Below are 116,390 nucleotides of genomic sequence, written 5' to 3'. Positions count from 1 at the left end.
ATAAAACCAAATAAAGTAAAATTACTATTGTAATATTTCAGTGTAAAAAAATATTAGAGTATTAAAAAAAATAACATTTTAATAATTTTATTTTACAGTACAGTTATATATATAAAAAGGTGGAATAGCCAGTACCATAAATAGCCAAGTTATTTTGGTGGAAAACTGTAGGAATTGCAGTACAAATATTGATTAAATCTGAGCCTTTAAGCTCTAAGCTATAATTTAGTTTAATCGTGCAGCTGTAGTTTTTGATTTTTATATGAAAGTAGGAAATTTTAAATAGATCTTTTTTTTCCGGCGTTGGTTGGCTTACAGTATGTTTCAGAAGGAGGATTTTTTATTTTTTTTTGTCAAAGTCAGTAGGCGAGTTTGAGTGAGTGTGTGTTTGTTTGTGTGTCTGTTTTAGCACACGCACCCTGTGGCATTGGGTCACCTTGATTCTGTCTAGTCCAATGCCAGATTCCATGATTTCCAGCAGGAAATCTCTCTCTCACGCTCTCTCTTTCCCTCTCTCTTTCATTGTCATTACTTGTACAACCAAGCAGCAGAAAAGATGCATTTCATTTTAACCTCTTGGTCCAACTAGGGTGTTCTGCTTATCTGTGTATACAAATTCACGCTTGCATGTTAACACAGGACTGTGGAATAATGCTGAGTGAGTCGCTTGACTTATTTGATTTACAAATGTGCAACAGAATGCATGTTTGTGTATAAGAAATTGAATGTGTCTTCAGCTACACAGTTTAAAATGCTTTTTTGTTGGTATTTATATGTGTGAGATTGGTGGGGGGTGGGGGTTATGTCTGTGTTTGTAAATGATAAATGAGTGTGTAGTTTTGAGGTGTGTAACCGATAGTGTGTGTGCATTTGGTCTCCTGGAGAGAGAGGCTCATTAGTTTCTGAGGCGATGAGAGAGGTCTGCTCCAAAAATAACACGCACCATTTCCTGTCCATTAAACCACAATTTCACACCAATCTGAGCTTAACGACGTACGCGCGCGCGCGCATGCACAATAAATATCTCCCCCGACATACTCTTAGCCTCTAAAATCCTCTGAGACCCAAAACATCAATCCTACACACACATACACGCACGGTCCCATTACATATCGATTTCACACCAATCTGAGCGTCTCCCCAGTCTGGACTTGTTGGAGGACAGGGATAGGGCGATGCAGGAGGATAAGGATGGAGTAATGGATAGAAGGACGATGCAAGTGGGAGACGTATGGTGTGATATGGCTCTTGTTGTTTTTCTGCATAATTTAACTTTTTCATATTTTGCCTTTTTTTATTATTAATTCCTGGATGATCTAGACAGTTCGCACATCACTTAAAACTGGAAATAACAGGAAATTTTAAAATAATTTCTAGGCCTAGAAAATCATTAAGTCATTCATATTAATAAATTCTTGGAAAGACATTTATTATTATTATCTACTCCAAAACATTTAAATAGCTAGAAATTCTGAGTGAACTAGTAGAATTGTGTGTGTGTGTGTGTGTGTGTGTGTGTGTGTGTGTGTGTGTGTGTGTCCAATCCAATCAATTACCAATAATCAATCTATGAAATCAAGTCCCACCCTACATTTCTTTTTCTTGTTTGATAATCCGTTTCACTCAGACATATGTATTGGAAGTTAAGTTGGCCGCAATTTCCATTTCATGCCAACTTTAAAAATCCCTGCCAAGTCATCATTAGAGGCTGAAAAAAATCATGGAAATTCCCTGATAAATTAGTGTGGGAACTCTGAATCTAGGTCTGAAGAGCTGTGAAGTTGAACTGAGGAAAAAAAGCAGATGCACTATCAGGCCTCAGAAAGACGTTTTCTTTCAAATAAGATAACCATAAAATATTAAAATAAAGTGTCTGTGGGTTTCAATATATGTGATTAAAAGTTGATGAGTGCAGAGAAGGGTGTAGTCCAGGTTAGGAAGAGGTCCGGCAGTCACATGTGCTCCCCTCATGGTCTGGCGACTTCTTGATCTCAACTTCCCTTTGACAGGTCCTAGAAGGGAACGTTAGGGGATTCTTACTGCACACTTTATTTTCCCCTTTTTAATGTTATGTTCCTTTTATTTAAATTAAATGGCTCTTTGAGCCACAAGGGCACCATTAAGGAAGAATGAATCAAATTGAATCTTTATTTTTTACTGAACAACAAGGAGCAGTGGGATTTATTTCCATTACTGTCACGTTCGGTGGCCATAAAACAGTGCAACTTATTACAGGGACAGTCCCCCTGGAGCAACTTGGGGTTAAGGGTCTTGTTCAAGGGTACAATTGTGAAGACTCATGGGTCTCTTCTAATAGGAATCAAACCAAAAACCTTCCAGGTTATGGCTTGAGCCTTATCCTCTACTCCAAACCCTTTGTTATCGCAATCTCACAATAACGCTTCACCAGTCTAGAGGCTTTTGGCTAATTGCAGAGATGCCTACTCAGTAGAAGCTTAGCTTTCAGGTTTAGCTAAAGGAAATAGAGACCCAAATGACCTCATGAGTATCCTTAACATCTGTCTTGGACTATTGTCCCCTCAGGCTTCAGTGCTGTCAACATCATCCCTGTGCCATTGCAGTTACCCATAACCAAGGAGGTCTAATAAACCTGAAGAGAGCGATCCATTAGTATTCATCTCAGTTTCAGAAACTATTTCTTTAGCCAATCATGTTATTAGTCACCAGGCATTTATAGATCAAGATGGGTGGTAGGTTAAAAAAAATGGTCGAACTGAGTATCTGAGCAAAGTTGGAGGTTTGCTCACAGATACACACCTTGTGTGCCGCAAATGGCAAAACCAAAGCAAACCAGCCAAATACTGACCCCTTATATTACCCCAATTTTTTTTTTTGTGGTTCCCACAAATTTAGATTGGTTGTTCTTTTAGTCGTTAGTGCCCTTGGTGTTGCCTAGGTCCGGGGTTTTCAAAGCGGGAGTTTCGGCGGCGAGTTTATTTTTGCTGCGCTGCTGCGATCACGCTCAATTAAAGTGAAAGCACACTTTTGATGGACAAAATAAATATGATTTCACACAAAAAGTGCCTAAAATGCACATAATTTGCATGTCTAGTGTGTTTTAACATGAACTGGAGTAGGAGTAGTATGTCAGAAAAGAAAATGAAGACTCAAAAATATTTTTTGAAAATTTACCCATTTAAACTTGTTTTTATTATTCAGTTTGGGTAAAAGTGTTTTATAATTTTTTATTTATTTATAGAAAATAAATATTTGTGTGTGCTGTAGTGGTTAGAAAAAATGAAATCCGAATCGGCTAAAATCTGTGTCGGCTGGTCAAACTCAATGAAAAATCGGAATCGGCCTAGAAAATTGTAATCGGTGCATCTCTATAATCTTTCTGATTGGCTGGTATCAAACACCATCACATAATCTGATGTTCACCTAGATGTTTTGTTTTATTTATTTATTTATTTATTTTCACCTTTGCCGTAGTATTGTTGATGGGTTCAATAACACATCCTGCAAAAGGGGGGCCTTGGCCAGAACCTAGTGGTATTTAGGGGGCCTTGGCATGGAAAAGTTTAGGAACCCCTGGCCTAGGTCACTGACAACCAAAAGTTGCCCTTCAAAATGTTGGCAGTGAAGTGTGTACCCTGATCTAAATGAATGTGATAGGGGTTCCTCAATGGTAAATGAGAAGAGTACAGTAAGCAAGAACATTTTCCACACATCCAGAAAACTGTGGTGTCCCCTTGGCACTAGTGAAGTCCACTTTGACACTGAAATGGATTCGCAGATATTTGGAAGCTGTGTCACAGTCTTTATCCATATTTTGCCTAACTGAGTCTGAACCCCTTTTTTTTGGGTTGTAGGTTCACTAAAAGCCCTCTATAAGATCACAAAGTTGTTTTACAATAGCATCAAAAGAGAAGTTGGTGGCCATTTCTTTTTAATACTAAGTAGGACATACAGGATCATGAGGTCCCAATTATGACTGCCAAGGCTCTGGTCCTTTACAATATTTTTAGAAGTTGCTTTGTGGGGAAGAATTAGTTCTGGATTGAGAGTGGCATAATCAAGGAGAGCTTTGGTATATTCATGACTTTGGGTATACTTTAATTGCAGACCATCTCAGTACACTGGAAGGGCACATTAATGAAGAGTAGTACAACCAATGGTCTAGAAATTGTCTAACTGAAGCTTCTAGTCCTCTCCATTGGAATCAGTCCTTGCAGTCTACAGCGTTGTAAGCATTAAGTTGTCCTGTGAGGGGGTGGGAGTGTGTCAACTTCATCAATCTTCTTGGGATGAACCACCTACTGTTCTCACCATGCCTGAACACAGCTAAATATAAAATACCATTTTTAGTTTAAAGTATAAATTCCTGCCCTCATTTCAGCTTGACAGAATGCAATGTTGTTCAAGGCAGGATACAAATTATCAATACTTTCTCAGATTTCAAAGTACGGATGTGAAGTCTTTAAATATATTAAAGGCCCACTGAAGTGCCTTAAAACACGCATCATTACTCAGTGTGTTGACATAGTTTCCACTGAAACAGGCATGGTGGGACATATCGAATGGCTCCTCCCATGTTTTAAAATAGCCAGTAGCGTTTTGTTTATATCAAAGCTCGGCCAGAGCCGTTGAGCTCGGCAAAGCCGCAGAGTTTCCTCCTAATCTTTAACCGTTTCTATTCCTAATCTCCTCCATATTGCTTTAAAATATAGAATTCTGTGCAGAATTCAAATACGTTCGATGAGTTTTCTGGTTTGCGCCAACTAGCACATATGATCCTGCTCTGTGCTATCGTGTCTCTGGACCGGAACAGACAGTTCATGTGACATTAACGTAAAACCAGACTTCATTCGCTCCAATGGAAAGCATATTTACATTGTCTGAATCATTCCCTATCCCCTATATAGTGCACTATGTGCCATTCACCGTGTAGAAAATAGTAAATGTGTGAACAAATGACAGATTTTAGCCACAGCATCAGCGTCTATTTATAATGTAGGGGGCGGGACATTTCAGATTCTAGAGAGCATTTGATTGGACAGAAAATCTGATGAGAAGCTGAAGTGCAGGATGATGTAATCAAATTCATTGGCGGAAGTGAGAGACTAAGGTTTGAATGCTTATATTTTCTAAATGTAAATTTTGGAGCACACTAGTTTATATATAACCTTAAGGCTAACACATACTAAAAGCCAAAAAACATCAACTTTGATTTCATGGTGACTTTAAATCTATAAATGTACTTTTAAGAAAGACAACCCACGCTTCAAGAAAATTCACTGTTTAGGGAGTAACAGAATGGGCATAAATGGAACTGATTTGGAATAGCTGGAATTCTAAGCACTGACTGTTGTACTGTAATGGAGAATTTCTTTTTTTGGGGTTTGGCTTTCACCAAGGGCAGGCTGGTGCATGTGGCTTCTGTGTAATAGCAGGAGGGAGTCTCAACACTTTACTGTGGCTCTCAGCTAGAGAACACATTTCTCACTTACCCTTTTAGTGATGCCATTCTGATGGATTGTAAGGTTCTTTTTTCAAACGTCAAAGATAAGAACATTGTATTTAGGAGTGGTGGGATAGTACAAATAATAATAGTTAATACAAACAACAAAATATAAATATATACTGAGAAAATATAGACACGGTAATATTTTATATTAAGGGTAGTACCAAAGAGAGTTGGAGGAAGAGACCAAACATTTAGGAATATAAATGGGAGAAATCTTAACACCATGTCCTCACCAGTCGCAACACAAGCAATTTCGAACGTGGAAATGGGGGATGACCTGACAATCAATCACAAAACACAGCCAATCAGAATATTTCTCTCTGCTTGCGCACGCTCGCTGTCACAGAAGAGTGTAAAACTACAACCCATTCTCATTACCAAGCCGTCAAAACCTGAAGCATGGGCAAGACGCTAAAGGTACCCATGAGTGACTGTATCAATGAACATGGAACTCATTTTCTTTCAATGAGAAACCTTTGGCGTTGATACACAGACACCAAGGGCATGGAATTTTATTATCATGAAATTATATATTGAGGTATCATTTTGTCATTATGACATATGTTGGGGTATAAGTTAAACAGCCATAATAATTGTATTTATATTTCACTATTTAGATGTTTTTGACCACCCGACCCCTACCCCTAAACCTAACTATTTGTCAATATAAAACAACATAAATAAAACACATTTTGGGCATAACTAAGCAGATACAACTGCGGTCACAATTTATGAAAAAATTACAAATATTCCTTGTCTTCGGACACCAAACGATTGCTTTGTGTTTGGAACAGACCCAAAAGCGATCACCGTCTCTGCCCGATTCTGCAGTAACGCTCAAATCACAAACACATTCAAAAATTGCTTTATAGTGTCACTTGTGAAATGCCATTGGCTCTCGTGTGTCTTATGACTGATTGTAATGTAATATATTATGGAAATGTAATGAGTTGTGGCTGTTGTAGTAATGACCACACAAAGATGAATAGGAATATCCACAAGAAACACGCAGGAGAATCACAAGGAGTAAAGATACACAACCACATAAACATCAACAAGACTGAACAAAGAACCTGGAACGAAGGCTATATATACACAGGGCAAACAAATCAGTAACTATAGAAACAAAGTGGCACACACCCAGGAAACTAGGTCAAATTAATGTGACAGGGAACAGAAAAGAACCAAACCAAAAGAAAACACAATGAAACTAAGGGCCGTTTACACGACAGCTTTTTATGCGTTTTTTTTTTTTTTACTTTTGAGAGCCGGATTCAAAAAAAAAAAACATACAGTTATCATCTCTGTGTAAACAACAAAGATGCGAATTGTGAAAACGGCTAAGTCATGCGCATGTGTATTACGTGTTCAGTCGCATAGTGATTCTTTACTAAGTGACATCGCCAACTACTGGCCTGGCATGAATAATACAGCGTTTTAATTGTTTCACGGATCCGTGTGAACGGATCGTTTTGACCACAATGTCGTCTGTACGCGAAAGGAAAGGAAAAACATTTTCGTTTTTAGTACATCAGTGTCATGTAAATATAGCCTAAAACAGAACTATACAGAACATAACCTTTACAGTAAATATATATTCGTCTTCAAACTAAATTATGATAGTTTTGTTGCCTGATTTTATTGCTGATTTGAAATGTATTATGGAAGCACACATAGGTTATCAGGAATCTTGAAAGAGGCACTTTATTTGTTCATTTATTTTAATACTGTGAGACTTTTTAGGGGGCTAACACATGCATTCAACAAAAGAGTCTCTCATGACCACTTTGTTCTTAACAAAGAGACAGAAAATACTTAAATGTGAAGATGGTCATTGACCATTAGCATTAAAAGAACTAAGGCAATGACAATCCATAGTCTTTTACCAGTCATAATCCAACAGTCATAAGAGAGAAGTGAGGTTATGGCTGAAGAAATGAATAGAGCATGTGAAATTTTATCACGGCTCTGGTGGGAAAGGGCAGGTGGTGAGTGGGAGAAAGTGTGGAACTGAGATACAACATTGCTGACATGAAGAAGAGTCACGGTGACTGGAGGGAGTGGGGTGAGGTCGGGGGGCGCTTCTAGTAAAAACAAGGTCAAGATGTTTGGCAGCTTAGTGTTACGTAGCAGAGAACTAATAGACAGAGAAAAGCCAGATGATGTTGGTGAAACTGGATGATTGAGCAGTTTGTTTGCACTTTAGAACTGACAAGTTGAAGGTAGGGTTGTACTGAGTATTTGACGCAACATAAGCAAGTGGGGCATGTCTATTTTTGCACCATTTTTGATCACAGCATATGTGTGAATGTGAATGAGAGCCTGCATATTATATGCCCTCTTGTTCTGCTTAGACAATTAGACTGATCTCACTACTTCTGACATGGTTATATAAAATGAGTAATCTGTTCAGTCAGACAGTCAAATCGCATATCGAGCTGATAGCATAAGCTAATATGTGCAAAGGGTTGGAATTTATTTTGGATATTTTTAGCCTAAATGATCCAAATGTGTCCTGATCTTAGACTAGGGGAGAGAAAAAAATGCAACAGCTCATTCAGGCTTAGCAAACTGACAGAGAAACCCAACCCACTGGCAACACTTCCAATGAGCCATGGACAGAGTGTCACCCTTATTTAAATTTACAGTTATGTTCTTTATAGATCTGATTTGCAAGTAAATGCATGTCTGGCAAATAGAATAAAGTAGCCAAGATTGCAATAATGACCATGCCACATAATTGCAAATTTAGATGCCTTGTAATTGCTATATCTTACAATTGCGACTTAATTTTATTGTAATTATTCATATATTTCTCAGAATTGTGCGTTTGTTTCATAATTGCACCTATGTATCTAGCAAGTACGATTTTAAATCTTAAAATGTGACTTGATATATCGCAAAATCTCGCAACTGCAACTTTATTTATTAATTATTACACAATTGAGACTAAGATTGAGAATTTCTCGCAATATGTTTTGTAATTGCAACTATTTCTCATAATTGTGAATTTGTTTATCAATTGCACTTATGTATCTTGCAATTATTTTGCAACTTTATTTTTGGTAATTGCATCTTTATTTCTTGGAATCGCTCATTTATTTCTCTTAATTGTGAATATCGCAATGATTACTTTATGTTATGTTGACTTTATGTCACACAATGTGACTTTCTTATTTTAAACCATCTCAAAATTATTATTATTATTTATTTTTAAATATTACTATTGAGGAAACTTCAGCCTACTGTAGAACGCGAACAGTAGAACATGTTTTTCAGCTGCATCTTAAAACTCCAAGCTCTGTAATTTTATAAATTATGCTTTAGATTTTCTCATCTCTTTAATGGTTTAGCAGAGGTTACATGTCAAGTGGTCAAGGCCCCTCTAAAGGGCACCCTTGATTTTGCTTTTATGTATCAGCTTCTGTCTCTGAGCATCAAGTGGAAGCACACATACAAAATTATTGATCCCACTTTTGAGCAGGACCTGTGACCCAAATGACCCTCGTTTCTTAGTGAATCCAGGTGGCGTGTACTACAAATGTCCTTTGTGTGTATGTCAGAGCTAACGCACTGCTCTATTCACAAACTTGTATAACACATACACAGAATCACACACATGTCTGCTTGGGTTTGTGTGTGTCTCACAGGGCCCTTTGTGCAGATTAAGAGATTTATAAATAGAGAAAAAAAGCTTTGCTTAGAGACTCAAATCTCGGAGCCATGCGCGGATTACTGCATCCCTATGGGATTTTGAACCAAAACCCAAGCACACACAGACACACACACACACACACACACACATTGACACGAACCCTCGAGCTCAGTACAGAGGCATTCCATATTCACACTTTATTCTGACATTCCAGACCCAAAACCAATTCCACATTTTCAGAGTACAGATGGCCTCTCCCTTGCTGACTGCCTTAATCTCTCTCTCTCTATCTCACTTTCTCTGATCGTTCTAATCACTCACTCCTTACCACTGTCCTCCTTGTTCACCCGCTTAGTTAGTATGTGTTTTTAACGTCTTTCCAGCAGTCATAGCTCTTCCGTATGCAGCCCTGCGCTCCCTTTCTTCCCCTCCCCCAATCTTTCTCCTCTAGACTGTCTCATCCTTTTTATTTGGCCTGGATGAGACTGGTTGGTTGGCCAAATCGATAGACCATCATTCCGGCTAGCAGCTAACATTTAGCTAATTATGCTAATACCCCTTCATCAGTTCGAGAGCCCTGCAGGGAGCACAACGCCGTAGGGAATGCCACAATGCCACTGTAAATACTGCTTATTAGTCTGAGGAAAATAAAATATAAGACTTATTTATTAGTGGTGCTTGCTAAGGATAAAATGTTGCCTTTTAACCAGTCTGGCATCAATTCCACTTCCATTTTAAACAGTCCTCATATATGTCTATGAATCAGAATATTATAAAGACTTAAGGCTCCGATATTCTCATGGTGAAGTTCTTTTCGTTATTCATTTAGGGGTAAAACAAAGTTTGAATATGTGAAATACTGTCGCGCTTTCCTCTCAATAACAAAATAAACACACAACAAAATTAAGAAAACAGCAAAAGCATCTGATCATCATAGCAACGTGGTTATGTTTGTTTGCACAAGCTCTGCAATTCGGCACTCCAGTAAAGTCACTACACGTTTATTTATATATCACTTTATACAATAGATTGCTTAAAATCAATCAGCTTTACCGTATTAAACATGTCAGTGTCTCGTTTCATCAGAAGTACAACTTCATTTTCTACTATAAAGAGAAATCCACGGACTGAACAGATGAAATGTACAACCAGAAAAGATTTCCATGTGAAAGAAGGCGGAGTCTCAGCGCACACCTACCTATTATGTAATCGCCATGGACCAATGGTAGTACAAAGGTGTTTACCAGCCGTAGCAAACTTTCCCGGAAAGTGAGTTTTGGCAAGCTGTTACGAACTCCAAACGAACTTCGTTTTGACCTGATTTAGTTCAAAATGACGTCACATCAGTTCATTTCTCGATTTCCCTTGAAGTATATCGGGGTCTTTAGATGTAGCCTAGAACACACTAGCAACTGTCTATCAGTGGCCTAGAAATCACACAGAACACCCTAGCCTTAGTGGTGTCCTAATATCGCCAAAACCATAGAAACGCTCTAGCAACAACCCAGAACACATGAACAAACCCAAATGCCCTAATAACCACAAAACCCTAGCAACCACCTGAACACTATCAAACATCTATGCCCTAATAACCACCAACACAATAGAAATGCCATAGAAACCACCCAAAACACACTACCAAACTCATAGTAATGCCCCCAAAAAACACCAAAATGCCATAGCAACCACCCATAAATGTTGGCAACAACCTATCAATGCCCTAACAACCACCCAGAACACACTAACAAACCACTAGCAATGCCCTAACAACAACTAACACCCCAGCAATGCACTAATAATTGCATAGAAACCCAACAGAAATTTGCGAAAATGGTGACGTCATGCGCATGCGTGTTCAGTCTATAGGCATCAGCGAGCACTTGACAACCAAAACAACAATGGCGGACTACAGGACTGTGTTTGTGCTGCTCAAGATATTGAGTTTATTAACGCTTCTCCAGCAAAGTGTAGATTTACTGCACCACTACTGTGACCAGCAGAGACGCATTATTTACATACGTCAAATTCTAACATCGCCAACTAATTTTAATCCTGACATCGCCAACTACTGGCCTGGCAGCATAATACAGCGCTTTTGGTAGTTTTCGCAGATCCGTGTGAAAGGGGATCGTTTTGACGGCGTATATTTACGCAAAACTTTTCCGTTTTTAAGTACATTGTTGTGTAAACATACCCTCAGTCGCTCTTTTTACCCTGTTTTAACAATGTGTACCTATGGAGACTGTAACAGGACAGCATCTAAACAGAAGTTAGAATCCATCATGGTGGCGCTCATCGTTTGCTCATGAAAAAAGTGGACAGTGGAAAATTCCAACACTGTGACAGTAAGTTTTGTCCCTGAAGCACCACTCACATTTTCTTCATATTTGTTTGTTCATGATTAGTCTAGTTAGTTTCACTTATCAAGCCAACACATTTGCTCACTGCAATGAATAACTCTTCAAGCATTAGCACAGTAAAGCTATTCGTAAGGTTAAATTCATGAAATAAATTGTTTAGACAAAGAGGCCTTTTCACAGATCTTCACCTCAACTGCCCCTTTCATTATCATCTCAGTGATGTGCGACTGCCCTCTCTTATCGAAGATAAACCTGGAGACAACGATTTCTTCCTGCTTGAAGCAACCACTCCATTAGTGTGTCTCTAATCCCAAATCCCACTGCAGACAGGTTTTCACTTGTCTGTGTATTGAAAACCTAAAGGATCTAAGAATCAAATTAATTTCCATTTCTTTGGGGATTACATTTTCCCTCTCCCTCTTTTTCAGTCTTTATTTTTGCCTTTGAGAAAATGCTTTACCAGCATTTGTTCTCCTGTCTGAATTAATTTACTCCCCGGCATGCAGTTGATTCTGAATATAAAAATAAATATGAATGCCATTGTATCTCCAGTCCTTTTTATATGAAGTGTTTGACTCGTAACACTATTGTAAGATTCCCCTCGAATGTTGATATGAGTACAGAAAATGCTGCCAGTAGATATTAGTAGAAGGTTTATAAATAGTTCAGTTGCAGGACTAAAAGGTACAGGCAGTTATCCTGACTATGCCTTTTTATAAATGCTGCTGGCTACCGTTGAGTGTTATGGAGAATAGGTCAGTGAAGAGCTTCAGGCCTGTTAGCATTGCATGCTAATAAATGTGTCAAAATCAACAGCACAAGCAGCTCTACTAGACACTACTGAAATTGCACAGCATGAACACTGCAGGTGATGTTTTAATTTTTTTACACTCGCAGTTAGTGCTATTTATACAGGTAGTGCACATGCTGCCTGTGTTGTTTTGGAAGAAAGAAGTTATGCAAATTGGCACAAATGTGCTCACAAAATTTGAAATGCACACTACATTTCAACATCTTGCAGAGTGTTGAGTTGTGGCGGATTAACTACGTTCATGTAAATCGGTAAGCTACATTGTTGGTGGTTTGTGAACAAAATATGTAAAAGCACACAAAAGTGAAACTCTTTAGTGAATAGTCGTGGTTTCAACTTTAAGCAAGTGTCTGCATGTGTCGATTTTTATCCAATATACACAAATAAAATAACAACGTGCTGTTTTCTCTGTGTCCAATGTTGTTATTGTTGACTAAAGTTAATTAAAAATGTTTTTTGTTTGATAAAATAAAATATAAATATTCAATGAAAATATTAAACTTAAAAAAAAACATTAAATGAAAATTAGATATTAAATAAACTGAAATAAGTTGAAGTACTAAAACTGAAATTACAAAGAAATTAAATCTAAATAACACAAATAAAAATTACAAAGGCACATAATTATTAACTTTTTAAAAAAATTAAATAACTGAAAATATAAAAATAAAAGCTTATTCAAAATGTAAATAAATACTTTTATAGTATATAAACAATAATATTATAGTATATAAATGATTTATAAAAATAATAAAATAATGTTGGATATCTCCAAATTCCTACTGAAAATTGCAGCAGAATGGCATTTGGTGTCGCACTTCCTCTTGGTGAGTTGCGCTAGTTTCTCATCTACTTTCACTGAAGATACACAAAGCACTTTACACTTTATTCACACAAAGATAGATACACCTGCTAGGAGATATACATAGTTACTGATAATCATTAACTTTTATACAAATAAAATGCATCAATGAGTCAAAGTTCCTGTATTTTATGATAATAAAAACCCTTTTAGCCAATGTTTATAGAGATGGGTGTTTAAAACACAAATATGATCCTCTACCGATAATTGTGTGCCTGCAAAACAGATGCTAGCATAGCCATTTTGTTCCTATATATACTTGTAAGTTAACTCCACAATGATAAACTTATACACAGCTTAGATTTCACATCAACACAAAATGATGAACCCAATAAAAAACTTTTAATTGGTTATGTCTGGCAATTTGTCTCAAAGTACCGTTTTGAGACTAATGTGAAGTGGAGGTGGAGTACAAGCTGGATGCTAATAAAGAAAAATCATTATAGTGAGTGTACAGTGACTCAGTGTTGAACAAGGGAATTAGCAAACAGCGAATATACAAAGATTAAATCTATTCATCGTCCCCTTGGAAAAGTTGTAGAGTGATAAATCTCCTTGTTGTGTGGGTGGAGTGTTTGCCTTGGCCGTGGCTTGTAGGTGGCTAAAGTGCAAGATTATGGGTTGTGTTTCTAATGTTCACAGCTAGGATTAGCTGGTGTCTCTTGTGGGGCTGCAAACACGTTATAACACAAATCAACACTTACAGTGAAATGTGTCCCTAGAGTACAAACCCACCAGCTCCTAAGTGCTTACACGCATCAAATAAGAGCTTAAGCTAATTCATCCATGGATTTTACTTTCTGTGGATTTCACTTTTCAGCTAGTCAGGCTGGGGGACCAGCCGCCTACCTATGTTGGGATACCCTAATAGCCACCAACACCCTAGAAATGCCCTGGTATCCATCCAAAACATACAAACAAAACCCTAGCAATGTCCTAGAAACCACCCAGAAACACTAGTAACACCATAGTAATTCATTGCAACCGACTATGGCCTAGCAACCACTTGAACATAGTAGAAAACCACTAAGAATTCCCTAATTACCATGATGAACACCCTAGAAATACCCTAGCAACAACTTCAACACACTAGCAAACCCATAGCAATACCCTTACAACCACCAACACCCTAGCAATGCCCCAGAAACCCTAGTAACACCATAGTAATTCATAGCAACTGCCTAGCAAACCACTAACAATGCCCTAATAACCCTAGACCCACAAACCACCCTAGAAATGCCCTAACAACCACTCAAAACACACTACCAAACCCCTAGCAATACCCTAACAACTATAGAAACACCATAGCAACCACTCAAAAAACATGGCCAAAGCCCTAGCAAATACCCTAACAACTACAATACATTAGAAACACCCAAGCAACCACTCAAAACACACGACCAAACCCCTAGCAACTAATACTACCTTAGAAACACTCTAGCGACCACCCAAAACGCACTAGCAATGCCCTAACAACTATCAATATCTTAGAAACACCCTGGTGACCACCCAGAACGCACTAGCAAACCCCTAGCAATGTCCTAAGAACTACCAACACCTTAGAAACACCCTAGCAAACACCCAAAACACATTAGCAATGCCCTAACTACCAATACTTTAGAAACACCCTAGCGACCACCCAAAACGCAATAGTAAACCCCTAGCAATGCCCTAACTACTACTAATACCTTAGAAACACTATAGCGACCACCCAAAACGCAATAGCAAAGCCCTAACAACTAACAATATCTTAGAAACACCCTAGCGAACACCCAAAATGCACTAGCAAACCCCTAGCAATGCCCTAACAACTTCCAATACCTTAGAAACACCCTACTACCAATACCTTAGAAACACACTAGCGACCACCCAAAACGCACTAGCAAACACCTAGCAATGCCCTAACAACTACAGTACCAATACCTTAGAAACACCCTAGTTCACCCTAACACCCTAATTCACTCGAGCACCTGTTGGCGTGCCTAGACGAAATAAAGAAGTGGATGTCTGCAAACTTCCTAAAATTAAATGAAAATAAAACGGAACTTATACTCTTTGGTCCTTCTAAAAGTAGTTTAAACCACCTCCCTGAAGCATATACACTTTCTTTGCCAGTAAATACCTGTGTGAAAAATCTTGGTGTTTCATTAGATAGTTTCTTGAAACTAGATAAGCAAGTAAATTCTGTTGTCAGATCTTGTTTTTTCCATCTACGTATGCTGACTAAAGTTAAGCCTTTTCTATGTCCCCAAGCTTTTGAATGGGTGATACATGCATTCCTGTCATCTCGACTGGACTATTGTAATTCTTTATACTATGGAATAAATTCAACTACTCTAACACGTCTTCAAATAGTCCAAAATGCAGCAGCGAGACTTTTAAAAGGCATTCGCAAACGTGAACATATTACCCCGATTTTAGCATCCCTTCACTGGTTGCCGGTTCGTTTTAGGGTTGATTTTAAAATTCTTTTATTTGTCTATAAGTGCCTAAATAACCTAGCTCCCCTCTATCTATCTGAGCTCTTAGAGCAATACAATCCTTCCAGAGATCTTAGGTCAGGTACACAGAAACTTTTATCTATACCACGGTACAGGTTAAAACACAGAGGTCATCGTGCCTTTGCCATTGCGGGCCCGACATTATGGAATAGCTTGCCTAATCATGTTTGTTCTGCATCTGACTTGTCAGTTTTCAAGTCACGCTTGAAAACACACTTTCATTCAATTGCTTTTAATAACTTGTAATTTGTATTTTAATTATTCTTGCTCTGTTGTGTGATATTATATTGCTTTGTAAAGCACATTGGTCAGCTTGTCTGTATAAATGGTGCTATATAAATACATTTTGACTTTGACTTTTGACTTTGACTAGTGACCACACAAAACGTAGTAGCAATGCCCTAACAACTACCAATACCTTAGAAACACCTTAGCGACCACCCAAAATGCATTAGCAATGCCCTAACAACTACCAATACCTTAGAAACACCCTAGTGACCACCCAAAATGCACTACCAAACCCCTAGCAAAGCCCTAACAACTACCAATACCTTAGAAACACCCTAGCGACCACCTAAAATGCACTACCAAAACCCTAGCAATGCCCTAACAACTACCAATACCTTAGAAACACCCTAGCGACCACCTAAAATGCACTAACAAACCCCTAGCAATGCCCTAACAACTGCTAATACCTTAGAAACACCCTAGCGGCCACCCAAAACGTACTAGCAATGCCCTAACAACAACCAATACCTTAGAAACACCCCTGCCATCACCCAAGACACTTTCCAACCCCTAGCAATGTCATAATAACCACCAACACCCTAGTAACACCCTACCAACCACCCAAAACACACTACCAAACCCCTAGCTAATAAAAAAATCCACAGATGAATTAGCTTCCTCAGCTCTTATTTGCAGTGTAGGATCACATCTAGACCAGCTTAATCCAGCTAAGACCAGCACATCAGCTTTTATGTGCAGGGTTATAAACACAAAACGGCACGTCTTCGCTAGGTAACTCATAAGTTGTGTGTTTATGAGCTTGTGTGCATATGTTATATAAAGGGCAAAAGCACTGTGTGACTCATGCCAGAATTAGACATTTTCACCAGAACAGGAAGTGACCCGTGTCTAGTCACAGGAAATCAGTGGGAAGTTTCTGGGTCATCTAACCCTTTTATTAAGTTCTTTTTTACATTTTGGAAAACTTGTTCGCTTTAGCGTTTGTGTATACGCAACTTCGCAATACCCACATAATTGTCATATCATAATTGCAGTTTTGGAATTTAAAGTGTATTTTTTTCTCTTTTTTTGGAGTGAGGGGGTGGGGCTTTTTAACAAAAAAGACTTGCCCACCAAATATCGCGCTCCGTAGTACGAGAAAATATTTGCACGTTTACATACATGGTGCACTTGCAGCACTTGTGCATATAGGAGGGGCCTGGGGAGCTCCCTTTTTCTGTTACTATGGTAACGCAACCCCTGCCCACCAACCAGAACGTGGAACGGAGGTTCCAAACTGCAAGCTGTCATTGTGTGTGTGTATCTGTTTTGTACGCGTGTGTATGTATGCGTATGTATGCGTGTTGTTACTCTCCAAATATAATGCAAGGAGACTGGTGCGTGTAAAGCTGTCTGTTCTCATTTCTCTTCTGTCTCTCTTACTCCAGAGACACACACGCACACAAACACGCACAGCGGAACTCCTTTGGAAGCAGACGGTTCTGAGGTGTTCATCTGACTGACTGCTATTCTTAGAGTCTCTCTACTTACAAAGGCCCTGGCAGAGAGGAATACACACAGATGAAAAGGAAAAATGTGTTTGCATATGTGTGTGTGAGTGCGTGTAGGTGTAAGAAATGCGGGGCCGCTGCCACTAGTAGGTTGCTGCACTCAAAGAGAGCGTGTCTGCGTGTACGGGAGAAATTGAGAGAGGGAGCAGGTGAGAGGTAGATCAATAAAAAGCTAATCTGTGAAAACAGGATGGTGTAGAAGCAGGGGACCTCTCTCCCTCTCTTGCTTTCTCTTTTTTTTTTTGCATCTTTTCCCACCCCCTTGCTTATCTGTCCATTTTTAGCTCCTGCTGTGTCTAAGACTGGCACGGTGATACAAGCATTAGCTGAGTCTTACTCTCTCGTAAGAGAGAGCAAAGTGTTGGAACATCTCTGACATGAACGCGCCCTGTCCTTTGTCTAGTCAGGCACAATAAAAATGACAAATGTGATGTAGAAATATTCATACGGCCATGGAAACGTTGGCCTAGAAACATCTGTTCTGCAAAACGGGTAATTGTGGCCTAATCTAAAATGTAATCTATCATATGTTCTATTTGTGGTCTTGTCTCTTGAAGGTACATCCTTAATAAAGTGCAATCTCCATTCAGTCAAACGACATTGAGATCAGTGATCACACGGTTTTTCCCTTAGATTTTTTTTTGAAAAAGTGCTAAATAAAACCGAATTTTAATTTAAACATGTATCAACAAAACCAAAATGTGAAAACTACTATTTGGAAAACTTGATCTCCTGAAATAACATTTCACTATACGGTTCAAAAGTTTGGGGTCTGTAAGATTCTCTCTTATGATATTCTTATCCTCACCAAGGCTGTTTATTGATCAAAAAAATACAGTAAAAATAGTGAAATTGTGAAATATTATTATAATTTAAAATAATTGTTTTCTATTTTAATATATTTTAAAATGCAATTTATTCCTGTGATGGTAAAGCTGAATTTTCAGCATCATTACTCCAGTCTTCAGTGTCACATGATCCTTCAGAAATCATTCTAATATGATTTGGTGCTTAAGAAACATTTCTTATTATTATAAACTTCAGAATTCTTTGATGCATAGAAGGTGTAAAAAAAAAAAAAAAACATTTTATTTGAAATTTTTTTTTTTAAATGTTGTAATTACTGTCACGTTTGATAAATTGAATGCAACCTTGATGAATAAAAATAATAATTTCTTTTAAAAAAAAATCTGTCCCCACTTTTGAACAGTAGTGTATATTAAGTGCACTATTGAAATACAACATTTTGAACCTTTTTGAAATAATATTAATAATATTATTTCTAGATTTTGTCCTGTTCAAAAACATTGCTAGTGTTTTGTGTCATGTTTTTTACAGCAATAATTTGCAATATCTCATTCAGTCACTTGAATTCGCAGGACCAAGAATAATTACAGTTATAAGCATTGACCCCTGTTTTCTAGACCCCCTCAAGACAAAGTTCCTGAATATCCCCCCATATTGACATACATGGATTGATGAGTAAATGAGGAGAACAGAAAGAGCCAAATGTGCCTGACCTGTTGCTCCCAATTAATAGCTATTTCTCAAAAGCATGTTTTTTGCTAATTTAATTGTGCAAATTAAAAACAGTTTCCCGCTGGTGGTTCACCTTAATAACACTATTCAATTCTGGTCAAAATGTTTTCCATCAGATGCATCTGTGTGAGATGTTGTCGGGGTCAATACAACTTTGAAAAATCAATCACTCAAACGCCTCTAGCAAACAGTGGGCAACATCAAATCACAATCACAGATCAATCTATAAATCTATGTTAAAATAAGTTGAAAGTCTGGTGTAAATAAAATCTGTTTCTTTAAAAAGAAAAGTAAAGCAGTCTAAAATAAATTAGATGACTAAATCCGCCATACCTGATAAGCTGAAAAGGCACAGTAGGGTTTAGATTAAATTCATAATGTTGACAGACTTTTTATGAGGATAAGTGCTGGGACGGCTCTACCAGCCAACAAGGGCATCTACTGCATGCTGTGCAATCAAAAGCAGGCCATGCGATCAAGATGCCCCAAAAATACACATGAACTGAAACTGTATTTGAGGAATGGACTAAAATAACTTCTAACTGCCCTGCAGGTTTGAGTGATTGCCACTGAAGGAAGTCTAATGTCATAAATTGTAAGAGAACATCACTTGCAAGTCTCTCCGAAGCCTGATTAGACGTCAGCCTTTAATTATCGCAATTATGAGATTCATGGTTGCTTCAGAGGTGCTAACGGTTATGTATTGTGATCATTCTGACAGTTACCGTTCTGCTGAGTGCCAGCTCTGCTTATCTGAAATGTACTTACTGAATCTAAACAGCTTCTTCACAATAAATCTGAGGAGCAGCCAGATGGATATAAAGTTACAGATCATACTCACTACAGCACAAGCCGTAGTCATGTTTAATCAAGGGCTCATAAATAATACACGCATGCTCCCTTGCCACAACCCACACACAATTCAGTATTTCAACGTGCGTCTAACCTCCTCTATCGTGTTACGGTTTGATTGAATGATGTCTTTTTGATCCCAAGCTACTAAAAAAAGATGATTCTGGGTTATTTTTATGCTTCAGGCGATTCTGAATAGACAGCAGAACTATACTGACACGATTTGGAGATTAAAGAGTCCATTTGAAAACCTGATAACACAAGGAAAACACGTTAATGTGAAATTTTGGTTTTGAAGTCATTGAATAATCTGCTTGAACATCGTTTAAAGTGTTTACATGGTCTTGCGTGTGGTTATTAGGCATAATTGGTATATTTTTTAAATAAAAGCAGAAGTACAAAGGTTTAGACAAAAATTAATGACAGAGAGGGTCATTAAAACAGTGAATGAGAAATGGAAATGCTCCGATCTGCTCTTGTTGGTTTATATTCTGCTTTATTATAAAAGGCTCATTCAAACCAAGAACAGAAACTATAACGATAACCATAATGATAACTATAGGTGTCCACAGCAGCATTAAGCCTATGTTTATTTAAAAAAAAAAACATGCAGCATATCCTGTAAACATAACTGCAGTGCACACTTTAAAGTCTGATGCATTTTCATTGGCTTTCAATGTTTTTATCATTCGTCAGTTGGAAAAAAACGCTCTGAAAGTGATTCCAACAATATAATTTCTCTTATTATTGTTGTGGTGTGCACACTTTGATTTTCTTTAAAACTTTGTCCTTACAGTTATCGTAGTGTGATCGGGAAACGGAAGTTCCATAGTTTTTTCTTCCCTATTGTGACATAGCTATAGGCTATCAGAGTGAAAAGGCTTCTTTAAAAAGAAAAAAAATGTAGGACTATGATGAGCTATTTGCGAGCGAACGCAAAGTTTTTGCGAGGGAACACAAAGTTTCTCGGCAGAATGCAAAAGTTTTTTTTTGCGAGGGAACACAAACTTTCTCGGGGGAACGCAATGCATTTGAAGTATTGACACATATTTTTTTCCTTCAACTCATATTTTTATCTTCACGGTGTCCCTTTAGGGGCTCCGTAAAAAAATAAAATAATGAAGTGCACGGTTAATTTCTCTTATAATAGCCTACATACCCAGCTGGCATTTTAACGTAGAGTCAGCATTGAATCAACGTCAGGTGTCAGTGTTGGATAACCGTTGGATTTTGTTTAGATTTTGCAAATCTAATCAACGTTGAAATAGCAACGTCATTCCAACGTCAATCTAATCAACGTTGAAATAGCAACGTCATTCCAACGTCACGTTTCTCAACATAGGTGATTTCGCCAACATTGAATCAATATTGATTTTGGTTTAGATTTTGCAAATCCAATCAACGTTGAAATAGCAACGTCATTCCAACGTCACGTTTCTCAACATAGGTGAATTCGCCAACATTGAATCAGTATTGATTTTGGTTTAGATTTTGCAAATCCAATCAACGTTGAAATAGCAACGTCATTCCAACGTCATGTTTCTCAACATAGGTGAATTCGCCAACATTGAATCAGTATTGATTTTGGTTTAGATTTTGCAAATCCAATCAACGTTGAAATTTCAACGTCACTATAAAGTCCTGCTTTTCAACAGTTTATTTTGTTACACTGTTTTCACTAAAGTATTGATCTGTTCAACAATAACACCAAACACCTTGAAATGGATACATAAACACTAAGTTTGCGGACACACAGTCAGCTAGGAAGAAGCCAATTGGTCAAAGCAAGACCAGGAAGAAGATTAATAAAGACATTTCACTGACGTAAGAAACGTGCTTTATTGCATGGCTGCAAGTGTGCCAACATTTCACACAACATCATTTTACACGTGTCGAACTTTAACCTTTAGAAAAACGGCCCAAACATTGGGCAACATTGAACACGGCTGGTTAAATCTTCCCTTCTTGTTACTTCTTTCTGCCACCGCCACCTATCCTCTCTGGTGCATATTTCAAGTATTTGGCCATGTATTCGTCTGCTTTTGTTGTAGTTGTATCAAATGAGCTCAAGACAGCGTCTGATGAGGGGGGAAAAAACAGATCATTATTAGCAAACGTTAACCTCTCAAATTAAAATATTTTGCAAATATCAACTTCTGTGGAATTGCCAATGTTTCAAGTATATAAATTAGTATTTATCAATGTGCAAGGTCATTGATAATCATGTGCTTGGGCAAGCAACAAAAGGCAGTTGGTAGGAACCAGTGCTGCTGGTAGAGAAGTTAGTCTAGAGCCCAGAATGGAGTATTATATATAATATTAGAGCATGCTCTGTAGAGTCCTCCAACTAAAATGATTTCTTCATTTCTTATTAATTATTATTCTGCTTACTATATTCAATTATTTAAAACATTGTTACAAAACTACTATGTTAAAGCAAACTCACCATAGATTATCTTGTAGAGACGGGTCTTCATGAACCCGCAACCTTCCCACTTCTTCCTCTGAGGCTCATTATGGCCATCATTTTATTTGTCATAGTTCTGCCATGGTAAAACAGATTTATATTAGAATATTATATTGCAATCAAGTTCATTATGAAAATGTAGCAGAGAGTGAGGAAAAGGAACATAAAGTTACTTGCGCAGCCATTGACTTCTTCACATGGTCTGCAGCATCAACGCCTCCCAACGTCTTCAGATGTTTACTCTGAAAAGAACAAGAAACAAGAAATTAAAAATATAACCAGAAAAAGTGGTCAGTAGAGTGCAGACCTCCACAAAGCAGGCACATGATGAGAACGAGGAGTTTGTAGTGGTCACCAAAGTGAACAAGCCAATTGTCATAATTAAACTTTGCCAGCACTTTACAAGATTAATTATTTAAAACTTACCAGTTCTGCTCCCTCATTCTTGTCCTCCAAACGATTCTCTAAAGCTTCAAGCTCTTCTTCAGTGTTTGCCGGCTTCACTTCATAACTTGTTCCAGCAGATGAGGTGGCAACGTGAATTGTATCCTTGATTTCGACAAGGAGCTGAAGAACTCTCTTCTGGAATTCTAGCCAAAAAAAGAAGCGATTGATTATTATTTTTATAATGTATTGAGTACGCTCTACACCACAAAATCCAAGTTTTTTCATTTGCCCAATAAAAATGCACTGCAAAAACTCAAAATATTAACAAGAATATTTATGATATTTCTAGTCAAATGTCTATTTTCTATTCAAAATAAATCTCATACACTTAAAATAAGACACCTAAAAAATTACTTTTTTTTTCACTTGTTTCATGCAAATTTTCACAAAATAAATAGAAAAATCTGCCAGTGGAGCAATTTTTATTTTATTTTTGCTTGTAATAATAAAAAAAAAAAAAAAAAAAAACTTACATGTGTTACATGTGCTCATGTGAAAAATCAGGTTAGTTTGAAGAATCAGCAAAGTGTCATATTGAACTGCTGAGTTCTGGATTCTCATCTGAGTCACTAGACTCCACCAATGCGTGTAATTGTGCATTTTGTCGTCTCCATTTTTTGTGATACATCTGGGAGTGTAAAATATAAAAACTAAATATTTTTAAGCCTAAATTTTTTATAAAGAAAATCATTCAATTTGAAAATCATTCATAAAAACATTCAATCAAATGAGGGCTGTGCTCATCATTTTTTAAATAATATCTTCCACATCAACTTGTATTTAATTTTTACAAAAATGTAAATGATTTTTGTTTTAAGGGTTAAATTACTTTCAGATTCAAATAGATGGTTGGGTTAGGTATGGGGACAACTCACCGTTGAAGGAGACTTTCAAGTCGTGTTCTTCCAAATCTCTGGAAAAGAGAAGGAAGAAGAATTTGAAATCTCAACCTTATTTTTAAAGTTTGTGGATGGAAAGTGTGTCAATGTGCCGCGTTCGACCAACAGAGACATCCCTAACACTAGCGCGCACACACTCCCTAGCACACAACGGCGGTTCGCGGTTAAACTAGTCTGCACGCGCGCACACACACACACACACACAGAGATAACGGCGGTTAGATAGCACACAACGGCGGTTCGCGGTTAAACTAGTCTCTGCCCATACACACAATATTAATTAACACAATACGTATTAATATATGGCCCAGAGTCAGGCACACACAAATTTATTTAGGAATTTTCTAGTTATAAAATGTGACATCAAAAACTTTGCTTACCGTTTGAGCTGTTACCCCCAAATTCACTCCGAACCGGTCCAGGTCAGAATCTGCCTGACGATGACGACACACAGACCCACTTCGCGCATGCGCAATCGGGTGTTGTCTGGAACCGTCAGAGCCAATAGAATCACATTTGTGTGATGGACAACCGCCGTCCTCCAATCAAGCTCTTGTATTGAACGATATTCCATTTCAAAATGATCAGTCAGACTGGAGTTGCTCTCAAAGTACGCCGGGAGATGTAGAAAGCGTCTATTGGCTGATGTGTATTTATTTTTATTTTATTTATTTTTTTATTCCTTATGAAAACGTGAATTGTATCTAAATTATTTTTGTATTACAAGATCAATTTCTTTTTTCGGCAAATTGTAACAAATGTGTTATGCAATAAAAAATAAAAAATAAAACGATGTAACGTTAGAAAGCGCGTTTATCATGACTCAAGAAACGTTTAATTCAGAGTTGATCTGTCAACATTGTATCATTATTCATGTATCAACACTTTTTCAACAGTTAATTGATCAGCATTGTTTGGATGTTGGAACGTTATATTTCTACTGATATATTTCAACAAAATGTTTAAAAGTCATGGTTGTAAAAAATAATGTTGATTTGATGTACAACTCAAAAAATTATTTTTATTTATATGTTGAATCCGTAGTGAGTTAACAACTCCACTTCAGCTATTTAGTGTTCAACGTTGTTTTGACGTTGAATTAATGTTACTTAACAAACGTTTAATTCAGAGTTGATCTTTCAACGTTGTATCATTATTCATGCATCAACACTTTTTCAACAGTTAATTGATCAGCATTGTTTGGATGTTGGAACAACGTTATTTTTCTACTGATATATTTCAACAAAATGTTTAAAAGTCATGGTTGTAAAAATAATGTTGATTTGACGTACAACTCAAATTTTATTTATATTTCTATGTTGAATCCATAGTGAGTTAACAACACCATTTCAACCATTTAGTGTTCAACGTTGTTTTCACGTTGAATTAATGTTACTTAACAAACGTTTAATTCAGAGTTGATCTTTCAACGTTGTATCATTATTCATGCATCAACACTTTTTCAACAGTTAATTGATCAGCATTGTTTGGATGTTGGAACAACGTTATTTTTCTACTGATATATTTCAACAAAATGTTTAAAAGTCATGGTTGTAAAAATAATGTTGATTTGACGTACAACTCAAATTTTATTTATATTTCTATGTTGAATCCATAGTGAGTTAACAACACCATTTCAACCATTTGGTGTTCAACGTTGTTTTGACGTTGAATTAATGTTTTTTCATAAACTGACATTATTTCAACCACATTTAAACGTTTAAGGTCAGTCGAATGCCAGCTGGGATATTCTATAAAAAATATAGGCCCTAATTGTCCATTTTGATTTCATGGAGACTTTAAGATCTAGCAATTAGATAATTTGAACAAACTAAAAATTATCAACGTTTATGTTGTTTTGTTAATTAATAATACAATTTTAATTTATGACCGAATTATTTGTTGGCAGAGGTCGCGTAGCGGGGGCTGTGAGTAGAAAGCAGGGTCACTAACGGCGCCGGTAGTCTGCTTCTATGGGTTTAAGGTCCAAGTGGGACTCGAGCGCTCTCTTGACAGGCCATTTAACAGCAGCCAAATGAACACAAGAAGCTCTTCATGAATGGAGGGTCAGGCACACCTCCTCAACCCCATTGTCCCAACGTAAAAATCCACTTAGGCACCCGGCGGTAATCAATTTAGACGCAGATGCGCGAGAATAAAAGATGAATGCGATCTGTAATCCGCAACACCTGCTCCGCTGCCGGATCGGTAACGGCACTCCAAACAAAGGCTCGAGCTGGAGTTAAAGTGCTTAATTAAAAGGCCACTGATCAGCGTGCTATTTATAGGCGCGCGGCGGGGAGACTCTCCTGGGTTATTTCTGTTTTGGTGAGTCGAAAGGAAAACATCATTCGTTTCATACACACGATGGAGCGTCATAGCCTACATGAAGAATGCCCTACTGCTTGCCGTTTTTCCATTTAAGACGAGCCCTGTCAGAGCTACTCTGCTGTCTTGTCTTATCTTTTTTTGAGGACTGGGAGACGTGCTTGGTTTCTCAATCGCGGGCTGATATTGCGCATGCGTGATCCGGCCGCGGCGCTGAGATGCAGCTGTGGGATGCGGAGAGGGGAGTCCCGGCTCTGCGTGGTCGATGTTAACCTCTTTCTGGGGCCGAACAAACGCTACGGGTGGTCTGTTCCCTGGAGACCGCCTTGAGGAGGGAGGAGAGAGAGCGCGAGGGAGAGAAAAGAGGAGGCGGGTGCTGTCTGCGCTCGTTACAACAGTCACCAACCTGTGGATGGTGGCGGCGCGTGCTGCGGATTAGATACAGTCTAGCGCTGGGGTCAGTGTGTGCGAGTCCGTCTCGAGGCGCGACAGTTGCCGCCAGGACCGCGACAACAAGTGCTGGACATGCGGTGCTTGTGAAGAAGAGCTCTGGCTGTATGAATGGCCCCGCTATGGAGGAAGTTACGTTTCCCAGAGTCCGCACGCGGCGGAGGAAAAGTCGCTGCCTGGCCGGTGCGTGTGAGCGCGAGTTTGACTGCAAGGAGCTCGAGACTCTCTTCCAGAAGTACAACCTGAAGCTCGAGCAGAACGCCACGCTCAAAGCGCTGGCAATCCTCATTCTCGCCGCGTCCGCGTTGGCGCTCGTGGAGCTGCTGTCCGCCGGCTCGCGCTTCACCGTGTCCAAGGGCTCGCACCCGGTCCACTGCGTCATCTTCACCTCACTCTTCATCGTCACCAACGTCAAATATCTGCAGGTCACGCAGCTGCAGCAGATCGCGCGACTCGCGCTGCTCTTCAGCTTCACGTTCGCGCTGCTCTGTTGCCCGTTTCCTCTCGCGCTGGGTCACGGGACGCAGGGCGCGCTGGCACCTGATGCACCGAGCACAACACCTGAGCAAGGTGTCTGGCAGCTGATGCTCGTTACGTTTGTTGCCTACTCTCTGCTTCCGGTCAGGACGCTCTTGGCGATTTTGTTCGGAATCCTGGTGGCTGCGTCGCATTTCATCGTGATGGTGACATCGGTTACGGCGCGTAGACCTTTCGTGTGGACACCGGTAAGTTGTGTCATTGAACATTCCATGTTAGTGTTTCTTTTATTTGGCGTGTCATAAATTGTAAAGCACTAGTGGTTAAGTGTGCTTGCTGGAGCATGAGTTGCTGTGGGCGAACATTGCCGCACGTGCACACAGGTGGAGTGAAGAGCGCGCACCCTGTTTGACTTCAGCACCAACGAGGACGGACAGCTCCTAAAGAAAGGAGTCAGTAAGAATGAACTTCTTTTGTGGAAAAATATACCAAAAAACAACAACAACAAAAAACATTCAGAAATCAGCAATCATTCAGGAATAATTTGGTAATTTTATCTAAAAAATGCAAGGTGTGTATGTTTACAACTTAATCATTTGTAGCTAAGCCAACATAAAATTAAGGAACTATCTGATTATATCACGGTGTGTATTGTAAATGCACATTTTAAATCACTTCCACCACTGATTTTATTTATTTATTTTATTAAGAATATCAGAACTAAGGATATTTGGCTATTTCCACAGCTTGTGGAGCTGTGAATCCTGTGCCAAACATAGTATAAAGATATGAAACTATAAAAAAAAGAAAAGATTTTATTGGATTTAGCAGTCAGAACTTTACTGTGAAACCACTGCAGGCTGTTGTTTTCTGTCATAGCACAACACATGACAGAACTACCCAATAGTGAAATACCCTTGAGTTTGAATAATATACTGTAATTAAACATTTAACACAATTGTCTGATATACAGTCTGATATTACAGTGTTTTAAGCAATTCACTCAAATTTATCCAGAACAGCTTTTACCATAAAAGTAAAAAAAAAAAAAAGTCCATTGTACGTTTTAAATGTTGTTTTACATTTAACACAGTAAACATAATTTGGGGTTGGAACTTTTCACACAGACATTTCATACAGACCTTTTCTTTTTAGTTTTTTCATGGCTTGAAAGATTTTTCACTTTTGAAAAATGAAAATTCTGTCATAATTTACCCTCATTCCAAAACTGTATGACTTTCTTTCTTCAGTGGAACAATATAATGAGGATATTTTGAGAAATGTGTTTTTATATCCGTATACAGTGGAAGTCAATGGTAACCAAAACTTTTAGGTTGCCGACATTCTTCAACATATCTTCTTTTGAAAGTGTGAAATAATGAAAGTGATACAGGTATGGAACAACATGAGGATGAGTAAATGATGACATAATTAGTGAGTGAACTGTGTTTTCGCTGGGGTCAGATTGATTCAAAACCCAACCTGTGAGAAGTCTCATGATATTCATTTTAATGCATTGATCTTTTATTTATTCTGGCAGACAGACACATTTCAGTTCAGCTTGTAACCTCTATGCCACTGATTTACTGAACACCGTGACAGTTTCACATGTCTCACTACAACCGCCCTGGATGCTAAGTGATGTTTGTGACAAACACTCACACAGAAATTGCAGCTTCCGTCATCAAAAACCGAACCTGTGAGAACAGGGACTGGATTTGTTGACCTATTAAGCCTTGATTTCTTTGAAAAGACAGACAGAGTGCTTAAAATCCTATCAAAACGCTCCACAGACCTTAAGCGAAGAGGATCGACATAAACTCATTAAAATCACCTGATCTAAAAATATCAGTGTGCCACTTCACATTAAAACGGCAGCATCTCACAGCATATACAGTATTTCATTATTGCACTCAACTTCAAGAACACTTCACATCTAGGCACAAGTGTCACCGCTCACATGCTGAGTTAATGAGGTTTTTTTCCATAACCTCTCACTCACTGTCACAGTGTAACCTTGGTGCACATCACGCATTAAAATACAGGACGGTCAGCCGTTTATAAGCTGATTGCAATGGCTCTGATCTTGCAAGACTTTAAAGCATTTTCAGTGATCACCGATCAATAGCCAATACCCTTTTACCAAGCTGGCCACTTTGTTTATTACCTAATTTATACGGCTTGAAACTTCGCTAAAGATTTGTAGTAATGCCACGGCTTTGTTCTATTAAGCAAATGGCCTTCACTTTCAATTACAAAGGCCTGTTAAAAGAATGCATAGACCAGTTGAGGGGATTCTGGGTAATCTAATTTTCTGTTGCTCTATCAATGAACAATACAAATCCCTTAATGGGCGCCTGTTTGATGTGTCTCAAAAGCAAGGCAATTGCTGATTCTTTCAGTCACAGTAGCATATCTGCAGAGTTTCTCTGGCTATCTACTGTAGCATGGGCGGTTTTAATCCGTCTCCGCACTCGAGTTTATCATCTCAGGATGAATTGAAAAAAATTAACTCATCTGTGTCCGTCCTTTCTTCAAGCTACCCCTTGCCCCGTTTTTCTCTCTTGCGCGCGTGAACAGTTGCCAATTGTTGCTTAACAAAACTTGTGTCCGTCTCCGCGCTCGAGTTTATCATCTCGGGACGGATTGAAAAAAATGAACTCACTGGCCCCTCTCTCGGCATATGTGTCCGTCTCGTCTTCAAGCTACTTTCTCTCCGTGCCCTGTTTTTCTGTCTTGTACACACACACACCTCCTAATCACTGAAAGTTCATATTCAGTTGCCAATTGTTGCTTAAATGTCAGAATCCTTCTCCATTGGTCCGATAAACAGAGATGGTCACACAAATCCTGTTATTTTTCTCTCTGTGTGTGTTTGTAGCTGGTAGCAAATGCAGTGTTGCTGGTCGGCGTGAATCTGTCGGGTGTGTTTGTACGAGTCCTTACTGAGCGCACCCAGAGGAAGGCTTTCCTACAGGCCAGAAACTGCATCCAGCAGCGCCTGCAACTAGAGGACGAGAACGAGAAACAGGTCAGACTCGCGCGACATGAGCGTTGGCATACACTCAAACAAGCAGTTGCATGTTTTAGATCAAATGATCAGCTGTTTCAATATCTCCCTCAAGTTAAAGTGGCAGTTTTGACAGGTAATTACCTTGCAAGATTGCTTTTATTCCCCCCCGACTAGCTTAAAGGTCAAGCTTTCTTAGCAAACACATACACACAGATGCATGTACTCGAAGACACACAAAACAGTTATGAGATGTTTTTTAAATATATTAATTATATAAAAAAGAATATTATTTACAGATGACTTTTCAGCATGGAGGAGGTGCTTGTAAACAACAGATCTGTATTCACCATCTGCCCTGCTGAGAATGACATCACCAGCCCCACTCTGGACCCAGAGCCCTTTTGCCCCTCTGCTCCTCCTCTGACACCACTCTATTGTGTGGATTTGCCTCGGGTTTTCTGGTCAAAAACAGTGTATGTTTTTGCAAAGAAAAAAAAATCTAGACAAAAAGTTAAATTGGAATTTGAACTGGAATGACGGGATGTGGAATTTACTGAATTGCAATTAAACAGGTATTTCTTTCTGTGAAATTAAATGTTCTTCTGTCTGGTTATAAATATCTCTGTCTGTAAGACAGTTCAAATGATTGGGGTCAGTAAATATTTTAAAAGAAATTAAAACTTTTGTTCAGAAAGGTTGCAGTAAATTGATCAAAAGTGATAGTAAAGGCTTTCACATTTATACAATATTATTGTATTAACAGCAGAACTGTTTTCAATATTGATAAGGAGAAATGTTTCTTGAGCAGAAAATTCACATGTTATAATGATTTCTGAAGGATCATGTGACACTGAAGATTGGAGTAATGATGCTAATTCAGCTTTGCCATCATAGGAATAATTTATATTTTACAATATTTTTGTAAAACAACACTTTTAATTTGCAATAATATTAATAACAATAGCCTAATATACAGAAATTGAATAAATAAATCAAATGGAAGAAAAGTTAAATAAATAAAACGTTGCATAGTCTTTATGGATTAAATATACATTGATTCTTATTAAAGTTATTAATATTATATAGTGAAGAGCAGTGAATGATCCTCTCGTTTTCTTTTGTTGTTTGATTAAGAATAAATGGCAGGTTTATTAGGCTGCATTCACTTTAAGACCGGATGCACTGACCTAATACACTGACAAGCATTTTATTACTTTACCAGCTATTATGTTCACTGAAGACATAACTGAATGCGTTTTAAGTTTAAAAGTCCCGAAGATGGATATTTTGTCATTTTTGCGTGTATTTAAACGTTTAAAACAATCCCGGATCACGTGGACAGAAAGCCGCCTGTTCGCGACGCTTGTGCACGTGACATTACATGATTTGACTTATATGGATGTTACGTATGGTGACAGCACTTCACTTTAAAGGAAAGAAACTAAAACACAGTCTTAAATCATAAATTCTTTAGAGCAAGGGGGCCCCTGGTGGTTTGGGGGCCCTACGCAACTTGTGTACTTTGCGTATAGGGAGGACCGGCACTGCCCACCGTGAGCTCTGTTGGGAGCACCTGCTTCGAAGTGGCTGATGTTAGCACCACGTCAATGCACTTGCCACAATGTGGACCAGGAAATTGAGCTGCCTCCCCAGATCGACTTGAAGCTCCCAGTCCGAAGCCAAGGTGAACAGCCCGGCTGGCATTCTGGAGCCAGAGCCTGTTCTCGGCCAGGTGAACTGGAGCCTGTTGCGAACCGACCGCGTGTTTCCACAGACTTGAGGAGCGAACGGTGATGTAACATTACTATGTGTGGTTTACCTGCCTATGACCAGTCTATGAGAAAAAATTGCGCATTCCGGTGTTTGTGCACTTCTGTTTTGCTGTTCACAGTACCGGGAGTGATTCGAGCAAACCGGCAGCTCGCATGAACTGCCGGTACTCTTATCTATCCTTTTTGGAGAGAAACTGAAACCATTGAGTCACTCGCTCTCTCGCACGCTGGGTCTCTCTCGTGCACATAGTTTTATAAATCTTTATGTAAAGAGCAATGTAGTGCAACATTATTACATTTCTCAACGAGACAGCAACAGTTTTTCTACGCCCGCTGCTCCCTGGCTCGGTTCGAAACCAGCAAATTTTTTTAACCGATCTTTCTGGCCCGGAACCCCCCTTTTTATGCATTGGAAATGCGCGTAATGGTTCGAGAGCAGACAAAGTCCTGGAACCCACACCGGAATCGTGTCGGTAGAAAAGGGGTTAATGTGGCTGCTCTCCGACCCTGACAAAGGTGATGTTCCTCCGGTGGCAGCCAGGCGTGTTGTTGGCCATGGACTCTGCAATGAACTTTAGAACCTGATCGTGCCGCCAGGGCTGTTGGACAGCTGCTTAAGATGTGCTCAAGGGAACCCCTCCTAGGCCACAAAGGACATGCTGGTGAGTTGTTCCTACCCCAGATGTGGAGATTTGCTGGGCTAGGAAGGACATCATAGACTGCTCGGACCAAGAACCTGATCTGCTGCCATATATAAATAATTTTCAAACAAGGCTCTCAAGCCGACATTCAGGAATAAATTGGAACACGCAGGAGATCACCAGGGTATAACTCACATCAAAACGTTTATGACATGGAATACAGAACTGAGGAAACGAAAGACTAAATACTAGAGAAATCAAGGTAAAACAGTACAGGTGTAGATCTAATTACTAACCAGACTAACTAGGAACACAGACAGACAGGCAAAGGGGGGCCATGGTGAAGACTTGGCTGTCGACTCCAGGAGGACAACTGATGGAGAAGAGGCTGATGGAAGTGGAGCACTAGGCGCAGACAAAGAGCCAGCAAGACCGGCAACACAATGTCCTTGGAGGCTGAGGCAGAGCCTTAGTGACGAGCATCCGGGGTTGTGCCAGAGGACTGAGGTGTAGCCGGCGTGACTGAGGACCAAGGCGAAGCCCGACAGAGCCAAATGGGTGGAGGGACGAAGCTTAGGTGAAGACCCATAAGTCCGTGGTGCAGGCAGAGTGACATCTGACCAAGGTGGAGACGAAGGGAAAAGGGAGCCTGGTGGAGCCGTAAGGACGATAGTCCCAGCTGGAGCCGAGGGAGGGCGTAGCCGACAGGTCGGCGGGCCGAAGTGGAGAAACGGGATCGACGGCTGGAGGCGGAGCCAGGGGATCCTTTTTGACTGGGCAGAACTGGAGACCAGAAAACCCGAGGCAAATCCACACAATAGAGTGGTGTCAGAGGAGGAGCAGAGGGGCAAAAGGGCTCTGGGTCCAGAGTGGGGCTGGTGATGTCATTCTCAGCAGGGCAGATGGTGAATACAGATCTGTTGTTTACAAGCACCTCCTCCATGCTGAAAAGTCATCTGTAAATAATATTCTTTTTTATATAATTAATATATTTTAAAATTCTTCCATGTATCTGACTACATACAGAGCACCTCTATGAGCCCAATCTTGAAAGAAACAGGACTTTTCTATACTTAGATCAAATTCCTCGTTGTATCTGTTAGCATATTTGCGGGATGGACATTTCTGGACAAAACTGCACACACAGCAGATTGTGATGTGAACATTTTCTTGCAGCAGCAACCTACCTTAACAAGCTGATCCACCATCCCACTTTATTTCTCAGTGAGACTGCTTCCTTTAGCTGTCATTGTGGATTATATCAATGATAAAGTATGTGAATCAAATAGCAACATTGGCATAACTTATCTCCCTCGCCGAGCTCAATTGCAGTAGATAATTACTGAATGATTTATAAATGAAGTGGAGAGGGACATAAAGATTGAAAGATGCAAAACACACTCATACAAACTAAAGCGGAGAGGACACTTTCCCCTTGTTCCTTAGCGACTGAAATTGGTTATAATTGTTTGCACATGACTCATCCACCTCCTACCCAACAAACTCCCTGAATAGAAGGTAACACCACCCACTCTATACATCACACCAGGCTGTACCACACAACTCTCTCTCTGACACACAAACTCTCACACTCGCTTTATAGATATGGACCAGTCTCTAATCTTTCCATTCGCACATTCAGATGATCTATCATTTATGTGCACAAAAGTGCACATTCAGCTAGAGTGGCTAATGTATTGATTTCAAAAGTTTGAGAGTTTCTGGGGCAGATGGATAAAATCACGAGGTGGAGAATATTTGATATGTATGTTTTGGATTAAATAAAAAAAACGAACCCCGGGTTTCACAGACGAGGCTTAAACCTAGTCCCAGGATAAAATGCATGCATATTATTTCTTAAAGGGGTCATCGGATGCAAAATTTACTTTTATATGGTGATTGCATATAAATGTGCCTTTGCAGTGTGTGGACACAACAACCATACAATGAAAAAAAAAAACCATTCACTCCTTTTTTTTTTAATTCTCAAAAAGCCTAAACACTCTCAATAATCAAGCCGTTTGGATTTTCTGAGTAATATGATGTCATATTGCTCAAGCTCCACCCACGACCGCTGACGGACTGTTCCGTATTAGCATATTTCCCCCATCAGCCATTTGTATACTGTCCGCCAAAGCAGCACTTTATGTGTCTTGTTTCAACATGCCCCATGGAAGAGTGGGGTGGGGTGAGCAGTTGCTCATTATCATTTAAAGAGACATGCACCGAAACGGGTCGCTGTGAACAGAACTGTTTTTGAGGAGGTAAAAAGGGTGTTGTTTTACACAACCACTGAGGAATTTTAACCAAAGTATGTTACAAACTTTACATGAAGACCCTAAAGAATCATTCCAACTTGTGGAAATGTGGAATATTTTGTGTTCAAAATTTGGGGTCAGTAAGGTAAAAAAAAAATTAATTAATACTTTTGTTCAGCAAGGAGGCATAACAATAATAATCCATGAAGATGAATTGACCATAAAGACTTTTTTATAATTTTACAAAAGATTTCTTTTTCAAATAAATGCTGTTCTTTTGAACTTTCTATTCATCAAGGAATCCTGAAAAAAATGCATTGCAGTATCCACAACAATATTGAGCAGCTCAACTGTTTTCAACATTGATGATATTAAGAAATGTGTCTTGAGCATAATGATTTCTGAAGGATCGTGTAACACTGAAGACTGGAGAAATGATACTGAAAATTCAGCTTTGCATCACAGGAACATTTATTTTAACAGTTATTTTACTGCATTTTTGGTCAAATAAGTATATACAGTAGTAAAGATATGAAGTATATATACACAGCACAACTTTATAACTTTGTCAACAAGGAATAATCTATATGTTGCAGACTATAATGTTCTCTGGTTTTAAATTTCACAGTCAACGAAAGAGGCTTAGCCAATTACAGTCATGCTGCTAATTATACAAACTCTCTGCACAACTCTCAGCTCAACTTTTGAGTTAAGGCAATTGACAAACCGACCCATTCGGCTTTTAACACCGGTGGCATGGCTCGCTGGGGTTTGCTCATCGAGAAAGCATTTATCACCTGCTTTTAGTAACGCATGGCTTGGCAATGAACTGTATGCGTTTCCACGGAAACTTACCTTTGCCATGCCAACCAACTCCAAAGCTCAAAACTGTGATCTCTTACAGAGATTGGCCACTTTATAGCTATCAGTGAGTTCATTAGACAAAACGCATACAGATAACAGAAGTGGCCAGTTTTAAACTAACAATAGCATAACGCAATGGCCAGCACAAACATTTTATGTGTTTTTTTTATAGAGATGCTCAATTATGACATCATTTTAAAGGCCAGCTGGAAGGCTGTGGCTTCCCTTGGAAATTTCCATGTCTGTGGTTAACATTACTTCATGAGGCTTTAACATGTTCTATAACAACATCTAGATAGTTCTGTCGTTACCAATACAATTCAAGGGAACTTGCGACCATAGTTGGCTAACAATGTTTTTGGGAAACTCACCCCAGAAAGTTTGAAGAAGTTTTAAAAACTTTGGTTTTCAAATGTTTTCCATTTGAAATAGTTAAAAGTAAAGCTTTAGCACATTGCTAGCATGAATTAGCATGTTGCTAACATGAATTAACATGCTTTTACACATTACTAGCATAAATTAGCACATTGCTAACATAAATTACATGTGTGTCCAATTTGTCATTTATTGAAAAAAATAAACTAAAAAATCTTATTGGCGGTATGTTGGAAACACATCCCTCATAAAGTTGGTTGAGTGAATGTCAAAAATCAATTAAAGGGCAGCGATTATGAACAATTAGAGAGTTTTGATGTGTTTGTCATATTTGGTCACTGTAAAACACCCACAATTCCATTTGTGTTATTTTATAGTTTTAAGGCTTTATATTATTTTAAAATATTGTAATCGTAGTGATAAAAATGAGTAAATGAATTCTAAAGAGTATTATAATAATTTATCCTTTAATATTAAACTTGACTGATGACACTCAAAAAACTCACTATTTATCCCAAAATGTAATGGACATATTCAACAGGAACGCCTCCTAATGAGCCTGCTGCCCAGGAATGTTGCCATGGAGATGAAGGAGGACTTCCTGAAGCCACCAGAAAGAATCTTCCACAAGATATACATCCAACGGCATGACAACGTCAGGTATAGAAGGAACGAGAGCGAGAGAGAGAGATTGTTTCAATCAAACTATTCATGTTGAAAACCCATTCCATGAATGAGAAAGGAGAGCACTACATTTATAGTTTTTTTTTTTTTTTTTTTTCAGACTAGACCGACAGTGTCAATTCAATTGTACTTAAATTGTGATTGCGAATACTGAATCAGTGAGTCAATAAGAGTCAACAACACTCCACTCACGCGCAGTCGTCTAAGTTCCTGAGTCTGGCTCCCAACCAAAGCTCGCACAGCATGTACGGCGCCTACAGCGCTAGTGCTATCAACTCAAGAGCTGCTCAATTAACCCACGCTGCCCACACACGCAGAGAGATGCAGAGTGAGAGATGGAGCAAGTGCTGGGGGGCAAATTCACACAATAGCACATACACACATATGCCATCCCTAAAGACCTGCTCCAACCAAGCGATTTGGGAGTGAAAGATGATGCATACAAGTAACTTTTCCATGACCCGCTAACTGTCTAAAAGATGAGGTTAATGCAGGCCCAGCTCCAGTTTAAGGATGAAAGGTGGGCTGTAACTACAAGCTCTGTAAAAGCTATACTCTCATTCATCTCTCACTGCCATATTTGCTTAGTTTCGAGGTTTTGAGTCTGTAACCTTAGTCAGAAATGTGATGTAACCAATGAATCTGGAGCCTTTTGTTTATTATAGTTTTGAATTTAGTTTTATTTCGAACTTGTCCTATTAATTTAGTTTTTGATTATAGTTCACTGTGAATGTTAGTTTAATTTTTTTTCAATTTTCAATGATTGACTTCTCCAATCATTTAGTCCACTTCCAGCCATTTTCTGAATTGTCCAGCCAAATTCCGAATTTCCATTTTTCTTATAATTAACATCTTTCATTTACTTTCGTTTAATTTAGATTTTATCGCAGAATTACATTTTAATGTTAATGAAGGTGTGTTATAAAGTTTCTAATAATATTTGCTATATATTCTGTAATAAGTAATCTAAAGTAAAACTAAAATGAATCTGTGGTAATTCATATTACTGTTTTATTATATTTTAGTTTAGTTGAGGTCGGCATGAAATGAAAATTAGTTTATTGCAGGGCTGCCAACTCTCACGCATTGAGCGTGAGACTCACGCAATTGACACTTTTCACACGCTCTCACGCCACACATCCATTTTCTCACGCACAGAAAAATTGCGGAGCAAAGAGTTTTACTTTTAAAATTAAACTAATTCTCAGCTCTTAGATTCCGTCAATTTTATTACGAAAATTAGACAAAAATACGTTTGGCGCTTGTAAATGTGACGTGACAGATCGCTGAGCGCCTCAGTTCAAGTGCACGTGAACCGATCATCTGTTACTTTTTTATTTAAAGATGCAGTACAACTTACCGAAAGTATACATAATATCGACCAAGTAGTGTTTTTCAACCACGGAAAGAGGTCAATATAACAGCAGGAGAACAATTATGTCACATAACGTTACATTTACCTCAGGAAAGCCATTTAATGACCATATCATGTTAACTGAATAGAAAAAATAGCTAGAGGAGATTTTGCTGAGCACTACATTACATATTTATTATATTTTTACTTATGTCATTAAATAATTGTTATTATAACAAAAACTGCATTATATTTAATTTAATTTATTTTTAACCTTTAATAATACCAGCAGATTGGGCCCTCTATGTTTACAGCATTAGGTGAGATTATTTTTTTAAATAAAATTTAAAATAAACATGTATCCAAATTAGTCAATATTGAATCAAAATCGGAATCAAATCACAAGAATGGAATTGAAATCTTGAAATTTTTGTCAAGCAATAAAAACTGTATCCTACCAGTCATTGTACAATGTAAACATTGTAACACGTTGTCACTAAACTTCATAAAATTCTATTTAACCCCCCCTCACTAAAAATCTCACTCCAAGCTAAACTCAAAAGTTGGCAGCCCTGTTATTGGACTATACTAACCAGCCAAACCTTGATACCTCAGGTTGGTTAAACTCACTCAATAAATGATTGGGTGAGCCAAGAACCCCCCGGACCCCTGGCCTGGGTTAATCTGACTACAGATTGTAATGTTTTAATGAAAAAAGGCCAACAGACTCAGTAGACGCTGGGTGATTCATATTGCTTTTAAAGTCCTGCGCATGTTTCTGATAAAACACAGTTTTCTGGCTTGTCCCTAAGCTATTACAAAGAACAGTGTAAGGTTTGTTGTGAATCACCGTAACCTGTTCCTCTCATTCTGTGCAGCATCCTGTTTGCAGACATTGTTGGATTTACCAGTCTAGCATCACAGTGCACGGCCCAAGAGCTGGTTAAACTACTGAATGAGCTCTTCGGAAAATTTGATGAGCTCGCTACAGTAAGTAATACTATTGGCATGTATGTGTTGAGAGAAAGGAAGAGATTAGCAAATCACAATAGAAAGCTTGAGTCAATGGGCGTATGCACTACCTTATATGATTGCTCACAGTCTGACGACAATATGCTAAACAGCATTATAATCATAATCCCCATTAGTGGCCACAGCTTCTCATAGAGTCCCTCTGTACAATTTTCCTCAATCCTCAGAGAGGAAGCATTTGAGTTAGAGCAAAAATAACAATGGACAAAAGACTTCTGACTGAGAAAAATCCAACCTGCATTTACATAAATTACAAGTGATTTGGTTGAAAAAACACCACTTCCTCTAAAGCAACTTGCCAGCTGTAAAATAGCATATACAAACAGGAATACTAGGGTATTGTGGGTGGTTGCTAAGGCATTGCTATATGGTTGCTAAAGTGTTCTTACGCTACATCCAAAATCGAATACTTCCCTACTATATATAGTATGTGAAAAACATTACGCCATCAGAGTAGTATGTCCAAATACATAGTATGCAAAAAACCAGTTGGTGGAAAGTACCTGGATGACCTATTTCTTTCACCGAGATTCTGAAGTGCGCATTTGATGGACACTTTACTCTGCCATGAGGCCACGCGAAGTCATACTATATAGCAGTGGCGATTGGTAACTTTTTTTTAACTGGGTATGCTGGGTGGCGCTTTGTCAAAAATGCACCTGGTGCAGAAAAGATACGTTGGATAAGTTTATAAGCGAGATGCTCGCGTTCACTCTATACAGGGTGTTAGCTGCTCAGTTGCTTACTCTCATAACACAGAGCAACACAGCTAAAGTATTCCTAATATGTTTGACCTTTTATTGAAAGTAGCCTACATTTACCTGTTGAAGCCTTCATAAGCTTTGGAAAATAAGTTAACAAACGAATAGACTATCGAGTAACAGCCTTGTATAGTTACAGTAGGTCTGATTACTGTACATTTACATTTATTCATTTAGCAGATGCTTTTATCCAAAGCGACTTACAAATGAGAACAATAAAAGCAGTTAAACTAACAGTAGGACAGCAATATGCAAGTGCTATGACCCTTCTCTGACCCTTCAGAATTTTTTTTTCCTTTTTTTTTTTTTAGAACAGAATAGACAGAGTAGTAGAGAAAGTGTTAGTATTAACAGTAGGTCTGTCTTCATTAAAAGTAAATTTCCTTATGGAGAAAATGAAATACTATGAAAATAGTTTCAGTTATGACTTTTTTTTTTTCACTTTGTATCAAATACAATGTGATTTTCGTTGATCGAGATCTGGCAGCAGCATTACATTTTTCCTCTTGGGCGAGCGATTCACGGACAGCTTTCTCTGCGTTTGAAATCCCTCATATGCCAGCAAACCAATGAGAACGTGGGACAATGATGACAATTCATAACAACAGAGTGTAGGCGCCAAAGCTGCTGTGGATCGCTTACCTGAAACCCTCTGTAACTGGTAGATTTGAAGAAAATTTCCGTTGTTTGCCAAATAAATAAATGACAGAGCCCCATATAGAACATACTTTTAAGTATGTTCAAATTAAGTAAGTTTCAGACTAAAGTAAGTTCAAATTCAAATCTAGTAACTACTCGGACCCGTGATTTCGGACACACCGTTAGTATTTTTAGCTCTTTGCTATGTTGTTGATAAACTGTTCTGGTTGTTGCTAGGTGCCTGCATGCTATACATGGTTGCTTACTTGACTATGACAACACAGCCCACTCCCAAGTATTTGGCAACACTTTAGATAATTGCAATTAACATGCAATTAAGTCTTCTCGGAAAAAAAATTTCCTCGAAAAAAATGCTGGATCGTCTCAACCCATGTTTGGGTCAAATATGGACAAACCCAACTGTTGGGTTTAAACATTTATTTAAAATTGTTTAACCAATTCTTGGGTTTGTCCATATTTGACCCAAACATGGGTTTTAAAAAAACAGCATTTTTTTAGAGTGTACATTTATTTTTCACTCAAGTATATTCTTTTAAAGTAATAAAAAAAAAGCGTTATTGTCTCTTGCCTGTTCTATCATCCACCAGATCACTTAGAAAAGTACAGGGTGTTTCAAATAGATGGACCCAATTGGGTCACCATCTTGTGAACAACTGAGGCTAGAGGCTGTTGGTGCGCTGGGAGAGGTATCTTGCGGCGGCCATTGAAACTCTATGCCCCGTTCTTTCAAGTGGTGAGAGTTTCATTCATGTGTGGTTTGTGGATGCAGAGATATAGTGATTTCAAGTCGGGTCCATCTTGTTGAAACACGCTGTATTTGCCCACCTTGTCCTGAACAAACCACATAATTTAAGATGTTATCTGGTATCATTCATGTTCAAAGAATAAACTGTGCAAGACAGGTTACTCATAGACGTTTGATAGAATGTTAGGGTTTTTTTCAGATCCCTAACAAAAGTAATCGAGATTCTTTTCCTAGCAAACACCAATAAATATTTCAGCAGCCCCTCTCAGTAAATGCTATATTACCATCCTGACAGCTGTGATTGTGTTTGCACTTTTCAAAGGTGCTGCCTGTGATCATACAGAAGTATCTTTGTTGTACTGTAAATTACAACTAAAACTTTTACTAGAGGCTTTTGCATTATTTGGATCTTCTTCGTGGATTGTAATTATTTTTCCTCCAATAAGTAAAAACTGTTTAATGTGCTGGCGTTGAAAGAGATTAGCTCCAAATTTTCATGGCTCAGTTTGATTTTCTGTATCCCCAAGTCAGCAAGTGTAAGTCTTTATTAAATACAGTCTGTTCCAGAGAAAAGTAAGACTTCTGTGACATGTAGCTCTCTGTCAAAAAAAATAAATAAAAAAAGGTAGAATCAGGTAGAATTCAGTTTGAAATTCAAGCAACAGTTGGAAATGATTGGCACAGATGGTGTTTGTGTGTGTTTGTGCTTTTGAGCCCTGTGGTGCCAGATGGTGCATCTCTCATAAAATAGAGCAATTGATCTGTAGAGAGTTCCTTTTTTTCTGTTTCTGTCTCACTCTATTTAGTCTAAAGTGTCTCATTGATTTGTTTAATTAATGTGAATGGTATAATCCTGATAATGCATTTGCAAAAGGTTAGGCCTATTTGTATCAGTATCTATAGTTTAAGAACAAATTTGGGTAACACTTTGTTTTAAGGTGACGTAGTTACACGTTACTACATGTACTTGCTATTGTAATAACAGTAAATTATGCATAATTACAAGTAACTACCACTAAACCAAATCCTAACCCTAACCGTAACTCTATAGTAATTACATGTAGTTAATTAATATGACTCATTACTTATTTGAGTTAGTACAATGTAACTACATCATGCCTAAAATAAAGTGTAACCCAACATTGTGAAGTGGAAATTCCAAATGTGATAAAGCTTCTAAATTCTCAACTCAATTGGAAAAATAAATAGAAACTACTCTACTGTTCAAAAGTCCTATGCTCACCATAAGGCTGCATTTATTTGATCAAAAATACAGTAAAACAGTAATATTGTGACATATTACAATTTAAAATACAAGCTTTTGCAATAGACTTTATCCATTTTAATACAGAAAAATATATTTGTTAAGACCCATTCATACCAAGGATGATAACTACGATAATTATAAAGTTTTAATAATCAGTCTAATACAAAAATAGGTAATTCCACATCACATCAACTATAAAGATAACACAGAGGAAATGGAATAACTTTCGAAACTATTTTTTAGGTGATGAACGATAAAAACATTGACAGCCAATCAGAAACCTGGCTACTTCAAAGAACTCAAGCATTTAAAAGCAGCGCAAAACTGCAGTACGCAATTACAATAAACAGAATGTTATCATGCATTGGTGTGGACTCTAAAATAGTTATAGTTGAAGTTAAATTTATAGTTATCAGTCTTGGTGTGAACAGGCCTTTAGACTTAACGCAAGTTCCACATAAAGTGACAAGCACACAAACAGCTTTATATAATAAAAACAAACATAGAAGTGGTATTTTAATAACCAAATAAACTCTCATCTGCTCATTTCTTAACTGACAAAGCAGGACACTTCCTAATGGTTTGTCTCAGAAGTACCATGATCATACTTTTCTTTACTCATAATACCGTATTTCAGAAACCAGATTCTGTATAACCTGGTATATATGTGATATTTATGAACCGCATCACTGACTTGGTTTCAACTGCACATCCCTTTTATTGGCTCTATGTGTCTCTGGAAAAACTCCCATCGTGCTTCCCATTGTGTGTCTGATTGGCAGGAAAACCATTGCAGGAGGATTAAGATCTTGGGAGACTGTTATTACTGTGTGTCTGGCCTGACCCAGCCCAAAACGGACCACGCTCACTGCTGTGTGGAGATGGGTCTGGACATGATCGACACCATCACGTGAGTCAGTGTTTGTGGCCAAATCTCATTTCGTTTTAACATCAGTCACTTGAGCCAACTAGCAAGAGCTACCATCATCTGACAGGCTGTATTTGAAAGCTGATTTTGTGTGGGAATGTGTGTGTGTGCGTGTGTGTGAGAGACCTGCTCCACTATATTCATTTCTCTGCTCTGAATTCTAAGGCGGCTTTCGCTGCTGCAGTCTCTTATCACCTCACACAGGTGATAGAATATGCGCGCACACACAGGCATGCACGGACAAAAACTCTCTCAGAAACACATATCTCTCGCTCTCACACACACACTTTCGATCTCACATTAGTGTAGATATCCTGCTTTGTGCTGGTAGCAAACAGAAAAGAAATTCCTCCTGCCAAAGCCCCCTCTCTCTCTTCAATCATCAGATCCGGCATTAGAGTGAGGGGTGAGGAGAGAATAAGAAGCTTTTAAAAAAGGGGGAAAAACCTGACTCTAGTTTTCTAGATGGAAATATAGCGTTCAGGGTTCCCATGCTTTTCATCAATTATTTTCTAGGATCTTTTCTAATGTTTGTAATGTTGTTTGTTATGGTGATTATTTTAGGGGTGTAACGGTAGGCTACACAGAAGTCACGGTTCAGTAGGTTTTGGGGTCAATATGATTTGGTACAACAGAAAAAAACAACATATCCACAATGCTAGGTTTCTTTTCATTTATTTTGAACAGGCAGTAGTGTAAATTACAGTTTGTTTATTACAGACTCCTTTAGTGTATAAAGCACTAAGCAGTAAACAGAATGCACTCTTGCATAGGTCATATTGTTTTGTAGGGCTGATAAAAAACAGAAGTTTAGATTAGTTAAAAGATTAGTTTTTGCACTCCTGTAGTCTTTTTTCTGCCTAGCTCCAGCGATTGGCACATCTGGATGATGTCGTCTGCCCACCACCCCCCTCATTATAACAGCGGAAACAGCTGAAAAATACTCTGTCATTTATAGTAGTGCAGCTAAGAGTACACTCAAAAAAATGAAACCTTGACTTTAATTTTTTCTTGTCAACAGGTTCCACATAATTTAATTATGAAAGTTGAAAACAAATAATTAAGTTTATCTAACTTAATGTGGTTGTTTTAGGGATAAATAATATTTTGGACTCAAGCCAACTATTATCAATCATTTTTGCTCAACAAGAGACGTTTGAGTTTAACTAACTAAAGTCAGTTAAGTTATATGTACTAACAAAATTTGTGAATCCAACTTATTTAATATTCCATTCATTTAAGTGACACATAATTAAATTGATAGACTATAGATAGCTATCAGCTAGCAGTAACACATATTAGCATCTTAAATGGTAAGATTTACATGTTCCTTTAACCAAAGCATTTGAAAGTATCTGAATCAGTCCACAGCCAAACAAAATGCTCCACTCTTCTCCACAATGGTAACCCACTGTAATTTAAATGGATCTAATAATTCCAATGTAATTGAACATTAAACACAATTACACACAATCAAGTCTTCCCCTTTTCTCATTTTCTCAAAAACACATAAAATAACACTTAATTTTAACATTTATTCTCTCTTAATTCAAACATATGCAAAGCATGCTGGGAACTAACAAGCACTGCCAAGTTTCAGTTAATGCAACACAAATCATTCAAGTAATGACAACACAAACGGATTAAGTAAACTTACATTTTTCATATATAAGCAGATTGAACACAATCAAATTAAGTTAGGGCAAAATGGCAGTTCGCGTCGCACTATACTGCCACCATCTGGATGTAAGAATTATTTACTTAACATAAATGGTTTGTGTTTAGACAACGCATTAGGATTTTGTACTGTTAAGTTGAGACATAATTACGTGGACCTTAATAGAAAAAAACATTTCAAGTCAACAAACACAATTATTATAAGTAAACTAAATATAAATATATTATGTAAAGTGCACAACCTTCCTAGTTCATTTTTTTGAGTGTTGGCTACTAGCAAGTTCTTCCATGCCATCTGAACGCTTTTGGGATGGTGCGTAGATCATCTCTTCTTCTTTTTTTTCTCTTGTGGAGGTTAGCAAACAGTGTTGCATTACTTGCACCCCCTTCTGGATTGGAGTGTGGATTGCTTTGACTGACTGTATTCGTTGTCTGACTTTAGCTGACGTCCGTACCGTGACAGTTCGGGACAAATACATGTATCGTTACACTCCTAGTGATTTCAGTACATGAGGATTTAAAATCAATTTAATGTCTATTTGATATAGGTCTTATCGTGAATGATTTATCCATGGATATGTTTTATTTTTATTATTATTATTTATTTACTATAACTGATGGATAGAACCAAGTCCCTTTTTTTGTCCTTTTGGATAATCCATTTCACTCAGATGTACAGTACGTCACTATAAGGAAGAAAAGTTATTTGGCTTCTTCTGTTTCATCTTTAAAAAAAACATTAGATTCAGGTTAATCTTTTGATTTGAGTCAAAATTCAGACATTACTATGGATTACAAGCAAGTTTTTTACTTAAGTAATATTCAGCCAATAAGATATTTTACAGCAGATTATAACTAAAAGTTTACTATTTCCATTACTTTCCTAGTTTCCAGGTCTGGTAATCCCAATTGTACAATTCCCTTATATATCTGCATTTTTGTTGTTTTATTACCCTATTAAATAACACCCACTTAATTAGTCATGGGTGTCAAATGTGCCTGCGGCCATTTCTTCAATTGCATCTGTAACCAAAAACATTTGCTCTTTTGTGATGTGTCATCCACACCAGTAAGTGTCAGTATAAAGACCACTAATGTATAAAAAATGTGAAACTTAAACAAAATGTACCTTTTTGTGAATATGTGTGTTATCAGGTCTGTTGCGGAAGCGACCGAGGTGAACCTGAACATGCGTGTGGGTTTGCACACGGGCCGCGTGCTGTGCGGGGTTCTGGGGCTCCGAAAGTGGCAGTATGACGTCTGGTCCAATGACGTCACACTGGCCAACATGATGGAGGCAGGAGGACTGCCTGGGTCAGTCACACACCACATTCACCATAATCAGATATTAAACGACCATACAACATGTAACGTGGAATATCATTCCTATATGAGTAGAAAGATAATGTGATTTATTTGCCCTTCCCTCAACAGGAAGGTTCATATCACCAAGGCAACGCTGGAATGTCTGAATGGAGATTACGAGGTGGAGCCGGGCCTCGGCCACGAGAGACACGCTTTCCTCAGCAAACACGCCATCGAGACTTTCTTCATCGTACCCTCACACAGACGCAAGGTACAAACACACAACATGAATAAACTCTTGTAAAGCATTTTACTTCTGTAAGGTGGTGTTTTTCTTGATAATACAAACTGTACTGTAAATAACGTAAGAGGGAAAGTCTTGGTTACTGATGTAAGCGTCGTTCCCTGATGGAACGGAGACCTTATGTCAAAGTCTGACAAATTGGGTCTCACTTAGGAGACCCAATCAGCTCTGAGTTATAGAAAAGCAAGGCAATGGAACCCGGAGTGCCGAATGACACGCTGAGTCCCCCGCGAGAAGGACTCGCGCCATAATCTGACAGCTCAACAGCACACGGCATGCTAGAGGAGTGGGAGGTCCGTGGGGACTGGCCCAGCGGAAGCGCTCCCACGGTAACCCTCAAGTCTCCCAAAGTGTTAACCAGATTCAATGCTCTGCCTTGAGCAGAGGCAGTGGGCTGGCTAACAGCAGATGGGACTCTGCAGAGAGTCGCGACTGCAATGCTGACATGGTCATGCTCTCGAAGTGAGAGCATGAACCATCAGCGAACGCCACAATCTCAGCATGCTCGCGGCCCAGACATGTGAGATAGCGATCGTGGCTGTCGGATGAGGACAGGAAATGAACGCATCCAGAAACACGCGGGCGGAAAGGCATCTTTCAAAAGACGTTCGCCCCCCGTGCTTGATCTTTTAAGGAAGCTTCTTTTGTGCCGAAGCACCAAGGGGGAATCGCTGCACTTATAACTGTGCACTGGCTCAAAGGCGGAACACCACTGAATGCGCTTTCTCTCCAGCAAGAGAGATCTCCTCTTGTTTTCAAGCTCTTTTAGATCAGGAAACTGTCTTTTTGAGGCAATTGGAAGAGAGTGAGCGCTGTACGCAACCACTCGGCTCCGAAGCAAAAATCTGAATCAGTGTGTATGCGTGCTGCCATCTTAAATAGGCTAGGCCTACCTTATATACAAGCCACATCTTATATATATATATATATATATATATATATATATATATATATATATTATATATATATATATATATATATAGTGGCTTGGCATATATATATATAGTGGCTTGGCATGCAAATTCCACTCGCCAGTTCCATTGGCCATTTTTTTCTACAGCTCAGAGGTGATTGGGGCTCCCAAGAGAGACCTCATTTGTCAGTCTTCAACATAATGTCAAACGTGACTGACAGATAGGGAACTTGATTTTATCCATCAGAATTTGACTTGGTTGTGAAAAGTGGATATATCTAAGGACATATCTAAGATTTTTTTTTTTGGTTACATTGACATTAAAGAATTAGGAAAAGTAATTTTAGTGGTACAGGAAATGATTGCATTTGATGAACAATTACTGAGAACAAAACTCCATTTAGCTTTTTTGATGCTGTTTTTAAAAGAGCTACGGACAATGAACAGTTTTCTTTCCTGTGTTGACTCATTTCCTATTGAAACAGGTAGCATTTAAATAGCAAATAGACAACACTCACACTCTTAAAATGAAAAGTTCCAAAAGATTTTCACACCGATGCCATTTTGGTTCACCAAAGAATCTTTTTTGCTTCTTAGTGTGAAGAACATTTTAAAAATAGAAAGATATAATTGGACAAACATTTGTTGTGAACATTGAACTTTCTATTCATTAAAGAATCCTAAAAAAATTATCATGGTTTCCACAAAAAGCAGCAACTTTTCAACATTGATAAAAATAAGAAATACCAAATCTTAAACACCAAATCAACATATTAGAATGATTTCTGAAGGATCATGTGACACTGAAGACTGGTAATGATGCTAAAAATTTTACTTTGACATCACAGCAATAAATTACACTTTAAAATAGAAAACAATTATTTTAAATTGTAATAATATTTAACAATATTACAGTTTTTACTGTATTTTTGATCAAATAAATGCAGCTGTTTAGCATTAGAGACTTTCAAAAGCATAAAAAAACCCTGACTTTATACACTAGGGGTGTAACGGTTCAAATGACTCACGGTTCGGTTTTTATTACAGTTTTAGGGTCAAGGTATCGGTGTGTGCTATGTTCATGGAAAATATACTACTGTCAAATAAAAATAAAGAAAGTAAGAACAAATAATCAAACTACAAGCAACAGCACAAATAAATTCAATAGAGCAAAAGGTTGCACTTTATTTTACTGTATGTGCACTTACGTGTACTTACAGTCTACTTACCTATAAGTACTGTTTTTACCCAGTTACCCAGAGCAGTGAGTGATTCACTTGTCTTTTGTTGTTTGATTAACAATAAAACACAGACAGCAGAAATATTAGGCTGCTGTCACTTTAAGACAATGCACAGATCCAAAATACTGACAGTGTACACATGCGTTGTCTTTCTCGACTCTTTACGTTCACTTAAGACATTACCTATATGTTTGCTAGGATACTCGACAAGGCGGGCATGTTTGTGTGAATTTGTGTGAAGAAGCCATAGGATAGGAAAATATTTGGCTGATATACAACTATTTGAAATTCTGGAATCTGAGGGTGCAAAAAAATCGAAACACTGACAAAATCGCGTTTAATGTTGTGATCTTCATGGAACATGATTTTTACTTAATATCCTAATGATTTTTGGCATAAAAGAAAAATTGATAATTTTGACCCATACAATGTATTGTTGGCTATTGCCACAAATATACCCGTGTGACTTGTGACTGGTTTTGTGGTCCAGGGTCACATATGCACAATCAAAAGCCTTACACACACATCCTAATCCATCTGGAGTTCAAAAGGATTCATATCACTTTTTTTAAGTCACTTCTTTTTTCAGACGACAGTTACTGCAGCCATTTTCACACATTCAGTTAATCTTTTCTCTTTCCTCATTCCACATTTCTTCCCACCCCCTCTCCCTCTCTCTCTCTGCAGATTTTTCCTGGGCTGATCCTATCAGACATAAAGCCAGCGAAAAGGATGAAGTTTAAGACAGTCTGTTACCTACTGGTGCAGCTCATGCACTGCAGAAAGATGTTCAAGGCTGAGATCCCTTTCTCCAACGTCATGACCTGTGAGGATGATGACAAGGTGCGTGATAACTGCATATATCCATCTTAATTTTATAAATTGTAGAACCAGGAGGGCTAGAAGCAGCTGCCCACTTTTTCTCATCAACCAAACTTAATAGACTGATATTAAACAGTTTTATAGTCATAACATCCAATAGTCTGAAGTTTTAACATCTGATATTATTTCAAAGAGTTAAAAGTAACTATTTAAAAAATATATTATAAGAGAGATGTCTGAATTGAATACCTACCCACTGATCCCTGCCCCGACACCAGCAAAATGAATGAAAATGATTCTTAGTCATACAAATGACTAGGTATGGAGATTGACTGAAGTAATATCTATTTATGCAGATATTTATGACATTGAGTGCATTTACATGTTCAACAAAATGCTGATAGCTGCAAAAGTAATCTCTATATTAAAACCAATGAAAGAAGGAATGAAAAGAAAACCTTTGAAATCAACTTTAAACGTTCTGAAATTCATTTTATTCTAGTTTTGATATCCAAACATAAACAGATTTGGGCATAAAACTTGTTCCGGTGCTGCTGATATATTGTGATTGCTTTGTGTGCAGTCCTCCAATACTTGCAAAGCCAAAATCCCCAAATAACCCTAAATCACCTTTTACACCCACACAAATCACATTCACTCTCACACTCTTTTAATCCTGTCCACTCTCTAATGCCACTCTTTCAGATGTGTGGATGATTGCACACAGATCCAATCACCACTGCAGATTTACTGTTCTTTGATTGAACAGATTGACTGTTTGTGTGTGTGTGTGTGTGTGTGTGTGTGTGTGTGTGTTTTGACTTGTATCAGTGCATAATTAAACATCTTATCACCATTGCATGTGTGAGAAAATATGCTAAGATGTGTTGAATACCCATCTGTCTCCATGTTATGTAGATTTGTGTCTAAATGAGTTTAAAAGTACATGTTGGTTTGTGGTTCTTTCTTTACCTAATAATTATAAAGTGATATTTCACCCAAGAATGAAACTTTTATCATCATTTACTCAACCTCATGTCAATCCAAACCTGTATATACACAAATAAAGACATTTGAAATATGTTTACGCTGTCAAAAAATGCACCATAAAAGTGGTCCATATATGACTCCTGCATTATATTTGAAATCTTCTGAAGTTATATGACAGCTTTGCATAGGCAACAGATCAAAAATTGTGACTATTTATTGCTGAACTGGAATCTGCTATACTGGAATTGAACTGAAATTTTCCATGGGTTTCCAGAGACGGGCGTTGCGAACAGCTTCTGAGAAGCTGCGCGATCGGACGTCATTTTCGGCGGGCCTGGTGCAAAACTCTCCCGGGACCAGAGTGAACCGTTACATTGGTCGTATGCTAGAAGCACGACAGACGGAGTCCGAGACGGCAGACCTCAACTATATAACCCTTACATACAGGAGCAGAGAGAGAGAGCAGAGAGTGAGTACACACAGCTGCATAATGGATAAACATGTAGGTGTGAGAAGTATAGCTGTTACATGGGAGGGTTTGAACCTCTTAAAATAGAATGATTTTTTAAATTATGTGTCTAAGTTAAAATAACATCATATTATATTGTAATTTTTTTGTTATAGCTGCTGGCTAAATAAGTAATCACAATACTTTTTATAATTTTATAGTTTTATAAATGTATTAATTACAACAGTTTTGCTGCAATTTTGTTTTTATTTTTTCTTTGTTTTGTATAATACTATTTAAATAGCTGAAAATAAAATTATTTAATGTAATACTAAAGGCAAGTTCTATTATGACAACTTACCTCACTATTGGTCACCATGTGTTCAAGGAAATTAATCAAAAGGATTTTTTTTTTTTTTTTTTTTTTTTTAATCCAAGACTTTAAGGAAAATTACAATACAAAAGTTTGGAGTTCGGTTATTTACAAAAAAATTAGTTTTTTTAAGTCTCTTATGCACACCAAAACTGCATGTGTTTGATCAAAAATACAGTAAAAACAGCAATATTGTTTTAAATATTATTACAATTTAAAATAACTATTTTCTATTTAAATATATTTAAAAATTTAATTTATTCCTGTGATGGCAAAGCTGAATTTTCATGTCAACGTCAAGTCCTTAAAATAATTTCTAATCATGTGCTGATTTGCTGCTAAAGAAACGTTTCTTATTATCATCAATGTTGAAAGCAGTTATGCTGCTTTATTTTGTTAGAATTTTTTTCTGGATTCTTTGATGAACAGAAAGTTCAAAAGTACAGCATTTATTTGAAACCGAAATCTTTTGCTACATTAAAATGTCTTTACAGTCACCTTTGATCAATTACCGGTGCATTAAAGTATTCATTTATTTATAAAAGTATCGTACTGACCCCAAACTTTTGAATGCATGTGTGTGTCTATGCAGAAATAGACTTTTAAAAACCATGTGAAATATTCACTGGAGTGAAAAGTGTGACAACATGCCCCAGCGTCCCAAACACAGCGGTAACCGATCCAGGGCGTTTGGCAGTAGTGACATGGCGAAATGCGATAGAGATGGAGTGAAGAATTTCCTCAGACACACACGCCGCATCCCCCGCATTGTTCCGTTGTGCTTCGTGACTCCCTGTCTCCTCTCACTTTCAACATTCTCTCTCCCCCTCATCTCTCCCCCTCCTCCTCCTTTCTCACTAGCTCTCTCCATTGCTCTGTTCTCTATTCCTTAGACGCCTGCCCACCCTTACAGAATGGGGGCAACAGTAATGATCTGGGAAAATCTGTCAGACTCACGACATTATTCTCTCTCACACACACTCTCGAGCGCGGTGGCTTTCCCTGCTCTCTCTGGGAGTATAATGACATTGCATCTGTCTCTTGTGAAGAGGGGGATGCTGGCTTTATACTCTAATGAAGCTGACGCTCAAAGCAGTGTGTTGCATTGATCTCTCGCAGGCCGCGCTGGAATGATACAAATACAAGTTTGCTTGTGACACCTACAAAACATATGTTTACATGAACACACACGCGGACGTTTCTTCAACTTTCAGCTCTTTTATGTATTGATTTTTGTCAAAATTAAATTATTTAAAGTGAATACGTTATTAAAATCGTCTACCACGTCTTCATCATTTGTTTTTGCTACTTTTAAAATGCCTTTTATATCATAAATAATTTAGATTTATTAGTTTTCTTTCATGTCCCAGACTTTCAATCTTAAAACAATCTTTAAAACAAACTTACATTTTTAAAACTAATGAAATAAACACAGCCAACAATGTTGCCCCTTTATAAATTTTGTTAGATTTAGATATGTGAAGAAAACAGATAAATATAGATTAAAAAAACTGAATATTTTTATTGTGTTATTTTCAATCAAGCTGTAATTTTGTTAATGTTTCTAAATATATATTTAATTGTGTAAATTGTGTGTGTTTGGGATACATGAAATGCAAAATTAGCCTTAGAAAGACAAGAGAGTCGCCATTTTATTTAAAACAATTCATTTCATTTTCATTTCCATCACAAAATGAATGGTGATTTTTAATGAGGTTGAAATGACATTTGTGCATGATGGTTCAGGAAAAACATAGTTTAAAATACTTTATTTTCTAATACTCAACAGGGCTAAAAGTGCAGATACAGCAGTTGAAGAAACACATTTACACACAAATTGTCTCTGTCTCTCTCTTTCACACAGTATCAGCAAGTGTATGACGAGGCCTTCATCAGCGCGGTGGTTATCTCGCTTGTCCTCACTTCATTTTTTGCAGTGGTCTATTTTCTCATCATTCCTCAGTATGTAAATGACACATACGCACTATACCTGACACGACAACATAACACGCCTTTTCTTTATTTGCCAGACACACTAAATTGAATACACATTTTACATGCTCAGGTCACTGCATCACACAACACACATGCATATAATATGTGGGAAACCCCTCTCTTTCCCTCTATCTCTCTTGCTGCAGAGGTCTTCTGGTTGTGATTCTTCTGGTTCTCTGTTTGTGTTTCCACATGGCAAGTGTGATGTACCTTCACATCACTCATATACAGGTAACACACACACACACACATACACACACACACACACACGTTTGCTTAGCTGTCTAAATGGGGACATTCCATAGACTTAATGGTATTTATACTGTACAAATTGTATATAATATCCCCTTACACTACCCCTAAACCTACGCATCACAGAAAAGAGAAAACTTTCTGCATTTTTGCATTTTTAAAAAAACTTTAATTACTTTATTTTTATAGTAGATTTACAAATGAGGATGTCCCTAAAGGGAGGTTTTTGGAGATTTTGTCAGGTTTTGGTCACTTTTGGGTACAAATTTGTCCCTAAAATATAGTCAAGTAGGTACAAACACACACACACACAGAGCTCGACTCCCTAGCATCACCTAACAAGCATCCAGAACACGCTTACAGATACCTTAGCATCCACCCACAACCACCACTGTCATTTTCTTCAGAAAAATGTCAAACTCTAGTTGTTGTGTGTTTTGCTCAGCAGGTTTGCTGATTCCTCTCTCCTGTCTTTGTCTGTCTTCTCAGTGCTCTCCTGACTGTCTGACCCTGCAGATCAGAACAGTTCTGTGTGGGTTTCTGGTTCTGCTGATGTACTCCGTGACCCAGGGGTGTGTGGTGAGTGTGTGTGTGTGTGTGTGTAGAGTAGAAGAGAGAATGACTGAGGGTGTTGCTTATGACACTGATGCTAAAGATTGTAGCGGGTTGACTTGTGATAACACTTTAATTGAAGCCTGCATGTAGGCTATAATTTTAAATAAAACAATATTTTAAACATTATAATAACATTCCTTATGTATTAAAGCCACAATATGTAATATTTTTGGATTAAAATATCCAAAAACCACTAGAACATATCTGGTTGACTTGTGTACTTTATCCCAAATGTTTACAACAATGTTTAAATCCAGAGAAATCAGCAATTTCAACCAGTGCATTCGCCTTTCAATGACGCATATCCGCATAACCCTCGATTTCCGTTTTACTTCCGTAGAAACCATAGAAACACCAAAGACTCTTTAATATATTATGTGTTTTATTAGACAGGAGAGCAACTGTTTGGATCCCTTTCTCGACAGAAAATTACTGTGTTAATCTTATTGTTTGAATCCCTTGTTTTTTTGATTTACCGCGAGTAACAAGTTTGTATATGCCTCAGTGTCAAGTGGCTAACATAGCATAATCAGAAAAAACTTTATTTATAGTAACAGTAATAGCATTTTCTCCACCATTCAATACATTTTAAAAATTAATTGCATGCCATTTAGCAGCACAAGTCATCCAGCTTTTATTAAGCTAACTGACGTGAAGGCCAAGTATGGCAACCCATAATCAGAATTTGTCCTATGAATATACTGAATTTAACCCATCCAAATTAGTGCACACATTAGGAGCAGTGACTAGTGAACACACACACACACACACACTGAGCAGTGGGCAGCCATTTACTGCGGTGCCTGGGAGTGATTAATATGATATTCTAATATCGATCTGCAATAAGTGTCTCATACCAGCCACCGAGTAACGTTTACATAACTTTCAACACAATTTTAGTATGATTGTTTTGACGAAGTAAAACAGCGCTGCATTACCCCACAATTTTAATTCGCCAGATGAAGTGACCTGTATGAGTAGTAATTCAGCACTTGTGGCTGTTTTATTAGAATAAAATAAAATAATGTGAATTTAAGTGATCAAACGTAACTGTAACAAAGTTCAAGTTCAGGGAAGAAGGAGGCGGACGTTAAACGTAACTTTAATCGTAAAAAGTGGTCGACTGCAGCATAATAACACGGCAAGGTAAAACACCTTGGGTCATCTTGGCTCTCTTCATACCACAGTAACGTTAATAAAACTTTAAGAAATTAGCTTACCCATGAAAATGATTATTGCCTGAGTCCCGTCGGATTGCTTTCCATTGGAGGTGAAGACGACACCTCCCATGAGTAAGCCTTTGTTATTGTTTTGAAAAAATGACCTATAGTGGCAAAACTTACATATTGTACCTTTAAAGCTTTATACATAAGAAATGTTTTTATAAAGCTTTAAAATACCCTTTGTAATGCATTTTATCATTGTTGCAACCATTCCTTTCAACCGTAATTCGTTGCAACCGAATGAAAGCTTTCTGGGATTAAAGCTTTCCAAATTAAAGCTATCATTTAACTTCCAAACATGCAACATTTCTTTGTAATGTTCTTGTCTTTGTGTGTTTAATTGTGTACGATTTGCTGAACCTGCACAGGTGGGATGTGTACCGTGGTCACTGGTGGGGAATTCCAATGTCTCTGTGGTGACAGTTGTCACAGTGAACGGGACTTCCGACGGCTCCGGGGTGTGCAAATACACTCCGTACATATTTTTATCATGTGTGATGGCGTCGCTATCTGTGGCCCTGTACCTTCGTGTGTCATCACTACCCAAGATCCTCCTGCTTCTCCTTCTCAACATTCTCCACACCGTCGTCATGGAGACCAGCGGTTATAGGAAGGCCATAGGGTGAGTCAAGCTAAACGCAAAGGTTATAGAAATAGATTTCCCAAACTGGGGTTTGCAAGTTGGTGGAAAGATTCTAATAATGTAAAATAATAACTTTTGTAATAGTTACTTAAAATCTCAGCAAGTTAAAGTCAATGTTTTTGGTCAAAAGGCTGAATCCCAGAATTATCTGATAACCTGATGGGTATTATTGTGTGTGTGTGTGTGTGTGTGTGTGTGTTTAGAGGAGGATTCTTTCACACACATGGCTATGACCCGGTTCTGGCAATGCTGTTGTTTTCTGGAGCTCTGGTGCTTCACTGCAGACAGCTGGATCTTAAACTCAGACTGGACTACCTCTGGGCCACCCAGGTGAGTGTACCTGTGTGTGTGTGTGTGTGTGTGTGTGTGTGTGTGTGTGTGTGTGTGTGTGTGTGTGTGTGTGTGTACAACTATCTTTGTGAGGACCGGTTTGAGTTTTAGACCAGCAGAGTAAAGGATGTGGAATCCACGTGTACTAGATGTGGGCCCCGACACTATGTTGCTGTCTGGGTAGCTATGTTTCCATCACCCTGTTTTTATATGCATTTTGAAGTATCGCATCAGAAACAAGTGATAGAGACGCAAGAATAATACAATTTTTAAAAAACGCTCACTTAAGGTGGTGCGAAAAACAGTTAATGTGAATAATGGGAGATGGAAACGCATTTGCCGAATAAATTCTGACGTAGCGAACATTAAACATACGTGAGCAATCAGCTTTTTTCGCTGATGGTGTTTTATTATTATTTGTTATTAGGTTACCAATACCACCGTCATCCGCTCAAACAACTTAATGGAAACACACCTAATTCACATTTGTTTTTTTGTTTTTTGCAAACTTTGAAAAGATTTGCTTCACGTTTGGATGGAAACCCAGCTTATGTGTTCAAAGCTTTGCACGGATTTTACACAGTTATGCATCATTTTGCTCCTTGTGAACTTAAGTAATTTAGCGATCTGTAACATATGACACCCACACACACACACACACACACTGGTTTTCAAGTTTTATGGGGAGTTCCCATAGACATAATGATACAAACTGTATATTTATATCCCCTTACACTAACCATCACAGAAAACTTTCTGCATTTTTACATGCACAAAAAACATCACTTAATATGATTTATAAGCTGTTTTTGGACAATGATTTAAGATATTGCCATTTTTGTGGGGACATTTTGTCCCCATGATGTATGATTTACCAGGCCAGTGTGTATGCATGTGTTTTGTTGCATGTTGTGTGTCTCTGTCATGTTACAGAGAGCTAAAATACTTAAGTTCACAATTTATAAAATTTAGATGAATAATAATTAATTAGATATTTTAATTTATTCCTGGGTTGGCAAAGCTAAATTTGTAAGCATCAATACATCATTATGATCCTTCAGAAATCATTCTAATATGCAGATTATTTTGCTTATTATTATCAGCTGCTTAATATTTTTGTGGAAACCTTGAAACCGAAAATGAATGACCCCACCTTTGAATGGCAGTGTATATTTTTAACAGAAAACACTAAAATATAGTGGAATATCTTGATAAGCATCATCAGCAGTGTGATAGACAAGCTACTGCAACAGTGCCCTCTGGTGGATGCTCATTTTCAGACTGTAATTCTAAATATTTTATCAATAAACTCTCCAGTGACTGTACAGGTAATACAGCTAGTATGAGTATACGGGTAATTATTAATATTTCTATTTGTGTGTTTCATCCTCAGGCTGCAGAGGAGAGAGATGACATGGAGAGAGTGAAGTTGGACAATAAGAGGATTCTGTTCAACCTTCTCCCTGCACATGTAGCTCAACACTTCCTGCTGTCCAACCCACGAAACATGGTCAGATTTCATTTACAGGTCACAGAGGGTTAAAGGCAACATGAATTGCCATTCCTAGAGTTTTTAAAGGGTTAGTAGACCCAAAAACGACCCCATAGTTTACTCACCCTCAAGCCATCCTAGGTGTATATGATTTTTTTTCTTTCAGCCAAACACAATCAGAGAATAGAGCCTGAGATCAGTTCATCCATCCATCATAAAAGTAATCCATACGACTCCAGGGGGTTAGTAAAGGCCTTCTGAAGTGAAGCGATGCATTTTTGTAAGAAAAATATTAATATTTATAACTTTGTAAACTATAATCACTGGCTTCCGGAAACGGCCGTACGCGAGTCAAGTTCTGGCAACAGAGTGACTATGAATTAGAAGTCTAAAATTAGAATTTTTAAAGAGAAATGTCAGAGGAGCTTGAGTTTGTTGCCCAGCGCGGTTTGTTTGAACCACGAGAGGCGTCTAATCTCACCTAAGCTTACGCTACTCCTACACCCTACATCATGCGTCGGGTCAGAGGTCACTCTTCAGCTGGAACTAGACTAGTGTACGGCCGTTACCGGAAGCTAGTGATTATAGTTTATGAAGTTTATAAAAATGCATTGCTTCGCTTCAGAAGGCCTTTATTAACCCCTGGAGCCGTATGGATTACTTTTATGATGGATGGATGCACCCCACTGCGCAATGTGACGTCGGAGTGACGTCTTTTTCATGTAATTATTGGACGTCCAAATTCGGTCCATTGAAGGGGTTGTTTTGTAACGCCAGGCGACGTCTTTTTTCGACATCTAATGTTGACGTCCGTCCACAAAAGTTCGTTTGTGGGAAGAAGGAAGGAGACGGGGTCGGCTTGCTGTGGATCGTGTGTTTTATTAGATAAGTCTTTTCCAAACAATAATCACGCTCAGTGCGCTCTCTCACACACTCTTCAATAACTTTCTCCTCAAACAAAACAACGGCTCCTTCTCGTGAGACAACAGGCAGAGACACACACACACACACACACTCTTTTCCCTGTCACAAAGATCGCTGAACCCAGCTTTTCCCAGTTCAAAGGTCCAATGTTGAACGTCAATATGACGTCCGTCGTCCAAGTTGGGTCATGGTTGGACGTCCAAATAGTGGACCTAGTTTGGACGTCGACTAGATGTCCAGAATTGGTCATGGACCGACGGACCCGATATAGACATGATCTGCACGTCTATCCGACGTTCAGTGTTTAGTGGGACTTTTTTGGGCTTCAAAATAGGTCCGTTTTGAATTCATGCGGTACTAAAAATGTACATCTTGGTTGTTGTAATTCCCGGAGTCACCACTTCATGGCAGTGTTGTTGTGATCCAGCTGCTAATTAGGTGAGAGGTCAGCGCAGATGCTTTGATGATAGCTTGTTTTGATAGTTTTGATCATGTAATTTAGATAACATTATGATTGTGTGTTGTGTAAATGCTCAGCTACTCCATCTGACTTTGTGATCTCACTCACCAGGCTTCATTGTGAGGCCTTATGAACACAATGAATGTGTGATTACACTCCCGTTATGCAGTTTGTTATGTTTTATATGTTTGCTGCATGCTCAACACATGCCACTCGCCTATTTTCCTGTCCAAGATCCTTTCCAAGGAATTGATGCAATCAGACATCCTGAAATCTGTTACGGTTGCTCTGAAGCAAGCATCCTCTCCTGAGCGTGGAATTCTATTGTAAACAGTGGCACGGGGAAGTGAAAATCTTGGACACGCAGTATACACAAAAAGCGCACACAAGATGCAACCATCACTGGAATTATTGCATTCTTTCCACAGGCAAATTATTTCCTTTTATTTAAATTTCACTTAACCTCAATTTTTTTCTTCTTTTTCTTTTTTACTACAACAAAGGCTTGAAAAAGTGTGCATTTGTCCCTGGAGTCCACTTGTTTTCTTACACCACAAAAAACAAAAAACACTCTAAATTAGTTTTACATGACAATTTTTCACCCCCTCTTTGACTTTTATAATAAAAACACACTGTTTTGCTTAAGACTTTTATATTATATCCATTAAAATGCTTGGGGTCAGTAAGTTTTTTAATTAATACTTTTATTCAGCAAGGATGCTTTGAATTGGTCAAAAGTAAAATCACTTATACTTTCAAAAAAGATTTCTATTTCAAATAAATGCTGTTCTTTTGAACTCTGTATTCATTAAAGAATCCTGAAAAAAAAAATCATGGTATTAAGCAGCATAACTGTTTTCAGCATTGATAATAATCAGAAATGTTTCTTGAGCAGCAAATCAGCATAATAGAATGATTTCTGTAGGATCATGTGACACTGAAGACTGGAGTAATGATGCTGAAAATTCAGCTTTGCATCACAACAATAATTTTAAATAGCAATAATATTTCACAATATTACTGTTTTTACTGTCAAATAATCAAATAAGAGATTTCTTACAACATCTTTCCCACCCCAAACTTTGATCAGTAATGTAAAATGGCTAACCTTGTATGATTTCAGACTAAAGCATTAACATGACATTTAAAAAGACAAAATATTGCTTTATTCCGACTGGAATCAAACATTTAAAGTGCATGTAAATGCTAATATTACTTTGTTAAATAAAAATGCACAGTTATCCTAATCTTTTGGCACCATGTTTCTTGTTGACATCCATAAGACACCAAATTGTTGCAATGGTTATGACCAAATCATACATTTTGGAGGGACTCCTGTAATCCATAAATTCAGAATGATAATTAAAGGGAGTCACTTCTGCATTTAAATGCGGTTGTCACTCCCAAAACTTTGTAGTGTGTATGTGACTACATGCAGTAGTAAATTAAACTCTTCTATTTCAGAAGACCAAGAAAAATCCCCTTTTTTGTGACTGTTTTAGTGTATAAACCGTTGTGATGCGCTTGTATCTTTGATTTAAGATGGCCAGGTCAATCTGATGTACTCTACCCTTCAATATCGAGAGCAAGTTTTGCTTTGACCAAAGTCAGCTTGTCCAGTTCATGGGTGTCGTGACTAATGACTGTAAGCTTATATTCCCAGCTCAGCCTAGATCGGTGGTATCATCCCCTGAGGGTCTCATGTCTTTTTCCTTTCCTGCTCTTTCACTGTTCCAGGACCTGTATTATCAGTCTTACTCTCAGGTGGGCGTCCTGTTCGCCTCCATCCCCAACTTCAATGACTTCTACATTGAGCTGGATGGAAACAACATGGGTGTGGAATGCCTCCGGCTGCTAAACGAGATTATTGCTGACTTTGATGCGGTGAGAATTTCTTGTTTCCCAGTCCGAGAAATGTATGTTTTGGCTCAGTGTGTGAGTTACCTTAATCCCACACTAGGCTTCATTTATTTCTCCATCACACCATCTCTCTCTCTCTTTCTGTCTGTAGTTGATGGATAAGGAATGCTACAAAGACATTGAGAAGATCAAAACTATTGGCAGTACTTACATGGCTGCGGTCGGACTCGTCCCCACTGAGGGATCCAAGGTACACAAAGTGTGTGTGTGTGTGTGTGTGCATACACAGCAAAAATCATTTTCTCAATCAGAATTTTTGCCTTATTTTCCAAGATACAATTACTTGAACTTCAAGTCTTGAAGCAAAAAACAAAACCTTGGGAAATTAAGGGAATTTGGCCTTTGTGTTTCCTCATATTTATTCTCCTGTGAAACAAGAAGTCATAGTGAGACAATTTCATGTTCCCAGTCACCATGCTAAAAAATGTAAATATGAATGGGAATATGCTTCAGGATCATGTGACACTGAAGACTGGAGTAATGATGCTGAAAATTCAGCTTTGCATCACAGCAATAATTTTAAATAGCAATAATATTTCACAATATTTTTACTGTCAAATAATCAAATAAGAGATTTCTTACAAAATCTTTCCCACCCCAAACTTTGAACAGTAATGTAAAATGGCTAACCTCGTATGATTTCAGACTAAAGCATTAACATGACATTTAAAAAGACCAAATATTGCTTTATTCCGACTGGAATCAAACATTTAAAGTGCATGTAAATGCTAATATAACTTTGTTAAACAAAAATGCACAGTTATCCTAATCTTTTGGCACTATGTTTCTTGTTGACATCCTTAAGACACCAAATTGTTGCAATGGTTATGACCAAATCATAATTTTGGAGGGACTCCTGTAATCCATAAATTCAGAATGATAATTAAAGGGAGTCACTTCTGCATTTAAATGCGGTTGTCACTCCCGAAACTTTGTAGTGTGTATGTGTCAGACTCGTCCCCACTGAGGGATCCAAGGTACACAAAGTGTGTGTGTGTGTGTGTGTGTGTGTGTGTGTGTGTGTGTGTGTGTGTGTGTGTGTGTGCATACACAGCAAAAATCATTTTCTTAATCAGAATTTTTGCCTTATTTTCCAAGATACAATTACTTGAACTTCAAGTCTTAAACGTAAATATGAATGGGAATATGCTTCAGAGATATTTTACTCATAACATATTCTAGGGGTGCCAATAATTGTGGCCAATGTGTTTTGGGGAAAAACATGTATTTCATAATGTGATTTACCCCCCACTTTCAATCTTTTTACTTCAATGAAAGGTTCGATTTTTATGAATGTTTTGAATGAAAGATCAAACGATGCAGATTTATTTTTACAGCCATCTTTGATCATATTAACCAGGGATGCCAATAATTCTGACCACAACTGAATATATTAGATATTTTTTCAGGATTCTTTGATGAATAGAAAGTTCAAAAGAACAGCATTTATTAGAAATATTGTATATTACATACATAAAGTGTTTACTGTCACCTTGCTTTTACTGACCCCAAACTCAAAGTTTGAATTTTTCTTACCCTATTAATTTTTTAAAGCATAAATCTAACAGAATTTGGTGAGTTTTACACTTAAAAAGAAGGAAAACATTTTTGTTTAATGATTTATTGAAAACAAGTCTTATTGGGTGTGTTCAAGATCTTGAAAAGTGAGAGCATCAAGAGAGAACTTGTGTGTGTGTGTGCGTTTGAGATAATCTCAGATTGTATTTGCATTTGGACATGAAAGGTGAATATCTTGTTATGCTACCAGTCAAACCTGCCACTGCTTTGAAAGCAAAACTAACATCAAATGCGAACACACATGCATTTGGTTTTCTATCATAGTGAAGGCTTTCCATTGACTTTGACTGCTATTTTTATACTGAGCTAATGCTATTTTCTCCAAACCCTAAAGCTAACATAAACACACACCTCCCATTAATTAAAGGAATAGTTCACCCAAAAATAATTTTTTTAAAAACCTGTATGACACAAAAGACATTTTGAAGAATGCTTGTAACCAAACAGTTTTAGTGTCCATCGACTTCCACTGTATGGACAAAAACAAACAAAGACTGAGACATTTCTCAAAATATTGTCTTTTAAGTTCCACAGAAAAAAAAATGTCATACAGGTTCTGAACGAGATGAGGGTGAGTAAATGATGACGTAATTTTTGGGTGAACTTTCCCTTAAAATCTCAGATTGCTGATGTAATGTTTCACTGCGGTCAGATGATATGACATAGTCAAAATGACATGATATAAAAAGTAAAGTTCTGTCATCATGTATTCACCCTCATGTCACTCTAAACCTTTAGGATGGAGCACATAAACCTCCATGGAACACAAAGGATGAAGCTAAAAATGTCCAAGTTTCTCTACTCCATAAACCAAAAGCTCTGAAAATCCCATTTGCACATCCTCATATTCACACTTTTATGAAACACCGGTCAAAATTTTGAGAGAACAGCAACTTAAAAGGATGGTTCGGAGTAATTTCAACCTAGGGTCCTTTGCACCATGACCTCGAGCCTTTTCGCTGAATTTTGAAAGCTTTATAAATGCTTGGATTTTCAGATCAACACTTAAAAAGTATTTCGAATATCATCCAGTTATCAATACATTTCTATGGAGTGTTAAATTCACTAGCTTTTCCCTTACACTTGTGAGTTTTGCAATGGACTTTTACGTGCTTTTCCCAAATCACGGAAGTGACCTCGACGTCCCGGTTAGCAGTAGCATAAGCCACCTGACACACTCTCTGTCTTATAACAAGTGTATAGAGTTGTCAGTATATGAATAATGTGTGTCTGTTCTTCCTCAACAGGTAAAGAAGTCCATTTCTGCACACCTGTGCACAGTGGCTGATTTTGCCATCGAGATGTTTGACGTCCTGGATGCGATCAACTACCAGTCCTACAACGACTTTGTGCTTCGAGTTGGTGAGTGACCTTGTTAGAGCGAGGTGTCAGCCATGTGTTTGTGTGAGTTAATGTGCGTAAATGAGTGTGTTTTTGTGTATGAGTAGAGGAAATACGTCAGTAAGTGTACACATTGTGCCGGACATCCCGCATCCAGAAGGATGTCCTGAGTGTAACCTATTTTGTAGGGAACAGATTACATGTAACAAACACATAATTGCACTAATGCACAATAATGAACCCTCTACACTACATACACACTTCATTAAAAAAATGACAAAACATTCTTGTCATGAATTTACACAAGACGCAGGTTTTTCACACGCAGACAGACAGCAGAAGTTTAAAGGGATACTCCACTTTTTTTTGGAAATAGGCTCATTTTACAACTCCCCCAGAGTTAAAGAGTTGTACCGTTTTCGAATCCATTTAGCCGATCTCCGGGTCTGGCAGTACCACTTTTAGCATAGCTTAGCATAGATCATTGAATCGGACATGACCATTAGCATCTCTCTCAAAAAAATGACCAAAGAGTTTCGCAGCGCCTGAAAAAAGGTCTAATAGGTTAGACAAACTTAGTCCCAGTCATGTTTGAAGTTACTGAGCTGGGGACTATTTTCAGGCGCTGCGTCATATCATTACGCCTGCTGCACTCATGGTTTGGCAGCAAAGTTTCTTGATTATTACGCAGGAATGAGAGTATAGTTCCTAAACATAGCCTAGAAAATCGCAACTTTTCATTTTCCGTCAGTCTTAGTACACGATGTAACTACAGAAGAGTCAAGTTTTAAATAGGAAAAATATCGAAACTCTTTGGTCATTTTTTTGAGAGAGATGCTAATGGTCATGTCCGATTCAATGATCTATGCTAAGCTATGCTAAAAGTGGTACCGCCAGAACCGGAGTTCGGCTGAATGGATTCGAAAACGGTAAAACTCAACTGTTTAACTCTGGGGGAGTTGTAAAATGAGCCTATTTCTAAAAAAAGTGGAGTATCCCTTTAACACAGGGAGCTGCTCGGAAAAGCATACATGCTACAAATCATTTTTAATGAGAAGGGCAGAAAGATTTTTTAAGCAGCCTGACAATAAAATTGCAGTTATGAGAAGTAATTTCGCAATATACTAATAATGTAGTAAGATATTTTCTGCTGATGTAACCAAGGCCACATGGTCAGTAAAAAATAATAAGATAAAATTATACTATTTATTTGTATAAACATTACTGCTGAAAAAAGTTTTTGGGTCAGTGTGTTTATTTTGAAATAAATTAATCTTTTTTTTTTTTCTTTTTTTTTTTTTTACAGAAAGGCACATTAAATTGATCAAGTGACCGCAAAGACATTTATAATAAAAAAATAAAGATTTCTATTTCAAATAAATGCTGTTCTTTTGAACTTTCTATTTATCATAGAATCCTGACAAAAATGCATTACAGTTTCCACAAAAATATTTAGCAGCACAACTGTTTTCAAAATTAAAAATAATAAGAAATGTTTCTTGAGCATCAAATCATATTAGAATGAATTCTGGAGGATCACTGAACACTGGAGTAAATGATGCTGAATGCATCACAGGAATATATAACTGTTTTCTATTTTAAAATATTTAAAAAAACAAACAAATTAAATCATATTTCACAATATTACTGTTTTACAGTATTTTTGATATTGAGATTTTTAAGTTAAATCTGATTTACTGAATTACTGATGGATTTGATTCATTGATCAGGCATTAATGTGGGTCCAGTGGTTGCTGGAGTGATCGGGGCTCGCAGGCCTCAGTACGACATCTGGGGAAACACAGTCAACGTCGCCAGCAGAATGGACAGCACTGGAGTTCAGGGCAAAATACAGGTAACACACTGTGACTTACACCACCCTTACAAAAAAAATAAGTGTACTTCAAGTTCATTTTATTAAGTATACTTAAGTAAAGTTCAAGTATATTTTGAAGTATACTTTATGTAGGAAGTATACTAATATTAAAGGGTTAGTTCACCCTAAAAAGTAACTAATGACAGAATTTTTGGGTGAACTAACGTACAGTGTACTAGCAGTATACTTGTAAGTGTACTATTTCAGTACTACTTGTCAAAAATAGTCGATCTCCGAATGCAATGCAACAGGGAGGAGAGTAAAGATGGAAAGCTCCTAAAGCTTAGTTCCATATAAATTCACAGATAATTTGTTGTTTTGTTGTTAATGAAAATCAATATTGACCTTGTATTTGAAAAAGGATCCTCATATAAGAAACAATACTAAAATTCATTTGCAGTCAGAGTCACTTGAGTCAGTTAATTTGCATTCAGAGATTGACTATTTTTGACTGTCAAAATGCCGGCGGACACAGCTACAGTGAGTTGTTCAAAATCTTTCTTTTTAGTAAACTCTGTACACAAACCATGTTCTCAATGCTCAAGTTCATGTGTAGAGCCCCTGGTGATACTTCGAGCAAAGTTTCATGTTGTGTCGAGCCTTCTTAGTGTTGCACTCCCATTCAAAAGGCAATTTAACCGAAAACGAAAATACGGTCAATCTTAAAAGTGGCGTTTCCATTCTAATTATGCTTTTAAACTAAAGTTTGCCTCGGGTAGATTAACAAAAAGACCCTAGGTTGCATTTTGGCGAGAGTTACGCTTTAAGCAAACTACTAATTAGCAAACTACGTATTAATTTTTTATACTTTAAATATACCTTTAACTGTTCTTTAACTCTTTCCCCGCCAGTGTTTTGCTGCTAGCCAACACCAACATTTTTGATCATTTAAAACTTTCATGGCCTACAAAATATTGAGTTGAGTATCTGAACATGCAATTTATCAAAAGAAAGAACAGAGCCTCTGCTTTTAAACAAACAAACAACAACAACAAAACCATTTATGCTAGCTTAATGCATTCATTTTTTATCAACACTTGAATGTGTACGTTTTTTGTCGTCAAAAACTTAGTCCAGAGCGAAGATCAAAACACAGATGGAGTAGATCGAGTCCATCAACACCCCTAATGCTTGCACAGTCCAATAGCTCATCCTGGGTCAACATTTTATTTGGTCACTTTAGGCAGTTTTGATTTATATGCTGTTTAATGTTTGACGATCGCGTTATTTTACATTTGCATAAGCAATGCTTTTATCGCTTGTCTCTGCTTCTTCGCCTGTGTTTTGATCCAGAGATTCAACACTCTTTCAGAAGATGCGTAATAGCACCCTCTACTGTATAACAGAGAAAACAAGGATTGCCGGAAATTTCCGTCAGGAAGCATTGTGTCTTAAATGACAGAAAATTCCGTCAATGGCGGGGAAAGAGTTAAGTAGATCTGAAGTAAATTCCTATGTACACTGCCAGTGGACTACACAAAAATTTACATACTCAGAATTAGGAACATATCAGTTTTCTTTATAAATCAAGATTTTTCAAACAATGTAATCTATAAGACTACAGGGAAAAAAGTATTTAATAGGCAAATCAATAAAAAGAGTAACCGCCTACAAGCCAAGTATACTTAGAATACTTAATTATACATCTCGATCAAAAGATTGAGTACAAGTATAGGCCAAATATACTTTTTTTTGTCAGTATACAGTAGGTCAAGTGTAATTTTAAGTCTATTTCTGAGAAGTACATAAAAAGAAGACTAAAAGTATACTTTCTTATTTTTATTTGAAAAGAAGTACACTAATAGCACACTTGAATAAACTTCTTTTTTGTAAAGGTGAACTAGAACGCCACTCCAAACACATCTGACTTTATTTGCTTCTACATTCCCAGGTGACAGAGGATGTCTTCCGCCTACTCTCCGGTTATTATCACTTCCTGTGTCGCGGCCAGGTCAGCGTGAAGGGCAAAGGTCAAATGCTCACCTACTTTCTGGAGGGCCGAACCCCGCAAGGCATGAACCCCACGCGATCCAAGAATCCAGAGCGTGGTTTGAGCCCCTGCATAAGGACCAAGCTGGGGTCCGCGCCCGCTGTCAGCAGTTACGGTGTGAAAAGTCTCACCGTAGGGCACATTAGCACCCCAAATAACAGCATTCTGTACCTGCCCTCCGTATCCGTCGATGTAGAGATGGAGGTGTGATCGCGAGTAGACGGGTTTGACGGTGATCAATCGATGCATTAGTAAATCAGAGGCGGGGAGGGAAACCGAACACAAGGTAGGAAGTGGGATGAAGAACACGGAGAGACGAGACAGTTTTGCACTGAGGAGAGAAACATTCAAACGTGCCAAACTGAGAAAGGCCCTTCCCCTTCACGCAAGTACATAATAAGCATGTATGTCTTTACGTGTGCACGTATGCGTGTGTTTTATTGAGTCTTCCCCAGACCAACAGGATATCAGGGTCTCCTACACGGGAGCATGCGATCTACTGCAAAGGCAGCTTCACACCAGCCGTGGAGACACGTACCCAGCGTGTTTGTGTGTGTGTGTGTGTGTGTGTGTGTTATCTTGCACCTGAAAATGTCAAGAGATGCCACGGTGGTGAATATTTTTAACACGTGAGTGGTAAGGACCAAAAGGTCCGATTCAAAACAGCGCTGTATTTTGTACGTAACTGAGTCAGGCGACGAAGGGAGAAACTTCAAACACGTGTTGGGGTTTTTCAAAAAAGACAAAGGAAAAAAAACGGTTCCTCATATTGAGATTTACTTTGAATAAATTGTTTACATGAAGAACACGTCACGGGTTTATAGCAAAATTATTCCCAGCTCTTCGATTTTCAGGCACACGTCTGCGGTTGCAGAGAGAGAGAGAGAGAGAGAGAGAGAAAGAGAGAGACAGATCGGCATAAATACTAAACAACCGAAGTGAATCAGAGACTGCAATGATTTACTAGCGAATGCTAACGCTTTGATGTCTTGTAATCATTTACAGAAAGTCGGTCGGGTCTGTGACGTGGGTAAATGTTTAACTTTGCGTGGGTTGAATCAGCACAGTTTTCCTGTATGTGATGTGTGTACGCACTTGGTGCTTGGACAAAACATCTGTATGCATTTGCTGATGCCCTTTGCCCTCTGGGATATCCTTTCCAGTAATAACATGACAACAGATCCAGTGTGAATTATAATAAGCGTCAAGGGCACAAAATATCGTTTCAATAGCTTCACTGCTTGAGAAGCCAGCACAATCGAAGCTGTGTCGTTGTACTGTTCACAAAAAAAACAAAACAATCAAATTGGCTTACAGTATGAGATAAAATGGCTTAATATACAGTACATCTGTTTCACATATATTTTGTCTGTGGTTTTTCTAAGTGGCACTTAGCTTTCAGATTCTCCTATCAACGGTAGCATCTCTCACTGTGCTTGCGGAATGATCTTTAACACGCGGTTGAACATGCATGATATTTTAGTGCTGGATCTGTCATGTGCTCTGTAGGTCTTAGGTTAAACATCTGGATTTTAGTGCATCTACTGTATTTCAGAGCATGCAAACCTGCTCTCGGTTTCGAAAGCCTCACGAGTCTCATTTCATACGAGTTAAGAAATATCTTTTGATTTACTTTATGTGCTATTACTGTATTACTGTTGATAGATTTCCCATGATGCCTAGGGAATGGCTTCAAGCATGCCGTTCTGCATGTTCCTCTCAGCATGCCGTAATTCTGTCACGTCGCTCTATTTGATAACTGATTTGTGTCTCTAATGCATGCCTACTGCAAAAACAAACCAAGGGTGAAAAGTGTCGAAGATATGTTGCGAAACATGCTTTAGAAGCACTGCATGAGCCCAGAATAATGGCCTTGATGAAACGAACCATTTTTTTTTTTTTTTTATCCTAATCTTTTTCTGATGGTGTATCCGCTTACCTGTTTCATGCGTGGTGCTGTGGGGAAAGCTTTCTGGGAGTTTTGTAGCATTGGCGCCTTTTCAAGCTCTTAAAGTGACTGCCTTTTTATCCAGGGTCTGTAAGAAAAAGTGTATTTCTTTGAATATGTGCCAACACACACGGTTACCAACATATCAAACTTGTTCCTTTATACCACAACTTTGCGACATTGTGTGCATTCGGTTCCGTTTCGAACTGTACTCTCATATGGACTGATCGAACCACGTGGCGTGGGGCTTAATACAGACTCGCAAAATGGGCTATTACTTTATTTCTACGTTTCATTCATGTTAAGCTACGTATTCAGGAATGCTTTCTCTGATTATACTTTTCGCCGCATTTAGCCTCATTAATAACCATATACAGAATTTTGCATATTTAATAATGTAAAGTAAGGAGCTGTCCATTCGAATTCCATATTTGTAGATTTTTGGTTTTTATTTAATGAATTTAAATGCCGAATGCCAAACTGCTTAATGTATCACTGAATATTTCAGATTCTATGATCCAACAAATGTAGCCAAACAGCTAAATGGTTCTATTTGATATGGCTTAATATGATCTATTTTGACTACAGTGGCCTAACTTACTGATGTTATGAACATTAATGACATATTAACTTTAATAAAAGTGTGCACAGTAAAACCATAGAGTAGATTTTCATGTCGATTAGATATTTTCATATTTGATACGGGTCAAAATTATTGTACGTATTAAATATATTGTAGAGTAAATGAAAAGAGTATTTTATTGATGATTTGTAATATTTGTGCTATTTTTGGGGTTGCAATGTATTTATTGAGATGGTTCTATGTGAATGTAAATTTCATATTGAGATCTTTTATACTTGTGTTTGCACTGTTCGGGAATAAAATAACAATGAGAGATGGCGTTGGGCTTCTGTGTGTTGTTTGCGACGATCCGTGTTTTCGTGGCTGTGGCCTCGGCCTTGAATAAGGAGACGTCAATCTATGGACTGATTGTGAGAGTGAATGACCTGCGAGTTATGACATTGCAACTGGAGAAAAACAACTGGGGCAAACAAGGAAGTCAATTCGATCAATTGAGTCAATTTGGTCATATTTAATAAAAAAAAATGTATTATATATTTTAGAAAACCAGTTTCTTCTCCTGTCCATGCCTTCCTGTCTGGTTGTTTGCATTAGATTTTGTGCTTGTATATTTGTGTGAAATAAACATCAGTGATTCAGAACATTGAGGCTTTAGGAACTGCCATAGATCCGGCCTATTGTCCCACTTCTCTTTTCTGCATATTTCCTCAGTTTTCCAACTGAAAGCGATTTCCCATTTACAGGATGTGCCCGTTCCGAAACATTTTGGGGAAAAGGGGAAAACAAAAGAGTCTTATCTAGCTGGCATGTGTAAGCAGCAAATAGACAGGATGTGGCACATCATACTGCCGGAAACCACTGTATGAGATAAAAACTCATATACACAATCATATCAGGGTGTCAGGATGGATGGACCTTTCAGCATGACACAGAAAGAGAACCACTCTCATTGCCATAGTTAGTGGTTATTGTGGTCTACCACGGTCAAATTATCACTCTTAATTTGCTATAATGTCAACCTCAAATTATCCTTCATAGTAAAAAAACAAGCCTCCCCTACTCAACAACAGTGGAAAAATAAAAGTTGCAACAATCTTGACATGCTATATTTGAATGAACGTGAATGTGATAAAGTTACAGCTGAGAGCAAGATTTCCAGCGAGAAATGACTTTTTGGTCTGTTCTTCACTTAAATCAGAAAACTTGTGTTGGCTGCTCTTATTGTCATGCTTAGACTGAAAAACATGACTGAAAACCCCTCCAAAGCAAATTTTGTTTGCTTTAAACTAAAAATCTGTCATTATCTACCCCCCTCATGTCACTCTGACATTTTGTTTCATAGAATAAAATAGTTCAAAGAGGCAGGGCTGATTATACAAAAAAATGTGTGATGGTCACTGTCTGTCAAGTTTCAAGTCACATTTTCACATTCACAAAGCTGAATTTTCAGAAGCCATTCCTCTTCAGTGTCACATGATCCTTTAGAAATCATTCTGATAGGCTGGTTTAATGCTCAAGAAACATTTCTCGTTATAAATGTTAAAAACAGTTGTGCTGCTACATATTTTTGTGGAAACTGTGATACATTTTTTCAGGCTTATCTGATAAAAAAGGTGAAAACAAAGAAACAAAATAGCATTCATTTGAAACAAAACTTTTGTCATATTTATAAATAATGTTTACAGTCACTTCATTTAATGCATATTTTATTCAATGTATTTACCAGGATTTTAATGTAAGTCCTCAGGTTACGACTGTAATCGTGGTTCCCTGAGAAGGGGAACAAGACACTGCGTCTTGGATTGACGCTATGGGGGAACACCATCAGCGTGACCTGTGTCTAAAGCCAGACGCGCCAAACATGTCAATTTTATTGGCCGACACCAGTCCATGATGTCACTAGCGAAGCGCCCGTGTATATAAGGCATGTCAACAAGACGCAGTGTCTCATTTCCCTTCACAGGGAACCAAGGTTACAGTCGCAACCTGAGATGTTTCCTTTCGAAGTGAACCTCGACACTGCGTCTTGGATTGACACTCTGGGGAACAATACCCTGCCTGCCTCATTATGTGTGAATATGGAAGTCCTGGCCTTTACAACCTTCCTCCCTCCCTTGTGGGCCAGGCATCAGCCTTATGAGGCCCCAAGAGCAGAACTCTAAGGAATAAATAGCTCAGCTATGTCGGCTTCTTTTGCCTTGACACAGACCCAAGGAGAATCCTCCAAAGGGAGAATAGTATCAACTACGACCTTGGATATGATCACTACTTCCAGAAGGAGAGATAAAGATAACAATAACAGTTTGTCAAAAGCTCACATCCACCTTATTCTAACCCCAAGGAGGCCACGGGGGTTCTTATGCTCTACTTAAAAACCTTAATTCACTGGGGGAGAGCAGCTAAACCCTGACTTGAATAAATGGACTTCTTCCAGGACCTGCTATAGTTTTGAACATAGGTCAAACTAGAGAGGCCTATGAAGCACCCATACAGAATGGGAGCATACTGTACATCCCTGCTTCAATACCCAACAGTACGAGGTAAACCAAGTAGAGATAATCTATAGTGCCCAACATAACTCTGTTTTCCCTGCATCGACACTTAAGGGGGCACTTACTAAACAACATTTCTACTTAGACCCTCAAATAAGAGGAGAATATAGCCCAACCTTGGAAAAAGATACTTCAGGGTATCAGAGTGGAGTAGAAGAGATGCCTTCTTTTAGAGACAATCAACCTCCACCCACTGCTCTGTCCTCAGACATATGCCCAGCCTACCACCTATATTTGCCGAAAATGCACCGGTGTATATAAGCAATCAAGCACTGCTCAGCACGCAATATAAAACTGGTGACATGAAGAGCAGTTTCAGAATTCTGTTTTGCCTATCCAAAACATCCAAAACCTTCTCTATTCCTTTGCCAATTCGGCAATGGTTGCTCTCAAACCCTCCCTCAGGAAGGGGCCATAAATGATTATGTAGAGGAGCAAGCTGAACCACAGCATTGCTCTAGATTGAAAAGATAGTGGAACACAACCTTTTCAGTGGTTCACGCTCTCTTAACAATTAGTCCATACTCTGTGCTTATCTTGCGGGTCCATGAAGGCTGACTGCAACCTCAGCATAAGCTGAAGGTGTGTGTGTGTTTGGGGTTAATTACCCCCACTTCAAACGCCATAAAGCGAGATATCTCCTGGAAGCTGCTGAAAGCATCAAGGATTTTTTTCTCCTATCACAGATGCTTCTCCATGGCAACTATAGCATCCATTGAACGCCATATGCACTGGTTGTGTGGTTTGTGGCATGGATGGCTAGATCTGTGGCTTGTGCAGCTGCCTCAGGAGGCAGATTATTAATTACACCTGCCTCAACTCTCTGCATTCAATTCCTCAGAATTGGAGCTCCACTGGAGTGTTTGTCTTACACGTGCATACAAACAAGCATCTTCTGAAGACAAAAGAGCTGATGACCTGTATTACAGGCACCCTCCTACTGTATATATGCACAGGCACTCAGCTAGTGATGTCATGGACTGTCTTCGGACAATATTTGGTGTGTTTGGCACACATGCTTCAGACACCGGTCATGCTGACACCGGTCATCCCCCATAGCGTCAATCCAAGACGCAGTGTTGAGTTTCACTTCGAAAGGGAACTAGAATAACACATTTTATACTTAAATAATTATATTATTAAAAAGTGTTTGTTCTCTTTTTGGTCATGTCTTATCTTACTAAAACGACAGCACCTGTGCCCATTAATTTTCATTCTATTTCTACCAGAAAGACTCGGGAGGCAAAATGACGTTGAAAATAATACATTTATTAACAGCCCAGCAAGCTAGTATTGAGTTATAAAGTTCTTTGGCGTAGGCCCCGTCCGTAGCTCACAATCCAAGGGTAACAGAATCTGCATATCCTGCCTGAAGATGAAGGCAGGGGCGCAGCAAACCTCCTGGGAGGTATGGGAAGGGACCATCCTGGTGGTGGTGGGGAGGATGGAGGTGAAAGTTGGCGATCTTTTATAATACGAGTATTAGATAACGATTGGTTAGATGAGAAGCTAATAAGTGACGTAACAATTGAGTCTTCCTGGCAGAACTTTCGCTAAAGCTTTCATGGAAGAGCAGGCAAATTCTCCATGAGTTTTCGTGAGTGTTGAAAGGAAGAAAGAAAGTCATATGGGTTTGAAACAGCAAGAGGGTGATGAAATTATGACATAATATATATTTTTATAGTGAACAATCCCTGCTGCCACTACGCAGGAGTGAATGCAATGGAATAATCAGCCCTGCCTATTGAACCTATTGTGAGTTAACAAGGAACTTTGCTTCTGGAAAATCTCAAGTCTTTATCCCTTTACCTGCCGTGTAGCTGCAGAAGTGTCAGATCAGGTCTGGGCTTGCTTTTCCAGCGCTTAACCAAACCCATTCCTTTCCTCATCTCTCAAATGATAATCTCTGCCCTCCAGCACATCAGCGCTCACAATGACTTTCGTATGAAGATGCTCTCGCTCACTCCTATTTTTCCTTCCATCAAACACCCTGCCAGAACTTGTCTTTTTCCCCTTTTTAACCGTTGGTCCCCTTTTACTGGAAACTGTAAACGGTTCCTGCTAAATGAAGATGTGTGTGTAGACTGTGTACATGCTGGTGAGTAAGGCGTAGGAGTGTTTATAACCTGCGGGGAGGAAATGACTCATGACTTTTTTATGGCTGACATACCAAGATAAACAGCAGCGCTAACAGGTCATCAACTTGCACACTTCAAACCCAGCTGCTGTTGAGATCACAACTACACAGCTACTTGATTGGATAAGACGGCGTCAGATCCGCGTGGAGCTAATGTTCAATTTCCACTTCAAGTTAGCCAACTGAACAATAATCGTGACAAAACACACAAAGCTTTCAGATGTACAGTACAGTATCTGACAAGGAAGTCCAACGGTGGACCCAAAGCTCCAGAAAACTGCTTTAGCGATGGTTTGTGTGCACTGATGGTGTGTTATAGTTTGATTTTACACAACATATGGGGTGCTCTTAACATCATAAAACAAACAAATAAATCATAAAAACTGTCACAGCCCTGATTGTGTTAATCAGTGTGCAGATGAATGGCTGTTGAATTCTGAACATGTTCTATGCAAAATACATGGGTTCCATATGTTGCTATTTGATATGTTGATAAATGTTTTACCTAACATAAAATTAACCCAGAATGAAAAGAAGCAAGTTTTAAAAATGGGAATCTTGACTTCTGGAATGAATTGTACAATTGATAAGATGAAATATGTGGAATCGATATGCATTTATTGTAGTAAACAATATTTCATTTATTTATGCCCTGTTCAAACTCCAACTTCAACCCTGTTGCAAAAGTTATTGATAATTAAACAAATGTTTTTCTTAATCTTGTGGAAAATGTAAAGCTTGTCAATAAAAAAATAATAAATAAAAAAACATATAATCCCAAACTTGCTGTCTCTTCTGAGAAACAGCTCAATTTAGATTAAGGGGCATTTACACAACACCATTTTCAACTAAAAACTGAATTTTTGGATGTTCATTTACATGACAACAGCGTTTTGGGCTAAATTGTTACCCATTCTTTTTTTAAAATATCCACATTTAAAAAAATACATATTTTAATGGCTTTTTTTTTTTTTTTTTTTTTTTTTACTTTTACTATTTTTGTTTATTGCTATAATGTTGTTTTAAAAAAATCACAAAAATCAAGGTTTTGGACAATTTTGGTAACAGCTGAAAAATAAAACAGCTCATTTAAACGTAACTCATATTAGCTCAGCTCATATATAAGACCAACTTTTTTGAAAGTGAAGCACCACTTTTCACAGACCATTTGTTAAAAAAGGATTTTCATTTTATTTTTATTTTTCAGGTCTGGTACCCAATTTTGTGAAAAGTTCCACACATTCCAGTTTGCCCTCAAAAATACAATGAAGCCTTTCGTCAGTGTCTCCTTAATAAAATGTGCAATCTGCATCATCAATCACACTCTCAAACAATGAACTCAGTTGCAAGGATTAACAAGCTCAAACTTGGCAACATGAAAGAGACCAAAATAGCAGCAAAACAGACTCCACCATTAATTTCAGAATATGATGAGTTTGGCACAGCAGGTCACAATGTAATGGGCTTTTGGCAGATTATCATCTAGTTTACTGCCACCAACAAAAAGTATGACTCACCAGTATAATTTAATTTAAGTATTAACTATAAGATGTTTAGTTGTAAGATTTTGCTGAGGCGGGTGATCAGGAATATGGCACAAGAGGTCATTGTCATCTAAATGGAATGTTTCTTGAGGATTGCTGCAGTAAATATGAGGAAATGGCATTCTTTATACCAAAGTCAGAGCTTGCTAACATGAGGGAGGTATTTTTATGGGTGGGTAAATTGGTGACTCTTTATTGTTATTTAAAAAAAATAGTTTGTTGAAAGGTTACTTTTTAATTTTATTTAAAGGAGAGCGGGGATGGTATAGGCCTAACACTTTTTTGTTTGAGCATTAGTAACTCTTATTAGTAACAAATTAGTAAGTGGTTGTTTGTGGTAGATCTTTCAAACTTTGATTCATGGTAGCCACATTTGTCTACTACAAATACTCACTTGGCCGTGTACTACTGTTACAGTTATGGACTCTTATTTTGATATTATGTTCTGTTTCCTTTAGTTCGTGTTTCCCTGCTCTGTTCCTGATTCGGATTTTATGTGTTCCTTTGTATTATGTATTTATGTATTCCCCAATGTATTCCTTTTTTAAAATTATTCTAGTTTATTGATAAAGCTACAGTTAATGCCAAACACAAAGAGTTCTGTTGTTACAACCTACCCTGGGGTGAGTTCTAACACTTAGCTGGGGATAGATGTAACAATGAGAGGTAATTTGCTGAAATAAGATTTATGCAAGAACTTTATTGAAAAACAAAGAATAATCAGTTTTGAATAATGCGAACAATGTGAATTTTTTTTTAGGACTTTTAGCACAAAAAAACTGTTGGCGTGTGTGTTTTTGTGAGTGTTCCTGTGTGTACAGTATTCCTGTCACATTAGGGTTCAGCAATAGCTATGTTGCAGTTCACCTATTTTTATGTGAATTTTGTGATATCACATAAAGTAAAAAACACTGGATGGAAATGCCAAGGTGCGCATATATTCTAAAAATGTGCACAAAAACACGTTCATGTGCTCATTTGAGGAAGTTCATGTTTTTATCTGATAACATGCGAATAAACATTTTTAACCATAAAGATAACCAAACATAACATTATCTTGATGACTAACAAACAAGTAATAAAAACTCGTTGAGTGTTTTAGCGCAATTTTCTGACCTCATGGGATCACAACACTAAGAGATAGTAAATCTTTTCCTGGATTTGTTTTGTGCGTTCCCGAGATTAGACCTTCCTTAACATAATGCCGAAAACCCGAAGTCAGGTGGTCTGGTTGAGGAGTAGATAGAAGTGCAAGATTGGTGCGCACAGACGCACAGAACAGAAATCATGAGTTAACAAGCGCAATTTTGTCCGGTGGAAAATTGCGCTAAAAACTCATGTGACTTCGCCTTAAAGGAGTAGTTCACTTTAAAATGAAAATTCTGTCATCATATACTCACCCTCATGTTGTTTCAAACCTCTATGAATTTCTTTCTTCTGCTGAACACAAAGGAAGATATTTAGAAGAATGTCAGTAACCAGGCAGTTTTTGGGTCCCATTGACTTCCATAGTATATTTTTTTCCTACTATGGAAGTCAATGGGACCCAAAAACTGTCTGGTTACTGACATTCTTCTAAATATCTTCCTTTGTGTTCAGCAGAAGAAGGAAATTCATACAGGTTTGAAACAATGAGGGTGAGTATATGATGACCTTATGATATATGATGAATTTTCATTTTAAAGTGAACTACTCCTTTAACAGAGGATGTGACCGGATAACTGGACTCATTGGAATCATCATAAGGGGTTGGTTGTAACATTTTTAATGAACTGTTACAACTCTCCTCACCCCAAACATGGGGGTTTGAAGTTAGCATGAATGCAAAGCATCAAATTAAACGAGAAACAGTTGCTTTAGGTTATGTAAGTCAAATAATTGTATCTACAATACAATGATTGCAAGGCAAAAAATAATCTTTTTTTTTTTTTTTTACTTTCTTTCCTAAAAATCTGTATTTTGGTCATAAAATCTACATTGTTGCTCACAGTCAAATGCCCCTTCTCCTGTGAGCTCAGAAATGTGATGGGAGTGTATAATATTGATGACATACACCTCTTTTCTGACAGTGTTGCAACTGACGCCATCTTACAACACTTCCCTCTTCAGTCTATGGTTTTTTTATGCTTTTAAACAAATATAACCGTAGAAAGTGGTTGTTAAACATAGGAAAGATAGAGATTGAAATCATAGGCTTACACTTTTAAACAAATATAACCGTAGAAAGTGGTTGTTAAACATAGGAAAGATAGAGATTGAAATCATAGGCTTACACGGATATCACAGATTTCTGAAAAAAACAACAACGTAATGTTCATATACACATCCCTCACACCTTGCATATTTGGCTAATTCAATCATGCCATGCTACTTACCACAGAGTTCCACAAATTTTCCTCAAAAATCGCTGCAGAAAATGCTAAAAATCTACATATACAGTAACAGTACAGTTCAAAAACTTGGAGTCAGTAAGAATTTTTTAGAGAAAGTAATACTTTCATTCAGCAAGACTTCAAATAAAAGCTGTTCTTTTGAACTTTCTTTTCATCAAAGAATCCTGAAAAAAAGTATCAAGGTTTCCCCCAAAATATTAAGCAGCACAACTGTTTTCAACATTGATAATAAGAAGAAATGTTTCTTGAGCACCAAATCAAATTAGAATGATTTCTCAATCAGGCTGATGCTGAAAATTCAGCTTTGCCGTCACATGAACAAATTACATTTTTAAATATGTTAAAATAGAAAACAGTATTGATGAGCATAAGAGACTTCTTTCATAAACATAAAAAACTCAAAAATTCTTACCAACCCCAAAGTTTTGAATGTAACTGTATATCTGCAGATTATGTTCGTTCTGCGTCATAGAACTTGCATTCCGCAGGAGTGGCACGACTCTGACGTGTCTACATAACTGTATTGTGCTGCAGGTTATTTAAATTCTGTCAGGTTTAATGAGTAATCTGCAACACGTTAAAGAACTCAAAAGTCAAGCATTACAACATCTCTGGTGATTGAAAGTGAAGACACAATCACATGGGTTTGCCCTGCGTGTACTGACATAGTCAAACTCCTGCAAGTGAGAGTGTGTGTGTGTGTGTGTGTCAGTGCATGTATATAAATGAGTGTCAGATATGCCTGGACTTTACCGTTGGCCAAATAAACACCTCTCGTTTGGCCATTCCCATGCTGGCTGGAGAGACGAGCCAGAGGAAGCCACACACAATGGAGGCCTGCGCATGAGAGCGCATACAAGAAAGTTTTCCCAGACACACTTGCACACACACACACACACAAAATCATTTTGACACTTTGACTTCTATGCATTATGCACGCATAACCACAATACACTATATCCAAACCGATAAAGCAGTCAAACAACTGCTGTTCATTTACAGACCACAAACAATTTCCAGAAGTACATAGTGTACGTAACATAAACCACCAAGGAAGAAGGAAATTCTTCAGGTCCAGAGAGGTAAGAGTCATCCTATATGTGTGTGTACATCTCTGGAATAAAGGCTTGCATGAGAATTGATGGAAATGCACGCTGTGACAGGAGTTCTGGCACCGGGAGCAGCAGCTTCTTTAAACAACAAACATATGTGGTCACACCCTCAATCATCTATGATATTTCTGATCCAAAGTCATGTATTCATAACCAGCAAACATTTCATTAAGCTCTCAGTGGACAATGTGGGTAAAAGGTGGTGAAAATGACAGTGTGTGTGTGTGTGTGTGTGTGTGTGGACACATGAGCTTGTGTCATCTCTTTCATCGGTAACACTTTACAATACTGGTGCATTCATGCTTAACTAATGCACAGATAATCACATGTTAATGTATGACTCATGAAGAACTAAACTTCATGATTACTGCATCAACAACTAATAAAGAGTCTATATGATTATTAATTAAGTAATATAATTAATTGTAATTAATTAAATGTGTCATAGTATAAATTTTTATAAAGTATAAAATTAATGTGTTTAAACTAGCAACTACAACTGACTTCTAGCCACAGCCTTAAGGCCCTTTCACACTGAATGTTAAACCAGTTCACAAACCATTTTAACATTATTTCTTTCATACATGGAACAGAAGGTCTTGGTGAGAATTAGCAGAGGTTTAGATGCTGATGCTTTATTGAAAATACTAACGTTTGTATTTACCATTATGGTGTTTAGAGTTTGCTTTAGTTGGGCTTTTGGCCCTTGATTTTATAGTTTTTCTCTGGCTGCTGTAACTGAGTTTATAAAGCACATTTGTTATGGCAAGAAGAAGCCAAGAAGAAATGGATTGGGTGTTTTTGGCTTTGTTGTGATGATGCCATTATCATCATGGACTCATAACTTACACTGATCTCATCCCGTGTCTAATCTTTGGTTATATGTCATCCAGCATTGTTTCAAAAATCAGTTATTTAGAAGGATAATAAAAACATAGTGCATAAAATATTTTGAACTCCTGCATCACTTAGATACACACAGACATCAACAATCAACATATGATCCACAACAATAATGATAAAAAGTTTAATTTTGCAATGCATGCTGGGTGCCAGCAGTACAAAACTCCCAGCATGCACTGCAACATGAATAAATTACGCAATCCATGGGTTGTAGCCTGTTTTGTAATGTTCAGTGTTTTTTATAAATAAATAATATCTTGTTGAGATTCATATGCTGACCAATTGCTGTTGTGTGTGGGGTAAAAGGCCCCCTTTGCCACATACATTTATAAGATTTTTAAACAAAATAAACCACTTTCATGATTTATTTTCACACAAAATCTGTTGCTCCATAAATGTTCAATACAAACATTTTTTTTTTTTTTTTTTTTTTTTTGCAATCATATGGGAAAAGTGAAAAGCACATTAATAATCTGCATAATTATAAACGATAATTAGCATAATCTGTTGTCATTTTTACCATAAAATCAAGAAAAAAACAGCAATGTACTGTAAAACCGAACAGCCAAATTTAGAAAATGAAACAAGTTAATTTCACTCAAATATTAAAGTTCTTTGCACTTAGTAATACAAATGTTATGTGACCACAATAAAATGCTGAAATAAAGTAAATGCTGAAATAAAGTGTTATTTTGTGTGTTTTTGCACAAGATGATATAGGGGAGATCTGTTAGTGTTTATTGTTCTGTTGGGATGTAAAGGGTTTCAGTTGTCTTGAGTTTTGTGGGTCACCATTGTGCTAAAGAGCCTGTGCTTCAGTCCAGGACAAGACCAAGAAACATTGATAATATGCTACATGTTGCTTTATTTCAAAGTCAGTAACTGTGTAGTTGCTGATGCAGAGAAAATCTCTTTCTAGTTAATTCCAGTTCCACATGTATGTGCGCTGTTAGCTAGTTATCTGCGACAGATTTGAGTTAACTTGATGTTTTAAGACTTTCTTTAATTCTAAGAAATATTATTTTTAAATAAGTTCACAGTAATAACATTACTAGCACATTATTAGTTTATAAACTTAAATGCCAGTTGGCCAATTTAAGGCAGTCAGTTTTATGCAAATGAAATGAGTTAACTCGAGTTTTAATGTAGTGCATGGTATCTTTACAGTAACATACTGTAAAGTTTATTACAGTAAAGAACTGTACAATTAACAGAAAATTACGGGAAACAGTTTTGCCAGTATTTTACCATTAATTTACAGGACAACTTTTACTGGAAATTGAAGGACATGGCTTTGACCAATTATGTTAACTAATGCATTAATTTACAATATTAATACTATATGTTATTAGGGATTAATAGATAATGACACATTTAATTCATATTCATATATTACCTAATCTATTAAAGGAGTAGTTCACTTTAAAATGAAAATTAGCCCATGATTTACTCACCCTCAAGCCATCCTAGGTGTATATGACTTTCTGGTTACACTTTATTTCGATAGTCCACTTTAGACATTTTACTAACTATAAGTAACTTTTCAACTGCATGTCAACTAACTCTCATTAGAGTATTAGTAGACTGTAGTAGACTGTCAGTAGACTGGTAGGTTATGGTAAGGTCTTAGGGTGCGGGTCAGTAGAATAAGGTGACTTGTAGTTGCTAAGTTACTTATAGTCGGTAGAATAATGGTCGGTTGGGGGACCAACAAAATAAAGTGTTAGCAAATATTAAGCAGACAGTCTACTAATACTCTAATGACAGTTAGTTGACATGATGTTGCAAAGTTATTATAGTTAGTAGAATGTCTAAAGTGGACTATCGAAATAAAGTGTTACCCTTTCTTCTTTCAGACGAATACAATCGGAGTTACATTAATAAACACCCTGATACTTCCAAGCTTTATAATGGCAGTGGATTGCAGCCATCAGTTTGAAGCTCAAAAAAGAGCATCCATATAGGAACTCCACACGGCTCCGGGGGGTTAATAAAGGCCTTCTGAAGCAAAGCGATGAGTTTGTGTAAGACAAATATTCATATTTAAAACTTTATAAAGTAAAATAACTAGCTTCCGGCCAAACGAACATACAGATTCGACTTAAGTCTAAGTGCAACTTATGCGAGTAATGCGACATACTGCTGATATTTACGATATTACGCAGATATTTACCATTTGGCCGGAAGCTAGAATTTTACATTGTAGCGTGTTAAATATGAATATTTTTCTTACACAAACTCATCGATTTGCTTCAGAAGGCCTTTATTAACCCCCCGGTGTCACAGAGTCAGCCACACTGTCACAGCCCCAATCATCACTCAATCACCAGGACCTGCCCACTCGTTCACAATCACCAGAGTACTGACTCTGCACCTGCACTCCCTGATCAACACACCCTGTATATGCTCCGTTCTCCTTTCACTCCTTGTCTAGTCTTGTTGCAGTATACACTGCTGTATGTCAGACTCCTTACCAATCTACTCACCTGAGATCGTCTCGTCCTGTATTCCGTCTCCTGTCCGTCATCCTGATCCATATCACCAGTCTTTGTGTTCACTCGTCACCTGCACAGAGAATACGCTTCAGTCATTGCCAGCTAAGTCACCATTCTACAAGTCACCATCCTCTCACCATCATTTGGTTCCCGTTGTTCCACCACCACTCTGCTTTTAATAAACACTGTGTGAACCTAAACCTGTCTGTCTCCTCCTGTGTTTGTGACACCCGGAGCCATGTGGAGTTCTTTTATAATGGATGGATGCACTTTTTTTGAGCTTCAATCTGGTGGTTGCAATCCACTGCCATTATTAAGCTTGGAAGCGCCTGGGTGTTTATTAATATAACTCTGATTGTATTCGTCTGAAAGAATAAAGTCATATACAGCTATGGCTTGAGGGTGAGTAAATCATGGGCTAATTCTCATTTTAAAGTGAACTACTCTTTTAATATTTAATATTGCTGAAGCAGTAATCATTAAGTAATGGTTTAGTTCTTCATGAGTCATACATTAACACATGATTATCTGTGCATTAGTTAAGCATGAATTAAAGCATATTAGTGCACCCATATTGTAAAGTGTCACCCTTTCATCTCAAATTTCAGTTCAAATGGTACATTGGGAAGCTAAGAGGTCTCTAACTAAACTGAGTGATCTCTTCGTGTGTGTGTGTTGCACAGACATCTGAAAGGATTTAAGATGCACTAATCACTAGATTATCATCCTTAGCCCTGACTGACCTAAAGAACATTCCACAATCATGCTTTCCAGGAGGAGGAATGGGAAAAAAAGGGAAATCTGTCCTCATATTACCTTACTTAATCTCTCTGAATGAGCATGGCGTATTGATGGCGGTGCTGTTTATTAAGAATATGAAACAATTTTTAATTCTCAATTATCCTGACCATTGCAACTAAAGAGACAAACACAACAGACTCATTGGATATATCATGTGCTCATAAAGTACCAATATACTATTCACTGATTTTTCCAGCTAAAAAGAACACTAGTGGCAGTAAAGCACCAATTACTTTTATTCTGTATCACACAAATCTAATTGGGCAGATTATCAATTAACCCTTAAATGCATGAATGTTTCACCAATCATTATTACATATTCGGTATTAATACTTTGTGTCAAATGAAGGAGACGTTAAAATTCTGGACACTAAAGTAAAGTAGGCAAAACTAACAAAGTTCGGGAGGAACACATTCAAATAATCTATCCAATCAGCACGAGAGTAGGCTCACCTACGTTTCTCGACAGTTTTCTGCATCCCTCCGCCACCCCGACTCCTCTCTCGGCTGGTTTCTATTAACTCTGGGTTTGGGCTAAATTCCGAGCTCGGAGCCCTCTCCTCGGACAGCACTCCAAATACGCATAGGCTACTCTTTTACTTTATCCGATTATTTGTAAGTGTGAACTCGTGATTGACAGCTTGGAAACCATAGCAATGTTTTAGCGCCTTGTGTGTGTTTAGGGTCCGTTATTGTCACCAAAGTAATATTACAGCGACTAGGTTATCACTCCCTATTTTACTGAAATGTGTGTGTAGCCTACACAACGCGATTTAGCGCTAAAAGGTGAACTGACAACCGAATTTAGCTGCAGTGTGTATGTGGCCATATAAGAAGGGTTAGGGGAGAGTGGGGTAAGATGAGCCAGTTTTTACTTATGTGGATCTCCAGGCAAGGGAAATTGAGACATTAGACTGTTAATTTGGGATGTTGCCTATCAACTGAAAATATAAGAATGCACCTATGACAAAGAGCCTTGAAAATATGACCTCAGAAAAAAAAGTGTTCATGTGACTCAACTTACCCCAGGCTAGGGGTAAGTTGATCCCAGTCAGTGGGTAAATTGAGCCATCTGGGGGTAAATTGACCATCCTATTTTTCATGTTTTAATGCAAGCGTAATAATAATAAAATAAAAAACTTGCCTCTGTAAAAAATAGCTGTTACATTTGGTCGCAAAATTCACAATGATAAAGTCACCAACTGACAGATCTGAGATGTCTGGTTCACTACTCTCATCCTGGGAGCTCTCACACTCAGAAGTGTCATCAAGTGGGATGGGAACATCACTCTCCTCAGAGCTGCTGTACACTGGGGTTTTCCTCTGGGTTTGTTTCATCTTGGACTTTACCTTGTTCTTTGATGTTAGTTACTTGTTTCCCTTTCAGTTTGTTTTTTCTCTTTTCATGTTCCATTTCTATTGGCTGCTTTTCAGGTGTATCAGTCAGGATACTTGTCTTCACCTGCTTTCTCTTTGTCTGTGCCCTAGGCTGCTGACTTTTGGGTAAGGGTAGAATTTCAGTGGGAGACACATATCCAGGGGAGGTGAGGAGTGAATCTGTCCTACATGTTGAAGAACATGCCTGTGAAGGCAATTCAGCAGAGGTGGAGGTTGAAGCCATGGGTGGATCTTCTTCAGAAGTAGACAGCACATCAGGGTTTGGCCTGTCTGACACCATGGATGGTTCAAACTCTGCATCAGAGAAAATACCTCTGTTGTAAGGAAAAATCCCTGTGGACCTGAATCCAGAAGAGATATTCCGTGGTGTCATTGCCGACATGAAAGCCTCGTTCACACATACAGGGATGTGGTATATGCTGCCTGGGTTAGATCTAATCCAACCATCAAGACCTCTGTTGTAATAGGTCTTGAATGGACCATAGACACTCTTGTCCAGAGGCTGGAATTGGGATGGAAATTGTGAGCATAACAGTCCCCTTACTCTTTGCTAAATCCAGTGCCCTCAGTGAAATATGGTCCTCGTGGTTATCAAGGAGTAGCAGCATTGGATGGTCAGAGGAGCACTTGGTATGCTGAACCAGATGTTCAAGGAACTCAGCAAAGGTGTCTTCATTGATCCAGACAGATCTGGTGGAGGAACCAATTGATCCTGGAGGTGCTCCTGTAATGAAATGGTCTTTGTATCTAACCCTTGGGAAGATGAACATGGGAGGCACTGCATTCCCAGTAGCATTGACTGCACAGACTACAGTCACAAGCTCTCCTCTTTCGGCATATGTGATGGCCCCCACTTGTTTCTTTCCCTTTTCCGCCACAACTTGTTTTAGTGTCTGCACTGTTGTGACACCTGTTTCATCAACATTATAAATCACTAGTGCAAAGTGCCTATGCAAAATCAGTTTTTGTGTGTGTTTTTAGTAATTGTTGGTTCGGTGTGTTTGACTGTGTTTTTAGTTATTGTTGGTTCGGTGTGTTTGAGTGCTCATTGTTACAATTACACAGCAAAAGTTCAGTGACATTTTTATTTGTGCATGGTAGAAAGCAAATACTGATACTGACATAATGACATACAATAAATATGGAAAATTGAACTACACGATTGAGGGAGCAGGCTACACAGTGAACTCCGAGAAAACGCTACGCTTGAGCAAACAGTTTGTGAATAGGCTACTACAAATGATGGCCGTGAAAGAGACTGTGAACGCATTGAATAGGATATGTTTAGTTGATGAATAGCATAGGCTACTATTACACAGTAGCGTTCAGGATATTCAGAAATAAACAGTGTAGCTGACTTACAGATTCAGTTAACATCCACAAATGAATAAGCGCGACGATTCAGGGAGCAGGCTACAACGCTACGCTTGAGCAAACAGTTTGTTAATAGGCTACTACAAATGATGGCCATGAATAAAATATAATATTCAGAAGTAAACAGTGTAGCTGACTTAATGTTTAGTTGACAGAGTGTTTATGTCAGAATGTTTATTTTTAAACCACAACCGTCTAATGTCAGAATGTTTATTTTTAAACCACAACCTTCTAAGTGCTTCTTTTACCGATATATTTAACTATATATTTTGCATTTCTAATCCAAACAACATCAATGGCAATGCACTTACTCGTGCCTGTAGCAAGACACCTGTCAAGTTTGAAATCCATCGGACTAACGGTTCGAGAGATATGCGAATAACAGACACACAGACAGACAGACAGACGTTTCTGTAATTTATAGGTACATGTTTGGAGTGAATTTAAACCTATAAAACAAAGACAAGAGCCATAATGAAAAAAATCTTGCCTTGATAGCTTTTATGCAATGTGTAATGTATGGTTAACAGTTGTGTAATACTATATTTAATACAATGTTATGCTTAAAACTTAACTCCAGTGCCTTAAGTTACCACAGGTTCAATTTACCCCACATCATCTGGCTCACTTTGCCCCCTAGTCACCATTTTGGTAAAAACAGCCTAGCTTAGCAATTCAGGCTAACCTTTAGCTTAATGATTCACATGGTTTTATATGTTGACAAATCACCAACATGTACCATACACAACTTTAGACCTAGATACATTTGATTTGGCACAAGAGCTAGTATAGCTACCTGCAATGCAGAAAATTAACTTTAACAAGCAAAAAAGTGTTTTTGTGAAAAGAAACAACAACAACAACTTACCTCTTGTCCCATGTGCTTCTCCTCTTCACAGCAAAATAGAAATGGAGTCCTTCAGAATGTATGGTCACATGACACCAAATGTGCATAGTTGCCTAGAAACAAGGGTTGGGTCAACTTACCCACTGGCTCATCTTACCCCACTCTCCCCTACGCCTTATTTTAAAGTGTCCTTGTAACAGTGTAATTATACATTATACTGGGACGGATTATGGCGATGATGTGCCCTGGGCACGGATGTCTCAAGGGCCCCCTTCACCACATTTTGCAACATTTTTTTAATTTTTGCTAAATCGTACATATTTTACAAGTTGCCCAATTCGTATGAATTCATTCTGGGCACAGTATGCAATACCTGCTCTAGCTTCCTCTCTCATCTCAATCTCCTTCTCTCTTTCTTCTTTCAGTTTCTTTATCTTGTATATCTTCCCTTCCCAAAGCTGAGCTTTGATTGATACAATCTTTGCAAACTGATTATTTCTGTCGGTCGCTTAAAACTTCTATCTTAAAACAGCTGTTTTGCCTCTTATCTCGCACTGTATGCCCGCGCTGGAATTCGCGCTCGGCTCGCGCTTCTGTGAACATAAAGCCCGCCAACTGTGATTTAATTGGTCATCTGGTCACTCAGTGTTTGAGTGCTGAAGCAGCTCAGATGTTGCGTTATCGTCGCGACTCGCGAACGTGATGTGTGAATCATTGCCACCCGTATGGCAAGCCCTATTAACATTTAAAAGCTAAGTTTGACTATCAGGAATTAACATTGTATATATCAACAACGTCTTTCTGACTAGTCGTAATTACATTTTGGATAGTTGGAATTGTTATTCAAGATATCTGTAACGTAATTGTGACTAGTCGAAACGACATATAGAGATATCTGTAATTCAGTTTTGACTAGGCAGAATGAAAGTTAAAGATATCTCAAACGTCATTATGACTAATGCAAATTATTGTACATGAGGTTGCTCTATTTTAGATATCCATAAATAAGTAATTTCCCCTCCCCGCCATAATCAAAGAAGAAGTGGGTTCTCAAAGATATTGGCAACATGCAATGTTTGTAGCAATGCTATGTTTATGATCATGCTTAAAATTACTGTAGGTTATTGTTGACGTAATATTTATGCGTGAGAGAGATTCACACTAATTCACTTTAAAAAAGATGCTGACATGCATGCTTTTCTTGCCATGGAAGTGCAATAACATTAACTTCCTTAGATGAGAAAAAAAAGTTGTTAGTTCAGATTAGTTCTTTTTTTTTTTCACAGTAAAAAGCCATGATAGCCTGTAGGTATTGATTTCAGTTTGAAACAGTAGCTAACAGCATTAAAAAGACGATTAAAAACTCCTTCGCCCTCTGGCTGCTCAGACATGGTGCTAATCAGTGCTAATTACAAGTTAACAGTAAACAGGTTCTATGTGATTCGATGATTTGAACAACAACATGCTCTACTCCCGCCTAAAGTGGGATGCGGGCCTAATTTGCATACAGATATCTGCAACATCATTTCACCTAGTCAAAACTCTAATTCAAGATATCTGTAATTACATTTTGACTAGGCAGAATGAAAGTTACAGATATCTCAAATTTCAGACATCTCTAAAATTCATTTCAAGATATCTATAACTTGATAATAGATATCTATAATTAAATTATGACTATCCATAACTCCAGTTTGAGATATCTACAACGCCATTTTGACTAGTCATAATTCCAGTTACAGATATCTACAACGCCTAGTCAAAACTTAATTTAAGATATCTGAAAAGGAACATGTAGATATCTTGAATTGAGGTGAATTAAATATATCTTGAACTGGAGTTATGACTAGTCAGAATCAAATTGTAGATATCTCAAACTGGAATTACAGATATCTACAATTCAGTTGCAGATATCCGTAATTCACAGTGGATATGTGCAACTGAATTGTAGATATCTGTAATGATAAACCCCATACAAATTAATGCCAAAAGTGACGTCATTTGTCCTTGGAAGAATGTCTTTGTGGATATCTGAAATGACAATTATGGAAAGGAAGAATGTAGTTGCGGATATCTGAAATGTTCTTTTTGACTAGGCAAATCTGAATTACAGATATCTGCAACACATATCCAGTCTAGCTGTTAAATGTTAAAATGGCTTGCCATAATGGCCATACCCACCATTGAGGTCCCAGAGGTCCGGACCTCTGTAATTTTTCTGTGTAGGCTATAATGAAGGTTATGAAATAATTGCCTAATATTAACACTAATGTGGGGACCTCAATGGTGGGGACGGCCCTGAGTGACAAGCGGAGAGAGAATGCACAGAATATTCTGTACTTTCACACCACAAATTGGTTAATCAGCATCTAAAAAAGCTTATGACCTCTCCAAATCATATCACAAGAGAAAATTCCATGAATAATTTACATTTCTACATTTAGCAGACATGCGTTTAGCAGTTCATGTGTAACTGTCATTCACCACAGGCATTTAGCTTAGTGATCCACTTGGTTGTGGTTTTCCACTCATTTTTGTTTTGTTTTTCGAGTAATCGTCTTCTACACGTGACTTTATATTACGCAATGATTTTCACTCGCCTCTAGATGTCCCTCTCAACAGCGCAACAATAGAGGGTTTTCACGACACGTCATCAATCCAGAAGTCGGCCATTTTGGAGGCACTGAACATAAACATTGCCATTGAACTGAACGGACTCGCAAATTTGGCTGATTATTGCTTCTGAAAAATGGTCGAGTTTTGGTCTGTACTCATCGGTCGCACCGAGAAAAAACATTTCTAGTTCTATAGACTGCCGAAAGTTAAAGAGAAGAGTGCAAAAAACTGATGAAAGAAGGCGTTTGTGGTTAAGAGAGGCACAGCATCAGCCACATGTGTAAATGAAGCGTTAACTATGGCTAAAATGTTGACGTAAAATAGTTAACTATGGGTACATTCACACTGTCAGTCCAAATCCGATTATCTTTGTATCCGATTGGAATATGATCTAAAATGATGTCCAAACTGTATTGCAACTGTTCAGATCCGATTTGTGTGTCCACACAGCTCTTTGACAATACGGCAATGATGTTGCGTTGATGGTTTAGATGATTTATATTACATTTGCAATATAAATGTTTTCTTATTTAAATTTTACAATATGGAAATGTGTAGCCGCCACGCTGGACTACTGCGTCTTGAGCCTGCCGCAGAACTGTAGGAGGCTGGTATGCACAACTCTTTTTCCGCGCCGGTTTCAAAATACTTTTCAAAAATAATAATTTTCTGCTCGTCCGGCACTTTGCAACAACACAGCCTTGTTTCGGCTGCAACTTTCAGCATGTTCCCTATAACAACGTCTGATGTTTACATTTTACGTGGCGTGAGAAAGTCACATAAACCACGCGAAAGAGCGTTCAGATTGGTGGATTTCCTGATATGTGATTTTAATATGATTTTAAACCACATATGGATGTAGCTTGAAACGGATTTCATGTGCTTTTTTTTTTTTTGGACTGACAATCTGAACGTAGCCAATGTCGGGATACGAAATAGAAGTAAGGACTAGAGAAGCTAGCTCGTTCAGATCTTTACCACATATTACCTTAAGTTTGTCAAAATTTGGAGCTCTTTCCTGCTTACCAAGTCCTTCTCTATATGATTTTGCAGCTTCCATGTGTTTTTCCCGTGGTTTAGACATCAGAAATTAGTGTAACAATGTGTTCAGTAGTACATAAACAGTGCAATCCATGCCGTTGTTTACATCCGAGTACCTCCAATATGACCGCGCATCCGGGTAACTGACCAAATCGTGACATAGGTGAAAACCCTCTATACATATACTTACTAAAGGGTTAGGGATTGGTTTAGGGTTAGTTGCATGTAGCCTAATTATGCATAATTTACTGTAATTACTATACTAAGTACCTACGTGTGTAACAAATGTAAAATAAAGTGTTACCAGAAGAACAATATGCCATAGCGGGACTGCAGGAAGGTTGAGTAAATATTTTTTACATTTCATTTAGGCAGAAACAATAATCTCATTAAAGCAGTTATTACAATTTGTGATCATATTGATTACAATAGAAAATTTGGCAAAGGTGCATGTTGATTCATTAGTGTCCGAATAAGTTTTTCATGCTCAAAGTCTAGTGTCAGCAATTTAAATGTGGATGCTAGTCCATTTTTGTTTATGCGAGTGATCCACACTTCTGTTATTTAATCAGAAAGTCTTGTGTGTCAGTTTGTAAGTTTTCCTCTTCTTTGACTGCTTTTTTTTTGGAGTCAAACGTAAGAGGTTTTGCAATGCACATGACCTTTTATGTCGTGCTGTTTATGTTGGTTCTGCTGATGTCATTGTGGGTGTGCATGTTGTTTCTGCTTCTTTCAAACTGGGTCTGGCCCTGACCCTAAATCACACTGTTTTGAAGACTCTTTTTCTGTTTTTTTTTTAGTTTTTTCAGTCTCTTTGATGTTAAAGTTGAGAATGTGTCAATGATATCAGACTCCCAAGATCCCCGAGACAAGATGTCGAAATGGCTCTCCTTAACATCGGATTTACTTCATTAATCTTGTAAGGGGAAAACATATTCAAGGGTCTGAGGATGTTCAGTCAGCACTCACTCCCACAAGGCTTAACACTTCCACATTCCTTTATTCAGGAAAAACATGGTCATTTGGTTAGGTTGTTAATAAAGCCCCCACTCCATGCAGATGGTTATTTAAGGACATGGGCCTGATGTTTTTATCGTTTTATTCCCTCAAATGGGCTAGCATTTTTTAAAGCTAAATGTCCAACTGGTTTGTTTTTGTCTAATTTGGGCTTAAAACACAAACACAGAAGCCCCTCTGTGAATGGAAACATAGATGCACATTGCTTCTGCTGGACAATAAAACAACCACCTGTCACACTACAGCAGAAACGTCACTTGCTATTTAGTGACATGCACAACTGCACGCTTGTTTAAGTCACATGCAATGTAACCATAACCCAAGCTCTTTTTCTTAGCAATTTAAAAACAAAAATCAAATATAGGGAGTTTGACTGTGTGGGTTAGCAAAGATTCTAAATACTATATTAGGTTGTTACCAGCTGAGAAAGAGAGAAAAAGAACTAATACTTCTATGATAAATCTCAAATCGTGGCATTGTAAAACACCAGTGTGCTAAAAATGAGACTAGCAACGAATTGTTAACTAAAAAAAAAAGGGATGTAAATAATTCTTATATGGAAGTTCTAAGAGCTCTTGCATTGAAATTGGATCAACAATTGTTCTTTTTTTGAGATATTGACTGTATTTTTTGTTAACAAAAGAAATTTCTCAAGAGATCTGGAGGTATCAAAATCATTTGTAAGTGCAACACACACACACACATACATTGAAATATTGCATTCATGAGCAAATGTGTTTTTACTTTTATCTTGGACTTTCTTAAGCAAAATAGCTCTATGGCCATCAGTGACATATATGATAAACTTTATCATTTTAGATGATGCTGACCACCAACATGAGAAAGGAAGGAAACAGAAATTAGGAGTTTTGATACATGATCGAGGGTGATAATGTAATTTGGATTTAAAAAAAAAATCGTATTATGTTTGATACTAGCTGCTTATTCAGCATTGTGTTAAATACTTAATGACTGTATATTGAGAAAATAGTCCTACATCTCCTACATAAGCTAGTCTAAAAACATTTAGACTTTCAGATTATTAATCCTAAATTGCAATGTATTCTTGGCATTCATGCCTGATGTTTTTGATAGAGGAGCGGAGTACTGTTACTGGTATGACGCCCGTGCCGCTTTATTTACGTCAGCAGATAGATACACGAGCTTCCACACAGACAACTCTGTCACGTGACACTCAGAGAAAATCTCCACGCGCTGAAGAAAAAAAAAATGATGCAACAACGTAAGACAATTGCGGGGATCATGTCTCATAAAACTCCCCTCAGAGACATTGGAGAGCTCAGCGGTTGACACATTATTAAAGCGCCCTTCTCCAGCTGAGTGTCACATCCTGTGGCCCATTCATAAACTCCGCGGCAAGGCCACGACAAAAGGCCTCGCGACGCGCGTCGAGGAGAGGGGGAGACGTGTAGATGACCATGTCGTTTACCCGAGCGGCTATTATTATACTAGGAAAGGGCCTGGGCAATGACAATAGCGGCAGTCAAGCTTTCCAAAACGGGATCCCGTCCTGACCTGAGTGAGGTCACGTATCACAGTGCGAGTGCACGCGGTGCCACTGATGGAGGAGCGCTCGCGCGCGCTCTCACCTCATTATGGGCGCCAAATAAACGCGTCAAATGAATGCCAGACCAAAGGACTGGGACGCGACAATTTGGCATCCTAAATTGGTTGTATAAGAGTTTTCAAGGGGGAACTTAATGAATGAGGAGCTTTGTTCGTCCCGTCCTAAAATAAATCACAAATTTCAAAATCATCATCATGAAGCTTAATAGGTTGGTCTTCCGTCTATTAAAAACTAAAACTGCAAGGAAAATTAGATAGATTTGAAGAGATAACTACAAATACTTTAACTTTTTTGTTGTAGTGCATTAATGCCATGATCCAGAATGAAGTTGAATTGTTAATATGAGTTCAAATTAATTATTAGGCTACTCTACTGTCAATGTATTCTACTGCCTGGTTTAACTATAAGACCATAAGTTGAGTTGTATTGGAGGAATTTACAATAATAACAATACAATAATAACAATAAAAAGGCTACACTATATTGCCTATACACACACACACACACACACACACACACACACACACACACACAATTGCAATCTTAAACCAGTTTAAGGGTGATAATTTCAAATTAACATAGATGTACATTGCTGCTAAGTTGCTTGCTTGAATCTATGGAGAAGACACTTTATTATTGTTAATTCGGATATGATTCTTCTGGGGTAGTAAACACACTTTTCCCCCCACCATTATGTAGCCTACATTATGTTCTGATATAAACAGTGACGCATTTTACGCGCTGTGTTCAAGGAAACACCTCGGACTGGATCTCCACCAGCCAATCGGAGTCGAGGGGGGTCATTTAAGAAATCATTGATATTGCCAATGCGTCAAACACAAGCGTGTCAGCGGGACCCGGTGCGCGTATAAATACCGCGAGGCGACCCGGAGTGAGCTAGTCATTAGAAGAGCGCAAAGACAGCGAGTAACTCCTCATTTCACTTCAACCGATATTTATTTATTTATCTATTTATTCTGAGCATTGCTTTGGGATGAACAGACTGCTTCTGAACTTTTTCTGGGTGGCAGCATTCAGCGCACTCCTTTCAGCGCCGGGGCTCCGCGCTTCTCCAGTGGTTGGGCAGGAACCTATACGCTGCGTCCCGTGCTCCCCGGAGCGGCTGGCCGAGTGTCCTGCGGTGGATGCCGGCTGTGAGGAGGTGCTTCGAGAGCCCGGCTGCGGCTGCTGCCTCGCCTGCGCGCTGAAGAGAGGGGACCCTTGCGGGATCTACACTGCGCCCTGCGGCACGGGGCTCCGCTGCTTGCCGAAACCCGGAGAAGCCCGACCCCTGCACGCTCTCGCCCGAGGACAGGCGGTGTGCACTGCGACCCCCGAGCCTGACCAGAGCCAAAGCGACACAGCGCCAGGTACCAGCGTCTCATATACTGCACTATAGCCGGCCATCCAAACAGTAGCTAGACCATTGCAGCTGTCGATGATTCAACCGCTGACGAGATTTCATCAGCGCTAACAAACCAGTTTGATGTTTCAGATATTTAGATAAGCAATATTTGTTTAAGCGAATATATCGCTGCTTTCAAGAGGTCGACTATTCTAAAAAAAAAAAAAAAAAATGTCTGCAACATTAATATAAATGTACCCCAAAGGCGCGTGATTGGTCGAGCAAAAAAAAAAAAAAAAAAGCTCAATTAAAAAAAAAAAAAAAGTTTTTATGACATGTACATCTATAAAGAAAATGATAGGGCTACAAATGTTAAGACTTGACTCAACATAATGATCAATAAAGACTTGCCGCCCGAATCTAATTTGAACAGAATGTGCGTGAGCTACGTTCCGTTGTTATGGTTACCTCCTCTGCTAAGGGGAATGCGAGTCGGCGACTTCTGTTTTTTTATCCCCTATTTTGGAGACAGGTGGAAATATACACATATGTGCTCTTACTAATTTATCAGATTTTTACATAAACGTTTGAAAACCCAACCTGAATGTATCTATAGAAACAATTGAAAACTTGAAAAAAAAAAAACTTTTTCTACACGGTTCAATCCGGGCAACCACTCCAATAATTCTCACCATGCTTTTTCTTTCAGATCATCCCGAGACTCTCAACGGGGCAACGGCAGTGAATGAAGGCAGCTCAGCGGTCTTCGTGCCCGGGCACGGCAAGCCCTTCGACCCGCGGGTCATCACCGCTAAAGAGAGCATGAAGGCCAAAGTCAACGCAATACGCAAGAAACTGGTGGAGCAGGTGAGCTTCAGGCACCTCAGTTTTTTTTTTTTACATGTCCCAAATAAATGCGTAAAGGTTTAGTCAGCCATATAAAACGAGACTCCGGTACCATGTGCGGCCACAAGAGGGCAGTATAGGGTTTCTTGAATTTATCTTATAGGCACATGGAGTAAGGCAATAACCCGAGTCTGGGATGCATCGGCAAAAAAGACGTTAGAAAGATTTAAGATTGATATTGAGTATTCATGTAATTTCTGTGGCTCAAATGAAGAAACTATTGAACATTTTTTTTTATCATCGTGTGTTTACTAAAATGTTCTGGATGAATGTACAAAATTTTATTGAAAGGAAAACAGGACAGTCATTATATTTGCAGGAGAAGGACGTTCTTCTTTACTTTGAGGACATTAATTTGGAAAAGGACTTGATTTTCTTTGTACAACTTGTTTTATTTTTAGGAAAATTTCACATTCATAAAAGAAAATGGACTGACAGCAAGCCATTATTTAACCTATTTCTACAAGAGCTATCTCATTACAGCACCACCGTCAATGATCTTAAACAGTCAAAGGCTTTAAAAACAAATTCTATTCTAGAAAAATTCCTATGCAACTAATGTGTTTTTTGTATACTCTTTGTCACCTTATTTCTTTTAATGTTTGTACCCCTGGCAAACAGTTTTGTTCTGTACATATTTGTTAATTAAAAAAAAGCAAAATTTATTATTGGTAGTAGTAGTTGTTGTAATTAATAATAATTTGTTGTTGTAAAATATTAATAACCACCAAATCAAAGTTTTGAAATATTAAAAAAAATCGATATTTTATTAATTGTCTCTAAATGATCATATTTTCTCTCTCTAGGGTCCTTGTCATATTGAGCTGCAGACAGCCCTCGACAAGATCACCAAATCACAGCAGAAACTGGGAGACAAAATGAACAGATTCTACCTTCCAAATTGTGACAAACATGGTCTATACAAAGTCAAACAGGTAAGCAGAGTCTTGTGTGCAAATATTACTGAAACCAAACCAACGAGTCCTGATTTCACATTGAGAGTTTGTGTGTTTGTTTGTATATAAAGCTTAATGTGTGATATTCAACAACACGATGCTATACGTGTGATGGCCGAGTGTTAGAACAACACTCGACTGAGAACTCGGCTGTGCATGCAAGCTTGTGTTTCTAGAGAATGAAATAACCCGTCTCACTCTCTCTGTCTGGTTTCCCCCGCAGTGTGAATCGTCTCTGGATGGTCAGAGGGGGAAGTGTTGGTGTGTGTCATCCTGGAATGGGAAGAAGATTCCTGGATCAAGTGACATGCCAGCAGATGCCGAGTGTCCCGAGGAACTCAACCACTGATCTGTCACACACACACACACACAGTGTGGGACCTAACCAGCTCAACCACTGATCTCTCTCTCACACGCATACAAACACGTTATACCACTGAATTTTATCATTATATTTTTAAAAAAATATCTTAGTATTTATTTATTGTTAGTGGTGATATTTAATTCAGGTACACTGTTTTTGATTGGTAAATTCCCTGAACTCTCCAAAAAAAAAAAAAAAAGGAAAAGAAAATCTATTTTTCTGTAAAGAAAATATGTATTTTACATGAAGTACCCATACTTATTTATTTGAACTGAATGTATTCATCTTGATATCTGAATAAGAATATTTATTCCTTATGCCTTATACATATTTTTGTATGGTGTAAATCTGTATATTTGATGTATATAGATTACTGTGTCTCTTATCTTAAACTTCCTCCAGGCTTGCTTTGTTGGAAAGGAATGAAATGGAAAAAAGCACTGCATGACCAAACCTCTTTGTCACTGTCCGTACATTACCATATTTTTATACTGTATATGTTTTGTTTTTCTATTATTGTATTTTATTAATGAATTTTCATTGTTTTTGTTTTAAAATGATTGAGATTAGATCATTCTAGATCCCCCCCCAGGATTCTGTGGTTTTTTTTTTTTTCAAAAGTATTGATCTTCACAGCTTTTGAAACGGGTAACTGCCTGTTCCTACCTCCGGCTTTTAAGTTAAGAGCTCAAGTGGACTATTTTTATGTTTGTAAAATACTTGCCTGTATGATCAAAGTGATATTGCAGTCTTATTGTATTTGTCAATCATAGGCTATTTGTGTTGTCTACATACTGTGGTCCATTTATTTTTCTAAAATTGTTTTGTTTTTGCGATGCAATGTCTACACTGAGGAAAAGAGATTCAGACGTTGCTTCACTCCAAAGCATTTGCTTGTGTGTATAACATATTTTTCATGGTTTGTAATTGTAAGTCATTGTGGGTATAAATAACTATTTAATAAATCATCTTTACAAGCACACAGTGTCAGTCATTTAAACTTGCCCTTGGGTCAGACGAGGAGCTGCGGTCAATCAAACTCAATTAGCAATGTCAGGACAAAACAACAACACCTGAGCATAATGGGAAACCTGTTCACACACAAAACCACAAAGTGCAAAAAAAAAAAATCTCCATTTCTCTCTCTGGATTTCTCCTGCCAAGCTTGATTATGTTCAGTCTTGGTCTATATTTAAAACTGCTTGGAGGCAGAACCGTGTATGTGTGCACATATGTGTGTCCTTATCGTGGTAATCTCAAATGGAGCAGACTAACTTTAGCTCAGTATTTTGGGGAACCGGGCTCCACTCTCTACGGTGCCTTTGACCTGTGCTGTGTTTGTGCTGTGGTACGCCCTCTCCTTTCGCCAGATGACCAGCCTCTGTGGCACCACACTTTACACCTTTATCTCATTTTTGTAAACCGCAGGAGACAATATTTTGTTGCCCAACCCCATGAGTAAATTATTTGATTGGCACCAAACAAACCAAACCAAACAAACACAATGTGCAAGTAATGCTGCATTGTAACACCTTTCTTGTGGTTTCACAATTAGTATTTTCATGGCATCCAGAATATTCTAGAATTCATTATTATTAAATTAGGGGTGGGGGGTTGGGGGGGGTACCATCCAGAGTATTTGACCTCATCCATATGAGCAATTTAATTTCATGAATTGTGGCATCGCAGCTTCTTTTTTGAGAATTGGCTGCGCTGACATGGCTCGGACAAACGAATAACTATGCTAATGTGAATGGGGTCTCTGTGTGTAGATTTCAGGAGTAATGACCTGTGTGGGGCTCAAGCTAGAGTGTGAAATGAAGCGGTTCAAAGATGTTGACCCTGTTACACACATGAGATTTTAAATCTCCATTGCCCCCCATTAATTAATGACAGAATTACTGTGGCTAATGTGAAAGAACCATTGTTTTTGAAACTCTTAACGGTGACACTAGCCACCTTATCTAAATGAATGAATAATACTAAAAGCAAATAAGAACTATATGAACCACATATGCTCTGTGTCCTAGGGTTTAGTTCACCCAAAAATGAAAATTCAGTCATTTATGATCCTTATGACATTCCAAATTTGTATATTCTGTGAAACACAAAATAAGATATTTTGAAAGACCCAAAGCTTTTAAAGACCCAGAACAACATTGGACCTCAATGGACAAAATGAAAGAATGTGACAGAATTTTCATTTTAGGGTGAACAATCCCTTTAATTTTGTAGAAGCTGTGAAATTACAATCTGTCATCCTGTAAATAGAAATAGTGTTTACATTTTTTATTAAAAAAAAGAAGGCATTAAATACAAATTATATTTGAACAAAAACATTTCCTTTCTTGAAGAAAGTGATAGCTGTATAATTTCTAGTTTAGTAACATAAAAAGCTTTTTAAAGAATCAAAATTATTTTAAATGAAAAAAAAGAAAAAAAAAGAAGCAAATACCCGTGAACGGAGGGATCTTTAAAAGTGACTTGCGGGTGAATGACCCTGGCATTGCACAGAATGAGGGTGGCAAGCTTTCTTGAAGATCAACTAGCTTGAACATTGACCTTGATGTTCTTTGAAACACAAGCTTGGCCTCAGCTTTACTTAATCTTAGCGTTCACTTTACGTTCGCTTAATTTAGCTTAGGTTAGCTAAAGTTAAGCTTCGATTTAGCTTAATTCATACCATAGAAGGCCTACACATAACCTGAAGATTTAAACTAAAGAGTTTTACAGAAAATGATTCGAGGACAGCATCTTTGCTTAGCTAACAAAAGACACCTAGTACTCGGAACTGTCGATAAACAACAAATCTAAAACAAAAATCAAAGACTTTAGTGATTATATTCCCAAAAATATGCTGAGTTCTATGTTTTCACTACTGTGCAATCAACGGGTCAATGAATTGTTCTCAAAGACATATAGTTTGGATCAGCTTATATTTCTTTCTTGGATAAATAATCTTTTTAGCATAAAGTTCACATGCCTTTTTAGACATTTAGCTGGCCTGAAACAAAATATATATTCATATAAAAAAATACAAGACACAATTACAAGTTAAGGAAGGGCTAATAGCTTAGCATACTCGTACGCTCTTTCCCCATAATCAAGTCAGATAAGGTGTAGCACCAAACATTTTTGTTTGTCTTTTGTTTAGCTGTTTGGGAGGGGGTGAGCTTTCTTCCGACGCTATGCTAATAAGCTAACGTGTGGGCTACCTCTCTGGCACCCTCCACCTTTCAAGTCTTTTCTCAGGAGGTCAGTTTTGAGACAACAACACAAGCCCTGGTTGTCTAACATGGCTGCCATGTTAGCCTGTAGCTTTCCTACTGGGGTTGAATATCGATATTCAGAGAGACAGAGAGCGAAAAAACCCGCATCATTTAGCAACACAATTCTGCACGGGTTTCATTAAGGCATTGATTTCAAAAACTGCCATAGCTACACCGATTTCGGTAATTCAGGGCACTGTAGCGTTACGGTTACATTCAAACCCATAAAGAAAAAAAAAAGACGTCGCGCGAGATACATGCTTTCAGCAAATGCCTAGAAATGTGAAGGACAATGAGTCAGCGTTTGGAGCAACGATCTTATATTCAAAGTGCTTCATGATGTTTTGAAAGTGAGATAATGCCCATGTGGATATATTTTAGGGGCATATCAATGCTGTCCTGACGACACAAGCAAACAGCTCTGCGTCCCATGTGAGATAATATATACTTTTCAAAAGGGCATTGATCTAAGTATGTCCTGGTATAGAATCGTTTACAATTGGAATTTTTTTTATCGTATGATCAAACTGTTGGCCATACTAACAGGCTGGAGGACATGTTCAGGAGGGGCCAAAGTGCATGAAGTGCTTGTGCTTCAGATGGAGTCTATGGCTAGAGCCGCCTAGTGTCACTGAGCATACCCAGTTTAAACGACCCTACACCAGGAGGGGGCGGAAACAGGAAGTGGGACTAAGAGAGAGCCGCTGATAGTCATGGCAGATATCAATACACGCAATAGCAAAAGAGAGAGACTACCTATGCACACGGAACAAGTACACAACGTCCCTCACATACACAAGAGTACATATGCTCAGACTTAGCGTGCGCTACTGAAATTTGCTTGCACTTTTTGATTATGTTCACACTTCCCTCTCGGGATACAGTCCAAAAACAGAAGACATGACACTCTCTCTGTGTCCTTCTCTCGTTCTCCCCACTCTCCTGAAGTGTAAAGTGAGTTGCTGGTCACGTGAGTCCATGCCTCAGCATACAAGTGGGAGGTCAGCTTTGGGACAGCACTTTTGAATCTGTATTCATGTAGTTCTTCAGGGGAGATATCCCTCTTTGTCTCCCTGTTTCCACCGCTCGGCCTCTCTCTCCTCTTCACTTCGTCTCCATGTTAAAGCAGTAGACTTTCTCCTTTTCTTCATAGCTGGGTATAGACTGTCCATACTTGTCCACGCACCAGCAGTGACCTCTTCTGCGCCCCTTGGATGGACGGCACTGCGGGGAGAGTGTGTGAGACAGGAAGAGAAATGCATAACCATATGATATTTGGACGAGTATATGCAAAACAGACAACATGCTCCAAATGGAAGAGACAGTGGCATAAACACACATTTCTCATCGCATCGCACTTAGGTGAGAGAGAGTAACACGAATACTAGAGCCAGAGAGAGAAAGAGGGAGAGAGATTGTGGTAAAGGAATGCCAGAGGGGATTCAAGGGGAAGTATATGAGGAGTAGAGAGACAGAGCAAGTGAAATATTTCAACTTATTGAAATAATTTTCAGGGCACAATTGTTTTTTTGTTTTTTATTCTTCATGAAACTCAATTGTCATTTGCTGCTAATATACCCCCACAGAGACCTATCCCCAAAATTTTAATTGATAGTGTGGCTGGAATTATAGAAAAGAAAATCAATTTACAGTGTATTTAGTCTAATGATGAAACATTTTAACTCATATCACAGTAAATTAAAGAAGCTAAAAATGTTCATGTTTTCAGTTCGCCTTCAGTTAGCAAGCTATCAGCTTCTTGGGTATTTATGTGTACGCTAGGGTGTGCAACATAAATTAGAAGGAACTTGAATTTTTTTGCCCAGACAGAACAAGAGACAAACAACAACGACAGACTAGTTGCAAGTACAAAGACATTTTTTCGCGAGAAAATAAGAGACACTGGACAAGGATGACACTTTCTAGTGTGCATGTGTTGAGCTCCTGTGTTCGCGCACAATATAAAATGGAGTACACTGTGTTCGGCTACGTGTTCGGCTATGTATTGCATACGATTGTAGAGTTTGCATCAAAACTTAAGTATACTTTGGGTTTTAGTCTACTAGCTTAGTATAGCGATAACTAGTTAAGAAAAGCTTTTTGATTAGATGCAAGATATCCTGATAACACGATACATTTTTGATCAGACATGGAGATTTGAGTGACACCGTGCCTAACACAGTTAACTAACCATCAAATCACTTAAAGACATTTTAAACAAAAAACTAAAGATTTTTGTTAGTGGTGATGAATATTTTTTTGTAAATGTACTCGCTGATATGGATCAGAAAGCCCTCAAGCAGCCTGATTGTTTTATTTTTTATAAAATGTTTATCTAAATGTAAAAAAAAGAATAGGGTATAACCATTAAAGGTTTTACAATTACTATAACTAACAATGCATATCACATTGAAAATAAAAAAAAATGCTTATCCTATGAGTGAGTATAGTTATGTCTCTGTCTGTTTCTCTCTTGCTGTCTTTCTCTCCTTTGGCAGTGAGTTGGAGACATGTGCAAGTCAAACATCACATCTAAGTTGGAAGAATGCACACCTGTCATTCACAGTGAGTGTGTGTTTATGAGAAAGAGAAAAATCAATGCATCAAAAGTGTCTTCTGTGGTTCAGGGGTATTTAATGGATACAATGAGGTGTACACACACGTACACACACACACACACACACACACACACACACACACACAGTGATGAAAAATGATCTGCAGTGTGTACGTCCCTTGTTTGCATTTGCTGATTATTTACATGCAGTTTTGCTTTTATGAGAGGATTAAATGCCTCTGTCAGGCTTCCGCTGATGGAATTGTGATTTTGTGTTCATAAAAACAGTTGAAAGTTAGACAAATTTGACCAAGCTAAAATATTTGCCATGGACCGTTAAAGAGCTGCAAGGACTATTTTAGGAAACTGGCATCGACTCAAAGTCATCTGGAGCTTATTATACTACACAGGCAAAACAAATACACACACATACACACACACACACACAAACAAACACACACAAACAAACACACACACACACACACACACACACACACACACATCCTCGGGTGATACATTCATCAGTAAAAATCTATTCTTTCAGACATGAGGGAAAAACAGGAGGTGACATAAGAAATAAAAGAAATAAAGAAATATAAAAAGACATTGTGCAAGCAAGGAGTGGATGAGTCAGAGAGAGAGAAAGGAAGAGAAAGAGAGTGAGAAAGAGAGTGAAAGAGAGATCAAAAGCGTTTTTTATTGAAAGAGTACCAAATTAAAATACCTCAAGCAGAACAAGAGCAGTCTGGGAATGAAACCTGGCCTCTACAAGGGGCTGCTTCAAATGTTACACTCATCCTTTCAATTTCAATTGTCTCTGCACCCACTTCATGGTTTTGCTATAGCAAATATTTGTATTTTCCTAAATGAGTAACATATCACTTTCAAAAGGATTTTTAATTGTTTGGTTATAAGTTTATATCTGCGTGTGAGGGAAATAGGAAGAATGAGTGTACAGGAAACCAGTGTTTAATGTGTAAAAGTCCAGGGACAAGGACTGGTGATGGATCTGTCAGGTTTGAGGGGCTGTGCTCACAGAATACTGCGATTGCTTATAAATGTATATTGGGTATAAAAGTCAATTTCCTAATAACTATAATGTATTACATTAAAAAAAACAAAAAAAACATTGCACATATTGTTATTGCACATTATATTGTTTTTTTTACAGTGACCACGTATGATTATTCATTAAACATATGGTCGTTACATCAATTTTTTGCAGGGGCTTATGTGGTGGGGGGATTCACTAAAATAGGTGCTGGATCCAATTCCAGAGGAGGTGGATCCGGATCCTGCTTGTTCCGGCACAAATTAAGCCCTGCAGGAAACTACTTGGTGCTGAGCTGCTATGTATTATGGGAATGTTCCATTCAGACTGTGCAGGCACATGAGATGCTTTGAAAAACACTGATTTTGTCCAAACTAGATGCAACGAATGCAGTGAGCAACAAGACAATTTGTTGGACTAGCAGTTTCTATTCATTTTCTAGCCCCACCCCGAGTGAAATCTCGCTCCACAAACATAATTAATAATGAAATATAATCTGATTGGCTGTGATTGTGTCATTTTCACTTTCAATGTGAACTTAGAAATTATATGTTGTTGGAAACTTTACACCTAATTAAGACATGATGTAATACTCTAACCGGCATCTCAAAGGAGAATACACTCAAAACACACAGTGGCTTTATTGATGATTGATTACTGTATGTCTACTTCTGTGTGTGTGTGTGTGTGTGTGTGTGTGTGTGTGTGTCAGAGAAAGACAGAGCTATATTTAGGGCGTGGAGCACACCCCTGTCAGCGTGGTGTTTTCTGGAGGTTGCAACACAACGGACCTGTGTGAGTGTGTTTGTGTATGTGAGAGAGGGAGAAAGAGAGCATGTGTATGTGTGTTTGTCTGACTGCGTATGGATATATTTATATATATATATATATATATATATATATATATATATATATACACACACACACACACACACATATTTATATATATTCATATATATATATATATATATTAGGGCTGTCAAAAGATTAATTTGCGATTAATCACATCCAAAATAAAAGTTTGTGTTTAAATAATATATGTGAGTGTACTGTGTATAATTAAATTTGTATCTAGAAATACACACACATGCATGTATATATTTAAGAAAAATGTGTTATTTATATATAAAAAAAATTATATTTATATATAATATAAATTATATATAAATATATACAGTATATGTATGCAAATATTTCTTAAATATATACATGCATGTGTATTTATATATACAAAATAATTATACACAGTACACACACATATATTATTTAAACACAAACTTTTATTTTGGATGTGATTAATCGCGATTAATCTTTTGACAGCCCTAATATATATATATATATATATATATATATATATATGTGTGTGTGTGTGTGTGTGTGTGTATGCGCGTGCGTGTGTGTGTCACAAAGCAAGCCTCAGTCAGCGCTGGCCCATAATGATGCCCTTATGGGCAGCAGGAAGGCGGAAGGGCATTAAAAGCAGCCACAGGGTAAACACAGACTCATAAAACACACACACAAACACACACACATACACAATATGTGAATGCAACAACTGCATGTGAATAAGAACGGTGTTTTTTTTTCTTTGCCAGACTACGAGCAGTGTGTGCTTGTGTGCTTGTGTCTGTTAGGTAGTATGTTGTTTGGGACAGATGCTGCCACTGGAGTACATGATCATTATATACTCATTTTAGTGCAACTGCAAGAGTAGAAACTACAAATAACAAGTATGAATTTAAATCAACGTAGCCTCAAGTCAGAATGAGAGGGAATTGATAGTTCTGGAAGGCCAATCTTGGAAAAGCCTACGTCTTTGCGAAATGTAAATATATGTATATGTATTTGGTGTATAGGTGACTGAATCTGTGTGTTGGTATTTGAATGAGAGCGAGTGCACTCTGGATCATTCCCAGCATGCCTGGCATTCTCTTCTAGTCTCTCACCCCGCATCACTGAGATCCTATTCAGCGTGAGAGCTTAAGTGGCCTGCTTGGCCCTGGGTGATCCAGGAGAGCCAGCAGATCAGGGGGCCGAGCAAAGCTTCAGTACAGTAACATGGGTGAGAGATGCGTCTGGATTTGGAAGGTTGGAGGGGGGTGAGGTTGGCGGCACTGGGGCCGGCATGCCTGGCCTCCGCTAACACACTGAGCCAATTCATATAATCAAGGCTAAAATTAGCACGGATTGGACTCTGCCCTCCACGAGAACGGCCTTCAGACACACATACCCCCACATACATACACAAACGCTCCCATTACAGATCTTATTCCGGGGAGTGTAGGGACCCCTAGGCACCCAGGACATCTACAGTTCACTTGTGTGAGTATGTATGCACAGGGGTATGTGCATGTTTGTTTTTTATGCCGAAATAAAAATGAATGACTGCGATCTCAGGGTTGACCGAGACTCAGACTTCGGCTCAAACCACCATGATGGAAGTAAAGCAGTTTCAGATGGAGTCAATAGGAGGGCAATCTGATCAGCTTGATCTTCATCAGGCACAGTCTCATGTGTAGACGCAGCCTGTCATGCAGATGTTCCTCTATTATTACCAGAGATCCAAGCGAAGGGGTTTGATCTACCCAAAAAAACTAGGCTATATTTATGCATTCCAGATACAGGAGAGGATGTGGCATGGTTTAGATTTATGATGTTGTTTGTGGTCAAGTATACGGTTTGTCTTTTGCTAGTTTGTTATGTCTCCTGCTGGCGCTGTAGAACCAACTGATTGATATCGATTACTTGATTTGTTAACCTGTCAGTGTCCTTTCTATCAAACATAAATTTTAATAGTCACGTATGGGGGCAGAAACCAGATTGGAAAATGTTTCAAGCCTGATTTGTTACAGGTGCCACTATGAATCTCTCTTATGGCTCGTTTTCACCGAGTGGTATGGTACAGTACAATACAGTACGGTATGCAATTTTTTCCGTTTCAATTGTCAGAAGTTGTGAATCGTGCCAAAATACTGAACCGTACTGTACCACTTTTTTGGGATCCTTCCATTGGGGTACCTTGCACAGTACCTAAAGGGTGGAGCTAGACTCACTGCAGAATGTTGATTGGTTGACAGAGAATCGTCACTTACGCGTGCTACAAAGGGAATTACAACACAGGATGCGCCATTTTTTAATATACAGTTGAAACACAATACTGTTGCAACACAATGTTTTTTTGGCAGTGGAAACACAATGCGGATCAGGGTTTATGGTCCCAAATCGTACTGTACTTTACCGCTCGGTGGAAACGAGCCATTAGGTACTCTTGCAAATCATCTCCAAGACCCTTGTTTCTCACCTGGAGGGTTTGCTGAACATGTTTTTTGAGATATCCAACCTGAACCTGTTATCACTTTCTCTCCTTTTTAAGATTCCAGCCTAACAGCACAGCCGTTTTTCCCATCCCAAAAAACATGATCACATGATCATCACATGATCAATTGAACCCCCTGCCACTAAGCAAATGTGCAGGTGTATGTGTGCAAATCAGTGCACTCCTACAGAGGTAGACTCCATAACCTACAGTTTCAAGCATGAAGCAGCTCCTTAGATTCTAAATCTCGTCCTCTTTTCGAAGCCTTTCCTTCTTTATCTATACCTTGAACAGTGGTCACAGTGTTGTCACTAGACCTCCATGGTCACTGTGGTATCCGTCAGAGAGGTTTTCCATTTAGAAAAACCAACAAATAATCTGTTTGCCCCAATTTTACCTAAACTCATTAGGGCCATTCAGACAAGGCCCTTTGACTCATGCTCTTAATAGAGGAGTTGCGGATGACTCACAAATTTCCGAGAATCGCATTTGCCCATACCAACTACCTTCTCTTGTTCAGACTCACTGATGCACCCCGTCAATTAAAGAAACAACACACACTTTCAAGAACCAACATGCACATATAAATAGGCCCCCACCCAAGTTCTCAGACTTTTCCAATACTGTTGTGACAGTTGCCATGACAGTTACTTATAGTGTTGTACATGGATGGTGGTAGAATAATAGTTTGAGAATCTGGGCTGATTACACAATGGTTGCATGTCTGATCCCAGGTAAGGATGTCCTAAAAATAGAATCCCAACTACCCCTTTGAGCAAGGTACTTAGCTACAAATGGGATAGGCCCTGTAATTGGTTCAATGTAAGTGACTTTAAATAAAAAGCATCTGCAAAAGAGAAGTCAAAGCACTTGGGTAAAAGGTAATTACCTGTTTTTTCTTGTAGAAACCCTTTTGGTCACAGTTTGGAATGCGGAAGCCTCTTGCGTTCAGCACATCTATGATCTTAAAAATCTTCATAACACTCTCCATCTCCCGACGACACGGACCCTTTACAAACACACAAAGAACACAGAATTATAGGAAATATCCTACTTACAAACACGTCAGGAGTTTGGAGATACAAACAAGAAATATGTGAATAGTATGTACTCTACTCCAAGCTTTGTCTTAGAAATGCATGCTGGTGAAATTATAGCTAGTGCTTACATATTCAGTTTCTCTCTTCGACTCCAGACTGAAGTTGTGAATATCTGTATGGACCTCACTGGAAACTTGATCCACTTTATAGCCCTGGGTTTTCTTGATTTGACCTTTTTGGATAATCGCCAGTTTATTGGGGGGAAGCACAGGATCTTTGGGCTCTAACAGCGTCCTCAGACCTCCCTGCGTGACCCTGGAAACAACTGTTGTGTGCTGGATCGTCTCAGTCCCCCCGATGCCTGTTGCCCTGGTACTGTTGGAGATATGTTCCTCTCCTTCCTCTTTAGGGTTATCTGAATCAAAACAGAAGTGTATTAAAATGCATGTAAGACCTGACAATTATCAAAAGAAGCATTCATACAACTGCATCTTTTCACATGAAATGGAATAGCACAGGGGGGTCCAATCCCACTCCTGGAGGGCCAACAACCTGCAGAGTTTAGCTCCAGCCTGCCCCAACACACTTACCTGGAAGTTTCTAATCCTGAAGATCTTGACTAGCTGATTCAGATGTGTTTTATGAGAATTGGATCTAAACTCTGCAGGATAGTGGCCCTCCAGAACAGGATTTGACACCTTTGCAATAGCATGATCCTAAACATCTATTAGAATATAGAGTTGTTCAAAAAAGAAGTCAATTTGTAAGCCAGACCAGATGGCTAATTCGGAATTTCCTATAGATTCCTATAGGTTTTTAGCATAGCGATTTTCTATTTATTAGTAAGGTTCGATTTATGAGTAATGTGGCTAACACTACTTGAAGAGACTTCATAACTAAAACCAGAATTGTGAAGCTGTTGTGTTTATTTAAAATGTAACTTGCAACATATTAGGGGTGCACTGTTACGGTTCTCTGTAAAAATTCAAACCTCACCGTTCTCCACCCACGGTGTTGGTACGCACTTTGACCGTTCATCTTTCAACTGACAACGCATTATGCATTTATAATATGGTTTGTTGAAAATAACAACGTGTAAATCAGTCAGACAGAGTTAGCCTAATCTATGTTTCTGTCGATGTATACGCATTCTGGCTTCCCCTAAACACTGTTCAATGCGAATGCTGTATGCTCTAATATGACCAGTCATTTACACCGTCATCACCCGGGTGTTAATAGTGCGCAAGCGCAGGTGAGAGCTGAACAGGTTGCTATCTGTGATTAAACATTCAAGCGCAAGAAGACGCGAAAGAGAACACGCCCGCGCTGTGAGAAGATGTGTGTGTGCACTCAAGAGAAGCTTCAAAATTTTTATTTAAACTATGGATGTATAATTTATGTTGAAGAATAAAATCTGAAAGTTTCTTGAAGTGACGTTTACAACATACCTTATTTCACTCGTAAACCGAAAAACCGCTATTCTAAAAATCCACTGGAAATTCCAGAGGAAACCCATGGCTAGAAAATGCCAATTCTCTTCCAGGTTTTAGGACTACAGACTGAACAGATCTATTCTAAGATTCTTCCCTTCAGAAAGCAAACATGAGATATAAGATGACGCCTCACCACTACAAGTATAAAAGCTCATATACACAGAGAACAGAGAGACACAGAGAAAAAAGCACCAGAAGAGAAAGAGATATAGAAAGGGGGGATGGGGAAGTGAAGGAGTGAGAGTATTTATAGTGCCCTAACTTACAATCGTTATAGGCAGAGGACAGACCACCTGACCCGAAACCCAGAAACCAAATACGGCTACAGGACGGAACGTTTGCCTGCCTCACTAACATGGTCTGGTAGGATGGTCTAACCAACAAACATCACATGCTTTCCTCTCTGTGCCCAGCTGAAGCTTTACTGTGGGTGCTCACAAAATCCATTCAATGCAAACGTGGTTTCATTGTGGTTTAAATGTCCTTTTCTCTAATCCCACACCATTCCTCAATATGTGAACCCTATACTTAGCCTACTAAATAACATTAGAGATGTATTATTAGTGCATTTGTATCAACATCCCAATTTCACTTAATTATTATTTACTACAAGATCCATTACAAAAAAAGTTCACTCAAGCTCTGTCATCATATACTCATCATTTAAACAAGTGTGTATTTTTTTCCATGGAAAATGTTCAGGCTGCTCTTTTCCATATAATCAAAGTGAATGGTGACCAGTTAATGTCAAACTCTAAAAATGTGATCACACTTGTGTGATGTTTCAGTATGTTTAGACAGCATAGAAGAACTTCTTTGCTTGTGTACAATCAAAAGCATAAGGCACTTGACACCATAAGAAGAAGCAGATAATGGACAATTTCCTCTGGTCCTTACATGTTCAGTATCATGAAGGTGCAAAGTTGGAACGTGCAGAAACATGAACAGGATTTAAAAACTTTTTCATAGCAAATAGCAAATTAAATGTGGTTCTGTTGCTCCCAGAAAACTTTTGTATGCCTTTTTATGCACTCAAGTCGTATAGATTACTTTTATTGTGCCTTTTAAAGCATGACCTTGAATTCTCCCAGACAAAATATTTGCACTTATATGTCACTTTGATAAGAAAATGTCTGCCAATAAGCTAAATGTAGGGAGCTAGCCGCCGGACACTGATTTTGCAGGACAACTTCATCACTCTTTATTTGAGCCTTTATGCAGCCATTTATAGTGGACAAAATGTGAGCACTTGAGACACGATGTCCCAAATTGCACTCTAATCTCTGTTTTCACTAACTTCATGGTCATTTCTCAAATGCAAGCAAAAGCGGTTGCCCAGTAAAGGGTCCAGCGAGGAGTGCATTTGTCAGATGCCTGGCGAGAGTGCTGGGTGAAGATGAATTATGGCATTGTTTAAACATGCTGTCCTCTTGGGGTTTTACAGCTCTTGTCTGTTGAATAAATATTCAGTCTCTGGCCGTACAAAACAAAGCAGAGCTCTCGCAGGAACGAGAGACTAATAAACAGCTGGAGCAGAAGGGAAAGAGATATTTAGAAAGAAAGACATTAAATATGGAAAGTGCGAGAGAAAAACTGGGAGAGAGGGTGGTGGGATAGGACTGGCATCGAGAGATAGATAAAGGTGTCAGACGAACAAGTCACACAGAAAGATTTGAATATTGTGAAGGACTGTAGAGATAGTTGACAGAGTTCAGCAGAGAGGAAGAGTTAAGTGAAAACAGATTTTCTGTGTGTGTGTGTATGCGAGTAAGTGCGCACTTGTGGCACACCAAACACTCATCTGTAGCCATGGAAGCTGCACTCCAAACCAGAATTAAGCTATGCCTTCGCTGACGATGACATAACAACAACAACAACAACAACAACATCAACAACAGCAACATTAACAGCAGCTTATGCAACATAACTCGAACAAGGTATAAGAATGACCACACGTAATGACAGCTAACAACATGTGCAACAAGTTGCAGCCTGCTTCACTTGCATGACCCACCGTCCGTCTCACATAAACAAATCAAGGACAGATGAAGAGAATGGAGGGCCATCTAATTCAGGAACTTGGAAAACATCAATATTTAACCCCAGTGTAAACTTTTAGAAGTTTTTATGACTTTTCCCAGCACCTAGTGGCCCGTTTTCACTCAACCTCATGTATTTGTACAATCCCAAATGAGCAAACTATTTATCATTCTGGTTGAAATGGGCAGAGCGTGAATGAGAGGGTAAAAAAGACGTAGAGTTTTTTTCTAAAAAGTATAAGTAGGTGCGACTGGGCACACGGCAGGTAAATTTCGCTGGCGAGACCATAACTGCCTATTCTGAGAAATCCGCATGTGCACATGCACAAACAACGTCATAACTCATAACCTCATAATCTGTCTTGTCATTCCACTGTTCCCACCCAGAATCACGCTGGGCCACATTGCTACCAGACCAATCAAGCCCTGCAAAAATATCATAATTCATGTGTGGCAGGGCCATGGGGTGGAGTCACGCACACCATGGCAATGGAGCCCTGCTCTCTGGTTGGCCAAAGTGTGTAATTACCATAAAGTGTGGTATGATGGGAAAGGAGCACTGAAAAGCAGCATGGGCTCAAATGAAAGGGCAGCGGAGGGAGAAAACATGAGGTAAGGCACTACTGTAAAACAGTTGGCGCCCCAAAAATGCTTTTTAAAAGTGACTCTGGGTCCTAACAATAGCCTTTGTGTGTGTGACAATGTCATGGTTGATTGCTTCAACACACCACTGCGGCTCTGACAAATAACTAGTGAGGGTAAAAACAAATTCATTCGGGTAGCTTGACGTCAGTTATGACCAAGAACGCTACTTATTTTGGTTGTGCGGATCCGCAGCCTTCCTTCTCTCAAGGAATTCACTTGAATGAACTGCACAATAAAAGCTTCGACACAGGTGGTGCTAGGTACTCATCTCGCTCACCAAGAAAAGAATTTGCTAGAAAACTCCCAGAACGCTTTGTCAGATATGCCAATCCTTCTCCATTTCACTTGTGTCTCGAAGCTCTCAATGGAGAGCTCAGGAGTCCCAGAGCCAGTAAACAGCTTGAGAGCATCATTCACAAAACGGTGATCTCCGCTCTTCTGCAGGGACTATAAATAAACGAATGTGGCATTCTTAACGATTGGGTTGGTGAAGCCAAATTTTAGTGCACACACAAAGATACACAGAGCTGTTTCTCTCTCCATCTCTGGCTTTCTCTCTCTCACACACACATACACACCACACACATAAAACGGCATAGAGAAGCTGCTGTAGCGCTGAACCTCGAGAACAACGGCGGTAGTGTGGGGCCGCCTCACGGTGGCTGGACTTCACGACGACTGCCTGTTAACCTGCTCAGGATGACCTACCAGTAGTTAAAACTGTCATGTTTAAAATTACAATATATCGTCAGGCAGAAAATAACCTGTTGGGATGCATTACCAACGTAATGTGTTAAAAACATTGCAGAAAATACATATCGGGATTGTCAACAAGGGTATAGCTTATCTTGTTTGTCTGGAGTAACCCACAACCATTAAACCTTACTGTATTCTGAGAGGTACATCAGATTTTTAGAACAGCTATAAACCAGGGAAGAGGTGCTAATGTCTAAAGAGTAGGCATGAGTGCAGTGAAGCTGTGCTACATCTTATGGGCTGTCACAGGAGAAAGCTCCCCACCCCCTACAGTGAGTGAAAGGCCGGCCATGAGCGCAGCAGCATTCCCAATCGCTGAACGTATTAACCATGTTATGCACAGCAGAGTAAACCCACACTGATACATAACTGAGCACAGAAGCCATTGGCCCCAACAGTGTGTGGACAATGCTTGTTGGGATGTATAAGACACCACACATGCACAGGCTGTGAAATATAGGGGATTTGGGTGTCTAACACCACTAATTCTGGTGGTTCTGGATGGTTCTCTTCTGTTGAACACAAAAGCAGATATTTTGAAGAATGTCGGTAATCAAACAGTTGACGGTAGCCATTGACTTCCATAGTAGGAAAAAATACTAAGTCAATGGCTATCGTCAACTATCTGGTTACCAACATTCTTCTTCTGTGTTCAACAGAAGAAAGAAACTCATACCAGTTTGGAACAACTTAAGGGTGAGTAAGTGATGACAAAATTTACATTTTTGGGTGAAGCAGCCCTTTAAAGTTTCACTTCAGTAAAAAAAACTATCCTAAAATAGTTTGCTAGTCTTACCTGGTCTCCCATTCTGGCTAAGGCTGGATTTATCTAAATACCAGCATGACCAGACCAACAACCCTTTTTTTAGGCTGGTTTAAGCTGGTTTGGTGCTGTTGAACTCCACCAAAGTATTCTTTATAAATACACGTGTATTCAAATATGTGCTACTTACTTGCATGTATAAATATTTACAAACAACAATTCCGTAACCAAAAAGTTAGATTACAAGTGAGAATGCGCTTAAATAGATGTTTGAAAAGAAATCGTCTTCGCCTGAAGAGGTAACCATAGCAACAGTAGTCTGCTCGAGCACTTATCGGACGCTACATAATACGTCCTGTGACTCCTGTCATTATTTATCATTTTATTAAACGTACATGAAATCATAAGTTTAGGCTATATAAAAGTTTTGTTCAAAAAGTCTTTATTTTTGCAAATTACACTGACAGAAATTAAAATCGTTAAATTAATAGAACACTGCGCATATAGCCTACACACTGTACACATAGCGGACGGTGTGTCGCGCGGAGAGTGAGTGCTGCTGTACATTATTCACAGACAAACAGTGCGCTTACCGTGTCCATGCGTTGGACTGCCGCTTTGCTTTTTGTCCAGTGCCTTCGCACACACGCCCCGTCCCTCCAGCAGAGCTTGCAGAGGTTTGCTCTCCCCGGGGCGGTGTTGACAGCTCAGCCCGGTACCGCAGCGCCCCGTGTACACTCCGCACGCCTGGCCCTCAGTCAGCGGGCAAGTCATGCAGCACCCGCAGCCCGGCTCCTTTACCGGCTCGGCGCAGTCCTGAGGCAACGGTTTGCACAGCACCATCGCCCCGTCGTCGCACGGCTCGCATCGGACCACAGGGCTGACGCTTTCAGCCAGCCGGGCGAATGCTGCGAGCAGCGCGGTCAGGCAGAGCGCACACAGTCCCGTCATGGAGCCGAAGGGCTGAACGCGCGCACGGGGGTAGATGCGATACGTGGGGGGAGGGAAGGGAGGGGGGAAACGGTGCGTCAGATCACCTCACCTGGATATAATATTATACTAAAGCTTGAGCTCTCAGCATATGCTTTAGAAAAGTAGCGACGCTTTGGGTTATGCTGGTGTCACGTCGGTTTGACTAGACTGGGAAGTAAGCGGCTGGGTCTCTCCATCTGTAAGTGAGTTTAAGTGGAACTTCAGGTTTTATACAGGCAGGAACAGCGCAAGTCACTCCCACCGGTATGAATTATGTAGTCACCGGTCTCGGTCTTAAGGGACCGCGCGCATCCTTAATGAAATCCTTCCACACAAGAGACATGGGTAAAATAGGCTACTATTTTATCTTGCGCGCGCTTGTAGACCCGTCATTGTTGTAATTTACGGGCATTTGGAAAGTCGCGCGTCGGCGGTTATAGAAAGAACCATTTTACGCCGCAAAAGTAGCCTAATGCAAATAAATGATCACGGACATCAAAAAGACAATTAACTTATTTAATCCTTTATTTACCAGCTACAAATGAGAATATGCTATGTTAAACTATGT

General features: G+C 38.4%; 3 protein-coding genes and 2 long non-coding RNA genes across 6 annotated transcripts; 2 read left to right on the top strand and 3 right to left on the bottom strand.

Annotated features, from left to right (window-relative positions):
* Nucleotides 1-21,574: 21,574 nt before the first annotated feature.
* On the bottom strand, nt 21,575-24,294 carry LOC311069114. The gene is made up of 5 exons (XR_014603479.1): nt 24,061-24,294; nt 22,761-22,924; nt 22,508-22,576; nt 22,314-22,410; nt 21,575-21,945 (listed from the first exon to the last, which is right to left on the bottom strand). It is a non-coding gene; the product is annotated as an uncharacterized lncRNA (long non-coding RNA).
* Nucleotides 24,295-25,891: 1,597 nt separating this feature from the next.
* adcy1a (adenylate cyclase 1a) lies at nt 25,892-68,217 on the top strand. Of its 2 annotated transcripts, XR_014603477.1 has the most exons (21): nt 25,892-27,183; nt 29,817-29,966; nt 36,400-36,518; nt 38,775-38,886; nt 43,144-43,271; nt 46,122-46,280; nt 46,401-46,542; nt 49,417-49,572; nt 50,816-51,010; nt 53,227-53,324; nt 53,504-53,588; nt 54,099-54,188; nt 55,816-56,069; nt 56,294-56,420; nt 57,814-57,930; nt 61,034-61,180; nt 61,308-61,406; nt 64,042-64,156; nt 65,866-65,990; nt 67,305-67,439; nt 67,903-68,036. XR_014603477.1 is itself a non-coding variant. In XM_084092039.1 (20 exons), the coding sequence occupies exons 1-20, from the start codon at nt 26,566-26,568 to the stop codon at nt 68,209-68,211; spliced, it is 3,345 nt and encodes a 1,114-aa protein (XP_083948165.1). In that variant the 5' UTR covers nt 25,892-26,565; the 3' UTR covers nt 68,212-68,217. The 2 variants fall into 2 exon arrangements, 1 of the variants encoding a protein (XP_083948165.1); XM_084092039.1 differs by lacking the exon at nt 67,305-67,439 and having other exon boundaries at nt 67,903-68,217.
* A 5-nt stretch (nt 68,218-68,222) lies between these two features.
* Nucleotides 68,223-88,234, bottom strand: LOC311069113. The gene is made up of 3 exons (XR_014603478.1): nt 88,110-88,234; nt 83,660-83,738; nt 68,223-70,037 (listed from the first exon to the last, which is right to left on the bottom strand). It is a non-coding gene; the product is annotated as an uncharacterized lncRNA (long non-coding RNA).
* A 6,923-nt stretch (nt 88,235-95,157) lies between these two features.
* Nucleotides 95,158-98,901, top strand: igfbp1a (insulin-like growth factor binding protein 1a). Its single transcript, XM_084092057.1, has 4 exons — nt 95,158-95,720; nt 96,405-96,562; nt 97,408-97,536; nt 97,781-98,901. Exons 1-4 carry the CDS (start codon nt 95,345-95,347, stop codon nt 97,904-97,906), a joined length of 789 nt encoding a protein of 262 aa, XP_083948183.1. The 5' UTR covers nt 95,158-95,344; the 3' UTR covers nt 97,907-98,901.
* igfbp3 (insulin-like growth factor binding protein 3) lies at nt 98,032-116,023 on the bottom strand. Its single transcript, XM_084092054.1, has 4 exons — nt 115,444-116,023; nt 109,283-109,569; nt 109,004-109,123; nt 98,032-102,414 (listed from the first exon to the last, which is right to left on the bottom strand). The coding sequence occupies exons 1-4, from the start codon at nt 115,799-115,801 to the stop codon at nt 102,295-102,297; spliced, it is 885 nt and encodes a 294-aa protein (XP_083948180.1). The 5' UTR covers nt 115,802-116,023; the 3' UTR covers nt 98,032-102,294.
* Nucleotides 116,024-116,390: the final 367 nt, after the last annotated feature.

Source organism: Abramis brama, assembly GCF_963993115.1.
Source record: "Abramis brama genome assembly, chromosome: 18".
Lineage (NCBI taxonomy): Eukaryota > Metazoa > Chordata > Actinopteri > Cypriniformes > Leuciscidae > Abramis > Abramis brama.
Note: the sequence above shows the minus strand (reverse complement) of the source record. Positions and strands in the feature narration are given on the sequence as shown.

What these genes read in the sequence shown, in the direction of transcription:
- adcy1a (XM_084092039.1), top strand. Translation starts at nt 26,566, where the DNA reads ATGAATGGCCCCGCTATGGAGGAAGTTACGTTTCCCAGAGTCCGCACG. An exon ending in CCTGTGAGGATGATGACAAG is followed by an intron (nt 49,573 to 50,815) that starts GTGCGTGATAAC and finishes ATGGGTTTCCAG; the next exon opens with AGACGGGCGTTGCGAACAGC. An exon ending in CGACTTTGTGCTTCGAGTTG is followed by an intron (nt 64,157 to 65,865) that starts GTGAGTGACCTT and finishes TTCATTGATCAG; the next exon opens with GCATTAATGTGGGTCCAGTG.
- igfbp3 (XM_084092054.1), bottom strand. Translation starts at nt 115,801, where the DNA reads ATGACGGGACTGTGTGCGCTCTGCCTGACCGCGCTGCTCGCAGCATTC. An exon ending in CGAAGAGAGAAACTGAATAT is followed by an intron (nt 109,124 to 109,282) that starts GTAAGCACTAGC and finishes GTGTTTGTAAAG; the next exon opens with GGTCCGTGTCGTCGGGAGAT. An exon ending in GTTTCTACAAGAAAAAACAG is followed by an intron (nt 102,415 to 109,003) that starts GTAATTACCTTT and finishes CTCTCCCCGCAG; the next exon opens with TGCCGTCCATCCAAGGGGCG.
- igfbp1a (XM_084092057.1), top strand. Translation starts at nt 95,345, where the DNA reads ATGAACAGACTGCTTCTGAACTTTTTCTGGGTGGCAGCATTCAGCGCA. An exon ending in CCAAAGCGACACAGCGCCAG is followed by an intron (nt 95,721 to 96,404) that starts GTACCAGCGTCT and finishes TTTTTCTTTCAG; the next exon opens with ATCATCCCGAGACTCTCAAC. An exon ending in GTCTATACAAAGTCAAACAG is followed by an intron (nt 97,537 to 97,780) that starts GTAAGCAGAGTC and finishes TTTCCCCCGCAG; the next exon opens with TGTGAATCGTCTCTGGATGG.